The following is a 144,179-nucleotide window of genomic DNA, read 5'->3' as shown; positions in this document are numbered from 1 at the left end:
CATAGTTGGCAACTCAGGTTCTGTGTAGTGTAGTAAATCTATATCTGGGCATTTCTCAGATTTCAGGCCTATTTGGGTTACTGAAATTTTGAAAAATAAAATTCAAAATTTTACTAATTGGTATGCATCAAGTTATCAGTCATTTTGATAGGAGTAACCTTGTGAGCTTGGTTGAGACCACAATATAAGGGAATTTATGATTTTTTGTCATTTTTCAGGTAAATGTCATTACCATCACATCATCTAATATGTACATTTTAAAGATGAAATAGTCAATCAATGATCAATCAATGATCAATTATGGTTTCACATGAAGTTTAGTTTATCTTGAACTTATTAGAATTGTTGAACTTTACTTACAACATGAATTATAGTCGTTTAAGTATCTTATTTTTTTATTTTATTTTTAATTTTTATTTTTATTTGGATTGGAATTTCATTTATTTTAAATAAATGCCATATATCATATCTGTTTTCATCCAGTGGCAATTTAGACTGTCCAACATTGTCAAAAATATCTAATTAATGTAATTTATTGTAATTTATACATAATCTATTGGCAAAAATATGCATGGTGATGGTGATGACATTGCAGTTCTGGTAATGACATTTGTTGCGGTGATGACAAATCACTGATCGTAATCTATTGCAATTAAATGTTTATAATTTAGAAACCCAAGTTGAACTGACTTTGTGAAAAAAAAAAACATATTTCTTTTAAATAGAGTACTTTAAATGTATCTGCAAAAATGTCATCACCAACACAGTCGTCATTACCACTACATTTCAAGCTATAATGTGCTGGTAATGACTGTGCTGGTGATGACATTTATACCGAAAAACTACCCTGAGAAGCAAAAATGATCACCATGCAAATATAGCTAGCTTTCTATATGTAATCTACATCATTTAAACTATTAAAGTAATTTTAAAATTTCAGGAATATTCAAAAATACAGAAATACAATGCGTATGGTAATGACACATAATAAGTGTACATGCCCAAAACGAGGGATAAAGAGTAGATTTTCTTATGTTTCTGGACATCAAGGCATCAATCTTTCTGCTTGACACCCATGTATTCCACTGTGATATTAGGTGACCATGGTTACCAAATATTTTTTTGATGAAAAAACAGTAGCAAAGTGCCTTTATGTAGAGTGTGCTGGTAATGACGGCTAAACCAAACCAACATTAAGCAAAATAAAGCAGGAAATGCATATATATGCATAATGTGTGCATGCAGTTCATTTGTTCAGATAACATTTAATTCATAAGCATGATTTTTTTAATTAATTTTTGATAAACAATGTTTGAGATATGGCACAATATGTGAAAATACCAAAACACTGATATTGTACCATAAAATACCAATAAAATGTGTCTAAATCATGAGTAGGAGCAACCATTAAAAAAGTCTAGGCTTGTTTTTCTTTATACTAATTAGTGATGCTAAACATTATAAGAAATAATGTGTTTTTAATAGAATTACAACCCTGTGGACAGAAATAGGCCCCAATTCTGGGAAATACCCACCTACTGATTTTGTGTTGAGTGTTCGGTTGCATTCAAGCACTCAGTTCTGTCCAGTTGTACTTCATCTACTGTAACAGTGTCCTTGTACGCCTTGGCCGTCCTCTTTGGTGTACATGCTTTGTTTACTAGACTATGGGTGGAGCTCACCAACATCCATTGTGAGGAGTTTCCGGGTCCTGATGTCAGATTTCATGAACACTTTTAGCAAATATGTAGGCCATTTATGTTAGACATAATATTTCACTGTCTATTTTACATGTTATTTCAATTACGAACACATATTGAGGACATGAGATAGATAAAAAGTGGATAAGAAAGAGAGATTTGATAATTGAAAGTTAGGAAACGTCTCCTGATATATGTGAGCAGTGCAGAAAAAATCATGATGGAAATGAGTGGAAGAGGCACTGAAGGCCTGTAATCTTGCTGACTAAATTTCACTATTTCACTATTGTAATCTGTCTGTGAGGCAGCTGATTTATTGTGCAACACTCTCACAGGAATCCAGTGAGCCACATAATTGCTGTAAGCTGATGCACAATTCCCGCTGAAAGTAATCTGTTACATTGCAATCTTAGGACAGAGTTTTAGGGCCTTCTTTGTGAAAAAATATATATTTGTATAACAAGTATAACATATTCTATAACTTATATTTTGCTCTTCAATTTAGGTCAGGAGTATCACTGGGAATAATCATTACACTTGACGGTGACATGCTGTTGTGCTGATAACAGATCATGCATTTCTTTTGTGTTTGAGTCATCTGATGTGTTTGACTCAAATACTGTATGATTGTAATGATACATCTTCTTATGCTAAGCTAGGGCACATCATCAGATGTTCCTGATCTCATTGGGTGTTTCGGGTCTTTCGAAACATCAGACACCCTCCTTCAGGTGACCCAGCTGAGGTTGATCAAGCCTCAGCTTGTGCAGCATTTGTCCACGGATCCGCTCTTTTGATCCAGAGCCACCTTGAAGCCTTCTCTGCAGCCTCTGTGCTGTTGCAGATAGCCCTTCTTCTTCTCTCACCCGTGATGCCAAGTGCAGTGTAGGCCCTATAGAGGGACTGCCCTGCAAAGCCTCTGCACCCCACCTCCACAGGTAAGCACCTTGCCTTCCAGCCTTGATTGTGGTCGATAATATACTTGCAGGTGTTTTCAAAAGCAGTAAGTGAAATGAAAGTATATTCAGAGCATTAGGATATCAAAAATATTGTGTGATAATTTTTACTTCTTGTCACAATCTAGTGAAAATTGTGAAGCAATCCATAAATGTACCACCCCTGACTGCTTAACCATGTGACCAGTTCAGCAGCTGTAGTGGTTAGTGAACATCTCCAAGTGATACATGAGATATCTACAGAGTGTGACAGCACCATCATCCTGGGCTTACATATAAGGCACTGATTTTCTCCAAACTTCACCCAGACAACCAAGAAATCATGGTCAAAAGATATCTCTAAAATCAGTTTGGTGAGCAGCAGCAAAAATTGTGAAAAGACACAGAAAGTTTTTTTTATTATTGTTAGTATTATTTCTTTACAGCACAATGGCCAGTGATGCTGTCATGGTGTGTTTTTGTTTTTCACCAACACAATTTAAACAATTCAACTCCATCTCTCCCTCTCTGGAGGCCCTTGGAGTTCAGCTGCATTCCTTCAGCCCTCAGCTGCTTCCCCTCTGAAGGCCACGCCTGTCTGCATGACATCAGTCTGTGATGTCATCCTCAGACCCCTGGAGGCCTGCCGGTGCGCTGTGGATCTGGCAGCAGCTGGACTGCAGCGGGGAGGCTGGGCGGTCAGGCGGGCAGCCCTCGGCACGAGGCCTTGCAGCAACACAGCTCTTCAACACAGAGAGGAGACGAAATCTCACTAATTCAAACAATCTGATCCAGACCAAGCTTGGCTTTTTTTGGCCACTTAGCCTGTTTGTAATAGACTCCCTGGACAGATTCATGTCTTGTTTTTCAGTGTTGCAGTCGGTGATGAAATATTACTGTGACAATACTGATTGAGGAATGTACATTTGGTGTTAACAGTCAAAAAATAATGCTTTCATTCATGCTTAACATTCAGATTTAATGAAAATTGTCTTTCATTTTCTCACATGACAAAGGAAAAACTGACAAAAAGACAAGAGCTTGTGTACATTTCAAAGTAATATAACCCAGATTAATCTAATAGATTTAACCCTTGACCTGTGGCCTGGCAACTTTTCTTTTCTTTATTTCCTGAGACTAGGATTTAGGAATTAGTTAATAAGGACCAAAACTAAAAAAAGTCTTAACTCACACAGGAGATAATAGTTCTAGGGCTGATTCAAGAGATCTCTGACTAAATTGAAAGAGAGAACAGAGATCTATATTCATCCAAGTCAAAACCAACTTTTCCGGTGTTGTTGTCTTTAAGAGACAGATCTTTGGCACGGTTAACAACTACGGTTTGTACTTCAGGGATTTTAGTCTCTCAAATGTTACTACAGCCTAGACAGAGAGCAGGGAAGAGAGACAGAGAAAGAAAGAGAGAGATACCAGGTAATCAAGCTCAGAGGCTGGTGGCAAAGGCCTAGTTCTTACTCTTGTGTCATATTTCTTCTCCCACCCCAGACAGCCACCAAATGATATTCAGTCAGAATCACCATAAAAATTCCAACAAAGAGCCACAAAGAAGCAAATGCAGAAGCATGAAGCATGTTTCAGAAGCATGTTGGCCATCAGGACATTTCTGTGTCATTATTTTGTATACTCTGGCATTACAAATATTGGGATGGTAAAATAAAGCTCCACCACACATCAGATAAGGTACCAGTTTGATTTTGAATATTTATTTCCAACACAGGATGGATTGACTTGATTGGTTTCTCTGATTCTTGGAACACAGGCATTGGTTTTAAAATCTAAACACATTTCATGTAATTTACTTTTGGGCCAAGCTACAGTATAACATATGTTTTCCTATTAGATGATCTCCAGATGTGTACTTCTATTGATCCAGCATGACTTGTTTTCAGAGTAAAGGGACTCTTCACATCCCCGTCATTTAAGACGATTAAACTTGTTTGTCCATTTTGAATATGTTTACTGTCTATTGGTATTACAGGTCAAGACTATATTTCTGAGTTTGAAGAGACTTATCTGTATCAACCTTGGCTGAAATATCCACCTGTAATGGCATGCAAGTCATGGTTTTAAGAGTCAGAATGAAACGTCACACCAACTTATAAGGAGAAAAATATTTTCAAAATAATCCAATGAGAAGACATTTTACTTCTTTGCGCTGTCTACATTAAACAATATCTAGGGATGGTTTGCATTAAGGCAGTAAAGTGCTGTGGAGAGCTCCACATTTAATCAATAGAGCGAGGCACCAAGCCAAACCATGTCATTAACCTCATATTAATTCTGGCACAAATCCTGGCCACATTCTGATCGAAGCAGTTTCTAAAGGACTGTTTACCAAACAAGTCTCTGGACTCCAGCTTTGTGGTTTCGGGGGCCTCTCCAGTGACGTCGGAAACCATGGCACATGGCTTTATGTGAGCAGATAGTGAAGTCATAGGGCCTCTGCAAAACTGGGAGTGTTCTGCATCTCACACTAGTCTTCACAGAGCTCTCACTATAAAGAAATGGGAAACAGTCAAATCATTCAGTATCACTTGTGCTTGAACACTTACACACTATGAGGAGCAGAAGCCATCATGTCCTAAACTGAAATGGAGAGCTTGGCAAACTACCTCATTTTGTTTCCTTTACGATACCAAACCTCTCTGTTTTGAAACTATTTGACAACATTATAACATTATCTGATTACTGAAAGGCACCGTCCGTGTTCATGGTTAAAGATTGTTGATATTTGAGTTAAAATTAAATGAATCCCCTCCCTTTCCATGCTCCTGCATTGCCTTGTCTGGCCAGAATAGTATATGGCTGGCTTGGTCCAAGACACTTTCTTTGTTTCCCTTTTACAGAGATGGGATCCGTGCATTTTTTTAAGTAAACACAGAATAAACAGCTGCAGGACCGTAACAAAAACACAATTGGATGAAGTGTACTGGAATTGTTGCACCTTTAGAGGGGCCATATTATGCATATTATTTTATCACTGGCAGTCGGAGGCTTTCTGGTGGAGAATCCTCCATCGCCGTATCTCCGACTTGCATTTCCTGGCTTTCGACCATGCTGCCCGTTGACGTAAACATGGAATCAGTTCCAGAGTAGGGCGTGGCCAACAACAGCTCATTTGCATTTAAGGCAACAAGCTGAACAGTATATGTACACAGTCTTGTACCTTTGCCTTTGTTTCGTTTTTCTATTTTTTTTTTTGCTCGATGTGAAATGTTGTATGATTAGAAGTCACATCATAGCTGGTCAGCCTAAGTCTGGGTCTAAAACTCTTAAAACTCTATATATGGATTTTTCCATCTTACTTCTGGAGCTGCTGATATGATGATGAATGGCTGCAGATAGTGTGTAATCTGAAAGGATAAGCAGATTATCTTATCAGATTCTACACATCTTTATGATCTGAATTGAATGCACAATAATTTTATTCAATTTTATTCCGTCATACCCTCCCATATCAAAACGGATGTTTTTGATATTATTGATCTTAGCGTTCCAATTTTTAACCATTCTTAGCCATTGGTACTGTTCCTTCATGTTTTAAAACCAGTTGTTCAGCCTCTGGTTTTAGTATCATAACCTTGATGTTAAATGTTTAAAATAACTATTAGCCCATCTCTAAATTGCCAATTGGACAAAATGAACAACCTTTTTCTGTCAGTCTTTGGACTGCATTTTGAAGCCTGAGGCTCTACACAATGCAGCTACATTGGTGCCATGACTTGGATAGGAGTGAGATTTAGGCGGGTGAGTGTACAGTGATAGAGATGTGTTAGAGACAGATGCTAGCATCCAAAGACTTTTAGACTTGCTAGCAGGCCCACCTCCTCTGAGGTATTGCAAGTTAGCTGGTTGGATCTGGAGCCGCTCAGTCAACGTGAAAACATTCTTCCTGAAAACCAAAACTTAGAGACTATATTATGAATGAAACGTATGAAGCTTTTAATCAAGATTCAAGATTTTAATTCATTTTGCATTTGCATTGTCAGTGAAGTTTTGTCAGCACCAGTTTGACAATGAGGTTTTGATCATTCATTGTGCATTATAAGTTAAGTTAAGCTTTATGGTCAATATTTTCAATATCACTTGTTTGTGTATATTTCATGCAGAAAGGCCAATACATAAGAATAAGTGAACACACATATGCATTGAACATTGTTTTGTGCCATACTGATATACAGTTGCCTATCAGTTAGATCAATGCAAGGGATTGCTGTAGGGTTTTTCACCTCACAAATATCTGCTGAAACCAATTTTGTGATAACAATACAATAAAATATACCAAAATACCCATATTCAACACAACAGCTAATTGCTACAGCTTATTGCATAAATGCTAATTCACCTTAATCACAGCATGCTAATTAGAAAGCAAAATGAGATCAAAAGGTATGTAGAACATATCATGCTATTCTGCTCATTAAAACAATACAGCCTGTGAGAGTAAGAAACATACAAATCTGCCCTCCCTTTGCTGTCGCCTCTATCACGCAGTCCTGACGTCAATGCTCAGCAAACCATTTAGAGGAATGTTGGCAACTTTACAATCTGGCAACAATTAAAAGTTCTGTCACTCTTGGAGAGAAAAGAGAATGATTAGTTTCCAAACCTCTATGCATCTGACCAAATGTAAACAGATGTCTGTCTCCAAGCAGTAAGAACTGTTGGCAGCAAACAAAATGGCATAATATTTACAGCATAGTCATTGCTTTCAAACAACTTTACAAAATATGAATTTAAATTCTGCACAAATTGTGAGAGAAAAGATGAATGAAAAAAGGAAAGTAAAGGAGTGTGAACCATATGGTTGTGTACTCTACTTAATTGCATTTCTTTTCCATACAAGATATTTTCCACTCTGAAACATGTAAAAGAACAAAAACATTCTCCACAATCAGCAATAAAGTTCAAAAGTAAATTCAAACTTAGTTGTCTTGATTGCTCTTTACAGCCTCCATCCCACAAAACAGACCCATGTCAAAGACTGTTGCTATGGAAGCATACACAATACATTTTTGGCTTTTCAGCATTTATGACTGTAGTTAGGCTATACATAAAAGACACATGCAACTCTGCAAAGCAAATAACATATAGTGCAGATGTCAAGAAATTGTAGGCCATGTGAAGAGGGAGTAGTGGCTTGTTGCTCACCGTTAAATATGTTTACATCCATTTTACATATGAAAATCCAAAGAGTTGGTTATTGTCATAGCCAAACCAATGTGCAGTTGTGTCAGATATACATTTCTAGTCAACTGCATGCCATGTGAAAACAAAACATGTGGTAGGGTAGGTCAACTACTAAACTATTTTCTGGGTTTCTGGGTTTTTTGAGTTGTCAATGTTGTCAACTCTTATTGTCTATTTTGTGTGATACATTGGGCATGGGAGGTGATTGTGCTTGCAAGTCTCTTAAGGTATCAGGGAGTGAAGTTCACTATACTATACAGCACTATAGCCTGCCACTGCACTGGTGCATAGAATCCAGTTCATTTGGTGGCGTATCAATTTCTGTGTGAAGTGACGGTGAATTCACATCTATTATTATTTAGCTCTTCGGAATGCTGCAGAGTGTTCCACCTACTTGAATGGGCCTTTCCAACATTCAGTGGTCTGATACGTGTCAATATTACAGCAAAAGATTAATGACTGATGTCAATGGTAACAGGTCTTACAATACATTATCTATTACTTAATTAATGATAAACATAAGTGTACAGGTTTTATGCGTCTGACTGGCAGACGATGCATGACCTCTTACTCAATTAATGATGAAATAAGTGTGAAGTAATCACATAAAGCTAGTGGTTTATCATTATTTCATAATGAGCAACATTTATAATGATTAGGCAGAGAAGCTGTGTATACACCCTAAGGGCTCTATTTTAATGGTCTGAAACGGAAGTGTCTTTGCGCAAAACGCAAGTGACTTTGTGGGCGGATCTTGGGCGCTGATGCTATTTTACCGGCGGGATAATTGACTGTTGCGCCCGACGCAAATCTAAAATGGGGTGGTCTGAAGTAGCTACATTAATCATGGGTGTGCTTTGGGTGTAACGTGCAATAAACCAATTAGAGCGTCATCTCACATTCCCTTTAACAACAGGCACGCTTGTTCCATAGCTGATTGTTATTATGGTGGCGTATTTGCCAGACGCAGCCAGGATCGTTCACAGCGCTATAATCACTGTTCAGTTGGGAACAGTTAGCTATTGATTTTTCCTCTTGACAAAATGTAATGCAGAATTGTCACAAAGACATACTTTCCGATGTTTTGGGATCACTCTCATTGAATCACGAGGTTATGAATGCATGGTGATATTTTTGCAATGTACAATGTAATCTAACATACTCTTCCGTGCTGCCGCTGGGGTATTTGGGTTAAATGGCATCGGCAAGCAATTCAACATCACGTCTCCTTAAGTCCTCTAATATTTCTTAATTTATGTCATCAACACATCCGTGATTCGTGAAAATGTGTACGCTAGATTTATGCCTATTTTTTCACATCTTAATGGACACCACACTGATTTCCCTCGAGTGGTAATATTTTTCTTTGAAATTATGTATGGTTTACAGAAATGGGAACTGCGATGTATAGATGAGAGGAGCGAAGTGTGCGTTGCGCAGCACAGGTGGCCAAGCAAGGGCTCCTTACCCTCAGGCAACTCAACAACGAGAAACAGTTTCCAAGTTGACCTAACTTTCAACTCTGCACAGTATCCCATTAATTGCATGACAGTAGGCTATTTACAATATTTTCTGTCGAGTAGAGTTTGTAAACACGTTATCATCAACTTAATTAATGCACACACAACATTTGTTTGAGCAGGAGAGAGAATAACAATTAACGGATGCAGCAACTACAGAAATTGTAGCCAATTTCTAGATTTGCGGCTTTCTTGTACTATCTATGGTTGCTGGTTAACAGCACATAAAAGCTGATTTAAGCTTTAAGCTTTCCGTCTGTGCACGGGGGTGTCTGTAGATTGGTGTGCAACTCATTCATTCATGCAGGCCTGTGGTCATGCATGCGCCCTTAAAATAGCATCTACATTTGCGCCACAGACTTTAGACCAGGGAGTTCCTGGTCTGTGGCCGAATTGTTTTCTGAAACTGCAAAATATCAACGTTTGCGCCGGAACACGCCCCGTCTTTTCACTGAACCGCCCCCGTGGGCGCAATCGAATTCCCTAATTTACAGGCATGTACCTGTGGAGGGAAAATTCCAATATGCGCTCACTGCAAAATAGGAAAGACAAAAGCGCGAGTATACAAAGTCAATTGCGCTGGGACGCAAGATAGAGCCCTAAGTGTTTCTATATTTTCAACTTAATCTACATCAGCCGTGGGCAGCCATGGCCTACTGGTTAGCGCTTCAGACTTGTAACCGGGGGTTCAAACCCCGGCCACTAGGCACGGCTGAAGTGCCCTTGAGCAAGGCACCTAACCCCTCACTGCTCCCTGGATAAATGCGGAGACCAAATTCCCCTCACAGGATCAAAAGAGTATATATACTTGTATCTATACTTACTTATACTAACTGTGCATCTTTCATTTACTTTCATCTTTTTTTTCTTCTACCATGTAGGTTGATGATGGCAGCTCCCAGAACATTACAGTAAAACGTTTTGACATTTGGCACACTGGTTGGGGATGGTGCCCTGGTTTCAGGTCTGCACCTCAAGCGGCACCAATGGGTCAAAGTTGAAGTTGCATTCATGCATGTACATTTTAAATCGTATGCTATGCTCAATTTTCAAAAATGAGGTAACTTTGTATTCCTTGGATCAAGTCGAGTTCAACACACCCCATGACGTAAAGATGGAAAGATGATCTTCAGACCAAGCCAAAAAAAGTTATAGGATGGATTTTCCATTTTTTAAAGCGTTCATTCATCACAGCCAACCGAAATCGGTGACAAAGCCTCCAAACAGGAAGTGAGGTCTCAGCAATTATTTTCTGTATCAAAGCTAAACTTGGTACAGAGACTAAGGACCAATTTGTTGAGACACGGCAACATGTCATGTCAACCTGTTAAAAGGATTTACAAAAAAGTATGTGTGGCTTTTTATTAATAGCATTTGCCCATTACTGACCATCAGAATCGCCAGTGAATCCCTCAAACATGAAGTGGGCGCATATCTTGCCCAATATGGTTATTTAACATAAAAGTTGCTGTTGGTGCTTACAGCCATGCGTCCAACATAATAGTGAATAGAAAATAGTGTAACATTGTGTAATATGGTATGAAAATGATGGACATATGGTCTTTCTGTGTGTGTGTGTGTGTGTGTGTGTGTGTGTGTGTGTGTGTGTGTGTATGAGTGTGAGTGTGAGTGCGTGTGCGTGTGCGTGTGCGTGTGCGCGTGCTTGTGCGTGTGCGTGTGTGTGTGTGTGTGTGTGTGTGTGTGTGTGTGTGTGTGTGCATGCTCATGCTGGACTATAAAAAATACAATACTAATGAGAAAAATGTGATTTCCAAGGAACTAACAATGGGAACACCAGTCCAAAAGCGTATGTGCAGTCTTGAGGACATGTTGAAAGGATCAATGAGGACATTATAAAAGGCGTCAGTAAGGAGGACAAAAAAAGCTATACCTCAAATGTGTTGTATAGTATGTATAAAGCTATACCTCAAATGTGTTGTATAGTATGTATACAGTATATAAGCTATACCTCAAATGTGTTGTATAGTATGCATATACAGTATACTCTTTTGATCCTGTGAGGGAAATTTGGTCTTATTTGGTCTTATTTGCCATTTATCCCAATCCATGAATTAGTGAAACATACACAGCACACAGTGAACACACAGTCAGGTGAAGTACACACTAACCCGGTACAGCAGCGCTCGGGGAGCAGAGAGGGGTTAGGTGCCTTGCTCAAGGGCATAACAGCCATGGATGTGGGCATGGGAGAGCAGTGCTCAACCACTTCCCCCACCCACATTTTTCTTTCTGGATCGGGAATCGAACCAGCAACACTTCAGTTACAAGCCCGAAGCCCTAACCAGTAGGCCATGGCTGCCCACTAAGACCTGTGTATCAATAAAAGCATTTATGAAGTCATGAAGTAATATAATTCTAATTATCACAAAGAATAACACAATAAAAATCACATCAAATGCCCTGTTTTATAAGCTACCAGTCATCCTAAAGACTTTAATATTTCACTTCATACTTGTTTCTTTAAAGCATCTTTTCCTACGTGGGTCATTTCCGCATTCACAGCATGGAGAGTCTATGACACGCTTGACTGGAGGTCTGATGATGATTGAGATATTTATAGGCATCATAAGCAGCTATTTTAGTGTCATCCTCGTAAACATGAAGCACCTGTGCAGGGATGGCTCTCAGAGCCAAGCGGTGGGGTGCACACCAGATATAGCTCACCTGAGCAGGCCCGCTTCCTGTCAGATCTGTTTTTAAGCTTCCTCTCCTGGTCTGCATGGAGCCCATCCAGGTATACCCCAAAAAAACAGAGGGTTTTTCTTTTTTTCTGCTAAGGGAATAATTTGCTATACCTTTGCTTACTAATGTGGAGCTAGTAAAGTTATTATTATAACAACAACTTCTTCTTTGTTCTCCTTTTCTTCCCAACATATCACTTATCTATTTTTTAAGGTTGAGCTCTTCACTATATTAGTAATCAAAAACAAATGCCAAACAAATCAAAATTTTGCAACAGCATAATTTGCAACGGGTCCCGATTAAAATATAAATCTTCATTTAATATCAGGCAATTGGACACGTCCTTTGAATACTTTGCGGTCTTCTTTTGAGACTTTTTAACACAAAGTCCCACTCTCCTCTCTGGGCCAAACTCGAAAGGGAAACCAGATCCAAGGAAATCCCACCACACCCAGTCCTCATGGAATGGCTGCCTTAAATGCTATGCATGTTATGTTCAGCTGTCAAGTGGTGGTGTGAAAAACAGAACCACTGCAAACCATCACATCATGTAACACTGTTTTAAAGAAATAACCCTTGTTTAGGTCATGTTTGTTCCCTTTACAGTAGATATATTTTAAATGTATTCCAGGGCACTAACAAGATCACTGCCTCTTAAAAATTCCCCCCAAACCAATCCTATTAAAAACAAATGAAACAAATACAGGTTATGTTGTGCAATATTATGCTTTTGTCTGGAGTATGCTGACAAGATTGGATTGGATCTCTCCATCACCCTGAGGTTGAATAATGCCTTTTATTTTTACATTCCCTGTAGATGAAGTTCAAGCAACTCCAGTGACAATAGCTATGTGACAAGACAGATGAGAGTTAAACATACGGTGATGTATATGTGATGTTATCCCCCTACCCCCTTCTCCTACTTTTAAGATCTATCTCACTTTTGAACCTTTGTCCTCTCTGTCTTTCTGCCTCTCTCTCTCCTCGCCCTCTCCTGTGCTTTCCATTCTTCCTTCCTCTCTGTTTTTAGACTTGTGCCTCCTCCTGTGTAGTGTTTCCAGTCTTCCATCTGCTCTGGGAGGAGAGAAGCAACCACCTCCTGAGGGAGCAGCTGTCCTCCTGGAGCCTTCTTCTCTCTCTCTCTCTCTCTCTCTCTTTCTCTCTCTCTCTCTCTCCTTTCTCTCTCTCTCTCTCTCTCTCTCTCTCTCTCTCCTCTTTCTCTTCCTACCACTGCTGAAACGTATCAACCTGCCCATTCCCAAATAACATCCTTTTGCTGAGACAGCCCATGTAGTTTCCCTTGTCATATCACATGAATCAGTGTGTGTGTTATTGACAAACCCCAACACTGTATATAGAGAGATACAGATATCCTGTAAGCAATATGTTGTTGATCTTATTGCTTACATTATGCACTAGTTACTTGCTTATGTGTAAATTAGATTTAAGCATGATTTAAGATCTATTGATGTATCGGTAAATCTTACATGCATGTGTAGTTTGTAGTACATCCTTTGAATTCATGCTCAACATTCAGTGACATGGCATGCACTAAAATCTCACTTCATAAGTGGATTAGTACCGGATATAGTCAGACACAAGCATTAAAGGAGAGTGCATGGATATATAGTATGCCTTTTTAATTAGAGATCTTTCTGTTTTGTTATGCTATGTAGAGGCATATTATGAGAGTTTTACATATTTAATAAGTAGCACATTAATAAATGCTAAAATTTCATATGTGATGTAATATTACTAAACTATGACAAAATATTGTGCTCCATGCATCAAAGCACTAATACTAGATGGAAATGCAATGGAAATGTAATGTCTTGGAAACACATTGTGTATCCAGTTTAGAATCATTCTCCATGGAACATGAGTCATCATCACTATACTAAAATCTAAATTTGTACCTAAATGTAATCTACTCCTCAACATTTTATCACAGCTTTATTAATGTTATTGCATTGTTACATGCTGCAAATTCAGTTTGTAGTGGTATTTGCAGATTGGTGATAATTTACAATCAAGCCAAATTAAATTACCAATTCATATTCATATGATCCATTCATAATCTCAATTTTGTTTTTTGCAATATAACTGATATTGTTTGGTGTTATACCAAATAATGTGGAAATGACACTGTGCATATTAGCATGATTAGAAATAGTTTTATGAAGCATTCACCGCTATAAATTGTCGTTGACCTAAGAAACACACCACAAATAATATTCTTTCCATGAGCAACACCACAATATGGGCAATATAAAGTTTTTAAATTCTCTAAATGTTACTTAAGAAAATTCTCCACAATCCATGGGTCTCTGTGGCACTAGGCCTTCTAGCAGCTGTTTAAAGAGGTCCAAGTTACAAATCTGCCCCTTAAAAATGTGGGCGACATGTATTGCATGCCCTGGTGGGTGTCATAAATCCGGTAATAAAATTATGACAGCACCAATGTTTCCAGCAGTTACAGAGTGAAGGGAACAAATGTGAAAGTAGGACTGAGACTGCAGGGTTAAAGTCATAGGATATAAGGAACATGTACAGTATGTAGGTTATAATGTTTAGAAAAGAACATATTATCATGAGGGAGTGGCTTGGCTTTGAGTGGCTTGCCGTGATGCCATTTGTCAAGCTTCACGTAAGAAAAAAAGGTAATTTGTAGGATAAGATGGAATCGAAATGCTTACTGTCAGTTTCCTGCAGTGTATGAAATTATGAAGGGAACAATGAAGCAGCGACACCCCTTTATCAGTGGTGTGTCAACGAGTTCCTACCAAGGATGCACAGAGTACATTTAGAATTACAGGGTACAAATAAGTTATGGTTATGAGGCATCTGGAAGACATTCTTCCAACAGCGCTCCGTTATTTTCAGTGGGTGTCACAGCAGGGCCACGTATTCTTTCATTCTCAATGACCTGGAAAGTATTTAGTTTGATCCAATATTTTCTCATGTCCCATTTTTTGCCTCTAACTCCTCAAATGGACAGCACAGGTAGAGTGTTGGTGAAGGGAAGGGCGTAGAAGGAGAGGAGAAGAGATGGCAAAAAAGTGAAACAAATACATACATCTGTACGGCATGGCATTATTATGTTGGAAGGCAGTTCCAGTATTTTGGTTTTCTCACTATTAAGACAAAAAGTTACCTGATGAATGGATACAATATTTTGAAGGAGGTCCTTCCTGGTCCAGGTCTTCATACTAAAAATGAGTGATGTTAGTTGACCTGAGTCATCAAGCAAAATGGAAGCCTCATGAAAACACTTCAAACTGGTATGTTAGCTTGTTGCCTATCAGTGGGAAAACCTCTGAATTTCTACGTCATCTTGTGCATCACAAAGCAATACTTCCTGTTCCGTCATGATCTCTGCCACCAGAATGCATTCTGTCAGCTGCCCCACCCCTAAGGGTGCAGGGAGTCCCTCAGTGGAGCAGACAAAGAGAGTAAGTAATGAGCTAGTCTGCATGGATTGTACAATCTGTCAGCGTAAAACGTGCAATTAGAGAACAATGGGAGGGAACACCTCTGGGCTCTCCCCACGCACTACTCTGACGGAGGCAGCACCAATGCCTCTGTTCACACACAGGTGCAGGAACCTGTTCCACACAGGGTGTCAAGATGTAGACTTGAAACATTTGTATAGCAAACAATGTCATTTTCTGTGGCTGTTTAAAAGCCTTCAAATCAGTCAATGCCTACACAACAAATATTAATAAGGGAAATATTGTTGAAATGAAAATTGAAACAAGACACTAAGGGACAGCATTGTACAGGGCAGAATGAGCTGACCCTCATAACTGTGATTTGATAGCTGCCTGAAATATCTCAATGTGTTAAAGCGATGGTTCGGAGTAATTTCACCCTAGGGTCCTTTGCACCATGACCCGAGCCAAACACCCTCCCAGAACCTGTTTTCCCTTGGTCGAACCCTGGTCGAGTAGCGCTGTCAGAAACTAATGAGTTTCTGCAGTCGTAATGGTACCAACTTTTATCTTGTAAATTACCCCACTAATAATGCCTTGAATGGTACGAAACTTCTACAGTAGTACAACTATGTTCTTTACTCATAAAACGAGGCATTGAAAAGTTTGTAAATACACCAGGAGTTTATTTAAATAACACTTGCCTGATGGATGCTACTATACCGCTGTGTCGACGTTACTTCCGTGATTTAGGAAAAGCCTGTAAAAGTCCTGGCAGGAAGCATGCATAAGGATGTAGATCCAGGAATGCACTAATATTTTGTTCGTAGTACCAGTTTGCAACAATTATTAGTTAACACTAAGTTGTAAACACTTCGGAAAAATATATTAAAAACTGGATATACCAAAAAACGCTGATGTAATCGTTTCCTGCCAGGACTTTTACAGGCTTTTTCCAAATCACGAAGTAACGTCGACGCAGCGGTAGAGTAGCAGATAGTAGCATCCATCAGGCAAGAGAGTTATTTAAATAAACTCCTGGTGTATTTACAAACTTTTCAATGCCTCGTTTTATGAGTAAAGAACATAGTTGTACTACTGTAGAAGTTTCGTACCATTCAGGGCATTATTAGTGGGGTAATTTACGAGATAAAAGTTGGTACCATTACGACTGCAGAAACTCATTAGTTTCTGACAGCGATACTCGACCAGGGTTCGACCAAGGGAAAACAGGTTCTGGGAGGGTGTTTGGCTCGGGTCATGGTGCAAAGGACCCTAGGGTGAAATTACTCCGAACCATCGCTTTAAGACTATCTTGGGAAGTGCAATTTTCATTAGTGAAGTTATAATAGCCGCTGCATTATCTTAAAACACAGATGTGGGCCTGTTGCAAATTGTGCTCCGTAACTGTGTTTATGTTGTGAACGGAGGCATGATTTGAGTACACCCCAAAGTTGTTTAATGGGGCCTTGAACTGGGATCACATGTAGATGCTTGTCATTTTGCAGGATCAGCCAACACATAAACAATAGATGACATCAGCGCTGAAGAGTTCAGAAGATCACACTGGGAGAGGAAAACAGAGAGAGGAGCACGGAGAGAAACATGCTGTTCGTCTGGCACAGCTCGACTAGATCAAAGTGAAGGATGACGCAAAGAAAAAAGGTTTCAAAAGTATATTTCTTGGTCACAAATTCAAACTCATTGCCATAACATGTTTCTATATACTCTTTATCATGCTAACACAGAGGCAGGTTTTGTAAGATACAAAAGGACATTGGTCTTTGCTTTGACATTTTGCGCTTCAACGTTATTTTGTGATTTAGGTTTGTAAGTGATGTGCCCTTGATAGGATGTTTCATTTTCATTCTTCCCCTTTCATTAGTCTGAGAAACCGATTGACACAACACACATCACAGCATTATACTGTATCAATCCTAAGACTTCTCACAACCTCTCAGACCGGCCTCTGTATGGCCCATGCAATACTAAAAATACTGAGCTAAACATGCTATTTGGAGTCGTATAAAGAGACCATAAGTGCCTCTTATGATTGAGCCCTGTCTCTGATCTTTCATCACACATCCTTTTACCCCCCACATTACTCCACAGCAGGGTTGCTGCTTTCACCCCTCACCCCCCCCACCCCACCTCCTATATCCCTCAAACGGAGTTTCAAGGCTTCCTTGTTAGGCTCCATCCTTGGGCTCTCGATGTGTTTTTCATTTCACTTATTAGTTTACAATATAGGCTTTGTCTCAGGAATGTTCTTTTGGTTCCCACCAAAACTCTCATCATCCTCGGTCTGCATATGCAGATTATTCATCAGAGCACACCAAACGCACCGAACTGATAGCACACTTGTTAATCCTGATAATGTCTGTAATACATACTCTGGTATACATTATTTTTCCTAGCTAGACATTTTGTTATACCAGACCAGTCCAGAAAATGTATGTTTGACTAGATTTTATTACAAATAGTAAAATAAAGAATACCACTTTAAAACAAAAGTTAGATTTGTAGTTTAAGTTAAACTTCTAGTCTTGTCTGTCTGTTTGTGATGTAAAGGATCAATGAAATAATACCTCAAAGGAATGTAAGAAAAGACCCAAACTACGTTATTATTCACTCATACATCATATACACCTATGAACAAAGTTGCATTAACATGCATAAGTCCATACACACACACACACACGCACGCACGCACACACACACACACACACACACACACACACACACACACACAACACACACACACACACACACACACACAACATTTTCTCTTCCCATTTTCAGCTCTCCCTGTTCTCACCTTCCCGTGTGGAAACAGAGGTAACTAGACTCCTATTGGCACAGCTGACATCAGACACCGTTAAGGAGAACAGGCGCTTTCTCTGCACCACGGGAAATTCAGAGTGCAATCTAGGCCTCTCACCGTCGGCACGCTATCCGGCGACGTAAGTCGGAAGCTTGGGTTACTGGCTGCCTTGTCCTTTTGTGGACTCTTCTATTCAGGCTCCTGAGAGATGACCCTAACCGTCTCTGGCCCCAGGGCAGGATTAGCCAGTCTACATGGCATTGTCATTAGTATTCAGGTTTTTCATATGTCTACCTCTGTGTGTTTGTATGCGTGTCTGCACTGTGCATGACTGTGTGTGTGTGTGTGTGTATGTGTGTGTGTGTATGTGTGTGTTGTGAATAGCCTTTGTAATGTATGGCCCTACTGGTGATGCAAACAATAAATATGATCTTGAGAATGAAGACATACTACTTGACATATCTTAGGTTGACGCATGGATTCACCCAGTTGTGTCTGGCCCGGGAAATCTTTCTCTTACAATTGCTACTCTAACAAGAAAAAAAAACAAAAAAATACAATTTCTGACATAATTAAACACTTCAGAGAAATTATCCACCCAAAAGTCTGCTTCATCGGTCCAAGTAGAATTGCAATGTTTGGGCAAATAAATACAGGGTATCTGGTTTCCAGAAGCCCACTAATTAAGCCCAGGTCTTTTTTAGACAGGAGTGGTTTCAACCAGAGCAGCACATCTTGATTTAAGCTAAATATATACACCATAAACAAAATACTGAAACCAGGTCTTGGGGGTGTATTGGGGGATGGTGGTTATGAGTCCAAAAGGCTTTGGGGACTGTAAGTTTGATCTAGTGTACTGCCTAAAGTACCTTATGTGCATAAAAAATAAAGGAAAACAGCTAATACCATTCAATTTGGCAGACTGGGTTCCAGAAAAAATATTCCTCAATCAATGGTAGACTGAGTGATCAAATAAACACAACAGCACAAGTGTGCTCATTAAGCAATGACTACTCAGGCCAACAGGCTTTGATCATTTGGCTTCACTATGCCATATTTCTCTAATGTCAGATCTGATGTGTGTGTATGTGTGTGTGTGTGTGTGTGTGTGTGCGTGTGTGTGTGTGTGTGTGTGTGTGTGTGTGTGTGAAAGAGAGAGAGATCAGATTAAACACACAGTTAGAGGCCTATATAGCTAATTTCTTCTGTTTAGTAAATAACATGTGGCTGGCAAATCTCTCTGGATATTGGATATCTATATCTGTACAAATGAATCACTGGGAGGGAGTGTGGAGAATGTAAGAACAGTAGCAATCCTACACGTGAAAGTAGGATTTGTCAGTGACAAAATGACATTCTACAAACAGTTCTTAGTTTTTTCAGCAATTGTTTGTCACATACAGTACTAGACTCATTATCACATTGGCATAACCACCATTTTGATGGTTTGGTTTTTAAATAGAAGCTCAAATTCAAACTACTGGCACTTTATTTTTCCTTGCTTGTAAGGTTATACATTGTGGTGACTCCTACATAGGTTGGTAAACAAAAATCCAACAGTTACCTCTCAAAGGTGAAGTGAGCGAAGAAGCCCATCATACACGAGTAGATCTAATATGATGATATACAAGTTATTACAGCGACAATCTATTTTCTGATTTTGAGTCCCTATTTCTGTTGCACACATATTTAGCATTGTCCCTTAGGATCCCAATGTCCTTCACACTCAACACCTATTATTTGCCTTTGTTGCTACACCTGTGGCACAGTGAAGAAACCAGGGAAATCTGAAAGGAAGAAACGCCCCTTTTGTTTGGAGGGAATGGTGAATGATATCAACTTCATTCTGGAAACATGAGCAGGGATATGTGGCCCTCGATTTGCAATTGTAGAAAGTTCCCACACAAATATGGTTTTAAGCTGGTAGCTAATCATAGATTTGTATTGTAAAGAGATAAAACATTAATGGCTAATTAATTTCATATAGATTTTTTGGATTAATATCATATACTGGTCAATGGATTCCAGACACTGACACAACTTGGAACCAGAGTTTGAATTTAGTCTTTTCCAAAATCACAGAAATCCCAGGAACCAATCACAACTCCTCATCCAGTTTGGGGTGGGCTTTTTGCTAGATAGACAGAGGAGCACCTTTTAAGTGCTTCAACACAATGGTCGCAATGATGGCATCAGTATGAAAATGAATGAACAACTGCATTTATTATATGGACAAGAAAGATGTTTAGCACTGGTTTTGTATCTCTAACAGAGAGCTTTTGAATTCATTTTTGTGTATGCCACCATCCATGTCCACTGCTTCTTTATTTCCCCCACTCAGTTTTGGACACAGTCTCTAACAGCTGCAGAGTGATGTGATAGTGGCGTCTTTAGGGTAATTGCAGTGTACATGTGAGGTCTTAGTCTAAAGGGCAAATAAAGCACTTAAAGGAGGCTGAAAGTCACTAGACATCAGAAAATGCAATGCACTATCTGTCTGGGAATAAATGGCACCACTTATAGTTTATATAGCTCATACCTGCTTAGTTTCAGTTTTTCCATTTTTGTAACACACACTAACACACAGACACACAATTATCATCATCATCACCACACAATAATACAAACAGAGGCACTCCACCCTCATATAGATGAAACTGTGTTTGCCACATAGCTGATACTTGCTCTTATAAAAAATATTATCATTATTAACATTAGCCAAGTAGCATTAACATTAGCCAAGTAGCATTAAGGAGCATATCAGTAATTCATATTTGTTTAAGTTGCAATACATGTCTTGCTCTGATGTTCACACACTGATATGCACCTAATATGATTGACTGTACAAGCAACATCACCTGAAAGTGCCATGTTTTCTCTGGTTCCAAGTTACTTTTTAACAAGGCTTCGTCTCCAGGGAACACATGAAGGCAAGATCTTTTAGGATGAATCTTAATTGGAAACTCATCTGTGTGAAGTTGGAACTGCATCATACAAACAAATTGACTTTGAAATGAAACAGAGAGGAAGGATATATCACAAGGCACTTGGAATTATCTGGAATGAACACAAATACCAATAGTCTACACTGACCATACTGTGAGTTTGTGAGCAAGAACATAGCTGATTATTAAAATAATTTGAACCAAGATATGTGCACAACATGGTGTGAATGTACATATGATGTGAGGTATCATAGTAACAATGTACAATCGAGTAATGAAAGACTGAAATGATGGACTGTCAACAATGCATTACAAAACCCAAGTGTCTCACATGTTGGTTTTGAGCGCAGGGCTTTCTGGCACCACAGTATCTAAAAATATCACAAGTTTGCTGTTAAAAGAGAAAGTATAGTTTCAGCGACCACACATGTGGAGAATCAAAACCACTGGACATTTTATTACCCAGCTACAATGACCTTGAGTGAGCACAGGGTTTCTAAATGATAATTAACAGTGTGTATTCTTCTTGATCAGGCCCAGTACAAATTACACTACAAATATAACTAGATATAAGATGCACCTGAAACCAATCACAAAGCAGTTGAACAAATTAATTATATTGTGACTAGACTACAATATGACAACAAATGACAACAAAATACTAACATGGTAAAGCATGGTGAATCATCTGGCCAAAGAACCTCACACAATGCACAGAAATTCACTACAATCATACAGCAATACTAACTGACTTACTAACATATCGCCTCGGTATCAATCTCTATATAATCAATCTCTCCACATCTGGAGTATATAAGGTACAGTATACAGCAAGAGGTACAATGTGCTGAATAATCCTCACTCCTGGGTTATACAATACCCTCCAGAATTATTGGCACCTTGGGTAAAGTTGACTAAAAACAGGAATAAAAAATAATCTTTTGATGATTGATTGTACTCTCACAGTGAAAACAATGAGGAAAAATCCACCCTTGAAGGGAAGAACATTTATTCTGAGAAAAAAGAAAATCTCATAAAGAAATAAATATTTTTAACATTGCTCACAATTATTGGCACCCCTAGAAAAATCTTATATACAAAAACGATCTATCTAATTTCAACTAATTTAAGTTAATCAGAGTGTCTGTGAACTTTCAGATGTAGTTCATGACTTTCTTTTTCACTCAGGTATGAAAATAAAGTGACACAGAGGCTAAATCCTCTTGTCATTTTTCAACATCAGAATGACAAGAGAATACACTAAATTTAAATAAAAAGAAAGTGTGTTGACATTTGTAAGTCAGGGAATATCTATACAAATTAGGTGCTTTGTTGAAAATGCCTATATTTACAGTTAAAACAATGAAATTGTGTGTGAGAATGACTATACTGAAAAGATTCCCATACCTAATGAGAATTATGGTAGAGGCGCTGTGCTATTGTGGGCCTGTTTTTATTTCCAAAGGCCTTGGGAATCTAATTGACACTAAAAGTTGGTCATGATTGGATCATTCATCAGGGACAAATATGGTTTACTGAACACAAAATGAAGCTTCGGCCATTGCCATCTCAGTCATGCCATGCACAAGTGTGGACCTAGGAATCTGTAGCCTAGAAATCTAGACGCGCCCCTAGCGGCAGCAAATTAAATTTGCTGCCAGGGCTAGCAACTCTCCGTTGGCTTGTGAGCTCCAGAAATCGAAACTTAATCAGGCCATTGAAATCGTGTATAGAGTCGTTTGGTGGGCTTAACATAATGATTGATGGTAGAGTTGCAACGGTTTGGCTTGAATTCCCTGCTACTTGAAAACAAATATCCTATTGCGTCCTATTGCGTGCAGAGGGAATTTGAAAGACAACCGATTATCCCGCCCCTCGGACTGAGCACTGCGAACGGTGAGTGCCCAGACCCTACATTTTAATGTGGGTCTGGCTCGCCAGGCTAAGGAATCTGGACAATCTGGGGAGATTTTTAAAAGACGAACAGTCTTAAATCTCTTGCTTTGTATTCTCAAACTTTATGGGGTGTCATATAGGTGAATATTACAAGCTGTTTTATTGGCAAAGGGAGGCTTAAGAAGGTATTATAAGCAGGGGTGCCAATAATTGTGAACGTGTTTTGTTAAAAATATTCTTGTCAAAATACATTTGCTTCCCTTAAAGGTTGGATTTTTCCTATTTTTTTCATTGTGAGATTACAGTAAATCACCAACAGATTATTTTTTATACCGTTTTTAATCAACTTTAGCAGAGGTGCCAATAATTCTGGTGGGTACTGTATTACTGTGTACGTTCAAGGTTGCAAGACAAGAACAGGAATGTGCTGCCTGTCATAAAACACAGATGAATGCTGCTGAATGCCTTATAAACATGTCTAAGGATGTGGGAATTGGCCTGCCAAGCACAACCAGAACCCATCCACTGAGCACTTCATCTATTGAATAGTAAACGTTTAATAAATTCATCCTTTTTATGTTGAGTGGAAGATGGTGTATATTTACAAACTCAGAACAACAGTGGGCCTAATGCTGATGAGAAAATCTCCCTCAAGCTTGGAGAATTCACTACGTCAAAGTCACCCAAAATGCAAATGTTTGTTGAAAGTGGAACCACAGACTGTGAATGTTACACATAAATGTTAACATGTGATTCATATTTAAGACTCCACACTGAACCCCTCGGAGCCTTGTGCATGGTGGAAAGGAGATACAGTGACTACCCACGCTAACACCACTAATACCCTATCACAGACAGACTTCTAGACAGCACCCCTAATCCACCAGGCCACAGTGACACTAGCACAGCTCCAGACTTTATCTACACCCCCTCCTCAGCCCAGACAATTAGACAATAAAGACATGTGGGTGGCTGACTGGCAACCCCCTGCCCCCCCAACACACACACACACACACACACACACACACACACACACACACACACACACACGCACACACACACACGCACACACACACACGCACCAACAGAAAGTATGAAAAAAACTAGGAAAAACAAAAAGAAACGGGAGAGAAAAAATGTGGTGTTACACAATAAAAACTCAATTAGCCACTTTGTATTAATGATAATAAAAAATATAGTCTAGACATGGAGTATTAAATGAAAGGGTATTTTATGTGAAAATAATTCTTAGTAAAAGCACTGAGTATTTGTCTGCCAATGAGAGCTTAGAGTGTCCTGTTTTGTAGGAGGTGTAATAACATTCACAGCTACTTGTTTGCTGATTCAAGGGGAAACAGTACAGTGCAATTTGTGAAGTCAAACAGTCGCGGTTAGAGAGAACTGATGGATTTCATTAGTGAACGCAGCACATTTTAAAAATGCACTTCAAGTGGTGGAGAAATGGACTGAGATATAATGCTCTTGTTTATGCTGTCATCTTCAAATGATACTCATTTCAGTTACATAGATAGGATATGAAATCGCATTGCATGTATGTGTGTAAGATGTATGTCAACCCTCTGTTGAATAAAGTGAATGTATTTATAAAACATTTACAACCTCTTTCAAGGGAACATTATCTGGTTTATTAGCTCTCTATAAACATTTGTCGATATATTAAGCTTTAATAGGTTTTTTGGTGTGTTCCCATATTGAAGATACATTTTGTGGGGTTGGGTTGAAATAAATACAACATCTTCCTTAGCAGCCATCCCTAACTTGATGGATGAGAATTACATCTAAATTGTGTCATAGCTAATTTATGCAATTTCTCAGATATCAGTCATGAATTGACTTTACTGGAAAGCCAGACAAACAAACTGACATAGTGCTGCTGAGTCAACCAATTCTCACTAAGGCTTTCTGTAATTGGAACTCTACCACAGAAGTGCCCTCTGCCATCCCTTTGCTAGGTCAATAGCACTACAACACTTGAAGGAATATTACAGTTTAAAATAACTTTGAAACAACTCTGAAATTATATTGGAAAGCGTATTTGCACCCAACTGTGGTTGAGTCACATGCTAGCTATTCTGTGGTTAAGTCACATGCTAGCTATTCGATAGATAGATAGATAGATAGATAGATAGATAAATAGATAGATAGATAGATAGATAGATAGATAGATAGACAGATAGATAGATACTTACTTTATTGATCCTCAAGCAGAAATTCAAAATTCAACTATGCCCTACTTATTATCACATGTCCTTGATATTCCCTGACCAATGCAGGACGATTTTACCTAATGACATGAGTTAGCCAAGTATAAAATGTTTCTTAATTTAGCAATGCCTGAAGTTTGGTAACATTGATCATTGATGGTAGCTGGGCAGTTCTTTGGGTTTTGGTTAAGCAAATGTTAAAAGTTATGTACACTCTAGTCTAATTATCTAGCTATTGAGCTCAGTCTTTCGGATGTTTTTCTGTGATAGTGTGGTTTTGTGCATGTCCAGTTCCATGACTACAGAGCTTTATGTTGTCATGCTGGAAAGTAAAGGGATAGTTCTACTCAGAGGTCCATTCTCTAGAATCCAGCTCTAAACCAAATAGAGCTGAATGATGAATATAATGAATGAATATAATGATTTGGAAATATGAATCTTAAAATAGTGCACTTTCAAACTATTCAACTAATTAGTTATTAATACAAAATATATACAAAAGAATTGATTATCAAAATAGGTATTAGTTGTAGCCTTACTCATCAGGCCAGAGAGTGTGGAGTGAAAGCTGCCTGTATTGAGCCAAAGTTCACTTTCCCATCCTATTCCCTGCTGATTGCTTTCCCACTGCAGCACCAAAATAGGCACTCAAGACTTTTCAATTATATAGACGTGCCTGTGGAAGGGGCAAATCAGAAACCCAATGTGTTTACATCCCCTAAATCTTCTGCTCTTTTGATGCAGAACAAGGAAAATGTTTTAAATGAGTCAGTGAGGATGAGCCAGAGGGCAAGGCACGATGGTAACGGAATACAATAAGGAATCTGTAATTCTCTGCTCTTCCTGAGTTCTGGTTTTGTGTGTGTATAGCTAACCAGAAATACAGAGCAATTATAGCTTGATATGAGTCAAGGGGTTAGACGTTCATGAGCCAGCCACTGTGCCTTGGTTCAGTTTTTGGTTTTAAGCTTAGATTAAACTATAGGTTGTTAATAAGCTTAGATTAAAATATAGGTTGTTAATAAGCTTAGATTAAACTATAGGTTGCTCTGAGATTCTATTCTATGATTTATTTGCGAATAAAATGCCATAAAAGGCATTTGGTGTTAAATTAGGAGGGAAGTGCATTCTTTGCATTTGAGTTAATGGTGCAAATTACATCTCTACACTTGTAAGTTCATGCTAGGTATCATATTTAGACTAAAAAGGTTTTTAACTAATTAGGGGTCCAAGCAGAGAAGCAGCTGGGGCCTAGATCTTTTTTTTGGTTAGGGATCCAAGCAGGAAAGATAAAGGAACCTATTGCATTTGTACAGATTATTATGGTGTTTTCTTTCTTTTGTAAAAACGGCTGGGCAGCAAAAACTCTATACATGTTACAGGCACCAAACTTGGTTTAGTACCCGATGTCTTCTATATTGGATTTCAAAATAGCCTCTGTTTATGTTCATAGTCTCGAAAAGTGTAGCGTGGCCTCAAAATGACGGAAATTGGGCTCTTGAAATGACAAGTTGAGCTCTCTAAGCGTATAGTTCATGTTAACATCTTGCTGCATTTTCCCTCACAATTAATTCGTTTAGTTTACCATATAACACTAATGATGGCAAAACCCTCCATTTTATTGCAATTAAAGTGGCAGATTGATAGGATAAGAGGCAACATTCAGTGGCGCCTGCAGGTGAGCACGGCTGTATGTACTGGCTACTCAGCTATGAGTAGAGAAAGGATTTCCCTTGTATATATTAGGCTACTCCAAGTTGGCCTATCATAACTTCCCAACTCTTCGCTGTAGCCCATTAACTGCATGACAGTAGCCTAGGCTATTTATATATTTCTGTAAAATACTTCATGCAGCACAATTATGCATTTTAATACGCAGTTACGCACACATGCAGAGATTACAGAACTTGCTGGTTACTATCAAACAATATTTAGCTAATTCACTAACTCAAGACTTCAAGGCAATCATGGATATAAAACGTTTTTTTTTTTAACAACAGTAGAAAGGATGGAGGCAGCAAAGCTAAAGTAGTTATTTCAGATGGGGAAAAAGGTAAATGGGTATGCTTGTCAAAACGTTAGCATTAGGAGCTGGATTATCATGCCGAATAAAGCATTAGGCCTACTGGTGTTAAAGCACAGACGCTGTTTAAAGTCACACAATGGTAAATGAAACATTAACTATAGGAAAATGTAGCCTTTTTAGGGCTGTACAAAAGTTGACCAAAATAATAATAGGCTGTTGTTAGGCATAGTACTTAGGGACTATGTAGGCTACTTTTAAGCTGAGCAAAGCCTGAAATTGATGATTGTTAATAACATCCCTAACACATGACGTTGCAGCAATGTTGCCAGAAAGTTGTCATTTGGTCACCGTGACATTACCTTCTGCCCACGTCCTGTTGCAGCAACATTGTACAGAGAATGTTGTCATAGTAACGTGGTAGTGGCATTGTAAACTGGTCAACTGATAAAGTTGTGTGTAGTCACAAAAGTTGTCATTTGGTGCCATGAGTGAAGTTGTCACAATGTGTGACCTGGTCACCTGATAACATAAATATTCTACGACTCTGCTAGAGTTTTTTATTTGAACTTTTAGGTGCTCCATACGTTTGTGTGTACATTACCCTCTTTCTTCCTATCTGCCATCGCTGCTCCAACAGTCTCCATACAACGCCATTCCTCTGACCATGCCCTTATGCACCTGTATCTCATCAGGAAATTAACAAGTGCTCAGTCCAGCTCCGTGCAGTGCTTCGTGGTGGGGCTTTTAGTCACTCAGCTGTTTGGTAAATAGTAAACCCTCAGTCCAAAATGTACAAAATCACAACAGTCCACAACATGCGATAATACATCAATCAAAATACTCAAACCTCAATCAATCAATAATACCTCAATCAAAATACACAAACCATGAGGTAATATCATAACATGCAATAGAATTTGTGTAGGCACTAGCAAGAAGATCACACCATGAATGAAGTCAAATCAAATAATTTAAATAGGGTCACATTTTACCATACAACTTAAAAAATGTTCTTTGTATGACACTTATATTCAGTCTTGAATACAAAGTACCTCAGACCAGGCAATATACTATTTCAGCTTTGAAGCAACACACTGTGGTTCTTTTACCTTAAAAGAATGGTTTCTAGCATGTTTTGATACCACACTGACAATAAAGGGAATGGAGTTTCTGACATTGCCGATGCATGTCCACAAAAGCTGTTATTTCACTATGTAACACTGTTGTAGTTGGTAGGAACATGACTTGGTTTTAGACAAATTGGGTACCCCTTTAGTGCTAAATGAGTACACAGTACGTTGAATATTGACAAAAAGGTGAATTCCTATTTGTGTTATTTTAACTGACAATAAAGCTACCGGTACTTTAAACTTGATCTGTGACTGTTGTGTGAAATAATGAATTTGAGTGAAACAGAATATCTACAACCTCTTGCAGTAAGGACAATTTACATGTCTGTAGAAATGGCTTCGTATTTGATTAAAGATTAAGCTAGGCTATTAAAGGTTACCGGTACTTTGATTTATTGATTGATATTTTATTAAATATTCCACATGCAATTCCAACGTCCTGGGGATTTTGTGTTGTGACCAGCTATTCTGAGGGATTATGTGTGCCCCCAGGCTGGCTATTAAATTATTCTAATTAATGTTTTATGCTTCTGAATATATTAACATTAAGGAAATAGCTTGATAACCTTAAACAAAAGTTCAGATCTCCCTACATTCACAACATCAAAGAAGCATTCAGGTAAGGTTAAATCATCTCTATCTGATTTTAAGCAGATCCAACACTACCATCCAGAGTCATTTTTGATGTGGATAAGGGGAAGAAATTCCAAAAATACAATGTTGGACTAACCTTAAGATCAAAACAGAAAGATTGACTGACTACAATCATAAGATATCCTGGCCTTATTAGAATGAACTATACCGCAGATGTAACATAGGGCTATTTAATGGGAGAAATCCCATTCAAACATTATTCCGATCTATTTATGGCCCTCCAATGTCAAAGACAAGGGAAATATTTAGCTGGTCTTCATACATGTTTATTGTTGCTTTCTCACTGGCATTTTCCCTAAAATATGTTTCAATGATACAACATGCATGCTCTGACCTCCTAAAACTACACAAACAGCCAAACAAAATAATAAAACAATGAGAAAGATAAACAAAATGTGAGAAAGAGAGACAAGCAAGTAAAACCAGAAAAACTAAATACAGTTGACTCATATTGTTCCTGCCAAAGACCTTTATCTTGATGTTAGTAAGATAAACCATATCTTTTTGAAGTAGTTTTATTTTTTCACTTGTCCATTTTCTCTTCTCCCCAGAATGGAATTTTTTGGTGCTCTACACAAAAAAATGAGCCAGAGTGTTTTGGGACTAACTCCAAAACAAATGTGGTGAACACTTTCACAGGGATATTCAAAGGGTTTTCTCAGTATGTTGAAACACAAATACTGTAGTCTTTTTTAAAACAATATGGTCTTATGGGCATGTGATTATGTCTCTGTGTTTATATATAAAATGAGGAACAGAGGTATGTTATGACAGTGCACACAAAAACCAACACATTAAATCACAAACTGTCCAAATACCACTCTGTAGATTCAGTTAGTGAGATGTGTTGTTGTTATGTATGTTTGTTTGAACTCATACCTTTGTTACTTTCTGAAAAATGTCCAATCAAAGCTAGACATTTATCAGCTTACAATGGTGTAATGTTCATAATTTTGCAACAGCTGCTAATATTAAATTACAACACCATACAGTAGCAGTGCTATACTTTTGCTAGCCTACCACTTCACTTGAATAACTATTTCTTTCGAAACAGTTGTCAGCATTTGTAGGCCTAATCTACCTGCAATGTCTATCAAATATGATCAAATCTGAGGAGGGTGAGACCTGCTCAAGGAAGATGTTAAGAATTGTGAGAAACTTTCTTGGTTCCAAGGTCCAAGGTTCTTGGATTTAATGAATGTGATGTAAAACAACACAACACATGTGTTATGCAATCCATAAAACAAAAATCTTGGCAATTGGTCTTCATTGCACTGCATATGATTTAGGGCGTACTCACACTGGGCACAGTTCACTTGTACCGTGCCGAAGTTCTCTCCTGTTCTTGGTCCACACTCACTCTGCATACTACCAGGTACGGTTGAGCTGCTGAGCTCTAGAATCTTTGCAAAGGCGCGATCATAAGCCCAACCGTACCGTGCCGGAGTCCACTTCCTCATGCAGACACGGGCACGGTACGGTACAGAGTGATCACAATGGTCATACGAACCAGACTTTGGGGGTCAACCGTACTCTGGTACTGTACGGATCGCATAGTGTGAGTACGCCCTAAGATGATAAAAATTATGAGAAGAAATTGTGGAAAATTGAGAGGTTTACTTTGCTCATATGTGTGCATTACTGTATTAGTATAGACCTCTTAATACAGGGGTCTCAAACACCCGGCCCGCGGGCCAAATCCGGCCCGCGTCCGGCCCAATTCCGGCCCGCGACGTATGTCAAAATAATAATGTAATCCGGCCCTTGAGACTATTTTTAATTGCGACAAACAACGATACTGATTAAAATAGACGATAGTTCCAAGTACGGTGACAAATCTCATTTGTAGCCTATACTGCTCCACTATGTAGACATCCAGAGCTTCATTCAAACCCAAAATCGCTGTGCAAAGTTTTCAGGAAATACTTGTAGCCTATTACACGCGAGAAACACAAAGACGTGCATTTGTAATGACGCGGAAGCGATGCAGGCCATAGTGTTGCATAAATTGAAGCAGAAATTAAGCAGAAATAGGCCTACACCAATTGTTGAAAAACGTTTACGTGTGATGAAGTCTTAGGTAGGCTATGCTATTCACCTATTCTAAATCTGAAGGAGAATATCCTTTTGGAGATTATGATCGATCGTCTATTGAATGGAGGTGCGTCTGCGTGTATACGACGGTGTCCACTAAGCATACCATGCTTATTTTGACCCTCTGCCCAACATAGCTTGGAGGTTGCAGTGGTAATCGTGATGATAGTGTCCGTAATGGACGTGGTACAGACAGCAGGGCTAGTAGAAATAGGGCTCTAAACTACAAAGTCACCCACAATATGATGCGAACTTCTGGGTAGGCTACTCAGATTACCGCTATAGGAACTGATTTGACCAGAATACTTTATTGTAGGCCTTGTGGTTTAGAAACCATATACATCTTAGGTGTTGGTATACATCTTAGGTGTTTTCCTGTTAATTTGTTATGTGGGTAATATGAAAAAAGGAAAGTAAACCTGCTCAAATATGTTCATCCAGTATTTACTGAAAGGTGCATAATTTGAGGGGCTTGCCATCCAATGGCAAATTAGATGGGTAAATTTACCCCCTTCATAAACTTTTGTTTTACTCAAAGATTTTTACATTTACAGTAGGACTTTATCTCTGACCACTTTCAAGCCATGGCCTTTTGAAATTTTGATATAAAAATCCAATGGTGTTGCTTTCTTAACCCTGACGCCTATAGTTTGCCAGGTTTAAAAAAGTTATGAGAAGAAAATATTTTTATTTGGTGTGAAACACACACATACCTGTTTTTATGCTTTTCATTTGTTTTATAATTTGTATTAATATTTATTTTATTTATAAGCTAAGGTTGCTAGCACAGGTGTCTAAAACTAGATAAAAACACTTGCACTTTCTGTTTGCAGTTTTGTGTGGTATTTGAAAAAAAGAACATTTTCAGAAATAGCCGGCCCGCCAATCAGATGACATTGGCAGAATTGGCCCCCAGCTCATTTGAGTTTGAGACCCCTGTCTTAATATGTACATTTCTATTTCCTTACCACTGAATGTTAGCATGGTCACATTTGCCACAGTTGTTCTACACTATTTTAGCATTTCAAATGGAAAAATATGGAATTTTTTGAAAGACCAAGGCAGACAAATGCACCCACAGTCAATTTGAAATGACGCATTAAAGAGACAAACCTATCAGCATTACACAATGTACTGCCTCTATGTTGCTGTTATTAGGATCTGAGTTCACCCTTCCCCCATACACCACACCTTTACAAAGATAAATGGTCTGCTGCTCATTCATGAAAAGTAGGTCTGCAGAGCTACGCGTGTGAAAGTGAGTGCATACCTCAGTTTTGACATGCAGCCAGTAGACGCCCAACCTTTTACAGTACCTTTAAAAGAACACTTAGGCATGCCTGTTATGGTCCTCTTCCGGCCAAACAGTAGAGTATCCCCATGACAACGGTGCAGTCTTGCCACACAGGGAGCGGTTGGCAGTTACCTGTTGGCCTTTGTTCTGTGGTGATTGAAACGGCAGCATCAGCAGATAAGGGGCTTCCCTTGCATGGCCCTCACGTTGCCTTGGCAACCTCATACCAGACACAAACATCTGGGCCAACTGGAGCGCCGCCTCAAGTGCAGCAGCATTCCAGCAGAGGATTCCCAGGTTGGGCCTTCCCTGTTGTTGTTGTTGCTATAGTGCAGCAGGCAGGTGGACGGGGTGGATCTGTATACACTCCCTATGCTCATCATAACTGCTAATGCAGCGCAACTGACTGTGACGCACACACAGAATCCCTTTCTTTCCTCTCTGCCCATTTCTCTTTTCCTCCCTCTTTTTGTATAGAGTTCCTTTAAACAAGGAAGCACAACTGCCCCTGTAAAGCCAGGTGTTACTGGGAGAATGTGACCACACTACTTGAGAAATGTATTTACGCTGTGCTCTCTGAAGAGTTTGGAGGTCTGACCCCATGGCAGCCTGTTGCAGTGGATTGTCATGGTCACCAAGGAACTGTGGGGCTCTCAAGCACTCTGCACAGAACACAAACCAGCACCATCTGCATGTCTGGCTGCCCTCCAACAGCAATACTACACTCTTCTCTATGGTGTGCACTTGTGATGTCATGGTTTTTGGGTGTAAATGGCTGCCCCTCCAAGCACAGACATAAATCTGCAGCAATGTGCAGAGAAGCGAAGGATTAAGAATGTTTTTATCAGGATTCTGTGAATGTAAATGACATTCATATTAATATAATAATATTAATAGCATCAAAAGACATTTGCTTAAAACCCATTCGGAGTAAAAAAAAAAGCGGAATCTTTTCTATTTACTTTCCCGCTTTCTTTTTTTCAGATTTTTTTTTTTGTGCAACACAATAGTATGTCCATGAGCGGTTTTCTACAACACACTTCAGAGCAGAAGTGGAAATAGCGCAGCCTGCGCCAATGTTCCTATCCGGTTAGCTTTCTGCACTACTTTCACAGAGCATTTGAGGAGTACGCAGACCACAGGCCCAGGGCACGCTTTCACACACATACCTCTGGTAGCATGCAAAGCTGATCTGCTCTGTGTCAAGCCGAAGCAACACAAGAGAATCCCAGCCTACCCATCCCTGCTCATGTGGGCCTCAAACCGGTCATTTGGTTTCAATTGTGTCTGGCACATTGAGTGAGCTTCACAGCCATTAGTGAACAGCAAAGACAAATGTATGTTACCATGACGCTAAATAGACCTTGGATGTTCCCTGTGAGTCTTGACCTGGACAGAACAGATTATGAGGGCAGATTTTTACTTTAAGGTTTGTCTATATACAGTACTGTATGTTTATGCAATGTATGTGTGCAATGTCTTCAGCAGAGGCCATTTAAATTTTATATTGAGTCAGAGGAAGATTTTATATGCAAAGGGGTCTTTCGGGCAGAAAATAAAAAATATTCCAGAGATAACTTTATTCCCACATCTCACCTATTAATGAGTCTGTAGCTCTTGGTGTACCAGGGTGATGGTTCCACTTACTAGCTTCAGAGGTTCTGGATTTCTATTTATTTATTTATTTATCTATTTGTTGATAGCAGAGCCTTGGGAGCTGCTGGGAGTTCATCATCTTTATAGTTTATATTTGACACCAAAGGCCTTTACTGCAGTGAAACTGGGCCGAGAACTATGTTGAGAGCAGAGCCACAATATAGAATTTAAGCTAAATGTGACAAAGAAAGGTCCAGTAATGTAACAGAACTAAGACCACAAGGGTCAATGAGTGCTACAGTTCCTACTGGCAGGACTGGTCAAAGGCGGAGAATGGCAATCAAAAACAGCCTCAAATGTGAAAAATACATTTATATAAAGTTGCATTATTTTCTTCCATTTCAGTGAGTAATGTTGCATAAGCTCCATTTCCCCCCCCTGTCATTCAGAAAAATTAGTCACATAGGCATATCAGCCTACTGAAGGAGTCTGGGAAGGTCCAGAACCTGCTGTGACCTACTCCCATTGCCATTATATCTGATATGAGGTCAGACTAGCAGACCTCAGACTGAGGTCAGATTATTGATTTGTAGTTCATTTTGCATGTATATTCTTACGCTGTTGTACAGAATCTGTATTTCAGTCTTGTTAGAGAATCTTTTTTATATTTCTTAAACAAATCAGTGAAAGATAAATTAATATAACTTTGTGCGTTGTTGTTGTATTTGTAACAGTTCTGCTGAGCTGGTTGTGACAGTGAAGCTCGAGGTTATGAGGGTGTGAACTTAACCAAAATTGGAATCCTGTGAGTGTTCGTCTGGGAGATGCACACGCCTTTATTTAATGATAACAGTAAATGTTGCAAGGTATAAATGCCTCTGTCTTGTGTCTACAATGATGTTCTAAGAAACTTAATTTTTCTATTTATAATCGTATATTGCAAATTGTATTCATGGGTTGCAAGCATGAAATTGACTTCACTGTATTCCCTTTTGTAGAACTGAGTTTTTCTTTTTGGGCCTGTATGTTCAATGATGTGTGTTATACTGTATGTTTTATGCTCATTCTGTTATTAATGACAGTAATAAGCAGAAAGAAAGGCAGCCTTTTATTCCATTTGCCTGTGAAATGAGAGATGTAAACTATTTTCTGTGTTTGTGTGCCCTCTGGTGGTGCTATCATTACAGCTACAAAAGTTTGACATTTTTTCATTTAAAAAAAAAAGAAAAACACATTTTTAAATCTTCTTTGTCATGTTCAGTGTCTGGAACATCAGCACTTGTGTTTATTGTTTTCTTCCATTTCAGTGAGTAATGTTGCATAAGCTCCATTTCCCCCCCCTGTCATTCAGAAAAATGAGTCACATAGGCATATCAGCCTACTGAAGGAGTCTGGGAAGGTCCAGAACCTGCTGTGACCTTTATTGTTTATATCCCCATTAGCTGGGGCAAAAGCCCCAGCTATTCTTCCTGTGTATTTAAGTGTATCTCTGCATTTATCCCAATCCGTGAATTAGTGAAACACACTCAGCACACACTAATCACAGTGAGCTGCCTGCAACAACAGTGGCGCTCGGGGAGCAGTGAGGGGTTACACTGTACTAGGTGTTAGAGGCCTTGCTCAAGGGCACTTCAGCCTCTCTTACTGGTCGGGGTTCAAACCAGCAACCCTCCGGTTACAAGTCCGAAGCACTAACCAGTAGGCCACGGCTGCCCCCATATTTGATGATGGTCATAAAAAATCTTTGTGGTTAGCTGATGTCATTGTTATGGTTCTTTTGCACATGCAGGTCAGTTCGGAAACAGTTCACACTGGAATCTGATATAGGCCATATTTTAAAAGGTAATGTGAACAGCCAAACAAAAAATCAGATCTGAGCAAAAAATCCAAATTGAGCACTAAGATGTGCGGTGTGAACGTAGCACCAGCCACGTTCAGAGGGGCTGGTCTGAGTGTTTCAGAAACTGTTGATCTACTGGGATTTTCACATACTATCATCTATAGGGTTTACAGAGAATGGTCAGAAAAAGAAAATATCCAGTAAGCAGTTTTCTGGGAGCAAGTGCCTTGTTAAGGTCAGAGGAGAATGACCAGACTCGAGCTGATAGAAAGGCAGCAGTAACTCAAATGACCACGTGTTACAACAGAGGTACGGTATGCAGAAGAGCGTCTCTCAACACATAACATGTTGGGCCTTGAATCAGATGGGCTACAGCAGCAGAAGACCACGCCAGGTGGCACTGTCAGCTAAGAACCCATCTTCTGATGGCTACTTCAAGGAGGATAACGCACCATGTCACAAAGCTTGAACGAACTCAAACTAGATTCTCGAACACCCCCCCCCCCCCCTGCCACTCCCCCACACCCAGGAATTATTATCTGTCATAGGGCCCAAATTTTCAAGCAGCGCCCCTGCTTGCGCACAGAAAACTGCCGCTCACTGGATATTTTCTTGTTCTTCTGTGAGTCGAGTACCTTTGTGGTGTGGTGGAAAGGGAGATTCACATCATGGATATGCAGCAACTGCATGATGCTATCATGTCAATATGGACCAAAATCTCGAAGGAATGATTCTGGCAGATTCTGGAATTTAGCCTATGGCATGAAGAATGAACACAGTTCTGAAGGCAAAAAGGGGTCCAACTAAGTACTAGCAAGGTGTACCTCATAAAGTGAGGAAGTGTAGTAGTTCCATGAAGATTTAGAAAAGTTTGAAAGTAACAGAATAGCAGATAACAAAAATCTGGGTATATTTTGTTGAAGAGATACTACATTTGCTTTTTGGGGTTAGACCACCTGAGCCAACAAGGCCACGCTGTTCTTAGCAAGAGACTAAAGGGACACTGCCCATAGGGCAAAACAATAATCCTCAAGTAGGATTTTAAAATATTCTTAAGGTACCTGATGTTAATGTATGGTGACATACGTAGTGAGATGAGCAACTTAAAAAAAAAGAAAGAAAGAAAAGAAGCATTGCATGATTAATTATAGTTTAATTAAATCAATTATTTATCGTAAAAGCACCAATTACCGCCTAAGTTCTAAAACAAAAATGTTTTTTAATACTTCAAAATAACATTTGATAAATTAACCTTACATTTTTCAGTAGCCATAGGTGTGTAGATTTGAACAAAATCTGGTTTGGATCTCACCGGGGTTTTTACTGCCTGAAATATCCGATTTTGTTTACCACTTAGTGCTGGGCTGGTGAGTGCCTATTTCCGCCCTTACGCACAGCACATTCTTGTCGCAAATCAAAATTCCACTGGAGCTCCAAGCGGATGTGTACACTGTTACAACACTTACAACACTGTTTACAGCTCTTTGAGTCACGGTAAAATGTCATTTTTGGTACATAGCTAATTTAGATACACTTATGGTATGGGGTGCTTGCGTTTCTTTAGGAATCCGCTGTCTTGGTTTGTATAGAAATGAATATTACGTGAAACATACACGTAAGAGGACGGAAATAGGGGACGGGGGGTAATAGGTGATGTTCCGATACCAAAGTTTTAATTCGTATTAATCAAATTTATTTGGAATTGCAATAGGCTAATATTAACACATTTGATTTAGTTGATCTAGTTAATGTAGGAAATATGATATGGATTCAGGCGGTAGGCCCTATGTCATAAATTCAAGGAGCTGCCTCCTCTCTGTTGGCAGACTGTGCAACAACGTGCTGATGCTATACTCACATATGCCACTATCATCTATTTACAAAACACATGCTCTCCACTAACATTTCATCCAATAATATATTTTGATATATTATGTCCAGGATTTATACCGCAACTGACACGTGTAGGTGAGTTTGTGTTGCATTACTGTTGTGTGTTTTTTTTGTGTGTGTGTGGAATAATTTCCAGTAGATGGCAGTGTTTCTAAAGAAATACATTTTCGCTGTTTGGGAGAATGGTAGACATCACATGTGTCAACGTTGTGCGTGTTGTGGTGTTTATGACTGGTTTGAAAAGTACATTTGTAATTCAAATAAATCCTCAATAAAACAACTGCATTATAGTGCATTTAACAAAGTCATGCTGTTTCCATTTACCACTCTAATGCATTCTGCTGTCCCCTAAAGTTGACTTTTTGCTGTTTTCAGAGAGGCCAAGTGGCATTCACTCTTTCCAGCCATAAGCATGTTCCCTTGGGTGCACAGAACGGATTGTTGGCTGGACACTATGTGCAGTGTAGTCAAAATGAAATACAATAAAGACAATAAAAAATAAACAACATCAAATGTTGAAATTAACTAAAGACTATTTATGAAAAATATACACTGATTTTGAACTTGATTCCAGCAACTTGTGACAAAGTCTACAAAAGACTGGGAAAAGTTTATCATTACATTTCACAACTAAGCCTAGGTTAACTGGCACCATGATTGGTCATAAATGCAGATGCATTCATCACTCTGTAAAACAATTGTGGGCAAATAATGCAACAATATAAGAATAATGCTCCTTAATGTAAAATTGTAAAGACTTTGAGGATCTCACTATAGTATAATATGATTAAGATATTCAGAGAATCCAGATAGATCTGTATGCAAAGCACAGGGCTGAAAAGCAATATTTGACAGCTGGGATCTTTAGGGCCTCAGATGGCAGATCTGTTTCTGTTAAAAAAAATCCTTCCACTGGTGTTCTGAGAACCATTGTCTACGAACACAGTTTAACACTCCATACATATAGGCAGATTAAAACTTGACTATGGAAAGAAGAAACCATATTTAGACGTGATCCAGACATGCTGCCATCTGGGCCCAAGCTCATGTAAGATGGACCAAGGCGAAGAGGAAACCTGTCCTGTTATTAAACCAATCTCAATTTATCATTCTTTTTGGAAATCGTGGACTCCATATCCTCCAGGCTAAGGAGGAGAGGGACCATTCAAATTGTTATCAATATGCAGTTCAAAAGCCAACACATATGATGGTATGGGGGTACATTAGTGTCTGGCATGGGCAGCTTGCATAATATGGAGAGGCACAATTAATGTTGAATGATTATTACAGGTTTTTAGTAACATATGTTGTCATCCAGACTGCATCTTTTTTAGGGAAGGCCTTGAAAACAATACCAAACTGCATTCTTCACATTATTACAGTGGTATGGCTCAATAGTAGAAGAGTTCAGGTGCTAAAATGCAAATATGTCACATTGGGTGCATCATATAATGAAAAAAAAACATGTTATGGAAGCCCCCAGCCAGTTGAGCAGATGAAATCTTATATTGAGCAAGTATGAGACAACATCTCATTCTCAAATCTGGTCTACTTTAACTGTAGTTACAGTTTTTTCTGATTGCTTAAGCACATTTTTTGTCACTATGGCTTTTTTTGCAAAACTCTACACACAAATGGCAAAACCTCTCACCCAATCAGCAAAACATTGTAGTTCTCTTGCAAAAGCTAACACACCTTGCTTAACTCTTCACACCTTCGTAAAAATGGTGTTTTCGTATCTAACAGTAAACACAAGCCATCACAATAGTAAGCACACAATGTGCCAACAACACACTGATGGTATGAATAAAAAACACATCTGGCTTTTGCTTTCTCGGTGCACAAGGTAGACTATGTCAGTTTGAGGTCATACTTTTGTCATAGTTCTGTAAACATACAGGGATCCAAACTTCAAGTATTAGTGTTTATTTACACACATCAAAACAAACACAAGTGTGTTTTTCCAAGTCAAAACACAAAATAGCATTTCACTGAGACAAAACAAATCAGTCTACATCGGGTCGTCTCTCTCAAAATTCTGTCTACATCACATGCAATGTCCTAGTCCGAGGCACCGGGAAAAATATATTCTGGAATGACGTATCCAGGCCTCACATGACAATATCCCCACATGTAGACTGTTTTTTTGTCTGTAAAAGGGCTATTTCTTTCTCTTCTCACTCTTCCTGCTCACTCCATTGTACCCATTGTACATTACCTGTGGCTTATTTATAGTGCTTGGGCTGATTGCAAAGTGAACTAATTATCTAAAATAGTTTTCACATGAGAAAGTGTGCCAAAGAGTTGGCAAAATAGTGTAAATAATAGCCATTGTGCCTACAGTTGTGCAAAGTGTGTGTTACAAAATTGCAAACTGAGTGCAAAGCAGTGTTTGTGCTTTTAGTTTTGCGAACTCAGTGAGTGGTTTTGCCATTTGTGTGTAGAGTTTTGCAAAAAAAGCCATAGTTACAAAAAATGTGTTTAAGCATTCAGAAAAAACTGTAAAACAAAGTAATTTTAGGCAAGTCCCTCCACTTGGCGGCCATATTGCAACACTTTTTTGGGCACTTATCGGGCATCTATTTTGGTAGAAATGCGCCTGCGCAAGGCTTCATGACACCAATCTTGCTCCAGCGTCAAGATCACAACACATGATTGGCACGATGTCTTCACAACACACCACATGATTGGCAGGATGTCTTCACAACACACCACATGATTGGCACGATGTCTTCACAACACACCACATTGGCTATATGTATTCACATGTCGACGTTTTGCCGTGGAAGGGGTGGGATACAGTATGTGTAGACAACTGCCATATTGGTGTTACAAACTATCCCCATGCATTTCTATGGAAGATTTTTTGAGTGCTGTGTCTCCTCATTAAAAAGTCTCTGGTTAAAAGAAGAGGTGATGCAAAACAGTGGTAAACATTGAGAGGTGTTGCAGCATCAAATTCAAAATGAGCGCATGTTTGTTATAAAATTTGACAATTTGCCACCTTTGACAAGTGTGATGTCGTGAGAGGCTTTTCTTTGCAGCAGGCAGGGAGTAGGGCAGAGAACAGCCAGAACGTGGTTGCAAGCAAACAGAGGTTTTTACTTTAGAGCAGTCTTTCCCGACATAAAACAATAAATCCAACTCAAAAGCTTACTAGGAGCAAACACAATTACAAAATCTTGAAAACGTAGGTCCTTTCTATAATGTCAGTCTCTCTCCACAAACTCTTCTATGCTCTGTCTCTGCTGCACCCTTTCTTCTCTCTCATGAGCACCTGCTTTAATCAAGGGACCGAGGCATTGGCACCTGTCCGTGCGGTGCATTCTGGGACCTGTAGTTCGGGTGGCAGCCATTTTGTTATGGGGTAGCCACTCCTGTTGAGTAATGGTGCATTCAGAGCACCTCGGAATGACAAGGACCGCCCCCATGGCTACTTAGTTTTCCCGACAGCAAGTGTTCATGTGCTTTGCCATCGGAATGTGTGACACACACGGATGCCACAACAAAGGTTAAAACATACACTCACTAATCCTAAACAAACAACTGTATTTGCTTAAAATATAGTGTTAGATGCTCGTGAAAGAAAGATATGCAGCTTTCAAGTGACAAAAACGGCAAATTCCCAAGTTCACATTAAAACTGTTGGACATGAAAGGCCACATGGACTACAAACGAACTACAACGTGACGACAAAAGTCATGACGAGCCCCTAACTGGGCAACTCTGTTAGCAAAATCTAGCCCCAGTTTCCGACCTCTGACTCACATATTAAGCGGAATGATGATGTTTTCACTCGGAGAAAGGTTTTTCCGAAGCCCATGAACGCTAGGTAACATAGCGTCCCTCTACCACACGTCCCCTTGTGATGCCACACAAGTTGTCTATGTTTCTTTTACAACTAAATTATCATCTTATTTTGTTTTTGTTTACATTTTACACAGCATCCTTTGAGGTTGTAAAGTGAAGAAAGGATTCCTGGAGGCCCTACAACAAGAAATAACTTTTAAATAAGGACTATATAGCATAAAGCAGACTTAATTGGCACTATCCACCTGATTGATGACACCTTTCACCCAAAAATACCCCACAGACACTGATAAATGACATTGTAATACAATTGGTCCCCTGTGTTTTTGCCAAAACGCTAGAATAGAATGACTCTTCTCCTGCTCTACACTCTTACCCTGTGTATCACATTATCACAAAGTTCCCTATTTTCCACTGTATTTCTTCTCTTTTTTGTCTGCAGCTGTGTGCTTTCTGTTCTGTTCTGTTTTCTCCACATCTCTTTTCTCAGCTCTGCCCCTATCTAAATATGAAGAGTTTGGTTCCAAAACGCTATAAATCCATTTTGGAAAACATTAATAAGTCATGTTATTTATTATTGTGTATCTCAGGTAATATCAATTGCAGTTAATCAATATCTCAGGTAATACCAATTGCAGTTATGTTGTTTTGATTGAGATAAGACAAAATACAATACATTTATCAAATGACAATAACCAATAACATTTCCACTGAAATTAGTTGGAAAACACAATTTACAAAAATGATTTATGACAATTCATTAAAATGGAGGCCATTGCATTTTGGAACCAAACTCTACCTAAATAAAAAAAAGATTCTGTCTTCCTCCATTTTCTCTCAGCACGATTTCACACTGATTACGTTTACATGCACTTATGTATCCTATAGGCTTACCCCAGTTTTGATCATATATTTAGGATATGGTGTTTACATGAACACCGAGAAACCCAGTTATTAATATCCCTGTATACATGAGGAATATGAAGAGGGCAATCATTGTGTTGATACGAGGTGGCTCACCACCACAGGAAAAACGGCTTTTTCTGCATGACACCAGCAATGCCACCACTGTTCTGTTTCACAGGGCCACCTGGGCAAGGCGTCATCAATGCGGGACGAGGGGTGAGAGTTCTAGTTAGTGACCTGGTTTGGGTAATTGACACAGAAAAGAACATGAGCCATCTTATTTCTTCATCAGGATCAGAGGTATCGCCATTTAGCAAGCACCTTGGAATAGCACCTATTCACGCTATATTAACAAAAAGGGGCTTTCACAGGTCATTTGAACATCAAATACAATAAGAAACACACTCTTCACTCACACAACATTATGGCTACAACATGAAATACACCACCATCTGCTCATAACAATATTCGTAAATTGCTCTACAGTCAGAGGCCACAAACACTTCATGAGCTCAGCCCACAATCAGATGAACATTTGGCTGCTTCAAATAATACAAAGACGCTGCATGCCTTTTGGTATAAAATATATAAAAATTACACTTGGAAAGTCCGTGGATATTGTAATAACTTTACAATCCCATTGTAGGCCTCACAATCAGGAGGCTGTAACACTGCATTATACTGTAACACATGGCCTAGTGAAGCTTAGATATCCACAAGGAAGCAAAAAAAAAAAAAAAATTATGTTGTGCTATTCATTGATTTCATTTTGACCAATAATAATATTTATGAAAAAGAATCATTATCATCACCATTGCCATCTTTGACTGGGAAGTATTACCTGGAGAGTGCTAATGATCTGATCACAACATATTTTTGTAATCATTAAAATAATATCAACAAGTGTTGGCAGTCACAACACAGCAAAATGAAGCAGGTTTCCATGACTACGTGCTAAGATAAGAGAGAAGAACATATTATAAGAACCTACACCAACTGAAATCCTCATATGAAAGAGAAGAAGACCTTGAGCAAGACTTGAGATTAGGCTTGAAATTAAATTGACGAGATTCACAAGGCTTGAAATGAAATTGCGAGATTTGAGACATACCATGCAGGAGGTGATTTCACACAAGAGAGAATGATGGAGACAGAGTGGAATGATGTGGAAAACAATCAGATCAATTCTGAAAGATGAATTCCTTTTTAAAAGCAGACCTTCTATCAATTCATTACTAACCATTCAGTGACATTTATAGCTTGTGTCAGTCACAAGGTAATGCCATTTTTATATGAAATCCAGTGAGAGTAAGACATGTCTCCAGCCATGAGGACCAGCTGTGTACATTGTCCAGATCCCATTGCTCCCTTCCATAACTGACTCTGTTATGTTTTCACACACTTAGCCTATCACAAATGAACTTTTATTTCACCCAGATTCAATTATGGTAAGATTAATTCATAATAAGATAATGTGTGTATGAATTTAACAAAATTAGGCTTGACATAGAGTAGCCTATTTTTATATCTCCAAAGACAAACAGGGTACCTCAATTATTATCATTGACACACACACACACACACTCACTCACTCGCGCGCACACACACACACACACACACACACACACACAAATGGTTGAGCTTGCACTCAGAGTGACACAAGCATGTGAGACACAACCATCAGGCTACAGCCACCGGGCTCGCATACCATCCGCGCTCACATCCGAGACACCAGAGGATCAGTTTCAGATACAGGGGACATAAGAACAGATAGGGTACATCATTTATAACGCACGTGCGTTTAGCCTGGAATAATCCATTTAGACGCATCGAGGGGCAACGTCAAATTTGATATTCATTACACCAGGAATCTCAGGGAAGAAAGAAGCGAACAGGTGGGTGAAGAGTCTTCAACGTCCGTGTAATTATCAGAAGGCTAGTTGGATGCTTTTGACTCTTGACAGGCTATGTTAATGTCATGCAATAAAGATACCCATTAGAAGTTCACAGTCTTTAATTAAATGTTTATCTGTTAATTAAATGTAGGTATGGATACTTGAGCAAAATGTGGTCTGTAGCCTATCTGTGAATGTTAACTTTAACACAGGTGCATGGAATTTTACTGTGTGCTCGTGGGGATAGCAAACCAGTTCAGCAAAATAAACTGGATTTGAGAGATGAGTAGTAGGCGGTGACAACTCGGCACCAGACTCCGCGTGACAAAGCAGCAAACTTGCCATTACTAATTGTACACGTCTTCTTAGGCTGTTGTCCATTTGGAATTGGCATGGACGCGTTTAAGAAAGGACTATCAAAAGCCAAAGATGGGGTTGTGGCGGCGGCGGAGAAGACTAAACAGGGAGTGACAGGAGCAGCTGAAATGACTAAAGATGGGGTCATTTTTGTTGGTACGTGATATTTAGCCAACAGAAAGCTAATTTCTGTCTTTAATGAATTAATTTACTCAGCAATGGCAATTAAATGTTTGTTTTAAGTTGAATCATAGCCTACTACATGAGTCGGTTGACTTCAATTGACAAAATAGAATCCTATCTGAATGCCTTGAAGCAAACTAGCCAGATCCATGTAGCCTAGTTTCCAAGTGCCATGTTCTCGTCCTTATAGCCATTGAATGAGTGGGCATTCTCACAATAATTTACTTAAATGTGATGTTATTATTCTTTTTTTTGGTTTGTTAAAGGAACAGACTAATGTTTTGTTTTTGTTTCTCATAGGTTCTAAAACAGTGGATGGAGTCACTACAGGTGGGCCTAAATTCTGACAAATGTCAATGCTTTAGATGACTGCAAATCATTAATTTGCCACATTCTAATGTAAGATCTTTAGAGTTAACACATTTTACAAACTGAGACACAGACTGAGATAATTTTGTTTTGCCTCAAGGTATAAAGGTGTCATTTTTAAATAGCCTATTTTACTTTCTGCTTAATATCTAAATAGATAGGCTAATCACAGACCACATCCATGTAGTATTTATATCCATGATTGGTAAACTGTATTTACCAAGTGCAAGATGAAAAATCATCAAACAAGCTGTGCATGGATGATGGATGGACAGATAGACAGAAGTCCTGTTTTTAATCATTTAGTAAAACGTGTCATGTTTTTTTTCAAATTCAGTGTTTAACATGGTATACAGGTGGTTTGTGTTGTTAAATTGAATTGGGTGAAAGCTTTAGAAAATAATTTAGAGCTATTTCTTTCATTACAACTTCAATTATATACTCATTCTAAGACACAGAAGGCAATGAGTTCATTTTCTCCTTGGGCTGTGTGCTTATTTCTCTGTGTCTGCCTTCCAGTGGCTGGGAAGACTGTTACTGGGATGTCACAGGTGAGTGGTGCCATGGTGACTGGAGTCACAGCTGTTGCCCAAAAAACGGTGGAAGGTGCTGGGAACATTGTCGCTGCAACAGGACTGGTGAAGGACACACCAAAACCAGTGAGTACATATTCAATTTCTGTCCTTTTCACACATGAATGACCCCATTTTGTCTCCATGACAAAAGCCCCCATATTGATTACATTAACCAGAGGTGGTGTTGGCTCGGGACCTGTCAGTGTCTGGGAATGACTATTCTCAGGTAACTGGAGGAACTTTTGTTCCTTGTTTTTGTCAGGTGGTGCTATGGTCAAATAGGGCCATTATGTTCATCATGGTTATATTTCAAAGTTAACAGACTTGGCTGAATAGAGGTCGTTATGTTATCAGGAAAGTGATCCTGGGATTTGCCCCACGACTTTGACCCTGGGATTCCCCCATCATTGTGATTGAAGACCAAATGCACGACCATCTGTAAAGTGGCCTGCACATCTGTTTGAATGGCATTGCATTTGTGAGAGCAAAAGCACTAAAGCCTGAATGTGGAATTGAACACTGTACTCAACAAGATGTTTTTTATGTCATATATTTGGAGATTAGAGGTTTCAATAGCTGCCATAAACAGCAGGTTTGTTTCATTGACAGTAGGACAGTTACAGACTAGTCCTTTAGAATGATCCATACATGTAGAATGAAGCCAGTGGTCGCTTTAGTGTGTTTTATTGCATATATGACTGTATATGAGAACAAAATTGGAGGTGTGGCATTCAGATGTCATTTCAAAGGATATGTTGATGTAATTAAGTTTGGATATCTTCATCAGTGAAAGGGAAATAAAGTAAGCATTGTGATTGTGTTGGGCGGATTTGTAAAATGGCCAGATGTCTGCCAGGTTTTTGGTAAAGAATTATGCAAAGTCATCAGCAGTGAAATTGCTGGGAGTTGCCGTGAGGAGGAAGGTTTTAGGAATAACAATTCCTTTCCTTTCATTTGGGGCATCAGGTGGGACGGCAGCAAAAATCAATTTTTACTTTCATCTGTCTGTCCACATATGCCATCTAATGGAGGGAGTGACGGACGGTGTGTCAGGCAGAGGATAGAGGATAGGAGGAGACAGGAAAGAGTGTTGAATAGATGGGGAACATAAGATATGATCGCTCTGCTGTAGTGGTTTGATGGCTTGGTCTGCAATTCTGATGAGTCGTGTAACAAAACAATCAAGGACAAGACTATGTTAAAAGGTTTGGTAACTGTCAGTGTTAGTGTAATGTGAGATGAAAGGTGTCTAGACAGCCTCCTGGTGATGGGCTGTAATGAGGAGGCAGAGGCATGGGGCAGTGAGGGGCAGCAGGCACGGTGGCACAGTGGCTCCGCGGCGCCCACTCCCCTTTGTGAACAGATGGAGAAGCAGTAGGCGGTGTTAAACGAAGAGGCAGGAGACGCTGCACATTAACTATGTGCTGTCTGTCTGTGATTTAACCCACACACACACACATAAACACACACACACACACATACACACATATAAATACACACACACACACAAGCAAGCTTTCACAAAGCACATAAATAGGTACTGTACATAAATAGTGTATAGGTGCTTTTACTGAAGATATTGACCTGCTCATAACGAAAAAAGGTTTTACAAGAGTCTTTTGCACATCTGGAAATGTAATGGGTACACATCATTCTCATCGACACATATTGCACTAAAGACCTCCCTCCACACACACACACAATCAGACACACACCTGCCTGTGCCTCATTAGAGAAGGTCATCTCAATGGCAAACAGTAATCAAGGCCTAATCTTCACAGCATGTGTCTTGTGTTGTCTGCTCCTCAGCTTGGATTGGATAGCTCTTCATCTCAAGGCAATCAACTCAGGAAATTCAAAGACTTTCTAACAGCATGACGCTATTTTTTTAACCAGGATAATTTATTTTGAAGAATGCAAAAAACAGGCCTACAGTATGTGTAACTAAAATGAATCAAGGGAGTCTCCTCATCCACATTGTTATTATTTGGATGCTGCGGTTGAGTGAGTAAAGGCTGTTTTGTGTCCAAGCAGGATGAAGAGGCCAAGGAGGCGCCAGTGGAGAATGCAGGGGAGTCTCTGGCTGAGGCTGACAACAGCTGTGACAAGGCCACTGAGGTATCCATATCCATTTTCTTTTGTGTGATACATTCATTTTCTTATGATGTTCTTTTATGAATGTTATGGTCTTAAACCAGATTTTTCTGATGTATTTTCTTTATCTCATAGGACACAGAGTGATACTCATTGTGTTGCTTGGAGTTAGGAGTTCAAAGACAAGAACATTCCATGTTCCATGCCAAGTTCCCTTTTACTGCGTTGTGGTTCTCCATGGATTTGGTTCGGTGTGTCTCTGTGTGTGTTTGAGTGAAAATAATCCAGGTATGTGTGGAAGTGCGAGTGCATGTATCTGTGTTGGTCCATGTTCTCTGTTAGTCTGTACTGTTAGTAAATTTGAAAATCAATCTGTCCCTAAAATAATTTTGTTCCATTAACCAAATCAAACATCCATGAGAAATTTGATTGAATTCTATTGATGTTTAGGTGGCCCACCGAGCCTCTGAAGTTTCCAACTAAAGACGTCCATAAAGCTAGGCTGAAAATATCATTTTTTTCTTAAATAACAGCAAAAATAATGGGTTTAGCCCTATAATTTCAATGGAAGTTGAATATAAATATGGACTTTCCGCATCATTTGGTGTGATTTGTGTGTCTCTATCTGTATTACTTCTTGAGATATGGCAGTAGTGTATATGTTGGGGGAAGCAGCCAGACCAACGGATACCTTGTCCTAGCTGAATTACTGAAGCTAAGCAGGTGTGGGCCTGGTTAGTACTTGGATGGGTGACCTCCTTAGAAAAACTAGGTTGCTGCTGGAAGTGGTGTTGGTGGGTGGTCAGCAGGTGGCACTCTTCCCTCTGGCCATAAAGATCGATCCCAATGCCCCAGTGCAGTGACGGGGACACTGTACTGTAGGAGATGCCGTCCTTCGGATGAGACGTTAAACCGAGGTCCTGACTCACTGTGGTCATTAAAGATCCCATGGCACTTATCGCAAAGAGTAGGGGATTTCCCGATGTCCTGGCTAAATTTCCAACCTGATCTGCCCCCCTAATCATCCCCCACTGTAATTGGCTCATTCACTCCCTCACTCTCCACCTCAAGCTGGTGTGTGGTGAGTGTTCTGGCGCATAATAGCTGCCGTACATCACCCAGGTGGGTGCTACACATTGGTGGTGGTTAGTGAGGTCCCCCTTTCCATGTGAAGCGCTCTGAGTGTAAAATACGTATCATATTTGAAAGTTGCCGTTTATACTATAATCCGATCAGTCATTATCACTTCACATTCACACGATATTTGCTGATTTCCACTTTGTTCTGTTTTCTGATGAACCATCCGAAAGATACCACATGAAGCACCTTGACGACAGTTTGGAAGACGGGATCCAGTGATAATTGAGTCATCCTGAACAAGGAACTGCCCAAACCAAATATCCAAGACGATTGTCTTGTAGACAGAGTACATTTTGAAGACTGTGGATTGGCATTAGGCTACTAATACACTCTTCACTAAAAGCCATGTTGCAAGAAAGTTCATGTACTGCAATCCTGTGTGATACAACTACTACTCTACACTAAACAAAACATTCCCACGCATGTAGCCTATATCTGATTTGGAATTATGGGATTTTTATAACACCATAGCAACAGTTAAAATAAAAGATTAATGACAAGTGTTACAATACACATTAAGGTGTTTTTCATCAAAAAACATATTATTCAATAGAAAAAAAAAAAACGTTTTTCTGAGAAAAATCACATATGACAACATAAAGAAACCCAATGTTTATCCAGTGAGCTGTGTGCTTTATGCCCTTAATACAGTCATTATTCAAATAACTACTGGATAACAAATTGATAATAGTGAAATAATGTGAAATATACCCCCATAGTCCCCCATATTGCCAGGCGATTTCCTGAATTTGGCAACAATTTCGACCATTCATAAAGGTTAATGGTGGGCCACCTAAATATTATCCAATTTACTTCAAAATTTACCAGGAATGTTTTTTTCCTCATTGGAACATAATAAGCACAGGGACAGATTAATCTGCATATGTCAAGGCGGATGATGAACCCTAGTACGTACTGTACGTATACATGTATTCATGTGTCTGTCCCTGAACCAGGTGCTATCTTACGTGACTCCCTCCCACTAAGACAGGTGTCCTGGTCAGAGGAGAGCATTTGCTCTCTGGAATTTATCACTCTGGGTTAAAAAAGAAAATGTCTGTGAGATAGTGTGCTAATTCACCTCTGATGCTCTCAATTGAAATGGTGAATTCAAAACATATGGTGTAAAACAAGTGGCAACAAACACTTAAGTGTCTATATAACTATGTATGACATGAAGTTACTTTTCAATATATTATATTTTTATGTGTTAGATCTAACTGCTGAGGTACTTTTATGTAGAATTATATTTTCTATGTTTACAAAGTTGATGAATAGTACATGATATCTGATACAAGTTGCATGGAGTAAATGCTGTAATTTGCCTGTTACATTATTTAAAATGCTGGATGTTAAATATATAACAAACAAATCAACCATTGCACTGCCTATTGTACAGAGTGGAATAAAGACAATAATAAATGGCAAATTATGACATGAATGTGGACAGTTTTTTTTTTTGCCAATATATTTGTCATTTAATTGTGATCACAACTCATATGTGAATCTATGGAAAACAATTGTTAATGGAGAAAGGGTAGTGCAGGAGGGCGGTTTAAGAGAATAAGATAGTTAGCACTAATCAAAGCAGTGTGTGTAGCCACTTTGCCTTTCAGGATACAGAATCTGCAATCTTGATCTCAGTTAACTTCTCTGTGAAAATGCAAAATGAGGAAAAATACTGTTGAACTCATTCATGAAATGTTGCATTATTGGTTCATAGTGGTAGACAAGTATTTAAAACATTCTCAAACTAACAGAAAATTCATAAACAGTATTTCATACACAAAATAGCAGAAGCAAAATAAAAATGGATTGGTATCGTTTATGCATGAAGGTTCAAGGTGCTTTGCTGGTGATTCTGTTTTTGTGCCTTTGGTTCTTTGGTTGGGCATTCAGGCAACTGGCAGCAACTGGGTACAACATGCGGCATGTTTGTGACTGTTGTTGCATCCTGAGTCATATTGTGCAATGTTGGGATTGGTTGTTGATTGCCAATTGTGGGAAATGCCCTAAGGACAGGGAATTTAACACCTCTTGTGTGTGTATTTGAAAAAAGAAGGTAAAGCCAAAAGGTTCTATATTCTGGCTAAAATGTTCTTTATTCTGGCTAGCAAAGTTTTTGAAATGGCTGATAGGCAGAGCCTGGGATTCCCACTGTGCATGATAACAGGAGGAGTGGTGGGCTTGCATTGTGGATGGTCGCCATGACAATGTGACTGCATAGGCCCCATGGCAATTAACATACGGCCTAGAGATTGTATCAGCTCTGCCTCAAGAATCCCCCAGAGGACTGCAGCTAACACTGTACAGGCCTAAGAGGATAGAAGGTGGTTCATTGTTTATATACAGTAGAAACTGCTATTCTGCAAAAACAATGGTGTGTTGGACTCTCAAAAAATGAATTCAATAATAAATTATAATATACATTTATAAAACTATGGATTGATTGCTTTTCATTGATCCATAAACATAGGATAAGGATAGGATGATATAAATGAGACCAACAAACAGGGGCGTCATGCAAGGCAAAATTCAGAGGGGGCACAATCAGGCAAATTTTTTTCGGGGGGGGGGGGGGGTTCCTGTTAGACGGGGGCCGGTGATTTCTCCCCCAGTATGCTGCTAAATATACCATTTCAATGCAGTTTGGGAGGGACAGAAATACCTTAACAGAGCAAGCAGCAACCATCCTCTATGCTAAGTATCTATTTTGTAAGTTAATGTAGAACACATAGGTTGGTGAAAGAACTCAAATTCAGCTCATTAAAGCATGTTTAGACACACACATTTACACTTAGGCCTACTACACATGATTTTAAAAACAGTATCATTGCAGTTGTTATGATTTGATTGATATGTGACCTAAGAACAATCTCAAACAAAAGTTGCTGAGGTCTGACTTTGTGGTGCTCAGAAATTAAATTATTGTAATCTTAATTCATGTGATGAAGGACTTTGAAAGAAGTTTGACAGGTTTCAGTGCTGAGTAAGGTTAACCCTAAATATTTGAATATTTTACTAGTAATATATTTTTCATGACCATTATGGCAAGCAATAGGCTACCTCATTTGTAAGTTGCTATCTGCAAATCATGAGCAAGTGACCTGATAATAACCTAAGTTATGAGCACGAGAGAGACTATTATACTTTATTGCCCTCTACATCACGGTCATAGCGATCCTATATAAAACAACTTTAAGCCTCCTTTTGAACGGGTAGCCTATCCCTTTTCATTACATGGATTAGTAGCCAGATACGTGAAGAGAACAAGTGGAGAAACATCCAACGCAATTCCTTGGTAGGCCTAATGTTATTAGGTTGGATTTTGTAGTCACTGCAAATCTAACACCCTCGTTTATGAAACTGGAAACAATTGAACCAGGAGACTTTGTCAAATATTTGTAATATTTGTAAGAGTAGCCTAGGCTACGTTATACTGACACCATGTAGGCTAACGTTAACGTAATGCTCTGAATTCGCGGCCAACATCAAATCCATAGTTCTAACTATTTGATCATCAAGTCAAAATGTCCTGGTCAACTACAAATAATTCCACTACTTTTTATTGCTTAGCTAGACTACTTACCACTTCAACACCATTGACTGTATCTGTTTAAACTGTAACTGTAACAACTAACTGTTCAAACAAGCCTAAAGTTAACTGTAACAGTTCAACACAAGCAAAACATTGCGAGCTGAATGCACGTGTGAGTTGTTACGGGAACATACACAGACACCAATTTTAGGAAAAGGGCTGTTGACTGGTCTTCAGCTATTTTGCTACGATTTATTACACATCTATAAGAATACATTTGAGTCGTTATAGGCTCTGGCTTATTATGGAGCATAATAGGAACAAAGTTATGATCAAAAAAATTATCAAGGACGAAAAATCCGAGGGGGCACGTGCCCCCTTAACTTGGGTATGACGCCACTGCCAACAAACATCTTGCTCCAAAGTAGAGACATAGCTTAAGGATTGTAAAACTACAATAATGTCATTAGTGGCAATACACACAAAAAATGAAAAGAATGACTAATGATTACGTGATGAAATGTAACATTTTATTTCTGTAATATGACTGCTAAAGTAGTGGATATTAAAACCATTGTTTAAGATTAAAACACATATGATGTTTAAAAATGTAATATACACAAAATACAGTTTACTGCTGAACTTTTCCCCCTTGATAATTAAGATCATAATTACACCACAGACAAATGTAAACAGAAAGAACAGTGAACGAATGAACATATTTCATATCACATATTTCCCCTCAGAAAAGACATCATCAAGAATACCTGTACCTAACACAAAAAAAACCTCTAAACTCTACTTGCTTCTCCCTTTTACATTTTCTATTATGATATAGCCTTTTACATTTTCTATTATGATATAGTTTTTTAAATATTTTTGAAGAAGAGTGCCTTGGATTTCCCTTTTTTTCTACACTTATTTAAATTCCCCACCCCAAAGAGCACCTTCAAACATTTGACTGAACTGCCTGAGCACCCTGGATTTTTATGTCTTTCCAAGATACTTCAAGGAACATCAGATTCAATTGGTGGTCTTGTATTGGTGGTATTGTAAAAGAACCATAAGTATCACAAGAAAACAAGAATGAATTCATCTGTGTTTTCACATTAAAAGACATATATAATATTTAAGATTACTGTCTGACATCTTGATTCATTAGATGGAAGATGGAATGCTCCTGTCATGTTCAAAGGAGGCAGATGTTAGCATGTATATTGAGGGCAGGGTTAGTTGTAGAAGCACGACGTCAGTGTTTCCCAGTGCTGCAGAAAGATGCCCTGGCATCCCAGTGGCTACTCTGAGTGAGAGGACAGTGTAAAATGGTGAGCACACGCGCAGACTTTGCTATGTGACAGCAGGTCGTGAAGGTTGCTCAGGCTTCGTGTGCTGCGCCACTAACAATGCAGTGCAAGCTAATGAGGTGTGCGGCCCAGGCCCTCCAGTGGGGTGTCAGGATCCACATTTAAAACGTGTCAAAACCCTGTGAGAGTTTCAAAGAGGGATGTGAGATTCCTAGTGGCCCTTTATAAGCCAAGGGTCCAGCACTTGGACAGTCAGTAGCAAGCTCAGCCAGCTCCTGGGGAACAAGCAAAGCAGAGCTCCTGTGGTGGAACTATTACCCAGCTAACAACACAAAAGGCAGAACCATGAGAGGCTCCTCATATTCCCAGAAGTCCCTGTCGGTCAGCGGCTCCAGTCGAGTCCGGGTGCAAAGTCCATCTCCTTCCCGCTGCAGGGGCTCCTCCTACAGCCGCGGCCGTGCTGGGTACCAGGGTGGTGTGTCTGCTGTTGAGGTGGGCACCGAGATCCACCAGCAGCATGCCAACGAGAAGGAGGAGATGCAGGAGCTGAACGTTCGCTTTGCTGGTTACATTGACAAGGTGCAGGCCCTGGAACAAAGGAACGCCCAGCTGCAGGCAGAGCTGGCCGCGCTGCAGGGCCGCTTCAAGGGAGGCCCCGGTGGGCTCGCCGAAGAGTACGACATCAAATTCAAGGAGATGAGGGACCTGATTGAGGCTTTGACTGCTGAAAAGGGTGCGGCCGACATTGAGAGGGGTTACATCGAGGAGGAGGTGGAAGTGTGGAGGCTCAAACTTGAGGAAGAGCTGGCCCTCAAAGGTAATCTTGCTGGTTTTTTAATACCTACTGTACATAAAAACAAATGGCTAATGCCTATCAATACTGTTACCTGTCATCATTCAGTATACTGTACTTGTGTCTTCAGATAACAGAGATAAACAAATAAGAGGTCATGTAGTTTAGTGAAACAATACAAAATGTAACCGTTGTACTGTTGTAATGCTAACCATATGCAACCACATTTGCTACTACTACAAATACTGTTATAGTAATAGTTAGAGTGATATGACAAGGTGAGCTGAGAGCAATTCAAATGTGAGGTGTCTAAAGGTCTGAGTTACCAGCTCTATGCCAATGTAGTGCCATGCTGACCATCTCTCACCCAATCTGGCATTGCAGAGGAGGCGGAGATGATCCTGCGAGAGTTCCGTCAGGACGTGGATAATGCCACACTGCAGAAAGCAGAGCTGGAGAAGCGCGTGGAACAGCTGGTGGCTGAGATTGAGTTCCTGAAGAAGCTGCATGATGAAGAGGTGGCTGACCTTCTGAAGCAGATTGAGGAGTCCAAGGTCACTGTGGAGCTGGACTCAGACCGCCCTGACCTGGCTGCCTACCTGCGCAACATGCGTGCCGAGATCGAGGCCGTGGCCGCTCGCAACGTCCAGGAGGCAGAGAAGTGGTACAAGGGCAAATTCGACACACTGAAACAACAAGCTGGCAAAGCTGAGGACCAGATGAAGACCATGAAGGAGGAAATCACCACCTACCACAACCAGGTGACCGACCTGCAGAACCAGATTGATGGCCTGAGAGCCCGCAATGCTGCTCTGGAACAGCAGCTGGAAGACATGGAGGCAGCTCACCTGGACAAAATGGCAGGGCTGGAGGACATCATTGCTCAATTGGAGAACCAGCTCTGCGAGACCAAGATGGAGATGAGCAAATACATGCAGGACTATCAGGAGCTGCTGCACATCAAGCTGAAGCTCGACGCCGAGATCGCCACCTACAGGAAACTGCTGGAAGGCGAGGAGAAGAGACTGGGAATCTCAGGTAAGGCACACCGAATAACTACACTCAAGGCATAACAGCACTTTTGAGTCCCATGTTTAACTTCTGAATCTTAAGAGCTTGAAATTTCCCTTTTCAAACATATAATGGACAAATATTTGACCTGAATTGCATTAGAGCGTCACACCAAAACTCCTCAGAAAAGACATTTTCAAGTGTCCACAAAACAAATTTTCACAACTAATCACTTATGTTAACATTTAATTGAGATGTGCAGAGGACAGCCTTACCCATTACCACTTCTGTTGTGCTCTGGGAGTAACCAGAAAAGATTAGAATCAGCATGGCTTGAAATATTAATGCTCTCTGTGCTTACTGCCTCCACAGGTGAAAGCCACACAGCCATCCAGGACTCTGCCTAAGGACCTCCACCCCTCCCAGGACACACCACGCCTGTCTGTCTGTCTGTCTGTCACTTCCAGAGACCCAACACCGCAGAGCACCCATGTGCTGCTATGCTCTGGCTAACTCATCCGTCTGGGAAGCCCACATTCCTTAAGCCATTTTGAGTAACAGTTAAGATGAGTTGCAAGTGAAGGTGTTCCCAGCTGCTACTTCAAATAAAGCTTGACTTCAACGCACTCCCTGTTTTCTGTGCTTGGGTGTATGTGTGTGTTTTGGGTGTTGCCAGAGAAATAAGACATTTAGGAGGGTTACTGAATCTGCAGTAAATTACAAAAAAAAGTAAATATTTTTTTCTAAATCTACACAGTGCTGTGCATAAGTTATGACACCCATTGTAAAGTTTACTAAAAAGAGCAATGCAAAATATTTTAGAAATTGATCTTAATTAAAAAAAAAAAAACTTTAAGGATACTGATTTTCTTTGTGAATGAATCATGTATCGTAAATAAATAAATGTTATTCTTTAAAATACAGGGGGCATAAAAAAGGAACCCCCATGTTAATTTCCCATAGAGGCAGACAGATTTTTTATTTTCGAAGGCCAGTTACAGTATTTCATGGATCAAGAATACTATGTGTCCTGATTAAGTTCCCCTGGCCTTTGGAATTAAAATAATTAAATTACGCCCACATCATCACATACCCTTCAGATTGGCATGGGGTACTTTCCATAAGATCATCTCTCAATGCAAATCAAACCAGCTATTAGGCTAACTGAAATAAAACCATACCAATCTCTAGGTATGGTGAAGGGTGGGTGTATTTTAATTCCAAAGGCCAAAGGAACTTCATCAGGATGCATAGTATCCTGGATCCATGAAATAACTGGCCTTTTTTAACTGGATTTTTCATTCGTCTTTTTAGTCAACTTTAGCATGGGTGTCTTAACTTATGCACAGCACTGTATATATATATACATGGTGATGATACCAGACATATTATGTTACATCAAAGAGCAAACATACTACAATTACACAAACATAAACACTGTAAAAAAAAGAAAAAGTCAGGGCTGTCCAATTCATCAAACCATATTACATTACAATTACATAAAACTGTCTAGTTTTGAATTACCACAACCTTATTGTGTTCAATTAGTCATTCCAATTGAGCAATCCCCATGTATCTAATTGAATCACATATGATACACTGTGGGAAAAAAGATGGTGTGTCACAGTTACTAAACCACAAACATGAAATTAAACAGATGTTTTAAACTCTTCTTTCAAACATAATGTTATAACATTTAAGTTGTCATTCTTATACTGCCCTACAAAGGCAAAAGGCAGTAACTGACCAGAGTGTCAAACTGAGAAAAATGACTTTAAAGTTTTTTGTTTTGTCTACACAAATGTATTATAGGTAGAGCAATGAAAATCTGGTGAATTGTTGCCCTGATGAAGAAATGTGTATATATAAAAAAAACTTCTGCTCAAAGTTGACCTTTGACCCTTATTTGTCAGATACTGTACTCTGCCTTTGTATTATGTACTAAAAATAAGGAGTCGTGCAAAGGCAAAAGGCAGTAACTGACATATAATCAATATTTGCTACCAAAGGCAGAGTATGGTAACTGTACTTGCACGTCAAAGAACAAAGCCAAAGAACAGTAACTGCAGTTGTGGCTCTCTGCCATGGTTGCTTGTATGGTTTTGGGAGTTACGGTGAACACAACCCTCTATTTTTTTTAAAAAACAGTCAAATTCAGTATAGATATTTATCCATATGATAAAGGAAGTCTTTAATATCCCAAAAATGACATTAACTCATTTTCGACCAAAAATGCAGTTACTGCCTTTTGGCTTTGTAGGGCAGTATAACTGACATATTTTGCCACAGGAATGGATTTATCCAACAGAATCATGTAAGATCAATGTGAAGCATCTAAGTGCTGAACCAGGAAGGCAAATGTACGCGTGGGATGCCTTGGTGTCACCATTTTATTGTGCTCCCAAATGCATGAGCCTTTGCAAGAACACTGAGATAATCACACAGCTGTCAGTGTTGCTAAAAGTTTCCCCCCATTTTTTTATTGAGAGTTGTGCTTAGAGACTAGGAGAAATTTGGTGCTGGGTTGTATGGTATGGTATGCTCTGAAATAAACCATGAATTGTCCCCACCATGACTGTGTTGAGCATGCAGAAGATATCAGTGGTTTCACATCATGTGTTTTTCATCATAATGACTGCTTCTGAGTAAACTGTCAGGACTTTGATCGATCAAGTTTTGCATGAATCAATGTTATAAAGAAATATGCTGCATTCATTTTAGACATTTCATGTATGTGCAACCAATGTACATATTAAAATTAAGTATATCCAATGGGTTATTTATTTCAGTGTACATACACAGACACAAACACATACAGGCACCAATAAAACAAAAAGAAATGACATAGTGATTGCCTTTTTTATGTCATTATTGGGTGTCGGCCTATGAGCCCCAGCCTCGACCTGGTATTGATAGGTGGCTTAAATTATCTATGCTGTCAGAGAGAGATCCCCATGTTTTATAAAAGCTGCATGTAGAACCTTTTATATAAGGCTGAATTTGTTGTATTTATGACATCTGTAGCATGGCCTCTAATCTTACTGAGATGGGAGTCCACAGACACCCCCTAACTTGGTTCCCTCCCTGATAAGGTATTCTTTCTTTTATGAAGTTAGAAAAAAATAAGACATACAATTCAAAGGGGGAATACAATTGAAGGAGGGAGAATGCCAGCCAAAGGGGTAAATTACTACTTCCAAGACTGACAAGATTTTAAGGACCTTCAGTACTCATACGGACTTGGACAAAACCAAAATGTGCAAGGGATGCCAGGGTCAGGCGACAGCGGTCACAGATGCGGTCAATGTCAGGTTACAGTATATCGTGCTCAATCTAACTTGGTCCAGTGGGTGTGGTGACCTCTCTTGCACTGAGTCAGGCCATGCTTTGCTTATATTGAGGAGGTATGCACACGACGCAGAACAGAATCTCATAGCTCCTCTGGAATATTCTCACCTAGGTCCTCCTCCCTTTCAGTTTTAATTGTGAATCTGACTGTAAATGTAGGAGATTATGCCTCTAACATTTGGAAGAGGCATAAAAAAGGGAGTCAATGAGGCAGGTAGGAGAAGTATTGGGAAATTGAGGGAATGAAGTACAGACAAAGCTACGTATATGAAAACGCTTTTCTAGTCGATTGATATTTCTCAGCCAGCTGTGGGAATGATGGAAATGAGTCATCAACATTTAGGTTAGACCATAGACTACAGATCATGCACCGTCTATCAGCAAACTCCTATTTCACTTTCATATTCAAAAACCTCTATACTGTATATACAATCAACCTATCCTACAGCAATTTTTCAACTGGAACTGATTAAGGAACTACAGTCTAGGAACTAGATTAAGTTACAGGAACTAGAGGCAAAGATCATTAGACCATGACTATAGCCTAACTGCTAACATATTTTAACAGGTTTCTGAGCAGTTGCTATCTACTGATCCCTGTCCAATATTTGATCTGCTGATCCATATCCAATATTTGAACAGGTTTTTGTGCAGCTGCTAGTGTACCTAATGATCCCAGCTCAAGCATCACTGGTCTTATGGATGTGTGTCTACAATGCATGTTTACTAAATATCTCGGTGATAACATGAATTAAATGTGTCTGGGAGCAATTACAGAATTAACACAATTGAAATTCATTAACCAACAAAAAATCTTCTAAAAAGCAGAACTTCAAGGAGTCTGGAAACTAATTGGCTATTCACACAGGGAAACATGTTAAAGTAACACAGTATAAGTTAGTCAGATGTAGAGAATAGAACATGGTGTTTAAAACCACCTGAGGTGTATGTTACAAGAGGTGGGATGGTTAGGGCCAGGAATCCAGGCAGAGTTGTCATAGGGCAAGTGGTGGGTCGCTAGGCTGTACGCGATGATAATACGCGATGATAGGGCAGTTGTAGGGATGGGAATTCAGGTGAGATGAGGGCCAAACACACGGATGGCTGATGACTAGTGATGGTGTACCTCAAAATGTTGCTGATGTTAAATTGTGAATGAATTGTTGATATGTAGAAAAGTGTCGAAATGGTAAGGAATGATGTTGGATTAAGTTTTTTTCAGGTGGTTCCCATGGCTGAAAATTCATGAAATTGCACACATATCAGTTGTCACAGTTAATGCTCAGGGACAAAAGGCTTGGCCCCAGGTGTGACTGAGAACTGAGTCTTGTGCTTGGCCTATAGAGTCAGCTACACACACACAATTTGGTTGGCATGTGTGCAGGGATTAAATTGCTGGATTTCGACAGCCGATCAGAATGCAGGTTTCCATCAGCTGATCAGATTGCTGGATTTCGACTGGAAGATAAGTCCAAACAGGGCAAACATGAGCCCAACGCGCCAGTGCACTGTGTATTGTCAATAAGATGTGTTGTGATTTATAGAAGTTGAGAAGAGAAGGCATATGCATTTTCTTTCAAGCAAATATCTATCTATTAATAACAGTAACGTCTGTCTGTCTTGTCACAATCCACATTTAAAACGTGTCAAAACCCTGTGAGAGTTTCAAAGAGGGATGTGAGATTCCTAGTGGCCCTTTATAAGCCAAGGGTCCAGCACTTGGACAGTCAGTAGCAAGCTCAGCCAGCTCCTGGGGAACAAGCAAAGCAGAGCTCCTGTGGTGGAACTATTACCCAGCTAACAACACAAAAGGCAGAACCATGAGAGGCTCCTCATATTCCCAGAAGTCCCTGTCGGTCAGCGGCTCCAGTCGAGTCCGGGTGCAAAGTCCATCTCCTTCCCGCTGCAGGGGCTCCTCCTACAGCCGCGGCCGTGCTGGGTACCAGGGTGGTGTGTCTGCTGTTGAGGTGGGCACCGAGATCCACCAGCAGCATGCCAACGAGAAGGAGGAGATGCAGGAGCTGAACGTTCGCTTTGCTGGTTACATTGACAAGGTGCAGGCCCTGGAACAAAGGAACGCCCAGCTGCAGGCAGAGCTGGCCGCGCTGCAGGGCCGCTTCAAGGGAGGCCCCGGTGGGCTCGCCGAAGAGTACGACATCAAATTCAAGGAGATGAGGGACCTGATTGAGGCTTTGACTGCTGAAAAGGGTGCGGCCGACATTGAGAGGGGTTACATCGAGGAGGAGGTGGAAGTGTGGAGGCTCAAACTTGAGGAAGAGCTGGCCCTCAAAGGTAATCTTGCTGGTTTTTTAATACCTACTGTACATAAAAACAAATGGCTAATGCCTATCAATACTGTTACCTGTCATCATTCAGTATACTGTACTTGTGTCTTCAGATAACAGAGGTAAACAAATAAGAGGTCATGTAGTTTAGTGAAACAATACAAAATGTAACCGTTGTACTGTTGTAATGCTAACCATATGCAACCACATTTGCTACTACTACAAATACTGTTATAGTAATAGTTAGAGTGATATGACAAGGTGAGCTGAGAGCAATTCAAATGTGAGGTGTCTAAAGGTCTGAGTTACCAGCTCTATGCCAATGTAGTGCCATGCTGACCATCTCTCACCCAATCTGGCATTGCAGAGGAGGCGGAGATGATCCTGCGAGAGTTCCGTCAGGACGTGGATAATGCCACACTGCAGAAAGCAGAGCTGGAGAAGCGCGTGGAACAGCTGGTGGCTGAGATTGAGTTCCTGAAGAAGCTGCATGATGAAGAGGTGGCTGACCTTCTGAAGCAGATTGAGGAGTCCAAGGTCACTGTGGAGCTGGACTCAGACCGCCCTGACCTGGCTGCCTACCTGCGCAACATGCGTGCCGAGATCGAGGCCGTGGCCGCTCGCAACGTCCAGGAGGCAGAGAAGTGGTACAAGGGCAAATTCGACACACTGAAACAACAAGCTGGCAAAGCTGAGGACCAGATGAAGACCATGAAGGAGGAAATCACCACCTACCACAACCAGGTGACCGACCTGCAGAACCAGATTGATGGCCTGAGAGCCCGCAATGCTGCTCTGGAACAGCAGCTGGAAGACATGGAGGCAGCTCACCTGGACAAAATGGCAGGGCTGGAGGACATCATTGCTCAATTGGAGAACCAGCTCTGCGAGACCAAGATGGAGATGAGCAAATACATGCAGGACTATCAGGAGCTGCTGCACATCAAGCTGAAGCTCGACGCCGAGATAGCCACCTACAGGAAACTGCTGGAAGGCGAGGAGAAGAGACTGGGAATCTCAGGTAAGGCACACCGAATAACTACACTCAAGGCATAACAGCACTTTTGAGTCCCATGTTTAACTTCTGAATCTTAAGAGCTTGAAATTTCCCTTTTCAAACATATAATGGACAAATATTTGACCTGAATTGCATTAGAGCGTCACACCAAAACTCCTCAGAAAAGACATTTTCAAGTGTCCACAAAACAAATTTTCACAACTAATCACTTATGTTAACATTTAATTGAGATGTGCAGAGGACAGCCTTACCCATTACCACTTCTGTTGTGCTCTGGGAGTAACCAGAAAAGATTAGAATCAGCATGGCTTGAAATATTAATGCTCTCTGTGCTTACTGCCTCCACAGGTGAAAGCCACACAGCCATCCAGGACTCTGCCTAAGGACCTCCACCCCTCCCAGAACACACCACGCCTGTCTGTCTGTCTGTCTGTCACTTCCAGAGACCCAACACCGCAGAGCACCCATGTGCTGCTATGCTCTGGCTAACTTATCCGTCTGGGAAGCCCACATTCCTTAAGCCCTTTTGAGTCACAGTTAAGATGAGTTGCAAGTGAAGGTGTTCCCAGCTGCTACTTCAAATAAAGCTTGACTTCAACGCACTCCCTGTTTTCTGTGCTTGGGTGTATGTGTGTGTTTTGGGTGTTGCCAGAGAAATAAGACATTTAGGAGGGTTACTGAATCTGCAGTAAATTACAAAAAAAAGTAAATATTTTTTTCTAAATCTACACAGTGCTGTGCATAAGTTATGACACCCATTGTAAAGTTTACTAAAAAGAGCAATGCAAAATATTTTAGAAATTGATCTTAATTAAAAAAAAAAAAACTTTAAGGATACTGATTTTCTTTGTGAATGAATCATGTATCGTAAATAAATAAATGTTATTCTTTAAAATACAGTAGGCATAAAAAAGGAACCCCCATGTTAATTTCCCATAGAGGCAGACAGATTTTTTATTTTCGAAGGCCAGTTACAGTATTTCATGGATCAAGAATACTATGTGTCCTGATTAAGTTCCCCTGGCCTTTGGAATTAAAATAATTAAATTACGCCCACATCATCACATACCCTTCAGATTGGCATGGGGTACTTTCCATAAGATCATCTCTCAATGCAAATCAAACCAGCTATTAGGCTAACTGAAATAAAACCATACCAATCTCTAGGTATGGTGAAGGGTGGGTGTATTTTAATTCCAAAGGCCAAAGGAACTTCATCAGGATGCATAGTATCCTGGATCCATGAAATAACTGGCCTTTTTTAACTGGATTTTTCATTCTTCTTTTTAGTCAACTTTAGCATGGGTGTCTTAACTTATGCACAGCACTGTATATATATATACATGGTGATGATACCAGACATATTATGTTACATCAAAGAGCAAACATACTACAATTACACAAACATAAACACTGTAAAAAAAAGAAAAAGTCAGGGCTGTCCAATTCATCAAACCATATTACATTACAATTACATAAAACTGTCTAGTTTTGAATTACCACAACCTTATTGTGTTCAATTAGTCATTCCAATTGAGCAATCCCCATGTATCTAATTGAATCACATATGATACACTGTGGGAAAAAAGATGGTGTGTCACAGTTACTAAACCACAAACATGAAATTAAACAGATGTTTTAAACTCTTCTTTCAAACATAATGTTATAACATTTAAGTTGTCATTCTTATAACTGACATATTTTGCCACAGGAATGGATTTATCCAACAGAATCATGTAAGATCAATGTGAAGCATCTAAGTGCTGAACCAGGAAGGCAAATGTACGCGTGGGATGCCTTGGTGTCACCATTTTATTGTGCTCCCAAATGCATGAGCCTTTGCAAGAACACTGAGATAATCACACAGCTGTCAGTGTTGCTAAAAGTTTCCCCCCGTTTTTTTATTGAGAGTTGTGCTTAGAGACTAGGAGAAATTTGGTGCTGGGTTGTATGGTATGGTATGCTCTGAAATAAACCATGAATTGTCCCCACCATGACTGTGTTGAGCATGCAGAAGATATCAGTGGTTTCACATCATGTGTTTTTCATCATAATGACTGCTTCTGAGTAAACTGTCAGGACTTTGATCAAGTTTTGCATGAATCAATGTTATAAAGAAATATGCTGCATTCATTTTAGACATTTCATGTATGTGCAACCAATGTACATATTAAAATTAAGTATATCCAATGGGTTATTTATTTCAGTGTACATACACAGACACAAACACATACAGGCACCAATAAAACAAAAAGAAATGACATAGTGATTGCCTTTTTTATGTCATTATTGGGTGTCGGCCTATGAGCCCCAGCCTCGACCTGGTATTGATAGGTGGCTTAAATTATCTATGCTGTCAGAGAGAGATCCCCATGTTTTATAAAAGCTGCATGTAGAACCTTTTATATAAGGCTGAATTTGTTGTATTTATGACATCTGTAGCATGGCCTCTAATCTTACTGAGATGGGAGTCCACAGACACCCCCTAACTTGGTTCCCTCCCTGATAAGGTATTCTTTCTTTTATGAAGTTAGAAAAAAATAAGACATACAATTCAAAGGGGGAATACAATTGAAGGAGGGAGAATGCCAGCCAAAGGGGTAAATTACTACTTCCAAGACTGACAAGATTTTAAGGACCTTCAGTACTCATACGGACTTGGACAAAACCAAAATGTGCAAGGGATGCCAGGGTCAGGCGACAGCGGTCACAGATGCGGTCAATGTCAGGTTACAGTATATCGTGCTCAATCTAACTTGGTCCAGTGGGTGTGGTGACCTCTCTTGCACTGAGTCAGGCCATGCTTTGCTTATATTGAGGAGGTATGCACACGACGCAGAACAGAATCTCATAGCTCCTCTGGAATATTCTCACCTAGGTCCTCCTCCCTTTCAGTTTTAATTGTGAATCTGACTGTAAATGTAGGAGATTATGCCTCTAACATTTGGAAGAGGCATAAAAAAGGGAGTCAATGAGGCAGGTAGGAGAAGTATTGGGAAATTAAGGGAATGAAGTACAGACAAAGCTACGTATATGAAAACGCTTTTCTAGTCGATTGATATTTCTCAGCCAGCTGTGGGAATGATGGAAATGAGTCATCAACATTCAGGTTAGACCATAGACTACAGACCATGCACCGTCTATCAGCAAACTCCTATTTCACTTTCATATTCAAAAACCTCTATACTGTATATACAATCAACCTATCCTACAGCAATGTTTCAACTGGAACTGATTAAGGAACTACAGTCTAGGAACTAGATTAAGTTACAGGAACTAGAGGCAAAGATCATTAGACCATGACTATAGCCTAACTGCTAACATATTTTAACAGGTTTCTGAGCAGTTGCTATCTACTGATCCCTGTCCAATATTTGATCTGCTGATCCATATCCAATATTTGAACAGGTTTTTGTGCAGCTGCTAGTGTACCTAATGATCCCAGCTCAAGCATCACTGGTCTTATGGATGTGTGTGTACAATGCATGTTTACTAAATATCTCGGTGATAACATGAATTAAATGTGTCTGGGAGCAATTACAGACTTAACACAATTGAAATTCATTAACCAACAAAAAATCTTCTAAAAAGCAGAACTTCAAGGAGTTTGGAAACTAATTGGCTATTCACACAGGGAAACATGTTAAAGTAACACAGTATAAGTTAGTCAGATGTAGAGAATAGAACATGGTGTTTAAAACCACCTGAGGTGTATGTTACAAGAGGTGGGATGGTTACATATTCGGTATGATAATGCATGAATCCTATTTAGTGTCAGAAAGTTCAAATAGTCCAGTGTAGGAAATGGAATTGTCCAGGGGGATTAGGAGTTGTCATAGGGCAAGTGGTGGGTCGCTAGGCTGTACGGGCCAGGAATCCAGGCAGAGTTGTCATAGGGCAAGTGGTGGGTCGCTAGGCTGTACGCGATGATAATACGCGATGATAGGGCAGTTGTAGGGATGGGAATTCAGGTGAGATGAGGGCCAAACACACGGATGGCTGATGACTAGTGATGGTGTACCTCAAAATGTTGCTGATGTTAAATTGTGAATGAATTGTTGATATGTAGAAAAGTGTCGAAATGGTAAGGAATGATGTTGGATTAAGTTTTTTTCAGGTGGTTCCCATGGCTGAAAATTCATGAAATTGCACACATATCAGTTGTCACAGTTAATGCTCAGGGACAAAAGGCTTGGCCCCAGGTGTGACTGAGAACTGAGTCTTGTGCTTGGCCTATAGAGTCAGCTACACACACACAATTTGGTTGGCATGTGTGCAGGGATTAAATTGCTGGATTTCGACAGCCGATCAGAATGCAGGTTTCCATCAGCTGATCAGATTGCTGGATTTCGACTGGAAGATAAGTCCAAACAGGGCAAACATGACCCCAACGCGCCAGTGTACTGTGTATTGTCAATAAGATGTGTTGTGATTTATAGAAGTTGAGAAGAGAAGGCATATGCATTATCTTTCAAGCAAATATCTATCTATTAATAACAGTAACGTCTGTCTGTCTTGTCACAATCCACATTTAAAACGTGTCAAAACCCTGTGAGAGTTTCAAAGAGGGATGTGAGATTCCTAGTGGCCCTTTATAAGCCAAGGGTCCAGCACTTGGACAGTCAGTAGCAAGCTCAGCCAGCTCCTGGGGAACAAGCAAAGCAGAGCTCCTGTGGTGGAACTATTACCCAGCTAACAACACAAAAGGCAGAACCATGAGAGGCTCCTCATATTCCCAGAAGTCCCTGTCGGTCAGCGGCTCCAGTCGAGTCCGGGTGCAAAGTCCATCTCCTTCCCGCTGCAGGGGCTCCTCCTACAGCCGCGGCCGTGCTGGGTACCAGGGTGGTGTGTCTGCTGTTGAGGTGGGCACCGAGATCCACCAGCAGCATGCCAACGAGAAGGAGGAGATGCAGGAGCTGAACGTTCGCTTTGCTGGTTACATTGACAAGGTGCAGGCCCTGGAACAAAGGAACGCCCAGCTGCAGGCAGAGCTGGCCGCGCTGCAGGGCCGCTTCAAGGGAGGCCCCGGTGGGCTCGCCGAAGAGTACGACATCAAATTCAAGGAGATGAGGGACCTGATTGAGGCTTTGACTGCTGAAAAGGGTGCGGCCGACATTGAGAGGGGTTACATCGAGGAGGAGGTGGAAGTGTGGAGGCTCAAACTTGAGGAAGAGCTGGCCCTCAAAGGTAATCTTGCTGGTTTTTTAATACCTACTGTACATAAAAACAAATGGCTAATGCCTATCAATACTGTTACCTGTCATCATTCAGTATACTGTACTTGTGTCTTCAGATAACAGAGGTAAACAAATAAGAGGTCATGTAGTTTAGTGAAACAATACAAAATGTAACCGTTGTACTGTTGTAATGCTAACCATATGCAACCACATTTCCTACTACTACAAATACTGTTATAGTAATAGTTAGAGTGATATGACAAGGTGAGCTGAGAGCAATTCAAATGTGAGGTGTCTAAAGGTCTGAGTTACCAGCTCTATGCCAATGTAGTGCCATGCTGACCATCTCTCACCCAATCTGGCATTGCAGAGGAGGCGGAGATGATCCTGCGAGAGTTCCGTCAGGACGTGGATAATGCCACACTGCAGAAAGCAGAGCTGGAGAAGCGCGTGGAACAGCTGGTGGCTGAGATTGAGTTCCTGAAGAAGCTGCATGATGAAGAGGTGGCTGACCTTCTGAAGCAGATTGAGGAGTCCAAGGTCACTGTGGAGCTGGACTCAGACCGCCCTGACCTGGCTGCCTACCTGCGCAACATGCGTGCCGAGATCGAGGCCGTGGCCGCTCGCAACGTCCAGGAGGCAGAGAAGTGGTACAAGGGCAAATTCGACACACTGAAACAACAAGCTGGCAAAGCTGAGGACCAGATGAAGACCATGAAGGAGGAAATCACCACCTACCACAACCAGGTGACCGACCTGCAGAACCAGATTGATGGCCTGAGAGCCCGCAATGCTGCTCTGGAACAGCAGCTGGAAGACATGGAGGCAGCTCACCTGGACAAAATGGCAGGGCTGGAGGACATCATTGCTCAATTGGAGAACCAGCTCTGCGAGACCAAGATGGAGATGAGCAAATACATGCAGGACTATCAGGAGCTGCTGCACATCAAGCTGAAGCTCGATGCCGAGATCGCCACCTACAGGAAACTGCTGGAAGGCGAGGAGAAGAGACTGGGAATCTCAGGTAAGGCACACCGAATAACTACACTCAAGGCATAACAGCACTTTTGAGTCCCATGTTTAACTTCTGAATCATAAGATCTTGAAATATCCCTTTTCAAACATATAATGGACAAATATTTTGATGACCTGAATTGTATTAAGAGCGTCACACCAAAACTCCTCAGAAAAGACATTTTCAAGTGTCCACAAAACAAATTTTCCCAACTAATCACTTATGTTAACATTTAATTGAGATGTGCAGAGGACAGCCTTACCCATTACCACTTCTGTTGTGCTCTGGGAGTAACCAGAAAAGATTAGAATCAGCATGGCTTGAAATATTAATGCTCTCTGTGCTTACTGCCTCCACAGGTGAAAGCCAAACAGCCATCCAGGACTCTGCCTAAGGACCTCCACCCCTCCCAGGACACACCATGCGTGTCTGTCTGTCTGTCTGTCACTCCCAGAGACCCAACACCGCAGAGCACCCATGTGCTGCTATGCTCTGGCTAACTCCGCTGTCTAGAGAGCCCACATTCCTTTTCAGTTAACAGTTAAGATGAATTTGAAGTGAAGGAGATCCCAGGTACTATTTAAAATAAAGCTTGACTTCAATGCACTCTCCGTTTCTACTGTGTTTCTGTGCTTGGGTGTATGTGTGCATTTTGAGTGTTGCCAGACAAATAGGACATTATAGGAAGGTTGTTGATTTACTGAATCCGCAGTCACTCTTACATATTTAAATTTCTTCATATTCAAAAACCTTTATACACGGTCAACCTATCCTACAGCAAAGTGTAAATTGGTAATTGGTAATTGGATTAATGGTACTGCCCAGTACAACCCACTGTAACTATACAGCAGAGTTACAGGAACTTGAGGTAAAGAACATTAAGAAAAGACCACAACTATAACTGCTCAAATATTTCAACAGGTTTCTATGCAGTTGTTGGTGTACCTACTGACCCCATCCAATATGGGATCTACTGATCCCTATCCAATATTTCAACAGGTTTCTGCACAGTTGCTAGTGTACCTACAGTAATGATCCCAGCTCAAGTCTCACTGGTCTTATGGATACATGTCTGTTTACCAAGTATCTGTGATAACGTGAAATAAATATGTGTCCACAAGGAATTACAGAATTGAAATTCCTGACCCAACAAAAATTCTTGTAAAAAGCAAAACTTTCAAGGAGTTAGGAGCCCTTGGCTAAACACAGAGAAACATATTAAAGCAACGAGGAACTGAGTATCCATTATTTTTCTAAAAATCAGGGCTTTCTGGTAGATTTTAATAGAACCCTGTACATTATAAAAAAGGAGTACTCAGCATGTGGAAAAGTGACTAAAAGGGTCACATTCCTGCACAGTACACCAACGGTACATAGTGCAGTACCAGACGCTCCAGGCATACAGTAATAATGACAGAGACACTGTTCTCCCTATTATAAGTCAGTGTATCATCAAAAGAGTTTGAAGCTGTTGTTTCAAGGCAAAAAAAAACTACATAGTGCTTCTTTAAAGGAACACGCCACCCAATGTCTATAGTAATATGTTCTTACCTTAACTTTCACGAGTTGAGTCATACCTCTCCCGTGTCGGTAGGTGCACTTAAACGCTCTGGTGCGCGGCGCGAATGTGTTAGCATTTTGCTATATTAGCGGGCTCAGACGTAGCCATTGAGGGAGGAAGATAGCACTAATCAAAAACATCCACGTTTTCCCTACTTAAATACAGTTGCACGAGTAGTTAATAAAAATGTGTAAGGTCACACAACATGAAACTTGGCGATTTTCCAAGCGAATAAACAGGAGAACTACAATGTGTGGCGCAATAGCACTTGGGAGTACTTCGACCTAGCGTAGTAATATTAGTTAACACCGACAGTGAGGTGACAATAACAGTGAACTCCTGTCATGTAGTGCCTAAGACCCATGAGAACATGTTACACCAATCTGCTCATTTGTCACAGTAGAAGCAATACCTTCAACACATTACTTTTTTCATTAGGTATATTTCAGAAAATGGCAATATTCACAAAACATAAAAAAAAGTTAACATTTTTAAACACGGATTCAGCCAGACCAGGTGGCTTTAGCTCAGTGTCCAGTATCAACTTGGCCATAAAAACTCATGTCAAAGGCCAGCCTGAAGTTATTTTGCAGGCCAGCATCCAGCTTCATGACAATATAAACGGAATGGTGTTTAGTTCCATAGGTCACACCAGCATAACAACAATGAAGCTCGAGTTGTGTCTGGGAACAGTGTTCTACGCGTGGGGACGCTTCCACTCCTGCTCACTTCCTCTTCATCTTCTTTAGGGATTTCCACTCTCCCTCCTGAGTAGATAAACTGCCAAGGAGCTCCTTCACCTTCCTCTTCCTCTCCGAATCCCTGTAACATGCCAAACACACATCAGAGAAGGCATGCATTTTCTTTCAAGTAAATAATTTCATGGATGGCAATATACTACTTTAATATAACAATACACCACATATTGCAAGAACTTCTAGTTCTGTGGACAGACTGGATCTGCAGTAACACACCTTCTCATGACATCAGAAAGCTTCTCCTGGGCTAGGAAGCGTGTGTCCTTCCTGATCTCTCGGAGTGCGCCCTTGAACTCCTTCTTGTACTTGTGTTTCAACCGCTCCTGCTCTCGCTGCTCCTTGGTGTTGCCTCGCTTCTTGCCATAGTCCAGCCTTTATGCAAGAGGAATAAAATAACAGGATCATGAATACAGAAAATTATACATCAAAATGAACTGCAATGTATGTATCTGTTTCATGATATAAACACATGATGTCAGACTTACACTTCAACAATTTTAGGGGTAAGAAGTTTGAGAGGAATGGGCTTTTTCTTCTCAAAGACCAGGGGAAGCTGCTCTGCAGGAGTCTCTGGTAGAGCCTCCAGGACCTCCCTGTGACACTCCTGCAGAAGAGAGGGGGTTACATTGCCTTACTCAGCTAGTTTGGTACAAAGGAGTAAGTATTCTATACAAATGTTGTGTTGGTTCTTGTAGAATTTGGGCTAATGTCTGGTTGTGTTGATGGAGATGCTAATCTTAATCAAATCATCAAGACTTCAAATCAGTTATACCCCTGGATGTCGGCTACCAGGTTCATACTTCCTAGCTGGAATTACATTTGTATTTATTTCTTTATCAGATACTTTTCGTTAAAGTAATTTACACTATGCTACAGATGGCACATGGGTCATTCAGATTCAGATTTTGTTTGTATATCTGTTTAGATCATGAATGGGTCCCGACAGGAAGGCCTGTAAAATATTTCTGTTCAAATCTGTCTATTTTTTCAGTCCTTGATATTACTTCAATTTGACATTTTCTTAGAAGCAATGTTTGGGCATTAATATCTTGAAAAGTATCATGCCTAGCCAGTCCAAACGTAGGATGAAAGACAGATTGTGTCTGATTTGATAATTCACTTAAGCTCCGTGGGATTGACCCCTTGACCTACAGGACCACTGTATATATACAGTGTACACTGTACAAGCACACCAACTGCTGTGGTTCTGGTATCTGGTGTCCTTATATCAGGTACTGTATGACTATGTAGTAAGCCATCCATATGAACACGTGTTTAGGCTAGATCTACATCATAGGTTCTCAAAGGGCGGCCCGGGGGCCAATGGCGGCCCGCGGAAACATTTTTGGCGGCCCACGATAACATCTGTAAAACTGTACAACTGTACTGTGTGCTTTGAAAAGAATGAATCTCCGTTTAGTGGTGTTTAGTGGCCGTCAGGTTTTCCTGTGGTGCTTTGGTAGCTGGAATTGGCCCTGAAAAAGGCCTATGCTGATAAGAAGCAAGGCACACTGAGAATGTTCTAAATAAGTTTGTACTTGAAATGGACTGCAACCAGAACAGTTATATCTCAAAGAGATAGAGGGTAGAGAACCCCAGGGATTGTGTGTGCATTGCAATTTTTCTTAAGATTTTCACAAGTTTTCCAGGTTTAGCCTCAGTTATGAATTAAAATGTGTTTAATGCAATACATATAAACTGTAGAGATGCAACCTGCTCATTAAAATTATTACAAATGGGATTTTTTTCCAGTTTTTTTTTTCTTTTTCTCCCCCCGCCCCTTTGGCGGCCCTCAGTTAATGTTGGGTTCCTGAATTGGCCCTCACCAATCAAAACTTTGAGAACCCCTGATCTATAGTGTGTATATTTATATTTTACTGATCTTGATCTTGATTTTCAAATACTAAGAGAAATGTCTCAGACTTCATAGCAACACTCATGTGAAGTTCCTTGACTTTGCAAATCTGGAGATGTGTTGTGAGTGTGGATGAAGAAAAGCTGCACGTCAGGCTCAAACTGACCTGTAAAGTGGATGGGTAGTTCTTCAAAGGGAGGTGCTTAAGAGCAGCCCTGATTGGCTGAAAGATGTGGAAGAAGGAAGGGATGTCCTTATATAAAACGGCAAACTTCTTCACAAGGTCTAAACAGGTATCCAGCAACGACAGCCTACAAACATGAAAGGAAAACCAGAGTAGAACATGTATAACACAATGAGCCAGAGTGATGACACAAAATATGATTTGGGAAAGGAAAGCAAATCAGATGATTGATCAAACCCTGTACAATGTCTGGTGACATTGTATAGCTCTGGTCAGTCAATACAATAGTACCAATGTATGAGATGGACATTACTGTTCATCATCCTCATACAGGTCAGCCTCTGCCTTGCATAAGAGCAATTGCATGGCAGTGAGGAATAAGGATACTCCAAGTAAAGATACGAGTTACAGTCCTGATCAGTGTGAGTTCTGCATCAAGATTTTACAGTAGAGAGAATGTACAGATACAGGCCCTTGGGCCAGAGCATTGTAGCCCTCTCGCCTGGGGAGGCCAACTCGGGTGTGATCATTATCGCTACAGTGGGATTCTTTGCACACATACGCTGCTCTGCATCTGTCTTTGTAAGCGCCTGAAGAATTCGAGCAATTAGGATATGACTGCACACCTACACGTGAAGACCCAAAGCCACTCCTCACAACTGTGATTATATGAGAATGGAACGTTACGCCCAGCTGGGCTACAGGTAATTTACCCCACAGGGACTCGCCAAAGAGGTTGATGATGACACCAGATACACACACCGTGCTGAACGTTATTTCCTGTTAATAGACTTTCCGTGCCATGTTGCTATGGGCCTGCTCTTGGGAGATTTAGACCATGGTAGGTAAAAGGTGTCATGAGACAATGCTTAATGTTATTGATGGTATACCAATAAAACTCACAGAACTTGCAAAATCGCTTTACCTGACATGCAGGGCTATCAAGTTTTTTTCTCAACGAGTTACCAAACTTCAACAGCCTGGGCAATCAGAAATTATTTCCCTGAACTGTACTTGAGCCCTAAACTGCACTTGAGCACATGTGTGCAGTCAAAGCATCCGTCACAGATTTGCTAATGGGAAAATCCCTTAAGGAAGCTTATACTTCAGCTCTTTCGAGTTAAGCCCATGCACCACCTCTAAAACAAGCACAAAGTTAGATGAACACAATTGATGAAAGAATTTACATCATCTTTAACACATAGATCTTCCACACACAAATGACAGGATAAGAGATGACAGTCACGCAATTGTGAACAGACTATGTCTCTAGTCATCTAATTAAACTGGTCAGTACGGCGGTGTGGTCAGGCTCTCTGACACTGTGTTGATGAAGGGCTATAATGGAAGAGCATTACAACAGATCTGAGAATGGGGCGGTGGCACAGTGAAAACAGAGCCTACAGCTTTGCCATCTCCTCTTGAAAGCAATAACTCCTCACCAGCAGTGCAGGGGAACCCTTGACCCTCACATGGACGTTAGACAGTAGCTGGACACTTTTCCTTTCCACACATACACATCCAAAGTGGATGAACAGGAGGGCATCACATTGATTTAATCATGGCTGTGTACATCTAACCCATTCCATCTGAGTAAGTGTTGCCCACACATCAGATGCTGTGTGAAGGATCAGCTGACTAATCCCAAGCATGTGCACTATTACCCATAACAAACTCTCCGTCACCACTTGCAAGAGCTTGAGTGTGATGCAGCACATGGTACAGTGCATTCATCAATTGTGTCAGGACAGAAAGTGCATATATACTAAAAAGAAAACACCGCAATGAGGCATGGATGTGGCACATTATGTTATTACATGCAAAACTGAAATTGGAGAAGTGGTCAAGACAGACAAAAAAGCAGACAAATTGGTTTAGTGATTCCCACTGCACAATCAACCATTTCGCATATACAGTATTCTACTTATCTGAGAATGAGTTTACCTATGTGGTCTACAATGAGCCAATGACTGCCCCTGTGGGGGCTGTATGAACAACATGGGCAGTCGCCAAGGGAGTCTTGCGGGGGGTGGCACAGGAGATCGCAAAAAAATATCAAATAGATTTGGAATGGTGACATCAGTTTTCCATCACTCATTTATATGTTACATAACTCGTATCATATCTCAGAGGGTGTGTCTGTTAACACTGTCAGAGTTTGCAAGCAAGGCAAGCTACTGCCTGGGAAATTCTCTTGCTCAGAGTTATGAAATTGGAGGGTGGGGCGGGGTGGGGGTTGTCCTCAGCCCAAGGTAGGTTGAATATGGTGACCTATCAAATAACGCACATCTAACTTTGTACAGTGCTAGACAAACACATCATGGTAATGGTGTGTCACTTAAGCAAAGCCATCAATGACCCCGTTCACTGCAAGTCTTAACGCTCAATTCAGATATTTTGCTTCGATTTTTTTGTTTGGCTGTTCACATTACCTTTTAAAATGTGAGTGTGAACTGTTTGCGGTTTCCGCGTGCGCAAAAGAACAATAACAATGACATCAGCTAACTCCGGGCCGTGGCGCATAATTGTGACAAATGTCGATGTAGCTATCAACAGCTATCAAGAAAAGAGGTCATGCCATGGATTTTTGTGAATGTTTCTTCTTCTACATATGCACGATTTTAGTCATCTTTAGTTCATATGATATTCAACTTTATTGTCAATGCACAAATTAAATACCAATAGTCTAATACGAAATGCAGTTTTACATCTAACCAGTGGTACAAATAACTGCATGTCCAAAAGGGCCTTCATGAAATGCGTTGCTAGACTGTTCACATTTTAACGGGCCAAGTTGAGAGCTGCGTCTGTTATTGTTTGTGGGGAAAAATACTGATTTCCACATTGCAACTACTGAATCCATGGTCAGGGACCACCCGCAATGTCCTCACGGACCACGAGTGCGCCGCGAACCACTGGTTGAAAACACCTGCCTTACAGTATCAAGCGGACTTAAGCTGCCACCTCTTGGCGAAAAGTTGTAATACATTTCACCCAGCTGCGTGAATCACGGAAAGCGCGAATGAAGTGGCCACTTCTAAATGGGACCCACTGTACAGTAGCTGAAGGTCTGTGGCTAAAGCAGCCATAATGAAAGTGTTATCATTGTTTGGATACTTCACACACACACACGTGCTTTTTAATCGCATAGACTACAACTACCAAGCTGGAATCAAAGCACATCGATTCACCTCTCACAGTCACACCCTAAACAAGCACTTCAAACAAACAAACAAGCGTCTCAGTCTCACGCATGTTTAGCCATAGGCAAAACTGTATCAGACGTAACGTTAGTAAATCATCCATCACACAGAATGATTTTTGTAGCACGTGCAACAGGCTACAGCCCTGCCCTGGATACATCTCAAAGTGCGCTCTAAAACATTTGGTTTAAATGGAGATGTAGCCTAGATCATCACTGGTGCGTTAATAAATCTACATTGTGACGAGTTGACACAAATTATTCACTTTGACGAATTTATGTAGTCTAGTCAATTGATCCATGCTCTTCCTTAACGTTACTTGAAACACCTTTAAAAATAGAGGATTGTTTGGGAATGAACGTTAGCTCAGATGCTTTTTGAGACTTTTTGTGGTCTTACTGTAGGCCAATGCAACATTTTACAAAGCACTGACAGGGCAACCAAGGACTGTGAGCGAATCAACAGCAGAAAAACCTATTTAGCAAGCAGAAATGTCCCAGCCTGTTTAGGATGCTTCATAGACAGGTTATCTTTCAGGTAGGCTAGGCCTATATTTTCCATTAGAAAACCACGTTAGCGAACACGTTGTGACTAACTCACTTAGCTCCTGTAGGCTATAATGGTCAGAAAAGAAGATGACAGTCGAAAGATACATAACAGCACTGATATCAATGTGCTTGGTTAACTACATTTATGGTTTTCTACAAATACACTGGTCAATAATCAAATTGGCCTCCATCACTCAACCAATGCCAACGGTAGGCCTAACATTATTTTACCTAGGTCGTAGGTAGGCCTATACAACTTGTATAAGATTAACGTACCTGCAGTTAAAACCAAGCATGTCCGATAAACATTCTCTATTTTGGCTTCAAGAAGAAATGGGAATTACATTTCATGTGAAAATCATCCTACCCTTATTAGACGTTCTCTGCGTTAAACTACAGTGTCCTTGTAGGAAGCGTCTTTCCAAGCCACTTTAGATTAACTTCCAACAAAATTACGTCTCACTGCAACGATGCGCCATATGGTGGACAAACGACTACGTAACGCCAATACTGGAAATGCAGCCAAATGATGAATATTTGGTTTTCCTTTAATCCTACTGAATTTGTAATTATGTATCGGCCGTTCTAATTGCCGATACCGATAGTATGTGCGTGCCTGTGTGTGTGTGCGTGTGTATGTGTGTGTGCACCACCATCTACAGGCAAATGAGTGTACAGTCACTAAATGTACACAAACTTGGCATACCCCCAGAGAATGTCAGGTTAATCATACACATAAAATTTGGTGCAGTTCTGAACATCTTAACTGAAGGATGGGGCGATTAAAGCAGAATGATATTGCATTTTCATTTTTTACTGGGGGGGTGCAAATCACAAATGAGTGATTATGGGCTAGGTTGATGTGGGCCCTTGAGACCATAAAAATGTCTTCATCCTTGGTGCCACGGTTCAGGTAGTTATTTAAGAAAAACTGCATTTTTTGGGTTTCGGGGGGCCCAGCGCGGGGGGGAGTGGCACCCGGGGACCAAACGAAATTTTTCCGTAAAAGTCTAGGGGGGCTACATACCCACCAAATTTCACGTGCCCCGGTGTTTCGGTGTCCCGGGTATCGTTGACCAAAAATTTAGGAAGCAGATGACGGGAAAAAAAAAAAAAAAAAAAAACTTTTAACAATCCCTATATGACCGCTTCGCTAGTGGCGGTCATAATAATCAGAAACTACAACTCTGTGTGTTCACTCTCTCATGCTATTTTAGGAGCAATGCTCCAATGCACTGGGAATAATCAGAAGGCTATTGTATTGTTGACTTATTGCTATAGTTGAGCATATCTCTACTTATAATTGACAGCACCACTACCACTAGTTTTTTTACCTGGTTTGCACAAAAATAGCACAAAACAGTCTGGGTACCATCAATCTAGTACAGGATGATGCTTTACATGTTGTTGATGTGTAGTTTGGGGACTATTGGTGGAAGGGGGTTGCCTAGGCCACCACACACACTAGAAGCTCCACTTGGCACAAACAGCACTATAATGTGGGAAATCTCGTGCCCTGCCCCCATTCTGCTCCTTCAGGGCCACTCGGTCGCTCTCACCTGTAGTGGTTCGTCTCCAGGTGGCTGTGGAGCTGGAGCCCTTGGGTTGCGGAGAGAGGCAGGGCCTTCCTGCTCCAACCCTCAGGGGCCTCTGGGCTGCTCAGCACTAGCAGCTCACCGAACCGGCCTACTTGCTTGAAAGGGGACACCACCGAATACCCTACAAAAGAGCACACAAGGGGACAGGTGAACTCTCCTGAGGGACACAGATGGTAGTCATTACAGGAAATGCAATGAGGGCAGAAGCAGGAAGAGGCAGTTCAAAACAAGTCCAACTAGAAAGGTGACTATAATGGAAAACAACAGACCAACAGGAACATGAATAAGTAAAGATGACAGACATATTTCCAGTCTAACTGGATAAAAATCCAGTAGAAACTTGTAGGAAACTGATCGATTCGGATTGGGTAAACACAGATGAGAGTAGATCGGGATAGCATAGAACACACGTAGCTTTGGGAAAAACACTAAATGAATACATCTAAGTGGAAGACCACAACAGAACAAAACAGCAGTGGCTCAAGTTAACAAAATTCATTTAACAACATGCCTGCATTGGAACTGAAATCCATATTTTTATCTCCATTTGTCACCAATGTAAAATTTCATAAACATCAAATAATGATGGAAGTAGGCGTATCTAACATGCCTGCCCACGCCTTGCATTCTTCTGCTCCTAACAGGCTGCACAGCTAATGGCACAAGCGGCCCTCCCAGCAGGCTTTACGACTTACAGCCCTACCGTTACTGCATTCGGCAGAGGCCGTTGACGGGGCAAAGAAGGCATTTCCCCCGGGAGTGTGACTGGACACAATGCTAATGGTTGGGGCTTGGTGCGCTGTCGCTCTTGCTCTCTCTCTCTCTCTCTCACACACACACTGCTGGCAGCGGCAAATGAGGTAATAACAGTGGTAGCCAACACCCACCAGTTATTTACAGAGTATCATAAAAAACTTACTAGCCCACATGCTGGAATCACACGGGTGGCATGACACAGTTTGACAACACTGCTCATTTAGAGCTATTCTGACTATTTACGCAACCCGAGGACCACCACTAATAAAAATACTGAGTCTCACATTGAAACTACATTACTGAATTCATGGTCACGGACCACTTGCAAAGTCCTCACGGACCACAAGTGGGCCGCGGACCACTGTTTGAAAACCCCTGTCTTAATCGATATAAACTGCTTCAACCATTTCAACTGGCCTGGACATAACACAGAATTGGAAAGATCACAGCTTTGAACAAACTCATTACATAAACATTAGGAGGATGAACTGAAGAACTTCACAACCCCACCTGACCTTCTAGCAAAGTTGGTCAAATTCATGTATAAATAAATATGGCAAGAATATGACAGCTAGTCTTCTGACACTCCCTAATGAACCACTAGCTAACACAGATAACAGTCTATATTTTTCACAGCCAGTGTCTAAAGTGAGGTAAGCTTAATGCATTTCTACTATCAGACTGCCCCCTACAGGCATTAATACAATACACTGCTGAGAATAACAGTCAGGAGACAATGAGCAGAATAGAGTGCACGCTACCAAGGTTAGTCTTGTCAGGCACGGCGAGGTGTAGCACTCCCAGCAGGAAGTTGATGACCTCAGGGCAGAGGCGCTGAGAGAGGGCCACGTACTCCAGAGCAAGACAGCACAGGACCAGGCCACACGTCACGTCCTGCAGACAAGTCAGGGGACACTGGGCCACAAAGCAGCACGAGGGTTAACAAAAGTCTGTTTACACACGCACACGCACTTGAAGAGATTCCTACTGGGACTTTACACCACAGGCAAGATGTAGGTGTGACTGAAACGTACACAAATCAATTCACATGCCTCGATGACTGATGTGACGTAACAATGTGTTTAACTATGGGTCATTGTTCACATATGCTCTAACAATAGAAGGAAAGCGTAAGTGGACACTCTGACGTACACTCTGGTCAGACACAATATGTGTGTAAAGCACTGCCGCTCTAAACTGCTACACTGATTTGGACTGATGATGAAAAACACTTGTGAAGAGAATAAATAAGGTCAGCTGCCATTGGCAGGTTGCAGCTTTTCAGGCCTTGTTTGTGTCAAGTGTAATTTAAAATGTAATGCGAAATAGGCCCTTTCATGTGGCTAGTTATGTGAAGTATTAGTTTCATTCAGAAACACACTCCTCACATACTCAAACACACTTATTACTTTTAGCCTCATCAATACAAACCTCCAGAGGTTGCATAGTCATTTTTTCCTACACACCCCATGTTAAGTTTCCATTCTCATGCATTGAGCAACAACATAAATATCATTAGCCACCACATATAAACTGCATGACCTTTAAGCACGTTCCTCATGGTAACAAACCCATTACACTGTTTTGAGTGCTTGTGTTACATAAGGTGACTGATCATTTTTTCCCCTCCCTAGATGGGAATGGCTTTGCTTTGACAACCCTGTTTTGTATCTGAGCAGAGATGTGTGCACACACACGCTGGAGCAGGCCTGCCCAACAGCTCCTCTGCCTTAAATAAGTGTTTACATCTGGCAGTGTGCCCACCCACATAAACAAAGTGATTGAAGGTGGTTTTCCCCAACATACACCACCTCATCTCCCACACACACACACACACACACACACACACACACACACACACACACACACACACACACACACACACACACACACACACACACACACACACACACACACACACACACACACACACACACACACACACACACACACACACACACACACACACACACACACACACACACACACACACACACACACACACACACACACACACACACACACACACACACACACACACACACACACACACACAGACTTAGAGGGATACACCTAAATAATAACATACATGGTTATTGGTATTGTATTTAGATATGTAGGGTATAAAACCCTGAAAAGTATATAACACAAAGGGACATTCAATATAGACTGTACACACCCCTATACTTCTCAATCAAGGCTTGAATAATAATAACAACATCAGTGAACATACATGAATGTCCACCTGAGTGTGGACAACAAACAGGCAAGCAAACAAACAAACAAACAAACACACACACACACACACACCTTGGTTAGGGCCTGGCTGATGCAAAGAAATGCTGGTGTGGTGACAGGGTGTCTAAAATCAGAGGTGGGGAACAGCAGAGCTGTAATCTTCAGATAAATGAGCTGAAATAACAACAGTACAAGAACATCAAACATCAGAACATGTAAATTACACTAAATTTCTCATAATAACATGTGGCCATGTGAAATAATTCATGGTAATATACATCAAAAGAATATGCATGCATTTTTAGTCTCATGAACTTCTACAAATAAATAAAAAAATAAATCAACATCTATGTACCACGTCTAAGCCTGGAAAGGCAGCACGTCCTGTAACTTCAACCGTTTCTTCAATGTCATGTGCACTGTCAGTAAGCAGTGTCTGCATGGCCTTGCAGGCTGCAGCAGGAAAGAGCTGACTAAGTCCATACAGCTGCCTGTGAGTGGAGAGAGGGAGAGGGAGAGAGAGAGGTGGAGACAAATCAGATCAGAGAAAGTTGAGGGAGAGTTGCAGCAGGTTCAGGTGACTGTTGACCAAAGGAATGACATTGTAGTTACTTTGTTATTTTTCTAAATGACATTTGATATTTTTGAAATGTCACAAGAATGCATGTGAATGAAATCACAAGAGTGCAGCATCGTGCAACCCCGTCCCCTGTCCCCAACTCACGGAATGAGAATGTTGACTGTGTTCAGCTCAGGAGGCTTACTGCTAGCCAGCTCCCCCATGTACTCCAGCAGGAAGCCAAACATTTTCTAGGAGAGATGAATCATTTTAGATGACATTAAACTCATCTTGATTGCTCAAGAGTACAGATGCAAAGCCAATCAAGTGACTTGCAGCTAAGCGCACCACACATCGGTGCGGCCACACTGGTCACCTGCTCACGCACACCAGCACCAACATTTTTAACTGTTAAGCATTGGATTAACAATGGATTTTATTGAGTGACGTCGACAACAATAGAAGTGAATCATAATCTACATGGTGGCGGCGAGAGGGTTCAGCGGTGGACAAAATTAAGAAACCACTGCACATTTTTCTGATGTCATCCTACGGTTGCTGAGTGATATTCAAATGAGTTGACGGTCATATTCAAATTTGCAGAGGTCTCTTAATTTTTAAATATGACCGTCAACTCATTCAAACTCACCAACCGTAGGATGACGTCAGAAAAATGTGTGTGTGTGGTTTGCTTGCATAAAAGGATTCTGTGGATTTTGCAACAACACACATACAGGAATGCAGTGGTTATTCAAAATGACGTTGCAAATTTCTTATGATGATGCATCATTCCACAAAATGATTTGTCTTCTCTATCATTAAGTTATTCGATAGGCTAAACATATAGCATTGACTCAAAACAGCTGTTAGGCTTATGCCATTTTGATCTGTATAAAATGTCACATGCAGCTTAAATTCTGCTCAGTGCACATTTATTATATTATAATAAAATATGCAGTATTCATTATTGAATGCTTAGCTAGAATTATGTTTATCCCCATCATCCCATTTTAAAGTAGGCCTACCTGCGGCCATGTAATTGGGTTACAGGTTTTCTGCAGGAATGTTTGAATGGACACTGCACTAGTCTTACAAAATACACAGTGTTCTCAACAGAGAAGTGGATCATGTATAGTCAAGGTACCCACTCTAAGTCAAATGTAAAATTCCATGACTTTTCCCTGACAAAAAAAATGAATTTGCATGACTTACTATATAATGATACAATATACCGATTAATGATTTCAGAGCAGCTGCTTCAACAAAATTCCCTGATATTCCATGACTTTGCCCCAAAAATGATAAATGTCTACATGTCTAGACTTTATCAAAATTCCATGATATTCCACAAATTCCATGACCCGTAGGAGCCCTGTTACATGCATGTTGTGCACAATATACAATTAGTAATATACACATAATATGAATTCAGGCATGATCTTACAAGTCCTACAGTTTAATCCTATGCTCATTGCTCACCTGTAGCTTTAATTTGTTGCCGACTCCTAAACTTGGGTGGTTGGACTTTAGAGTCCTGTCCAGTATTAGGCGCTGTTTCTCTGGGGAGTGGCCCTGCAACATGCTCTTCAGTTCCTCTGTGCTCTCTGGAGCTGAGAGAGAGTGATAGAGTGAGTGAGTGGGTGAGTGAGAGAGTGGGTGAGTGAGAGAGTGGGTGAGTGAGAGAGTGGGTGAGTGAGAGTGAGTGAGAGTGAGAGAGTGGGTGAGTGAGTGGGTGGGTGAGTGAGAGTGAGAGTGAGAGTGAGTGAGAGGGTGAGTGAGAGTGAGAGTGAGTGAGAGGGTGAGTGAGTGGGTGAGTGAGTGGGTGGGTGAGTGGGTGGGTGAGTGGGTGTGAGAGTGAGAGTGAGAGAGAGAGAGAGAGAAATAAAGCAAAAAATAAAAACTTTAGTTTGGTTTCCACTATTTCTATAGTTTGACCGTTTGATAACTGGGACCCTCATGGTTTGATCCCACAGATGTTCTTTGAGTGGACAAATATGCACACACAGACTTGTATGTGCTTGGTCAATTTTTTATGAAAGTGCTTAAAATATGCAAATGGATGGACATCTAGCTAATGATACTTTTGGCTTCCTTTTTATTAGACTGCAATTTTGAACAACCAGTCTTCACTTAATCCATTTTCTTTTGAATATTCTGTCTGCTTTTCTTTATGTAAAGGACACTGAATTGCCCAAGACTAAATATCAATATTCTTTACCTTACCACAAACATTAAATCTATATTTCAGAATGGCTGTCTGTAGATGCATATGTCAAATACACATCTGGCTATGTCCCATTAGTGAAGATCTAGAAGCATGCTGAGTGGATACCTTTGAAAGTGTAGGGCAGCTCGGCCTTTGCAACCTCCTGCTGAGCCTTCCTCTCCTCCTCACTGAGAGGGTGTGGAGCGCTGGCAGCTGGGAATTCCTCTTCATCTTTGTCCAGCTCCTCCTCCTCCTCCTCCTCTGCACTGCCCTGCTCTGACTCCAGGTCCGAGTGAGCATCTTCCTCGCTGTCGTCTTCGTCCTCATCGTTGCCACTGTCGTCATCACCGTCATCACCATCATCTTCCTCTTCACATTCATCCACCTCTTCTTCACTTTCCCCCTCTTTCTCCTCCTCCTCTTCCACACTCCACTTTCCATCCTGTAGATCAACACCATCAATGTGAAAAAATAACCAGGAATTTCTGACACTCTGATGTCTGAACTCCATCTTCAGAAAGCAGAAGGAGTGTGACGTTGCAGTCTAACCTGATAAGCCAGCATCTTCTTGTCCTCTTTGTCCAAAATGAAGCCGTCATTCAAGTCATCAGCAGAGAAGTGAACCGTTTTTTTCTTGGGCCCCTCTTCCAAATCACCTTTCATTCTGCGCAATCTGTCTGCCTTTATAATAGCAGACACATGTCATGGTCAACATCACGTTTCACTGGAGTTCAGTAGAACTCATATCATTCCACTGAGTAAAAGGAGACAGTAAGGGAATGACCGTACCTCCAGTTTCTGCAGCCTCTCTCTCTCCTCCCGAGCCAGCTCCTCCTCACTCTTCAGTTTCTCTGAAGGTTGAGCCTTCATCTCAAAGCCAAGCTCTCTTACCATCATATCATAATCATCCAGCTGTGGGACACACACACACACACACACACACACACACACACACACACACACACACACACGCGATATTGCAGAGACCATAAAGACATACAATGTCACAGAGAAAGGACAACTACAATATTTATGTGTAGAGGCATGGAATCATTTCCAACATCTTCTTAATTGTTAGTAGTCTATCAGCAGCACACCTTAGGCTTTTCCCTCTGGTCCTGGCTTTGGGCTTTGGAACCTTTGTGGGACAGTAGACCTTGGATGGACTTCCACTCCTGGTCCAGCTTCTCTGTCAGAACGTGGGCCTCTTCTTTCTGAGTCTGACGCTCTCTCTAAGCAAAACAATGCAAGACAACAGGTCTTACAAGTGCAAAAAGTGTAGTAAAAAAAGCTAACTGAAGGATCTCTGCTTTTATACATACATCTGTTCATGGAGATGAGCACAGTGAGAAATACATGCATAATAAGAAATAGATAGGTAGGAATCAGAACTAACCTTCTCCTGTTTGGACTTGATGATGAGCTCCTCTATAAGTTCCTGGCGAGATTTTGCCTTCTGGGTGCCCTCATCCTCTTTCTCTCCTGGGCTTTTCTTTCTTAGGAGACCACCCCCACCTCCAAAATGTGAGGCCGTGAGTTCCGCTAGAGTAGAACACAATGGCGACAGTCACAACCCACAGAGCGTGAAATTATTCCATGAAAACTTTTGACACAGGCAAAGAAAAAAATAGTAAGATTACACAGTACATAGTATATTGATGAACAGTTAGTGTCAGAACTGGGAGACCGATACTTTAGAAGTGTGAAGCTGAAAAAAAAATCTTTGCTATGCACAAGGCAACTGCCATTTAATTTGAATGCAATTCATACCAGACAACAGTCCTTTCTCCTCCGAGTCACTATCACTGTCGACAATGTCATTGAGCTTCTCCATCTCGGCCAATGATTGGCCATAGTGGGTCAGTTCCTCATCCTCGTTCAGGTTGTAAATGTCCTTCTTCTCCAGAGTCCGCTAGATGTCAACAGTATGTTATTAAGGACCACGAATGTGTTAAGCCAAGAAAAAGATCACACCAAGTAGGCCTACATTGTATCATGTTGTCAGCTCTGTCATATGAAGCCACAAACTGGCAACATAATTTCAGCAAAATCCTATACAGACTAAGATAGATAGGGAAAATACCTGTCTCTCCAAAGAAAATCTCTGTAGAATCTTGTCCTCTGGTGCCATCTTGGTGTCATATTCACCAAACCGTCTGTCGATAAACTTGTTTGCTTTGCCTTTCTGTTTATATTCCTTCAAGAGTGTATTTTTCCGCTGATAAAAACAAACAAATCAATAAAAATCCATGAAGAATTTAAATGTTGATTAATCACAGGTTGAACATTTCTGAAACATGTTTAACAAAATGTAACGTTATGCATTCATCTTCACACGACGTCTCTTACTTTATTGATAGCCTTGGATCTGGACACACCAGGGAGCCCAACATCATGTTTGGTCTTCCGGCCGAGAATGTCAAATTTTTTCTTGTTTATCTTTACTTCGAATGGATTATTCTTGATCTCCGTCGAAGTTTTGGTCTTGCGGACTTTATCGGCGACATTCTTCTTCTTCTGCTGTTTGCCCATAATGAGGCTAGACATACGAATGAGACAGCATTGTAAACAACCACGTAGTTAACAGTATTCTTACCATCAGGTCTAATATCCATGTTTGCTAAAGAATAACGTTACCGATCTTATAATGACAAACTGTTGTTGAGTTACAGACTCAAAACACTTTACAGGCTCAAAACTCTGGCGTTAGCCTAGCTTTATTATGTTACGTGTTGATAATATCCCGATACGTGATAAATCCAGACCTGTTAAAATGCTAAAACAGAAGGGCCTTACCGATTATGTCATCAGGAGGGAGAAATAATTTTACATTGGTTAAAGTACAGTCAATACGTTGCAGATTGTTTCAGAACACCGGTCTGCAGCATAACCCACGTTGTTGCTACTGTGTAGTGAACATGTCGAAGGCTGAAGGTTAAAGGGCAGTGAATAGTAACAAGGTAGGTACATTTACTTGGTCGCCCCCTTGTGGTGATCCTCCTGTCCACTGATATGTCGTCCTTATTCATGATCATTGAATATGGACTCACAGCTAAACTTCTCTCCCTACCTGCCTTCTCTAAAATGGTCTTCCTCTTATTATCTGTCCCTAATTTTCAATCATGTTTCTGCCTCTCTTGCCTCTGTCTGTCAGCATCAGATAGATGGAGTCCACTTCAACTCCTTGAGAAGCTGGCTTTTGAATTAAATAACCCCAAAATCGGTAGATGTTTCGATGGCTTATTTTGTTTATAATTTGTATTATAAAGCCTAGAACATGTTGAGTGTGCCTATATATCTGCCTTTGAGATAGCTGCCTGGGAGATAACTGCTTAGGCCTACCAGAGCCCGTCTACGGACAAGCTGGGCCTACACAAGAATCATGAGTGACTCATCCATAAACATGGCCACAGCCCACAGGACCATAGATGGAAGTAGGAGTAAGGATGAAAGGATATAGCCTAATCTAGGACATTCAAGAGTGATTAAGAGTCTTAATGAACAGGCCACACTTTCAAACTTTGGGATTAGAAGGAGAATTTTAATCATGGATACAAATTAAACAGTTCCATGGAAATGCAGATGTTCACAGAAAGGAATCAGAACACAACAGGTTCAACATAGCTGCATGTTTATAATAAAACAACATAATTAATTCTAAACGCTCAAAACAAAGTGTGACTTAGTCATGTTATTAGGCTATATGTAAAATGCCAGTTGGGCACATTATGGAAGAAACAGGAATACAGCATTAAATGTACAGAAAATAAACAATACAAGCTTAAGCTTTTAATGCCATGCAGTCCTTTTAGAAACGTCTATGTTGTCAGTTTGCACAAAATACATACTGATTTAATAGTGGTCTAACCAAGCCTTATTAGTGTGGTAATAACTGGTCCAGTCTCAGCCAACCTACAAGACAAAAATCCAGTTTGCATCAAGTACCCTACTCAGAGTTACTGTGGTGTCCTAATTATCTTTGTGTTGCCCTGAACAGAGTGGTAACGTTACTACACAAACACTCTGCTGAGAGGGAAGCAACAGATCTCTGTGTCAGGCAGTGGTTTTCACACACATAATGCAAGTTAAGAATGGCTCAGATGCTTATTCTTATGAAAAGCACTAACTCTTAAGACTTAAGAGTTTTATGGGTATGGTACATCTCAATATCCTTGTTCTCAAGTCTGACTAATTCCTAGATCATTTGTTTCTCTGGACCAGAACAGAGGGAAGGATAGGAAGACTAAGGGCATATGCTCCTCAGTTCCTCTGTCTGATCCCCATGAGGCACAACTACTTTTACAGACTTTTTACAGGGAATATACACTGCCTGGCCAAAAAAAGGTCACCACCTGGATTTAACTAAGCAAATAGGTAAGAGCCTCCCTGTGGGGGCAGTGCTATGATCTAGGGTTACTGCAGTTGGTCAGGTCTAGGTTCAGCAACCCAAAGCTCAAAGTGCCCAAAGAACGAGGTCAGCTGACTACCTATACTGAATGACCAGATTATTCCATCAATGGATTTTTTCTTCCCTGATGGCACGGGCATACTCCAAGATGACAATACCAGGATTCGTCAGGGCTCAAATTGTGAAAGAGTGGTTCAGGGAGCATGAAACATCATCACCCGACACAGAGTCCAGACCTTAACCCCATTGAGAATCTTTGGGGTGTGCTGGAGAAGACTTTGTGCAGTGGTCCGAATCTCCCGTCATGAATACATCTTGGCGAAAAATGCAACGCTGGACGGAAATAAATGTTGTGACATTGCAGAAGCTTGTGGAAACGATGCCACAGCAAGTGCATACCGTAATCAAAGCTAAAGACGGTCCAACGGAATATTAGAGTGTGACCTTTTTTTTTGCCAGGCAGTGTACTTCCTACAGTGATGTGTGTATATGCATATGTATCTGATGTATATGAATGTAGTGCATGTAAAGAGTAGTCACAAAAACTCCATTAAAAGGCCATTTGAAAGTAGCTTAGCCTATTGTGTGAATTTGTGAAGTAGAAGATTCTTTTGGTTCCGTTATTTGGCGTCTGGAGGACCTCATTGTCCCTGGTAAGCCTAATATCAAACACGTCTGGGGGACCTCTTGTCCCTGGGAAGCCTAATATCAAACACGTCTGGGGGACCTCTTGTCCCTGGGAAGCCTAATATCAAACACGTCTGGGGGACCTCTTGTCCCTGGGAAGCCTAATATCAAACACGTCTGGGGGACCTCTTGTCCCTGGGAAGCCTAATATCAAACACGGCTTGCGCTGATTAGGGGCCTGATGGTTTCATTCAGGTAATACATGAGTAATTTAACAAATAATAATACAAAAAAAAAACAAAGAACAAAACTGCATATAGTTTTATAATTAAAACACAGTAAAACATTACTTCAAACTAGGCCTATCCTCAACTTCAGGCTAGTAAAGGTACAGTGAAGACTGCATTTTCATGGTTTCCATTTGGGTGGCCTTGGGGTGAGAGCCTGTCAAAGCCCAATACATTTGCTCATGACTTCTAGCATTCATCTGTCATTTTTCCATAATATATTGTTCACATATTGTTGTGTTTCCATGATTATATTTAGCCTCATCAGACAATGCAAATGGCCATCTCCAAAGAATGACAGGATTGCATGTAATATACATCAGAAATCAGCACCGTGCATTTTGTAAATCCATAATTGTTATTTTATACCATAAGTAGCATGATTAAAAGCTATTTTTTGCATTCATTTTTTAAAAGACACTTGAGTACAATTTTTATACAATCCCAATACATTCGGGTGATTAACTGGGTATAGCCGTCTTTTCTTAAAAATATCAAATCAACAGCTCGCTTTATATGTGGGCCAAAACAAACATGCAAAAAAAGCCACACGACCATACTGGAGCAGACATGATGCAGTCATTCATCAGTAAAAGCCGCTAACAAAACTAAAGCAATTCTGAGCCACTGTTCTAAAAAAAAAAAAAAAAATTGGCACACACTGCACTGTAGGTGAACATATATAAAAAATTCAACTAAAACAGAGGAAAAAGGCCTTTTCCCCAAATCAGACAGCTAGGTCTCGGTCTTCTTTTTGTTTTTCTTCAGGAAGGATGGTGTTCGAAACTTCTTCTTTTTCTTGGAGGGGGATTTGCTGGGCGACTCATCGCTGCCTTGGTCGGCAGCATCATCAGGACCGCCTGCTTCATCCCCTTCCGTTTGTTGTGTAAGGTCTGCCTGGGTTGGGCCAGAGTCTTCAGCGGGAAGTGCGGGGGCTTCGAAGGGGTCATCTGGGGTCAGATCGGGGAGGGTCTGTCTCAGTGTGGCTGCGTCACTCTCATCCTTAAAGGTCTGATCTCGCTGGGACTCTGCAGGTAGGGGGGGAGACACAGAGGATCTCAGACAGAGCAAATGCTTGGCAGCTTTTGGGACCATTTACCAATTCTTGCTGAAGACTTACACGTCATTCCCTCACACAAACAAGAGCAAGCTACTTCTCTATGAATAACATTCTTAAGCAAACAAGCACTGCACAGGTATTTGCAGATCAAAGTTATTTTGTTTGATATAGTCATATAGTGTTTGTCATAGTCTCTGCCATATTGCCTGGAGAGCGCAGTATACAAAAATAAACTATTTTAAATGCCCTACTCACTATTACGCCAAATGGAGAAATTTGTTAGAGACCAGAATCACACTAAACATCTGGACTCACAGTAGTTGATCTTGTAATTAGGTTCTTAGTTGCATCTGTCTCGGGCAAGAACAGAGCTCAGCATTTTGCTCACCAACTTGTGTGGAACATATTAATCAGGTCCAGTTTATGTTCATACCTGCCATTCATGACCCAATGCAGCACGGTGTATTTAGCTGTAGCTCAGCATAGCCTATCTAAGAACCAGTCAATAAGCACATACAATTTTTGGTTGCTCATAGTGGCTAATGAAATGTTTTGAAGTTCTTGCTCTGTTTGATCATGTAGAATCTGATCCACAGTCTGAGATCTAATATTTGAAACTGATGCTGAACTGGAAGCTTTGATTAAATATACTCTATGTGTAGCAAACAAGTTTTCCTGATCAATACTGTGAATTAAAAATGTTATGCAGTGCTCAAAACTTCACAAGCTGCAAAGCAATGCGGCATTTACAGTAGGAAAGGACTACACTCCAGCAATAAAAAGTAAACTGTGTACCTGAAGAAGGCCTTGTCTGGAACAGAAACATGATCGAGTCAAACACATAACTTACCTGGATCAAGACAGTTCTACAACATTTAAGCTAAAACAGTTACACTTTTACTCAGCATACTAGGAGTGTTTGCTTAAAATACCACAAAAATGTAACTCAAGAGAAAAAAGGTTAAGAGGTCAAATCTATACTTTGATAGGAAAAATGTTGCTGGGTCCACCTTAAAGCACTCTAGTGAATTTAACTAGCAGGCTTTTGCTTTCCAATGCTTCAGATTCATAAATAATTAGGACTCATAAAACATACATATGATGCTAATGATCCTCATGTTTATGAAGCTTCAGTAATGTTCTTAAATTAAGTCCATTTGTTGAGGACAACTACAAACTATTAAGCTGACTGATTTAGAGGGCTTCTAGAGTGACACCAGTGAACATTAGGAAACATAGAGGGTCAAGGAGCGGAGTGTGTGTGAGGAGGAGAGAGAGTAAAAGGGGAGAGGGAGAGAATCCACCCCGGCAGATGAGTAAGGCCAGAGAGAGGCAGGTGAATGAAGCCATGCAGAGAGAGGTTACAACCAGAGCACAAGCATGAGGGGCAGGGGGAACCATACTTACTAGGGCAACAGGTACTCTTTTGCATTTCCTTCTCCTGATTGTAACGCAGCCACAAGGAAGAAAGAGCAACAATGTCTATGCAAGTCCAAACCACAGCCACCGTGTTCAAACAAAGGAGTTAAATGAAATACAAAACAGACCACCAGGAAAAAAAGAATGGACAGAAGCCATTCTTACAAGACCCCAGAAAGATGAGTATGAAAAGATGGATGTGGAAGATATACAGACAAGTGGCACATCCTTGAAAGGCAGTGGATTAGATTATACCTGTAATTCTAATTCTAAATTGATTTGAATATCTTTGAGAAGTCCTCTAACAGGCTTTAGTAAAATATTTATTCCGTTTCATTCCATCAATCCAATTGGAAATTGCATTGGTGCTATACAAATTTATGTTAGCTCAGTGCTAGTGACAGAACTAGTGTGGGTCAGCTGACACAATGCCTTAAGGGCATGTGAAAAAAGCATTCATATATGAATCCATATCTCTTATTCATGTATTTATTTCTAAAGCCCCTGTCTGTCTCCATAACAAATGGCTATCCATATCACAAAAACTACTGCCGTTTCACAAAATGACAGATTTGTGAAACTGCTGTAATTATTTCGAGATTCATGGGAAACAGTAACAGGTATATGTGTAATCCAAAGGTAATAAAGACCAAGAGGAGAAATAACATCTTCAAAAAGAAAGAGGGAAGATAGACAGAATCATGATGAGTTTAAGAAAAGTAACAATTATTTCATTCTTAGTTTCTAAATTGATCTTGACTCATTTCTTATTCAACATAGCTCATTTCAGTTACTATCTGCATGTCTGCAAAACACAAGTATGTGTTCAGTCACCTTCTTACTAACGAGCAATGGTTCCTAAAGCCTGTAAAAATAGTATTACTTAACTTATTTTTCCAACACTGTAATGCCTCAGTCTGGTTAGCCTAAGCAGCCCCCTAAGCAACCCCCCCCCAACAGCTAAATCAACTTATTTGGGATCAATTTACTTGGAGAGAAATATAGTTTACACCTCTGAGGTATGTTCAAATTCGGCAAACAGTGGTGGGCATGTTTAACAGTTAAATTTGGACGATTTTGTGTAAAAATTTCCCTCACGGGATCAAAAGAGTATATATACTAAATATTCCATTTAACAGCAACCCTTTGTCTAGCTCCCCTGTATGTTTGTGGAGAACTTCCTCCTCAAACTCAGGTGTGCTTAAATTCACAAACATTTGCAAACAGTTTTCTGTTTGCCTTGAGTCCTCTGTGAATGTTTGTCAACACTCACAAATTCTTAAGATTTCTGCTCTTAATAGTTTAGCTCACCATTAGCCTTTAACATACCTTTAAATTATCCTTCTAGTAAGTGAAACGGATATACTCTAGAATTATGAATTGTTTCAAGTATACAGCAAACCTCTTGGTCTATTATTACCCATATGAAACATTATTATTATACACCTATGGTTGTTAAGAACATACAATTAAAAGACAAAGACAAGATCGAAAGCATTCCTAGGGTTGCCCTTTCAGACACACAATAAACACAACCCATAAAAGCCATGCTTGGAAGTGACCGGCCTATCGGGCGAGACCCACCTTCTTCTGGTCGGACTGGGGTACTGGGAGGGGTGACCGTGGGGCTCTGCTCCTTCACCTCGCCCTCCTCAGGCTCTTGTGGCTGGTCTGCGACACAAACGTGCATCATTTAATGGTGGGCTTTGCACTGCTTTAATTGGCTACATTTCAGTCCATTTAGGCACTTTACAGGCTTACATTTGGTTTGTTATTCCGGCGGGAATCAGTAATTATCTCTGTTATACATGATTCTGCAGTTCAGCGAGCAAATCACACTGAAATTTTGACTAAATGGCAGCACTTAAATTGTTCAGATAAATTCCATAACAAGTACTAAAATTTTGAAAGTTTGGCAATGCCTCTTTTTTTCATGCCAGTGACATTTCATCAGATTGCAATGGCAATACCCCACTGAGGTGAGCACACAAACCAGAAACAAATGCAAGGAATGATTAGAGCAGGATGAGCAGACGGCAAAAGAGTCAAAGGAATCCACCCACAAGGCACCATAGCGGTGGACCTCCACCTCATAGAACACCACCATCTCCACCCACAAGGGAACATAGTGTTGGACCTCCACCTCATAGAGAACCACCATCTCCAGGATGAGCTGAGGGCCCACCAACTGCTTTTATTAGTACAAGTGCCACAATAAACGAACCCCAGCACACAACAAATCCAGGTTAGAAGATGAGAGTAGTCCCTTTGCCCACTTTGCCTCAAATGCCAAAGACTGCAACATTGTCAAAGTCCGCCGTGTAGACCACAATCAAGAGTGAAATCAAAGATTGCGTGGAAAAATCATAGCTAATTGTATCGTGATAAATCATTTTGAAGAGGCGGGAAAGGGAGTGGGGAAAGAGATGATACAGGTTGAGGAGGGCACCGGATTACTGGGGAAGACAGACAGGGGAAGGGGGGGGGGGGCAGACTCCGGCCCCACAGACGGTGGCTCCAGTGGGGCAGGACGGAGGCGAGGCAGGCAGACAAGAGCTCCCCTGTACCTGGAGACTCACGCTCAACCGCCATTTGAGTGTTGGAGCTCAACGCTCGCAGTACGGCATAGTGAAAGTCCTTGTGGGGGGAGTGGGAGGATGCGGTGGCCCCTCCTGGGGATGAGCAGCTCCTCTCGGCCGAGTTGGAGCCCGACCCCCTGTCTCGGCTGGCAGCGAAGGAGCAGGGCGGGGCAGCCACGATGGTGGACTCCTCGCACTCTTCATCTGCCTTTGCCTCACTGAGGGTTAACCTCACGTGGTCCCCTGCAGGGCAAGGGATGGAACTACTCTCTCCAGTAAGCCTGGGCTTGGAAGGGGTCCCGCTTTCAACCTGTACTGAATACAACACAACAGGTTCTCCAAAAGCTCTTTGATGAGCTTAGAAGTGCAAGTGTGCTGGTTTGGTAGGATAAAAACATTAGGAGAGGGAGGACAAAAAAGTCATGACAAAAAAAAAAAGTACAATCGAGTGCATCCAATGCTTCATTTAACATCAGCCATGTTAGCTGTAGTGACCATTGTGATATAGTTGAGGTTTTCACCAGGGCAAGAAAAAATCTTTTGCTAATCTTCTCTTGTTAACTTCCACCGTTTCTGAGACCTGAGACCTAGCAATGGATGCAGCCCTACCTTCCACACCTTTCACACCAGGATGCAGCCCTACCTTCCACACCTTTCTGGTTGAGCTCCACCTCCCGGCGGTACTCCTCCATGTCCTGGTCTGTGAGCTTGGTGAACGGGTTCGGTCCAGTCTTGCTGACGATAACTCGTGGCTGGTACTCCTTCTCAATAATGGCTTTGGAGGCAGTCACTAGTTCCCCCTAAACAGAGGGACAGAGGTAGAAGGGAAGCAAAATCTTAAGACCGGTAGGACAAATTAAGTTGTGACCTTCAAATGAATCTGGAAACCCTCTGGCCACATTCACCTCACATAAGGCAGGGAAACACAGAGTAGCTTCTTTTTAGTCAAGCAAAATCGCTGGTATATATTGTGTGTAAACAGTTTAACAACACTATACTCAATCTAGACATTCAAATAACTGGAGACCCATTGTGATATAATATTCACCATTATTAAAAAATAAGTCCGTTGATCATACACAGCTCATGCTTGTAAGGAAGACCAGAACTGTCCAGTCAGCTTGACTATAGAAGTGACAGATGGAGGAGTTTTATAACCACAGTCAGAATAATCCATACAAAATCCTCCATGGAACAGTCATGTTTGTGTGACGTTTACTAACTAGGTCAGCTGACACAATTGGGCCATGGACATTCTTGGTCAAAGTCAGAATAAGGAATAATCCTCGCAAACGTAAGTGCTGCAAATAGTGATTACCGTCACTAGAGTCAACAGTCAGAAGCTAAGAGTCACCATGATGGTGACCATACATGAGATTTCACGCTGAATGGAAGACAAATGATTGAACGTAACTATGGCATCAGAGAGTACCAAAATAACAACCAAACAATGCATGATGTCAATAAGAATATGTAACCCTCACACCGCTCAAATCCTCTCCCCCTTGAAAGTATACGTGTTGTAGCCATCTGTATTGTCTGTAGTGTATTATCTTTAGCCCTGCTGATGTCCGTTAGCTAGGTTTTGTTTGGATTGGATTGTTGTGCTTTTTGTCCTGACTGCATTGTGATGTGATCTCTGTCATGTATGTGCTGGAACAGGAACCTGCTGTAAACATGTTTTAACTGAGTTAGGCCCATTTAACTGTAACTCAATTGTTACTTTTTGAATTGTTAATCCTTTCCTGTATAATAAATGAAATGACATGAAATGAGATGTATGGATAATGAGTATATAGCTTGTGGACTAGTCACCAGACGGAGAAGATACCAAATGAGGAGAGAGGAAGGAACAGTGTGAGTTAGCAGCTAGTCATGTCTGTTGATGTACCTTTCTAATAGACCTAGCAGGGCTATAGACCTGCTCAGACAGATCAAGGCCATCGATAGAGTCCGTGCAGTCAGACAGAGGGGCGTCCTGCAACAGCAAACCGGGTGAGGAGTACAGAACCCAATCACCCGGCATATCGGCATGCTAGATAGAACATACACTGCAACACAAGCACACCAGATGTCCTCTTCCTCCACTTTACACACACACGCACACGCATTCACCTCAAACCATCAAATAATCACTGTCACTCATTCTCGCATGCATGCCATCATACTAGCTTACACTCATACCATCCAAGCACAGGATTTCATACGCATCACATACCCTAAAATACTGCACTAACCAACAATTTAACACACAAGCATGCAGCCACACAACCAAACAAACACCCACACACACACACACAAAATCAGGGATACACATGCAGATAAGCAAATGAAGCAAACTCGAGCATCACAAGCAATACAAATGTTCTCCATCATGCACTCCAGCATGATACTGCAGGTCATACTGTATCTAATACAGGTCTTGAACCTTTCTAGTATTTTGCCATGTTATATTATCACTATTACTCACAACACAGTCTTTCAAAAAGAAGCAAACATACAACCGATACATGAGTAATCCATGACAATTTCTGTCACAATGCTTTAATACAAATAGTATAGGAGGAGGTCTCTAGATCACATACTGACAGAGAAACCCATCTATATACATCTACAACAGCAACGGCATTGCATCTGCATTGTGTTGACTGCACAGCTCAGTCCTGCACTTGCCCAGACTCGAACCCGCAACTTGCAGCACCTAGCGGGTGCAAGGGAGCCAAAGCCCATGGGTGCTAACGTCTCTTAGCAGCGCGTATCTTAGGGCGTCTACAGGGAGCTTTACCTGACATACATACTGCACCGCTACATACCAGCTGGCTAGCTCTACACAAGCTTCAGTTTAATATGAATGTTGCTTTAAGTTGGTCAACTTCTGATTGGGGTGCATGCCTAGTGCATGAGTAGCACAGAACTTCTGATTGGGGCGCATGCCTAGTGCATGAGAAGCACAGCACTTCTGATTGGGGCGCATGCCTAGCGCATGAGAAGCACAGCACTTCTGATTGGGGCGCATGCCTAGTGCATGAGTAGCACAGCACATCTGATTGGGGCGCATGCCTAGCGCATGAGAAGCACAGCGCTTCTGATTGGGGCGCATGCCTAGCGCATGAGAAGCACAGCGCTTCTGATTGGGGCGCATGCCTAGCGCATGAGAAGCACAGCGGTCATGTTAGGTGATCTTCATTGTCTGTCACACAAGGAGGATTTCATGAATTTAACAATCATAGATGTGACAAGATTAACCACTGGGACAAAGTTGCAAGCTACACAATTAATTGCAGCCTTTGCGAGCTAATAGCATCAGGTCAAATTGCCATTTTGTTTCAAATCGATTAATTGTGCAGTTATAATACCTCCTCTAAGCTCATAAGATAAAATCCTTTGCCACGCAGGTTATGTTTTTACACACATCCATTTGTTCATTAGTTTGTCTGTTAGCTTGTTTGTTAGCAGGATTATGCAATAACTATCATCCCAATTTTCATAATATTTGGTGGCAAGGTGTTTCTTGAACCCATGACATTTCAGAAAGCAAAACTGGTTGCAGGTGCCCTGGGAATGCCATATATTGCAATGTTAGCGAAAGTGAAACGAAATTGGTTTGATTTGTTGAAAAAGGAAAGGATTCTTCTTAGGCCCTTTCCATTTTTCCACCAAGTATCATGAAAATAGGGTCAGGAATTTTTGCATTATCCTGTCAAGAAACAAACCAACCAACCCACAGAAACAGGTTAAAAAAACATTTATCTCCTTGTCAGAGGTAATAATGGAACTTTTATACATGTTCTTCTAACATTTTCCATGAGCAAATGAGGCTACAGTACTCAACGGTATAGTGGTAGTGGATGAACCCTAATCTATGTTGCACGAGTAGAGTAAGTGAACACTTTTCAAAGTATGTTGAACACCGATCCAACCAATTTCTCTCTCTACTGAACTACTCAATCTCTCTGAGGTCCCACTGGACCGGACTCAAACATGATGACCACACGCAGGACAGAGGACAGAGGGGAGGACACAGCGGCATGAGAGAGAGAGAGCCATGCAAACTCATCTTACATGGACACATGGAGGTGATCTGGACTAAAGTAAGACGCTTGAGTTGCCCTCAAGCCGATTCAAATCAAACAAAAACTCAACTGAGTAAGTCACAGCAAACAAAACCAAACCAATGCAAAGTCAGCGGCCATGAGCACAATCCCTCAGGAGTTGTGGGTCAGCTCAGCCTGTACTTACCTGCCAGACAGTCACCCTCTGTGATCAGAAAATAATGGCACAGTTAAACACCACCAGCAGGCAGCACAGGAGGGAGGCACACTGGGAGAGAGGGATCAGTGCAGACTAACCTGGCCAACTGACCGGTCCACCACAGGACCAGACAGCACCTGGGACTGCGGTCCAGCTGTCTTTATGTCTTGCAGATTCTGCTCCCGGATCTGCATGGATCAGATGACCAGAACAATTCAGTAATGACCTGAGGTGTCTTGTCATTTCACCCATTAAAACTACTACTCTCAGTGGCTAGTATTATTTTTAGCCGCAAACACTATATAAATTGCTCTACAGCTATTGTACTCAATTTGCAATCTATGACCACACAAATACCTTAGCTACAGTAAGTGACCAGTGTCTACCTCACTGTCAATAGCTGAGGGGCATACCTTGTTTCGCATCTCCTGAACTTCTTTGGGATTTGTGTTGAGTGGGACGAATTGATTGGCCACAGCAGCCTGTCGAAGTCCTTCCTCCTTGGTCCACTGTATGGTTCAAATGAAAGATTAAAATGAACCAATGAACACCCAACAGACTTATAAAAGAAAAAAGACCACACAGAGAAAAAATAAAGATCTAACAAGGACAAGCTTAACGTAGTAGAATGAGAGGCATGCTTTTCAGAACAATAGTAACAGAACCAAACGTATTTGAACACCTAAAACACATCAAAGAGCAGTGAACCAATGATGATGCAGTTAATCAAAATCCTACAATCCAACCTGTTGGCAGCCTGTAACTGAACCGAAACTTAGACAGGCCATGTACCAAATGCTGCAGTAAGTCAGTAATGTTTAGTGGAGTGGGATAGATAGATAGGCTACAATAGAACAGAGCTGTACCTATTCTCCCTGTCTACTGTGCAATCTAGGATCTGATGATATTTCACTATACAATCTCATTCCCATTCAAGATGGGTCCAACTGCTGTGGCTAAACATCCACATCATTATCATTCGTTCACCATCTCCTGATGGACTGGCAGTACGTAAAAAATCAGTTAGAATCTCTAGCGAGCTCTGTGTGCTACGGGAGTGCGACACTAGTGTGTTTAATAGCCTGACAATGACAAAGCGACTCAGTGAGGCACTATGGCTTTCCCCTCCTCCTCATCATCATTGATACTCGTGCTAGAGACCATAAGGTAAAAGAAAGACACAGAGGAGGAACCAAAGGCATCACAGGATGAGAGAGCGGGGGGGGGGGGGGAGGTGAGAGAAGTGCTGAGTGATATGATGGCTGGCTTACGAAGCCGAGTGTTGAAGCCGAGTGGCGCATGGCATGAGTGGACATCACCGACAAATCATCACACACACACACACACAGACACACACACACACACAGACACACACACACACACAGACACACACATTGCTGACTGTACTAGAGGCTGCTCAGCTGGCCAAGGAGAGAACTAACACATTAATTAAAACTTCTTCTGCATGAATGGTCTAAAATCTACTGAAACATAGAGTATTTGTGCTACTAGTAGTCATTCAGATCCATTCTATCATCACTGATGTTATCCTAGGTAAGAGATGTTATCCTTGGAATTTTACCAGTTTTAGATCAACAATTATTTTACCCTTAAAATGAGGGAATGAACTGCATATGCATATAGCATCACCTGTCATGCACGTAAGCACTATTTGGATGTGCGGTCTGCTTTATAAAGCTAGCAGAGGGTGGGGAAAGAGCTTAGCATGAGTATGGTGTATTATCTCTCACTTTAGGATTTGAGCTCGATGAATAGGTGTCTATGGAAGAAGGGGCTTGGATGGGATGGACAGGTAAACATGAGATACTCACTGATCACGAGTCTCACAACACAACACTTGCACTTTCCCACTAGAGATAATAATTTGAATAAAGTTTGAATAGAGTTAAGGGACAGATGTTTTGGTTTACTGTTTCTTCCCCCTAAATTTCAACAAAACACTCATGCTCGAGAACACTCCAGTGATAGAAATGATCTTCGTTCAACAAAAAGATATATAGAACCAGCAAAATAAGCCAACACAACTTGCCAATGAAACTGATAAGGAACAAAAGAGAGGTAGGAAAACAACTGGGTAGACTGGGAGGGGAGCTGGAGTCAGTAAAAAGCAGGCAGTGACTCCTGGGATCTCAAGCTCATACCCACGGGCAGGGCCTCAGGAGTGTTTCACACCTCCCTTCACTCTGAGGCTTCACTTTTAAAGCTGCAGAGTTCAGGTGGAGAAGGACCAGCTGCGAAGACAGGTAGCTGTCTCATGGGGTCAAAATCAGAGACGATTGGGAATAAACACGGTTCTGTTCTGCTCTGCTGCTTTTAAGAGCTTTGAGTCCTCAAAAACTCAACTCCTTTACACCACCCAGAGGAAGAAACTAGAATTACTAAAACTATGGAGGACTTATTAATACAGAATCCTAAACATAATTGCACGCTGAAATTTGTGGGGTTTTATGGACATCTTTTTTTCCTCAAATGGCCCCTCTGGATGAGTGCTTCCTGAGAATTCAGAGACACAGTTCCAAAATCGGATGAGTTACATACATATGATGGAAACATGGTCACTAACACTTGAGTCAGGGCTCTTGGCAAACCCTCTGAGGGAACCATTGAGTGTCAGAAACGTAAGCACACAGGAATAACACAAAACAAAAAGGACACCACGTGCAAAACAAGAGGGAATCTGTAATAGCAGCAACACCATTCAGCCACGCCCACATGGGCACATGCATCAGTCAGTCAGCCCTCCAGGATGCTACCCACAATGCATCTGAATACTCATGCAAAATAGCATGCATTAGGCAGCTGGGGGGCACCCTGAGGTCATTAGCTGTGACGGGGCTGTTAAGGCTCTATATCTGACCAGAGGCTGGAATCAGACAGAAGAGGCTACCTTAAGGTCACAGGAAGCACAGAGTCATGGAGGGAAACATCAGGCTCTGACAGATTAGATTACAGATTGCATGTAATCACTGCATGAGACACTACAGGAATTTAACCTCAAAACACAGTGCCAAAGGGCTATGGAATCTGTAATTCAGCCTCAGCCTTATGCTCTGAATGGGGAGAGAAGGATGGGGATGCTTTTAGAGGGCATCTTTCCGAGACCAGAGGCCCATGTATTTCTAATGAGGGAGAGACAGAGGGTCAGAAAGGGGAAGAGGACGGAACATCGGGATTCGTATGGTCAGGAGCTGCCTCATGGTGCCCGCCAGCTGCCCAAATAGTAGCAGTACATCTAACTATGAACAGTAAGGTAGGCACAGACCAAGCAGTTGGTAATACAGCTTGGCACGCAGACACCGGACGAGAGAGACTGCAGCAAGGGTTTGACGTGATCGTGTGAAATGTTCGTCCACACCTTAGTCTTCGCCTTTGGGCTTCCGCCGTCCGGCCCGTCTTCGCAGGCCTCGTCGGGCCGGCCCGAGCTCAGCCAGCGGCTTTTGTCACGCTGCTGCCGCTGAAAGCTGTGCTTGAGGGGAGAGCGCGCACCCGAGTCACTGTCCTCAGCGTACGAGTAGCCCGTGGCTGAGGGGGGGATCTCTACGTCACTGTACTTTTTAGCTTTGTCGCGCAGTGAAGGGCAGCGGTACGGGTAACCTGTCCGGTAGCCCTGTGGAGGGAGACAGAGGGATAATTGGGAGAGGGAGAGAGAAAGAAAGAAAGAAAGAAAGAAAGAAAGAGAGAGATACACAGAGTGATAGACAGAGAGCAGAGAGAGAACAGAGAGAAAAAGAGTTGATATGCAAAACATGAGGAACGGGAATAAAATCATACCATTTTAAATGTGATGGCCCCTTCTCTTTGTGAAATGAAACTCAGTTGCTCTCAAGAATAAATCCCAATCCATATAAATCCCCTCTGCTACTGAATGATTCCCAACTGTGTATCAAAGATGAGGTCATCCTACCAGATTATCCAGCATCCGCATCAGTGCCTCAAATTCCTGCTCTCCGACCAGCCACTTAGGGTGGGTGCTGGCCGGGTCTGAGGCAGGCTCCAGGTGCCGGGGTCGGGCCTTGTACTTTTCCGGATCCAACATCACCAGGTTATCAGGTCCTCCTGCACTAGCCAGAGTACGCACCTGTCGGAAAAGATGAAGCTGGGTGACACCATAACAAGTACAATATTCCAAGACAAATAGTCTCCCTCACAAACACACACACACACACACAATGGACATATGAACAACATACCTGAATTTCACATGCTGTTACAAGGTTATGAATATAGTAAAAGGCTTCTTCTACAGTTTCACCAACAGACACCAGCCCATGGTTTCTTAGGATCAGCACCTATGAAACAACCAAACAAAAAAAAATCAAGGACACAAACACAGCTGTTAGTCTTCAGAAAATACTGATACCTTGACCAAGTTGTGAAAAAACAGCAGCTACTATTAAGAGTGCCACTGTGTGTTCCCTTTACCAGACCTCGTTCAAGCGGTCAAGCTTCTGAGACTTTGCACTGCCGGCCTGGGGCCTGGGCTAAAAGTCTATTCTTAATGAAACTGTGATTATGGATCTCTCAGTCAGTGGATATCACCCTGATGTCCAGTAAAAAGGTGCGAGCTCTGACCAGTACCTTGCTTGTGGGACCCAAGTTCTTCTGAATGAGGACGTTTTCCTCTTCGTCCACCAAGATGCCATGGTAGTCATGGTAGGTTACCTCCCCCAGTGCCAAGGCCTCTGGAGAGATGGGCAGCAGGCCACACTTCATGGCTGATACCTAGAGGACAGCACATAGACAGTGCTTGGAAGTGCACTAATATGCTCTCTTAGGAAAACACAAAGCTTCTCCAACTGAATCATCTTCTGTGATCTTCTGAAATACTTGCATTTGATATTTGACTTTACATATTACACACTATATAATAAACTCTACAGTAGGGACAACCACTCTGATATTACTAATAGCAAACAAAATGATCAAGTCTATCATCACGGCTATGTTGTCTCAGTGAATCACTGACATAATTTGGAAATTGGAGACAGATGGTAGAAGAGCAGGGCATGAAACAAGAGGAGGAAAGGGGGGGAGGGGGGGTTGGGGGGGGGGGTGGAATATGATGCGTACAGCGGCTCCAGCAGGCGTGTGAATGTGCACAATGCACTTGACATCGGGTCGCGCAGCATAGATGGCGGAATGAAGCATGAACCCAGCCTGGTTCACACCAAGGTTGGTGCTGCCTCTATCCACAATCTCCCCCTGCAAGTTGATCTTGACCTGTGAAGGAGTTACAGGGACAAATGGGTGACAGCAGGCAATTAGCTTATAATAGGATTGTGTACATTTTGTGTAATACTTAAACAGAAACTCTTGAGTTGAACAACTTGGTAGCTAAAGATAGGGGCTGTAGCCACAGTGCATATGCATTAAATGTGTGCCCTTTTCTACACATAACATGCAATTTAAAACACAAAGATACTTCCTGTGAAAACTTGCATACACACACACTGCTCAAGGACATAAATGAGGAAGAGTGGTCTTACCAGACTAGAGGCGGACACCTCACTGTACAGAAGCCCAAATGGGACAATCAGAAACCGCTCTTGATCTGAATTCAGACGGACCTATTGGACAAGAGCAATGAGACACAGCAACACACCTTAGCAATGTGCAGCTGAAAGCCACTTGAGCACATTCAGCTATACCAGGCAACCATCTGATGACTCACCCACTATATATCTACAGTTTTAGACAGAGCTCAAGCAGCCCTACAAGGATGTCTCCCTAACTGCCCAAAGCAACATTCTAAAAAGAGGGGTAGCTTGAATCATGTATGGCTCTCTCGTCAAATGCTGTAATTGAATGATGCAAAAAAAACCTTACAAGTAATTAGGATTCTAATTATCTAGATATTTAGAATTTGTATATCAAGGACAGCTGATCTCTGAATTTGTCATCTTCTTTAGCAACATAAGATCTGTATCCTTCCGGTATAGCCATAGTGACTGTTGGGTGGACAGTACTCACAGTCAGGTGGTTATAGATGAGCTGAGACCAGCCAAACAGGTCAGCCAACCGGTAGAAAGCGGCCAGCTTACAGCGCAGAAGCTTCTCCCCCTTCTCATAGGCAATGGAGTCGGAGCCGCGCAGGTCATTCACTGGAGTCACCATTCCCAGACCTGGGTCATACACACAGAATTACTACGCAGTTATTCAACATCTTCAAATGAACTGTAATCTATGAATAGACTTGTGAACTACTACTGTGACTACTGCTGTGCCTACTGAAGAAGATAATAAAAACAATGCATTGCTTCTGTGAGGCAGAGAGGGTAGGCATGTAAAGCCGATATTATTATTATTATTATTATTATTATTATTATTATAATTATTATAAGAAGAAGAAGAAGAAGAAGAAGAAGAATGGCATGTCCTCCCCGTATTGTAAATACATAAATTTGTGAGCAAAATAAGCAAAATAAATGTAACAATAGGAATTCTGCTCTGAATCAGACCTTGTCTGTCTTGTCTGTCTCACTAATCCGAATATGCAATTACAGTTCAGTGCAATTGTGTAGAACACTCACAACCTTTTCAAACTTTTAGGCTGAGTTGTGTTACGACATCAGATGGTGATTGTGGTTTCATAATATTCATAACAGATAATAGGACTCATTCTTTCTCTCATGTGACTGAGCAGCGGCTGCATCAGGGCATATGCCCTGAGATGACCGCCTAATCCAGTCACATGCTACTGTATGAGACAGGGGTCAATCTGGAGGACAGTGGGGATGCATTTGCAGGATCAGTGGAAGCATTCACCCTGCCCAAGCTTAATGCTTACTAGAGACACTGACCAAGGGAACAACAAGACATTTTGAGAATATCCGTGACAAGGTCTTTGAAAACTATGACTGATGGGAATATGTGTTGGCAGGTAATATTGTGTTCTGTAGATATTCTCTGATACCAGAAAAGAAAACAGGAGGTGAGATTAACTATGGTCACTGAAATGGACTGTTTGGGGCAGAACTCACTCATGTTGAGGGCAGCCATGCCCCCCTGTGGGGCTGCTGGGTACATGGTGGGCACGCTAGTGGTCATGAAGTCAGCGATCTGCTGCAGCGCCAGCAGACTGGTGGGTGTCTTCCCTTTCTTTAGCTGGTCCTGGATCATGGACTCCAACTCATCACAGAAGGCCTGCAGAAATACAGGGACATCACAGGACAAGGCCAGTTGCAGTTTGATCTTTGTTGACAAATCAGTGAATAAAGGCTGATACTACTAACACTAAATCAGTTGGTACATGTGCATATCTCCAGGTTCAACTTTATAAAAAAAATGAATCCTTCCCAAATTCTGCTTCACATCGTGCCTAACAACACCCCTTATTGTTCTAAAGTCACTAACCAACGCTTTCTTGGGGCTTATTGCTTCCATTTCCCCCTCTTTCATAACATGGACTTACAACATCAGCCCTACATCATGCGATCTGAGACTTGAGGGCCAGGGACCAAATTTGATCATGGTCCTGCAGGTGGCAGGACAAAGCATCTCATGGATAGAGCCTTTGACACCTCAAGCAATACCCTGTGTGATGTGTGATGAAGTCTTGGGTGTCTCTCAGCCGTGTTATTCCTGTGTGTCCACCTACTGTAAAATGGCGAAATTTTTTGATGAACTGAAGTCATTTTAAAATGGCAAGGAACATGTGTATGTAGTCATGAGAGGGAGATATGCACCACTGCCCCACTTGATCCACTTCCCTTCAGAGCCATGCATGCATGATAGAGACCTCAGTGTTTGCTCACAGAGGCTTCCTACCCATAGTTTAAACAGTGGCTGGCACTAACAAGTTCAGCCTGTCCCTGATCAATGGAGACACTGTGGAAGGCTTCACTTCTGAAAGGACCTAATGAAGTGTCAGGCTGCATACTCAGTAAATCCACATAAACAGACAAGCTCTGTGATGGCCGATTCCACACTTCTACAAATTCAAATTTAGTCAGCTGGTCTTTTCTGTGTGCACTACTACCATTTTGGTAACCTTGGTAACCCTATAAGGGGTATGCCAATAGAAGCCCCTATCTAGATCACTTGTGTCTATGAAAGACAGGAGAACAGCTTGTTTGTTTGTAGCCGTGCATAAGTGTGTGTTTGAGGGAGCCTAACCGGACTCTGTAGGATCATGGAAACCCTCTTCCTCTGCTCCATCATGTTGAAGTCTTGCCGTAGATCGGGTGCCATGTTCCTCTCTCGTTGATACTCGGGATTGCTCTCATCGACGCGGTCAAAGTAGCGCTCCTTGTGGGGGGGGTTGGTGGGCGGGGGGGCTGTCACCACCCCTGCACCTGAATCTCCATTCATCCTGATGACTGATCCTACAGAGGACAGGGGGACAAGAACACATTTTGATATTCAACAATCCTCTGTGTCAGACACTTGCACTCACTGACCAGTCTATCATAACAGAAAACTACAAACATTGCTCACAGTGGGGCACTAAGCTTCTAAGCTTATTTAACATCCTTCCACAGCCGGAACCTTCCATCATGGAGTTCTAAGTGACCTCATCTAAAGCTACATCCTGTTGAAACGGAGACACTTCCAAACACAGGGGTGTTTTATGCGGCAAAGCAGGACACAAAGTTGTGCTTAACTGACATATATTGTAGAAAAACTGAAGAAAGGAGTAGAAAACATGCTTTCAATGCTTCTTACGAATGGAAACAACATTACCAACATGGCAGACAAGGAAAATAAGAACAATGCAATGAAGCAGCTGAGTTTTTATGATCACACAAGAACACCTATGAAAATAACAGTGTCGCAATGTTGATGTTACAAAGCAGCCAAATGTCTAACTCTAATAAAGATGTGAATATGGTGTGCTTTCAGATTTGTTTAAGTACAGTGGTAATATTCAAAGGAGCAAATGGACATTTATACAATGACAAAGGGAAAGCGAATGAGAGAGACCGACAGACAGAGACAGAGACGGGGGTGGGGGGGCTGGCTGGCTAAAACCACAGTGCCATTAGTCCTCTGCTAAGCATCCAATTAAAAAAAAACAACTCAACTCTGCTGCCATGACAACCCATCACCGAGCCAGAACCATGCCAAGCTGCTCATGAAATGAGGCTGCATTGGCTTGACTCGAATCACAAGAAGCCGAGCCAGACACACACATTACACTATGTGCTACTTCAAATCTTGCTCAACTCCAGGGCTAGTTTGAGTGCCTAAGTGCTCATGCAAACTGGACTCTTCTTTCATCTCTAAAGCACAGTGTGACTAATTAACACTAATCAGAGAGGAATGAGCCTTTGGCAATTAACTGTCTGAGAGAATTCTGATTAAGCCAAAAATTAAATCTACAGTATGTAAAGTTGCAAATCTGACATTTAAAGAAAGACATTGTTTTCTGAGAGAAGTGCAGTTCTCAGCATAATGTCCAAGGCCAGGCAAAACTGAGAGGGAGTAGGGGAGGGAGGGGGAGATTTCCGACTGATCTATATTGATTTATTTAATGTCCAAGCATTGAAGCTCTAGTTTGGAAATGTAATCTAACACATTCCTTGAATAATGCATCTGGAGTACATCTGGAGTGCCATGCCGAAATTCTCTGTGTTATAAGCCAAAATACATTAGGAGTAAGATCAGCTTTGGGAGAGAGAAAGAAGGAGGGAGGCAGGGAGGAAAAGAGAGAGGGAGGCAGGAAGAAAGAGAGAGAGAGAGATGATTTGATGAGATGAGATGAGGACAAAGAGTTGAGTAGCAGCCCTCGCCCTCCTCGCTGATGCAAAGCAGGAAATAACTGAAGCATTGTGTAACAGTACCTCCCTTCGGTTGATCTGTAGTGAATCTGCTTTGCCTGAGCGCCACACAGCACAGCACAGCACAGCACAGCACAGCAGTGCGAGGGAGGAGGGTCACAGGGGTGCCCACAGCCATCCCACAGAAAGGCTGCATGGAGCCTCTACTAACAGCACTGTTCCCTATGTTGAAGAGTTCACTTTTAAAAATGTGCATTCTCATTGAAAGCCATTTATTCATGTACATTATTAGACTAAATAAAAGTAAGTGCACTCCCATTTCCTGTTCAGGATTGATGGGAGTGATAATAGGGTATAAATGTGATATTTGTGCAACTCTAGGTTATTTTGGTTGTACCAAAACTCCCAAAACTGTTCTCTGAGCATCGGACAGCTGTTACATCTTAGCCAACAGTACTCTTGAGCATCTCAGCACTCTGGGAACATAATGAGCCATTGCAAATGCAAAAGAAGCAGACCATCTGTAGGTTAAGAATACACCAAAAATGATAATACCTAAAAGAGAGGACAGGAAACATTGTCAGAAATAGTTGCCAATGCATGAACTTAAAACGCCGTCCACAGTCACTGAACAGAAGTGAATTAGCAGCCAGGTCTTATACTGTTGGAATGAAGGCCACCCTGTATCAAGTTACAGTCTGTCAGAGAGACCCATGGCAGTGCCTTCCATGTCAATCCCCAATCAACCCCAACTCCAAGTGTGGGAGCACTTTGCACCAGCTTATTCCTCTGTCACTGACCACAGCTGTCTCTAAACAATGAACATAAGCACAGCGCCAGAGGGACACAATCAGAGACACCTATCACATCTAAAGCCTGAAGGATTACTCAGAACCGTAGGCATCCCACAGTGCAACCATCTTAAAGCACACATGCTCGCTGGGAGAGAGAAGCTACAAAACCATTCTAGACAAAATCCCATCAATTCTAAGGTACTACTTAACAATCCCATTATCAGTGAAATGGATAGGCTGATGTAGCCAGTGAGGCCAAATACCACAAACTGGTCAACAGGCAACAGACTTGCCTTACAAACACCAACACCAGTTGGCACTAATACATGCTAGCAAACTTGTTCACTCCTAAACTTGGTGTAGCCAACTTGATGATGACAAGTTGTTCTGACACTTTCAGGCAAGAACACAAAACTACACAGTAAATAAACTGGATTGATAAAAATGTGTTGTATGCTTTAGAATCTATGACCAACAGTCTTAATGCTGGTTTAATATAATGTGTAAATGTGTTGGACAGAAAATGTGCAGTTCTTTGATCATCTGGTTATCAAGATTCGGCATATTTAACATGATTAGGTGTTTATAACCAAAAAACAAAAACATAGCCAAAACAAATGTATAGAGACTGCAGACTGGAGGGATGAGTGACACCTCTCATTATTTTGTGAAAAGGAACGCTTCTAATGCTGGGATCTTAAACCATCCTCAGAGTAGCATGGTAATATTGTGGGTTTATTAGCAAATTCTAACCAGCAAGAGAATTTCCAATGTGTGAATCTGGCAGAGAAGGCAACTGGTTTCCTTTTTTGTACTGTCACTGAACCATTTAACCCCAGCTGGTATATTGGATAGTAATTTGTACAGATCTAGCAAAAAAATATTTTGGTGGGGAGCTGAGAAAAATCTCATAAATTCACCCTTTGTAAATGAAGTAGGCTACATGTTCTGTGCTTGTTTGTAACAGCACCGGCAAAAATATTCTCAGTTATCAGTCACCAGTCATATTTCAGTGAAGTGTGCAGAGGTGTAGTTTTTTTCTGTGGTCACTATGGAAACAATGAACATTTCCATAGAAACCTTTGGATACCTATTTTCTATTATGTAACATTTTGTCATCTCCTCCTACACTAAAACCCTTGCCACGGAATGGCTCAACAATTCTATCTGAAACTGATCTATTCTAAACCATTCAGCATCAAAGCTGGCCTCTAGATTTTGTAAGCATATCCATATCCCACAGACCCAGGCAAACAACTCTTCAGGAATATAAAAAACCTGATAAAGAAAGATATGGATGCGACTGAGGAAAACAAGCAGATTAAACATCAATTCAAGCCAGTTCGGCTCTGGCACCTGGTGCGATACATTAACTGATGAGGTCATGATTTAAGTGATCACATATGTACCCAAAAGGGGTCAGCCCATGCTCCCTCCCCTTCCTCCAAATTCCCTGAGCTGCGACATGACATAAGGAAAACATTACAGCTCTGAAAGCTATAACTGTGTGAAGCAAGAGATCGCCACTAACTTTGACCATTATTAACAGAGAAATTTTGATGCATCAGTAATATGGCATTATTGCTTCAAAAACTACTCTGACAGAGTTGAACGTCTGCCCAGCAATCTCTTTGCCAGTAACAGCTTCTCATATAGGCCAATTCCCAGCAGTGCCTCGGGGCAGAGAGGCACAAAAAGCTTTGACGAAGGCCAGTCAGAGTCCAACACTGAAGCCTACCAACCCCAAAAGTCTCTTACAGCCAACTGCTGTGATACTCAAAGGCCTCTGAAAACCTTATGAAACACTGGCAAAAAGAAGAGAATGCATGCAAATGTAGTATGTATGAGCCTGTATGTGTAGATTTGCTGAGCACAGTAAAACAGTGTGAATTAATGAACATGAGGACTTTGTAAATGGGCAACTGACTAAATGTCAGTGGTTAAATCCATTATCATCTTTAGGGGTTTCTAGGGTCTTTTGGAAATGTACGCCTAACAATAATCAGCCTATGTTATTCCTGTGAAGGAAGAGCATTTATGCTACATACTGTAACTGAATGGGATAACTGATTTTACAGTGGATGGAACAATACATTATCTGGTGATCCATGCCACACAAAACTGGTACATTTAACAGTTAGAATTGATTCAAGTTGGAAAATGGTTATGTACTGTGGAATGTAGAGAAAACAAAATGTTTATTTTTTTGTATTACACAGAGTGAGATCATACTGCCCTCATAGGCCTCATCATTACTGTGCATTGATAAACTCAATAGTCTACCAGTCTGTAAAGAAACACAAGAACATGGGACGGTCGACTGTGAGATTATAAAGTTGGTGTGGTCACAAAAACAAGTGACAATTTCTGACAGACCCAGAAAATGAATAGATACTGTCATCAATACACCAAATACCATATCTGACCTAGTTAGTCGAAGAGTGTGTGGTTATCTCAGGCATACTGTGGAGCAGATGAGCGACGTGTGTGTGTGTGTGTGTGTGTATTTTGATGGGTTAGGGTGGAGCATGAGCCTTTATCTTAATCTGGGTGTGGCGAAGTTAAACATAAGAAGACCCTTTTCACAACCTAAACCAACAATTCAGGAAACAATCCTGGATCAGCAGTAGGCCTAGACGTAAATTATTGTGTGTGCGTGTGTGTGTGTCCATCTTTTTACCCAATCAGGAAGAAGGGCTGTGGGCCTTTAGACCTTGGGTTCAATGAAGTACCTTGACCTCAATATTTGTTGCTAATGGCTTAAAATACATGAATACACTTTCACTGAATATTGTGCTCTCTTGCTGCTCTGGCAGCATTAGGGACTAATCAACAAGAATGCATTTGCAGACAAACAGCATGCAGTAAACCTTCCACCACCTAGATAAATCCATGCTCTGCACCAAAATAGAAATGCCAGACACCAACACAATCATATTTCTTCAATGCCTTTGCCACTCAGAGTTACAATCAGAGAATATTTTTTTTGAACAACTAAACTAAATATCCTGTGTGACCATGTGCACTGAAAGAATGTGGAATAGATTTTCATCTCTCAAAAGGGGTTGGTAATGGGAGAGACAGCAGAGCAGAAAGAGAGACATAGTAAGCGTAATAGTAAGAAGAGTGATAAAGGTGTGATAAAGGACTAAAATAGATCAAGTGCATTACCTACGAATAATGCATGCATAATATTGGCCCCCACAATTATCCTGTTCAAGTTCATGTGTGTGGGTATCAGACACAGGGTAGTTTGCATGAAAAAAGACTTAACTCAGACAATGCATGAGTCATAACTGCAGTTACTACAGTTCAAAAGGTGGAGAAATAACACAGACATAATAAAAATTGTATGCAGTTGGCCAAGGCCTGTGCCTTTTTGATGCCAGAAGAGATGACACAAAATTGCGCTCATGAAAAAAGCAGCATAGACAAACTGCAAATGTATTATGGACCTTGGCCAATTCCGACGTCCAAACAAATTGCCACGTTTCTTGTCAGATAAAACATGAAAGACCAACTGAACAGGCTACAATGTTTTCTATTGACAGCACTAAATGAAGGGACAGTTGCCTGTAGGACAGCCCTCATGCAGCCTAATACATTCCACCAACAGTAGGCTAGGCTACAAACTACAGCAGGAGACTTCGGATAACAATGACATTGACAACTCCAATTCAGCGCTCAGTTATTTTCACAATCACAAAACTCATGTGGCCAAGCCAGTGCGCAATACCAAAAACGTTACAACGTTAACGTTACAATGACAAGTAAGGGGTTTGCAACAAATCGCACTGTAAAGCCATACAGTATAGGCTTATCGTTGCATAGGCTAATCCCAGTGTCTTCAAGGGAGGAGGCACCACAGCTTTCACTTAGTATGCTACAATAGTCAATTTAACATAGTATCCTAGCCTACAAAGAAGAAGGAACACCTAATTCCAACAAAACAGATTGAACCCCGCTCGTGCTAGTGCGTTGTTGTGGGTTTGCCATACGGTATGGCCTTCAGACGTTTTCGCCGTCTGCTCTTGTGATCATGTAGGATATCAAATTGTTGCTTTGTTGTTTCGCTTTGTCACAGTGAAATCATACATTAGTTGGTAGCATATGGGTACAAACTCAAAGGAGATGCTTAAGAAGTTGAACACGCACGCCCTTCCACACGCCCAGCTAACTAACTACATACATACATAGGTTACATTTTAGCAAAATGCTAACTCGTCCGCCGCTACATTAATAGCGAGGTGGGCTTTAATATTTAAGATGGTTGTTTCCAATAACTGCAGACAGATTCATAATTAAAATTGCATTAGATAGGACGTACCCTTACTTACGGTGTAACGTATTTTTTAAATCAGTCAATCGTCGATCAAGGTCTTTTAACTGTTTTGTCCACAACCTCAATGTTTTCAAAGGATCTCCGGTTCGTGGTCCTTACGTCGCTCCGCCCCTCTTTACCCTCTTGCAGGGTGCGGCAGACAGACAGACAATAAAAAGCGATTTGCTGATTGGATGTTCTCAGGGAAAATCTGGAAAATCCCAACCACCCAACAACATAAACTCGTTTTACTGGGAAGCTGAGAATGCATAGATAGTCCTTCACTAAACCTTTCCTTTTTTAATGGACGGCCCGCCATAGTATGCGGTAGTAGTAGTATTGTGCCTGCCTACCCTGACAAATACCTTTTTAAAAAATCGATATTTTAATATTTTGCCCATTATTATAAAACCCCTAGCCCAGTAGGCTGCAACTTTATTAAAACATATTTGCTGTCAATGAAAACCAGTGGCATGATGCATAGTGACTTTGGGTAAGAATCTTAAGATCATGCAAGGTATGTACACTGGACGCCATCTACTGGAGTGGATACTTTTTCCAACTAACACCAACAGGTGGCAATATAGTGCATTTGTGTCGTAGGACGTCACTACAACCGTAGATGAAGTTGTATTAGATTTACGTTAGTTTACGTCAGTTTCTTGTGGGTTGTTGAGGAAGGTTCTCGATTTGTAGGGTTAGCAGTTTGGTTTACTGATTTACAGGTAAATATTCTCTATCGAAATTATGTAAATAATGTATTATTCACTTAATGACTTTGTCAGTTTCGCCTTCTTATTGCGCGGGCGTTGTACCGCTAACTTAATGTGTGGTGGCATGGTGCGGTTGATAGGGTTTACAGTCCTCATTGCTAACGTTCACATTACTCTGATCTTTTATTATAACAGTTAGCATCTAACGTTAATTCTTTAATGTTGTATAATTGTTGATGAAGAAACAACATGCTCGTGTGTTCACAAGTTGTCACCATTGTTTCCTCATCTAAACAGACTAACGTTAATCGGCAAATGTTTACTTGATAACTTAGCTCTCGGGCCTATTTCTAAGTGAAATCATCATTCAGTATAATAAGTAGGCTGTAAAGTAAATACAAATGAGTATCATAGATTAATGTTACTGTACTGAACTTTATTTGCTAACCTCACAACGTTGTATGTGTAATGATCATAGGGCGATTCCATGGAAAATTATGTTTGTTGTAACATCCAGGGTTCTAAATTAACACCCGCAGTACTTCCTACATTTCCCATGACCATGATTATTGTGTCAGAGAATTTATATGATTTAAACTGGCATGCCTTACATAGGCAGTGTTGCAGAAATGTTTGGATTTACATACAAGTTGGTTCAATATTGCAAACAACTCATCTATATTATATTTTACCACGTCTGCTCACGGACCACTTGGGCTAGCTTGCGGACCACTAGTGGTCCCCGGACCACACTTTGAGAAACACTGGTCTATGGAGTTAGCTGAAGATGGAACGTGAGGAGCTTGTAGGCGAACATTTTCAGTTTTAAAAAGGTAGCCTGATCAGTTATCACCACCACCACACGCATCACACACTGTGCGTAGGGACAGAGAGGGACCAACATTTAGCCAATAAATAGTAGCTGTACTGCAAACTGTTTTTCACTCTTGTTAGAGAAAGTATACAATGTCAACATGCACCAACAGCATGTTACATAAAGATGATACTTTTCGGGTCCTCTCTATAAAGATCCAACTTCAACATAGGCCCTATGCTACTCCATTTAATTGAGAACGTGTCTGAGTGTGCAGGAGAGGGAGAGAAAACGAGTGGCAGGTTCTAGCTGGCTTGTCATTGTTGATGATAATTTATATATCCTTTTTATTAAGTTAAGATTAAACTAAATGTGGCAGTGGTTGGTACAGACTGATTGGGGCGAGAATAGGAATGAAGCAGGGGATGAGGATATCGACAGAGAAATAGATAGATAGAGATCCCAAACATGAAATGAAGTTAAGTGCACTTTCTGTGTATATTGTGTGGTATGTATTCATGCCAACAATGTTAATACAATGACCAAATGCATTCAGTGACACTCATCTCATAAACTCATAATTCTCTTATTTTCACCGGAAAAAATTGGCTAATAGAAATTCTGATTGGCTAGTAACTTTAGAAAGCTGGTGATCAAAAAAGTTAATTTAGAACCCTGGTAACACCCATAACGCCAATAAAATGTGATGGTATGGTATGATGTGAATGATTACATGAAATTTGAACATTTGCTATTTTTGGCTGAAGAATGTACATGAGAAAAAATGCACAAAAAATGAATGTTATCATTCACATCATACAAATGCCAAGGCATTTCACTGGTGTTATGGATGTGGAATTGCCCCATAGACAAACTGGTTTGTTTTTCTCCATAGCTATGTTAGCATAGCATTAACAACAGTATTACATAGTAATCTATTACATAGTAGCTGAGAGGGGTTCTAAAGGATCTTTTGACTAGTATTAGTATGAACTAGCATACTAGTACATATTAGCATATCATTAACATTAACATAGCATTTACAAAATCACTCGGTGATTAATGTTGTATCTGACCATATTAACTTGATTTTGGCCTTATAAGTATTGATAACCGGAATTGGGTGTGCTGTTAGTGTTGTTTAGTGTCAGCATACAAAATATTATTGATGTCCTATCACTTTTACTTTATCTACAGGCTAAAATATTTAATTTATCCTCTAGGCAACAATGGTGTGCATTCCCTGCATCGTTATTCCAGTTCTCCTCTGGATTTATAAAAGGTTTTTGGAGCCGATAATCTACCCAATAATTTCCCCAGTGATCAGCCGTTTCTGGACCAAGAAAGCTGTCCAAGAAAGTGGTACTGGAGACGAGAAGACAAGTGAAAAGAGCAATGGAACATGCAAGGTAAAGTATTTTTTTTAACTCAATCAACATTTAGTCCTAGATTATGGCAGGGTAGGAGTTGATTTGTAGCCTACTTGGGAGTTATTATGTAAAAGCTGTGCGTTTTCTGCCTAGATATCAAGTCTAAGAATCAGAAAGTGATCAGTTGTCAATCTGTTACTGTAGTGTGTAATACAGTATGTTTTTATTTGCTGAAATGTATGATGGGATCATTTTGGTTTATATATTCCAGAATGAACTGAATGGGCAAGCAAAATGTCAGTCTGCAAACGGAGTCATGACAGCCTCTGATAAGAAAACGGATTAGCATTTTACAATGGTATATTAAGGTATATTTGATAACACGAAGATATTTTAAAATGTAAAAATGTAATTAGAGGTACATGTTTGTCCAGTCGTATTATACACATCCATTTGGGTTTGAAGATTGTAGACAGTAGATACATACTTGATGTACAGAATTATGTTTATCAAATGGAATTAAAATATTTAATCGTAACATTTGCATTAAAGCATTAGGTTGTATGTAATACAGGGGAAATGTTATAACAAAAATGTACTTAGCTGTAGCCTGTGTCACCAGCTTGCTGAACATCAGCTTGCTTTTGCAGATGTTCGACATTTAAGGCCTGCTGGAAAGATTTTTTTTTTTGTTATGTAATCTTTCATGCTAATTTGATATGGCTGTGGTCTTTGTATGCAGACATGTAATCACAGCATCAGTTTTGTATCGTTCAAAGAGAAATTTATGTTCACATTCTAATTTAACAATGGTATGATTTTTTTAAGTGATCGAAACAATAAAATGACATCGTCCATGACATCACTTGTTTTTTTTTATCTGTCACTAGATATTACTGTATAAATAGTGTGGCTGTCAGATACTCTGCAAGAAGTCCTTTTATTAACGGGATGATTGTGTAGCTGTATTAGTGGACCTTGGTACTCCATTGTAGTCTCTAGGCTCTGTATGCCGCCCTCACCTCCCGATGTCATTGCAAGATTCACATTTTACAAGAATTACGTTATACTAGCTGTGACTCCGAGTTGCAAGAGAACATTCCAAGAGAAGCCCAGCCTTCACTCAGCACAGTGCAAAAGTCCTGGTCAGTGCATATGTTACATTCCACAGAAACTCAATCCTGTCTGGCATCCCAAATAAGATAATCCACAGGCTCCAATTAATGCAAAACTCTGCAGCAAGGATCATCACACCATGCTCCAAATCCTCAAGCCATATAACACCTGTGCTTATCTAGCTTCACTAGCTATCTGTTGCATACTGAATCCGATTTAACATTCTGCTGCTCATATATAAGGCCCTACATAATTATGCTCCCTCTTACCTCACTGACCTGGAAAATTACACCCCTGCCTGCTCACTGCGATCCTCATCAGGGATGTTACAAATACATGGTTTAGTGACAAACCTGGGTAAGTTAACTTAGAGCCGTGTGGCAGCCGTGGCCTACTGGTTAGGGCTTCGGGCTTGTAACCGAAGGGTTGCCGGTTCGATCCCCGACCAGTAGGAAAAATGTGGGTGGGGAAAGTGGTTGAGCGCTGCTCTCCTATGCCCACATCCACGGCTGAAGTGCCCTTGAGCAAGGCACCGAGCACTGCTGTAGCTGGCAACTCACTGCTCCGGGTTGGTGTGTGCTTCACCTCACTGCGTGTTCACTGTGTGCTTAGTTTCACTAATTGGGATTGGGATAAATGCAGAGACCAAATTTCCCTCACGGGATCAAAAGACTATATATACTTATACTAGACAGAGTAAGTGGTAACCTCATAAGAGCTTTATGGCTTCATTCTCCTAACAAAACAATGCCATAGTGCTCTTGTTGTAGGAGGTTTACCACTTACTCTTACCCAGTTAACTTACCCAGGTTTGTCACTAAACCACATACTTGGAATAACCCCCCAGACTCTACTTAATATACCAAACATCATTGGAGAAAGAGCAATTTGTCACACTGCCCCTAAGCTAAGGAATTTACTTCCCCATTACAGCAGCCATTGTGAATCAATTGAAGGCTTTAAAAGTAATTTCTAAATGCCAGCATATTCAGTTATATGTTTTTATTGTATTGGTTGTAAGTATAACATTACTGTTATATTTTTAAAAATATGTAGCTTCAATAATTTAAATTGATGTAGAGAGATACATTTTTTTGCTGGGATTAATGTTTTATTAATCATATTTGAATGTTTATATTTATGAAGTGACCTTGGGTGACATGAAAGGCGCTTTCTAAATAAAATGTATTTATTTCCGTCATTGTTATTACTACTACTATCTCTGTCTCTACTCTCTCAGTTCTATGATCAAGCTGTACATCCCGAACTGCCTACTGCAGTCTTCTGATGAGCGTTTTGTTGTGTCGACCAGCCATAAACGCTAGGTCAAATTTAATATGAATGATAGACAAAGGAGGGTTCTCTGCGCTTCTGTCAAACAATCCGGTGCAACCAGGCCAGGACAGATATTTCAAAGAGAAGGAGAGACGCCGGTGCAGCTCAGATGTCTTCTTAATTTTAATTTATTTGATACAAGGTGCAGAACAAGACTAACGTTTCGATGTAGTCACATCTTCATCAGAGTCCTCAAATTCGTTAGTCTTGTTCTGCACCTTGTATCAAATAAATTAAAATTAAGAAGACATCTGAGCTGCACCGGCGTCTCTCCTTCTCTTTAATATGAATGATGTCAGTAAAAAGCACAAAAAAACAGAAACCAAACACTTCCAAAGAATCTCACGCGTGGCGGTGCTCAGAGTCCGCGGATCACGTAACCCGTCTGCAATCGGGAACGTGCGCTGTCCGGGGGGCAGCGTAATAAAGGGAGATGGCGAGTAACACAGAGCCGAAGCTTCGAGCTGGATTTGAACCGGGGATACTACTGGAATAATTCCTCATGTTGTCGGCACAGCAACGCCCTCTCAATAGTGCTATGGGGGCGACGCTTAACGTCATGCTTTGCCTACATTAGAGTCTCTGTATAGCGCCTTTATGGCGTGCAGGTCTGAGACAAGGTCCGCCGTTCTCATTTTCAAAATAGACTTTATTTCTCTGACTATCGTCATTTATATCAAGTGACCGGCCTGCAATCGGCGCGGCAGCATAATAAGGGAAACGGCGAGTAACACAGGCAGCCGAAGCTTTGAGCTGGATTCGAACCGGGGATACTTGGCTTCATAAGAGATAGCGCGTGCCCGCACGCACTCACTCGCAATTGCCCGATTGCGCTGACCGCCGGACACCGGACAGCGTAGTGTAAAATTAACGGATGACAGCGGTGTATGCCGGATTCGTCATTCATCATGCCGGATTCGAACCGGCGATGCTACTGGCACAATTGCTAATGCAGCGACGTGTTCTCCATAGTGCTACGGAAGCGCTGCTTAACGTAGTGCTCGGTGTTTTATACATTATTAGAGTCTCATGATGCTGGCTATTGCGTGTAGGCAAAGGTCCTCCATGAAATTGATTTTTATTTCTCTGGCTGTTGCAATTGATATCAATGAATAATATGAATGTCCTCAGTAACAGCACACCAAACAGAAAGCAAACAGTTACAAACAGTCACGCACTTGCCTCCATAAGAGATCGGCATGCCCGCACGCACGCACTTGCGATTGCCCGATTGCGTTGACCGCCGGACACGCTGCTACTGGCAAAATTCCTAATGCAGCGACGTCTTTTCCATAGTGCTACGGAAGCACTGCTTTACGTAGTGCTCATTATATACATGATTAGAGTCTTGTGACGCCGGCTACTGCGTGTGTAGCCTAGGTCAAAGTCCGCCGATCGCGGCCGGATTCGAACCGGCGAGGCAATTCGTAAAGTGCTATGTAGCACAGCGCTGCCTTTCCTATGTGTGCCATGGAGACGCTGATTAATGCAGTGCTCATTATATACATGATTTGAGTCTCGTGACTGCCGGTCACAGCGTGTGTAGGTCAAAGTCCGCCGATCGCGGCATTCCCCTATTTTGTAAAATTGACTTTTATTCCTCTGGGTGTTGCAATGGATATCAATGATTCATATGATTGCCCTCAGTAAAAAAGCACAAGAAACAGGACGCAGACAGTTACAAACAGTCAGGTTCTTTGCTTCATAAGATGTCGCGGGCGATCGGGAACGCGATGACCAGAGGGCGGCATTGCATAAAACAACGTGAGACCGCGAAAAACGGCCGTCGGATTCGAACCGGCGACGCTATTCTTAAAGTGCTATATAGCACAGCGCTGCCTTTTCCATGTTTGCCACGGAGACGCTGATTAACGCAGTGCTCATTATATACATGATTAGAGTCTCGTGACTGCCGGCCACGGCGTGTGTAGGTCAAAGTCCGCCGATTGCGGCATTCCCCTATTTTGTAAAATTGACTTTTATTCCTCTGGTTGTTGCAATTGATATCAACGATTAATATGATTGCCCTCAGCAAAAAAGCACAAGAAACAGGACACAAACAGTTACAAACAGTCTTCATAAGATGTCGCGGGCGATCGGGAACGCGATGACCAGAGGGCGGCATTGCGTAAAACAACGTGAGACCGCGAAAAACGGCCATAACGGCGCATCAGGCCGGAATCGAACCGGCGAGGCAAATTCGTAAAGTGCTATGTAGCACAGCGCTGCCTTTCCTATGTGTGCCACGGAGACGCTGATTTATGCAGTGCTCATTATATACATGATTAGTCTCGTGACGCCGGCTACTGCGTGTGTAGGTCAAAGGCCGCCGATCGCGGCATTCCCCTATTTTGTAAAATTGACTTTTATTCCTCTGGGTGTTGCAATTGATATCAATGATTAATATGATTGCCCTCAGTAAAAAAGCACAAGAAACAGGACGCAAACAGTTACAAACAGTCAGGTTCTTTGCTTCATAAGATGTCGCGGGCGATCGGCAAAGCGATGACCAGAGGGCGGCATCGCGTAAAACAACGTGAGACCGCGAAAAACGGCCGTAACGGCGCATCAGGCCGGAATCGAACCGGCGAGGCAAATTCGTAAAGTGCTATGTAGCACAGCGCTGCCTTTCCTATGTGTGCCACGGAGACGCTGATTAATGCAGTGCTCATTATATACATGATTAGTCTCGTGACGCCGGCTACTGCGTGTGTAGGTCAAATTCCGCCGATCGCGGCATTCCCCTATTTTGTAAAATTGACTTTTATTCCTCTGGGTGTTGCAATTGGTATCAATGATTAATATGATTGCCCTCAGTAAAAAAGCACAAGAAACAGGACGCAAACAGTTACAAACAGTCAGGTTCTTTGCTTCATAAGATGTCGCGTGCGATTGGCAAAGCGATGTCCAGAGGGCGGCATCGCGTAAAACAACGTGAGACCGCGGAAACGGCCGTCGGATTCGAACATGCAACGCAATTCTTAAACTGCTATATAGCACAGCGCTGTCTTATCTATGTTTGCCACGGAGACGCTGATTAACGCAGTGCTCATTATATACATGATTAGAGTCTCGTGACTGCCGGGAACGGCGTGTGTAGGTCAAAGTCCGCTGATCGCGGCATTCCCCTATTTTGTAAAATTTTTTTTTATTCCTCTGGGTGTTGCAATGGATATCAATGATTCATATGATTGCCCTCAGTAAAAAAGCACAAGAAACAGGACGCAGACAGTTACAAACAGTCAGGTTCTTTGCTTCATAAGATGTCGCGGGCGATCGGGAACGTGATGACCAGAGGGCGGCATTGCGTAAAACAATGTGAGACCGCGAAAAACGGCCGTCGGATTCGAACCGGCGACGCAAATCTTAAAGTGCTATATAGCACAGCGCTGCCTTTTCCATGTTTGCCACGGAGACGCTGATTAACGCAGTGCTCATTATATACATGATTAGAGTCTCGTGACTGCCGGCCACGGCGTGTGTAGGTCAAAGTCCGCCGATTGCGGCATTCCCCTATTTTGTAAAATTGACTTTTATTCCTCTGGTTGTTGCAATTGATATCAACGATTAATATGATTGCCCTCAGCAAAAAAGCACAAGAAACAGGACGCAAACAGTTACAAACAGTCTTCATAAGATGTCGCGGGCGATCGGGAACGCGATGACCAGAGGGCGGCATTGCGTAAAACAACGTGAGACCGCGAAAAACGGCCGTAACGGCGCATCAGGCCGGAATCGAACCGGCGAGGCAAATTCGTAAAGTGCTATGTAGCACAGCGCTGCCTTTCCTATGTGTGCCACGGAGACGCTGATTAATGCAGTGCTCATTATATACATGATTAGTCTCGTGACGCCGGCTACTGCGTGTGTAGGTCAAAGTCCGCCGATCGCGGCATTCCCCTATTTTGTAAAATTGACTTTTATTCCTCTGGGTGTTGCAATTGATATCAATGATTAATATGATTGCCCTCAGTAAAAAAGCACAAGAAAAAGGACGCAAACAGTTACAAACAGTCAGGTTCTTTGCTTCATAAGATGTCGCGGGCGATCGGCAAAGCGATGACCAGAGGGCGGCATCGCGTAAAACAACGTGAGACCGCGAAAAACGGCCGTAACGGCGCATCAGGCCGGAATCGAACCTGCGAGGCAAATTCGTAAAGTGCTATGTAGCACAGCGCTGCCTTTCCTATGTGTGCCACGGAGACGCTGATTAATGCAGTGCTCATTATATACATGATTAGTCTCGTGACGCCGGCTACTGCGTGTGTAGGTCAAAGTCCGCCGATCGCGGCATTCCCCTATTTTGTAAAATTGACTTTTATTCCTCTGGGTGTTGCAATTGATATCAATGATTAATATGATTGCCCTCAGTAAAAAAGCACAAGAAACAGGACGCAAACAGTTACAAACAGTCAGGTTCTTTGCTTCATAAGATGTCGCGTGCGATTGGCAAAGCGATGACCAGAGGGCGGCATCGCGTAAAACAACGTGAGACCGCGGAAACGGCTGTCGGATTCGAACATGCAACGCAATTCTTAAACTGGTATATAGCACAGCGCTGTCTTATCTATGTTTGCCACGGAGACGCTGATTAACGCAGTGCTCATTATATACATGATTAGAGTCTCGTGACTGCCGGGCACGGCGTGTGTAGGTCAAAGTCCGCCGATCGCGGCGTTCCCCTATTTTGTAAAATTGATTTTTATTCCTCTGGGTGTTGCAATTGATATCAACGATTAATATGATTGCCCTCAGCAAAAAAGCACAAGAAACAGGACGCAAACAGTTACAAACAGTCTTCATAAGATGTCGCGGGCGATCGGGAACGCGATGACCAGAGGGCGGCATTGCGTAAAACAACGTGAGACCGTGAAAAACGGCCGTAACGGCGCATCAGTCCGGATTCGAACCGGCGAGGCAAATTCGTAAAGTGCTATGTAGCACAGCGCTGCCTTTCCTATGTGTGCTACGGAGAAGCTGATTAATGCAGTGCTCATTATACATGATTAGAGTCTCGTGACTGCCGGCTACTGCGTGTGTAGGTCAAAGTCCGCTGATCGCGGCATTCCCCTATTTTGTAAAATTATTTTTTACTCCTCTGGGTGTTGCAATGGATATCAATGATTCATATGATTGCCCTCAGTAAAAAAACAAAAGAAACAGACGCAGACAGTTACAAACACTCAGGTTCTCTGCTTCATAAGATGTCGCGGGCGATCGGGAAGACGCTGAGCAGAGGGCACCGTCGCGTAAAACAACGTGAGTCCGCGGAATCAGCCGGACGGTGCTTTAGGCCGGATTCGAACCTGCGATGCCATTCTTAAAGTGCTATGTAGCACAGCGCTGCCTTTCCCATGTGTGCTATGGAGAAGCTGATTAATGCAGTGCTCATTATACATGATTAGAGTCTCGTGACTGCCGGCTACTGCGTGCGTGCGTGCGTAGGTCAAAGTCCGCTGATCGCGGCATTCCCCTATTTTGTAAAATATTTTTTTACTCCTCTGGGTGTTGCAATGGATATCAATGATTCATAAGATTGCCCTCAGTAAAAAAAACACAAGAAACAGGACGCAGACAGTTACAAACACTCAGGTTCTCTGCTTCATAAGATGTCGCGGGCGATCGGGAAGACGCTGAGCAGAGGGCACCGTCGCGTAAAACAACGTGAGTCCGCGGAATCGGCGGAACGGTGCTTCAGGCTGGATTCGAACCGGCGATGCTATTCTTAAAGTGCTATGTAGCACAGCGCTGCCTTTCCCATGTGTGCTACGGAGAAGCTGATTAATGCAGTGCTCATTATACATGATTAGAGTCTCGTGACTGCCGGCTACTGCGTGCGTGCGTGCGTAGGTCAAAGTCCGCTGATCGCGGCATTCCCCTATTTTGTAAAATATTTTTTTACTCCTCTGGGTGTTGCAATGGATATCAATGATTCATATGATTGCCCTCAGTAAAAAAGCACAAGAAACAGGACGCAGACAGTTACAAACAGTCAGGTTCTTTGCTTCATAAGATGTCGCGGGCGATCGGGAACGTGATGACCAGAGGGCGGCATTGCGTAAAACAACGTGAGACCGCGAAAAACGGCCGTCGGATTCGAACCGGCGACGCAATTCTTAAAGTGCTATATAGCACAGCGCTGCCTTTTCCATGTTTGCCACGGAGACGCTGATTAACGCAGTGCTCATTATATACATGATTAGAGTCTCGTGACTGCCGGCCACGGCGTGTGTAGGTCAAAGTCCGCCGATTGCGGCATTCCCCTATTTTGTAAAATTGACTTTTATTCCTCTGGTTGTTGCAATTGATATCAACGATTAATATGATTGCCCTCAGCAAAAAAGCACAAGAAACAGGACGCAAACAGTTACAAACAGTCTTCATAAGATGTCGCGGGCGATCGGGAACGCGATGACCAGAGGGCGGCATTGCGTAAAACAACGTGAGACCGCGAAAAACGGCCGTAACGGCGCATCAGGCCGGAATCGAACCGGCGAGGCAAATTCGTAAAGTGCTATGTAGCACAGCGCTGCCTTTCCTATGTGTGCCACGGAGACGCTGATTAATGCAGTGCTCATTATATACATGATTAGTCTCGTGACGCCGGCTACTGCGTGTGTAGGTCAAAGTCCGCCGATCGCGGCATTCCCCTATTTTGTAAAATTGACTTTTATTCCTCTGGGTGTTGCAATTGATATCAATGATTAATATGATTGCCCTCAGTAAAAAAGCACAAGAAAAAGGACGCAAACAGTTACAAACAGTCAGGTTCTTTGCTTCATAAGATGTCGCGGGCGATCGGCAAAGCGATGACCAGAGGGCGGCATCGCGTAAAACAACGTGAGACCGCGAAAAACGGCCGTAACGGCGCATCAGGCCGGAATCGAACCTGCGAGGCAAATTCGTAAAGTGCTATGTAGCACAGCGCTGCCTTTCCTATGTGTGCCACGGAGACGCTGATTAATGCAGTGCTCATTATATACATGATTAGTCTCGTGACGCCGGCTACTGCGTGTGTAGGTCAAAGTCCGCCGATCGCGGCATTCCCCTATTTTGTAAAATTGACTTTTATTCCTCTGGGTGTTGCAATTGATATCAATGATTAATATGATTGCCCTCAGTAAAAAAGCACAAGAAACAGGACGCAAACAGTTACAAACAGTCAGGTTCTTTGCTTCATAAGATGTCGCGTGCGATTGGCAAAGCGATGACCAGAGGGCGGCATCGCGTAAAACAACGTGAGACCGCGGAAACGGCTGTCGGATTCGAACATGCAACGCAATTCTTAAACTGGTATATAGCACAGCGCTGTCTTATCTATGTTTGCCACGGAGACGCTGATTAACGCAGTGCTCATTATATACATGATTAGAGTCTCGTGACTGCCGGGCACGGCGTGTGTAGGTCAAAGTCCGCCGATCGCGGCGTTCCCCTATTTTGTAAAATTGATTTTTATTCCTCTGGGTGTTGCAATTGATATCAACGATTAATATGATTGCCCTCAGCAAAAAAGCACAAGAAACAGGACGCAAACAGTTACAAACAGTCTTCATAAGATGTCGCGGGCGATCGGGAACGCGATGACCAGAGGGCGGCATTGCGTAAAACAACGTGAGACCGTGAAAAACGGCCGTAACGGCGCATCAGTCCGGATTCGAACCGGCGAGGCAAATTCGTAAAGTGCTATGTAGCACAGCGCTGCCTTTCCTATGTGTGCTACGGAGAAGCTGATTAATGCAGTGCTCATTATACATGATTAGAGTCTCGTGACTGCCGGCTACTGCGTGTGTAGGTCAAAGTCCGCTGATCGCGGCATTCCCCTATTTTGTAAAATTATTTTTTACTCCTCTGGGTGTTGCAATGGATATCAATGATTCATATGATTGCCCTCAGTAAAAAAACAAAAGAAACAGGACGCAGACAGTTACAAACACTCAGGTTCTCTGCTTCATAAGATGTCGCGGGCGATCGGGAAGACGCTGAGCAGAGGGCACCGTCGCGTAAAACAACGTGAGTCCGCGGAATCAGCCGGACGGTGCTTTAGGCCGGATTCGAACCTGCGATGCCATTCTTAAAGTGCTATGTAGCACAGCGCTGCCTTTCCCATGTGTGCTACGGAGAAGCTGATTAATGCAGTGCTCATTATACATGATTAGAGTCTCGTGACTGCCGGCTACTGCGTGCGTGCGTGCGTAGGTCAAAGTCCGCTGATCGCGGCATTCCCCTATTTTGTAAAATATTTTTTTACTCCTCTGGGTGTTGCAATGGATATCAATGATTCATAAGATTGCCCTCAGTAAAAAAAACACAAGAAACAGGACGCAGACAGTTACAAACACTCAGGTTCTCTGCTTCATAAGATGTCGCGGGCGATCGGGAAGACGCTGAGCAGAGGGCACCGTCGCGTAAAACAACGTGAGTCCGCGGAATCGGCGGAACGGTGCTTCAGGCTGGATTCGAACCGGCGATGCTATTCTTAAAGTGCTATGTAGCACAGCGCTGCCTTTCCCATGTGTGCTACGGAGAAGCTGATTAATGCAGTGCTCATTATACATGATTAGAGTCTCGTGACTGCCGGCTACTGCGTGCGTGCGTGCGTAGGTCAAAGTCCGCTGATCGCGGCATTCCCCTATTTTGTAAAATATTTTTTTACTCCTCTGGGTGTTGCAATGGATATCAATGATTCATATGATTGCCCTCAGTAAAAAAGCACAAGAAACAGGACGCAGACAGTTACAAACAGTCAGGTTCTTTGCTTCATAAGATGTCGCGGGCGATCGGGAACGTGATGACCAGAGGGCGGCATTGCGTAAAACAACGTGAGACCGCGAAAAACGGCCGTCGGATTCGAACCGGCGACGCAATTCTTAAAGTGCTATATAGCACAGCGCTGCCTTTTCCATGTTTGCCACGGAGACGCTGATTAACGCAGTGCTCATTATATACATGATTAGAGTCTCGTGACTGCCGGCCACGGCGTGTGTAGGTCAAAGTCCGCCGATTGCGGCATTCCCCTATTTTGTAAAATTGACTTTTATTCCTCTGGTTGTTGCAATTGATATCAACGATTAATATGATTGCCCTCAGCAAAAAAGCACAAGAAACAGGACGCAAACAGTTACAAACAGTCTTCATAAGATGTCGCGGGCGATCGGGAACGCGATGACCAGAGGGCGGCATTGCGTAAAACAACGTGAGACCGCGAAAAACGGCCGTAACGGCGCATCAGGCCGGAATCGAACCGGCGAGGCAAATTCGTAAAGTGCTATGTAGCACAGCGCTGCCTTTCCTATGTGTGCCACGGAGACGCTGATTAATGCAGTGCTCATTATATACATGATTAGTCTCGTGACGCCGGCTACTGCGTGTGTAGGTCAAAGTCCGCCGATCGCGGCATTCCCCTATTTTGTAAAATTGACTTTTATTCCTCTGGGTGTTGCAATTGATATCAATGATTAATATGATTGCCCTCAGTAAAAAAGCACAAGAAAAAGGACGCAAACAGTTACAAACAGTCAGGTTCTTTGCTTCATAAGATGTCGCGGGCGATCGGCAAAGCGATGACCAGAGGGCGGCATCGCGTAAAACAACGTGAGACCGCGAAAAACGGCCGTAACGGCGCATCAGGCCGGAATCGAACCTGCGAGGCAAATTCGTAAAGTGCTATGTAGCACAGCGCTGCCTTTCCTATGTGTGCCACGGAGACGCTGATTAATGCAGTGCTCATTATATACATGATTAGTCTCGTGACGCCGGCTACTGCGTGTGTAGGTCAAAGTCCGCCGATCGCGGCATTCCCCTATTTTGTAAAATTGACTTTTATTCCTCTGGGTGTTGCAATTGATATCAATGATTAATATGATTGCCCTCAGTAAAAAAGCACAAGAAACAGGACGCAAACAGTTACAAACAGTCAGGTTCTTTGCTTCATAAGATGTCGCGTGCGATTGGCAAAGCGATGACCAGAGGGCGGCATCGCGTAAAACAACGTGAGACCGCGGAAACGGCTGTCGGATTCGAACATGCAACGCAATTCTTAAACTGGTATATAGCACAGCGCTGTCTTATCTATGTTTGCCACGGAGACGCTGATTAACGCAGTGCTCATTATATACATGATTAGAGTCTCGTGACTGCCGGGCACGGCGTGTGTAGGTCAAAGTCCGCCGATCGCGGCGTTCCCCTATTTTGTAAAATTGATTTTTATTCCTCTGGGTGTTGCAATTGATATCAACGATTAATATGATTGCCCTCAGCAAAAAAGCACAAGAAACAGGACGCAAACAGTTACAAACAGTCTTCATAAGATGTCGCGGGCGATCGGGAACGCGATGACCAGAGGGCGGCATTGCGTAAAACAACGTGAGACCGTGAAAAACGGCCGTAACGGCGCATCAGTCCGGATTCGAACCGGCGAGGCAAATTCGTAAAGTGCTATGTAGCACAGCGCTGCCTTTCCTATGTGTGCTACGGAGAAGCTGATTAATGCAGTGCTCATTATACATGATTAGAGTCTCGTGACTGCCGGCTACTGCGTGTGTAGGTCAAAGTCCGCTGATCGCGGCATTCCCCTATTTTGTAAAATTATTTTTTACTCCTCTGGGTGTTGCAATGGATATCAATGATTCATATGATTGCCCTCAGTAAAAAAACAAAAGAAACAGGACGCACACAGTTACAAACACTCAGGTTCTCTGCTTCATAAGATGTCGCGGGCGATCGGGAAGACGCTGAGCAGAGGGCACCGTCGCGTAAAACAACGTGAGTCCGCGGAATCAGCCGGACGGTGCTTTAGGCCGGATTCGAACCTGCGATGCCATTCTTAAAGTACTATGTAGCACAGCGCTGCCTTTCCCATGTGTGCTATGGAGAAGCTGATTAATGCAGTGCTCATTATACATGATTAGAGTCTCGTGACTGCCGGCTACTGCGTGCGTGCGTGCGTAGGTCAAAGTCCGCTGATCGCGGCATTCCCCTATTTTGTAAAATATTTTTTTACTCCTCTGGGTGTTGCAATGGATATCAATGATTCATAAGATTGCCCTCAGTAAAAAAAACACAAGAAACAGGACGCAGACAGTTACAAACACTCAGGTTCTCTGCTTCATAAGATGTCGCGGGCGATCGGGAAGACGCTGAGCAGAGGGCACCGTCGCGTAAAACAACGTGAGTCCGCGGAATCGGCGGAACAGTGCTTCAGGCTGGATTCGAACCGGCGATGCTATTCTTAAAGTGCTATGTAGCACAGCGCTGCCTTTCCCATGTGTGCTACGGAGAAGCTGATTAATGCAGTGCTCATTATACATGATTAGAGTCTCGTGACTGCCGGCTACTGCGTGCGTGCGTGCGTAGGTCAAAGTCCGCTGATCGCGGCATTCCCCTATTTTGTAAAATATTTTTTTACTCCTCTGGGTGTTGCAATGGATATCAATGATTCATATGATTGCCCTCAGTAAAAAAACACAAGAAACAGGACGCAGACAGTTACAAACACTCAGGTTCTCTGCTTCATAAGATGTCGCGGGCGATCGGGAAGACGCTGAGCAGAGGGCACCGTCGCGTAAAACAACGTGCGTCGGCGAGACGGTGATTCATGCCGGATTCGAACCAGCGATGCTATTCTTAAAGTGCTATGTAGCACAGCGCTGCCTTTCCCATGTGTGCTACGGAGACGCTGATTAATACAGTGCTCATTATACATGATTAGAGTCTCGTGACTGCCGGCTACTGCGTGCGTGTGTGCGTAGGTCAAAGTCCGCTGATCGCGGCATTCCCCTTTTTTGTAAAATTATTTTTTACTCCTCTGGGTGTTGCAATGGATATCAATGATTCATATGATTGCCCTCAGTAAAAAAACACAAGAAACAGGACGCAGACAGTTACAAACACTCAGGTTCTCTGCTTCATAAGATGTCGCGGGCGATCGGGAAGACGCTGAGCAGAGGGCACCGTCGCGTAAAACAACGTGAGACAGCGGAATCGGCCGGATTCGAACCGGCGATGCCATTCTTAAAGTGCTATGTAGCACAGCGCTGCCTTTCCCATGTGTGCTACGGAGACGCTGATTAATGCAGTGCTCAGTATACATGATTAGAGTCTCGTGACTGCCGGCTACTGCGTGCATGCGTGTGTAGGTCAAAGTCCGCTGATTGCGGCAATCCCCTATTTTGTAAAATTATTTTTTACTCCTCTGGGTGTTGCAATGGATATCATTGATTCATATGATTGCCCTCAGTAAAAAAACACAAGAAACAGGACGCAAACAGTTACAAACACTCAGGTTCTCTGCTTCATAAGATGTCGCGGGCGATCGGGAAGACGCTGAGCAGAGGGCACCGTCGCGTAAAACAACGTGAGACAGCGGAATCGGCCGGATTCGAACCGGCGATGCCATTCTTAAAGTGCTATGTAGCACAGCGCTGCCTTTCCCATGTGTGCTACGGAGATGCTGATTAATGCAGTGCTCAGTATACATGATTAGAGTCTCGTGACTGCCGGCTACTGCGTGCGTGCGTGTGTAGGTCAAAGTCCGCTGATCGCGGCATTCCCCTATTTTGTAAAATTATTTTTTACTCCTCTGGGTGTTGCAATGGATATCATTGATTCATATGATTGCCCTTAGTAAAAAAACACAAGAAACAGGACGCAAACAGTTACAAACACTCAGGTTCTCTGCTTCATAAGATGTCGCGGGCGATCGGGAAGACGCTGAGCAGAGGGCACCGTCGCGTAAAACAACGTGAGTCCGCGGAAACTGCCGGACGGTGCTTCAGGCCGGATTCGCACCGGCGATGCCATTCTTAAAGTGCTATGTAGCACAGCGCTGCCTTTCCCATGTGTGCTACGGAGACGCTGATTAATGCAGTGCTCATTATACATGATTAGAGTCTCGTGACTGCCGGCTACTGCGTGCGTGCGTAGGTCAAAGTCCGCTGATTGCGGCATTCCCCTATTTTGTAAAATTATTTTTTACTCCTCTGGGTGTTGCAATGGATATCAATGATTCATATGATTGCCCTCAGTAAAAAAACACAAGAAACAGGACGCAAACACTCAGGTTCTCTGCTTCATAAGATGTCGCGGGCGATCGGGAAAACGCTGAGCAGAGGGCACCGTCGCGTAAAACAACGTGAGTCCGCGCGGAAACTGCCGGACGGTGCTTCAGGCCGAATTCGAACCGGCGATGCCATTCTTAAAGTGCTATGTAGCACAGCGCTGCCTTTCCCATGTGTGCTACGGAGACGCTGATTAATGCAGTGCTCATTATACATGATTAGAGTCTCGTGACTGCCGGCTACTGCGTGCGTGCGTAGGTCAAAGTCCGCTGATCGCGGCATTCCCCTATTTTGTAAAATTATTTTTTACTCCTCTGGGTGTTGCAATGGATATCAATGATTCATATGATTGCCCTCAGTAAAAAAACACAAGAAACAGGACGCAAACAGTTACAAACACTCAGGTTCTCTGCTTCATAAGATGTCACGGGCGATCGGGAAGACGCTGAGCAGAGGGCACCGTCGCGTAAAACAACGTGAGACAGCGGAATCGGCCGGATTCGAACCGGCGATGCCATTCTTAAAGTGCTATGTAGCACAGCGCTGCCTTTCCCATGTGTGCTACGGAGACGCTGATTAATGCAGTGCTCATTATACATGATTAGAGTCTCGTGACTGCCGGCTACTGCGTGCGTGCATAGGTCAAAGTCCGCTGATCGCGGCATTCCCCTATTTTGTAAAATTATTTTTTACTCCTCTGGGTGTTGCAATGGATATCAATGATTCATATGATTGCCCTCAGTAAAAAAGCAAAAGAAACAGGACGCAAACAGTTACAAACTCTGCTTCATAAGATGTCGCGGGCGATCGGGAAGACGCTAAGCAGAGGGCACGTAGCGTAAAACAACGCGAGACAGCGGAAACGGCCAGACGGTGTTTCAGGCCGGATTCGAACCTGCGATGACATTCTTAAAGTGCTATGTAGCACAGCGCTGCCTTTCCCAGGTGTGCTACGGAGACGCTGATTAAGGCAGTGCTCATTATACATGATTAGAGTCTCGTGACTGCCGGCTACTGCGTGCGTGCATGCGTAGGTCAAAGTCCGCTGATCGCGGCATTCCCCTATTTTGTAAAATTATTTTTTACTCCTCTGGGTGTTGCAATGGATATCAATGATTCATATGATTGCCCTCAGTAAAAAAACACAAGAAACAGGACGCAAACAGTTACAAACACTCAGGTTGTCTGCTTCATAAGATGTCGCGGGCGATCGGGAAGACGCTGAGCAGAGGGCACCGTGGCGTGAAACAACGTGAGACAGCGGAATCGGCCGGATTCGATCCGACGATGCCATTCTTAAAGTGCTATGTAGCACAGCGCTGCCTTTCCCATGTGTGCTACGGAGACGCTGATTAATGCAGTGCTCAGTATACATGATTAGAGTCTCGTGACTGCCGGCTACTGCGTGCGTGCGTGCGTAGGTCAAAGTCCGCTGATCGCGGCATTCCCCTATTTTGTAAAATTATTTTTTACTCCTCTGGGTGTTGCAATGGATATCATTGATTCATATGATTGCCCTCAGTAAAAAAACACAAGAAACAGGACGCAAACAGTTACAAACACTCAGGTTCTCTGCTTCATAAGATGTCGCGGGTGATCGGGAAGACGCTGAGCAGAGGGCACCGTCGCGTAAAACAACGTGAGTCCGCGGAATGTGCCGGACGGTGCTTCAGGCCGGATTTGAACCGGCGATGCCATTCTTAAAGTGCTATGTAGCACAGCGCTGCCTTTCCCATGTGTGCTACGGAGACGCTGATTAATACAGTGCTCATTATACATGATTAGAGTCTCGTGACTGCCGGCTACTGCGTGCGTGCGTGCGTAGGTCAAAGTCCGCTGATCGCGGCATTCCCCTATTTTGTAAAATTATTTTTTACTCCTCTGGGTGTTGCAATGGATATCAATGATTCATATGATTGCCCTCAGTAAAAAAACACAAGAAACAGGACGCAAACAGTTACAAACACTCAGGTTCTCTGCTTCATAAGATGTCGCGGGCGATCGGGAAGACGCTGAGCAGAGGGCACCGTGGCGTGAAACAACGTGAGACAGCGGAATCGGCCGGATTCGATCCGACGATGCCATTCTTAAAGTGCTATGTAGCACAGCGCTGCCTTTCCCATGTGTGCTACGGAGACGCTGATTAATGCAGTGCTCAGTATACATGATTAGAGTCTCGTGACTGCCGGCTACTGCGTGCGTGCGTGCGTAGGTCAAAGTCCGCTGATCGCGGCATTCCCCTATTTTGTAAAATTATTTTTTACTCCTCTGGGTGTTGCAATGGATATCATTGATTCATATGATTGCCCTCAGTAAAAAAACACAAGAAACAGGACGCAAACAGTTACAAACACTCAGGTTCTCTGCTTCATAAGATGTCGCGGGTGATCGGGAAGACGCTGAGCAGAGGGCACCGTCGCGTAAAACAACGTGAGTCCGCGGAATCTGCCGGACGGTGCTTCAGGCCGGATTTGAACCGGCGATGCCATTCTTAAAGTGCTATGTAGCACAGCGCTGCCTTTCCCATGTGTGCTACGGAGACGCTGATTAATACAGTGCTCATTATACATGATTAGAGTCTCGTGACTGCCGGCTACTGCGTGCGTGCGTGCGTAGGTCAAAGTCCGCTGATCGCGGCATTCCCCTATTTTGTAAAATTATTTTTTACTCCTCTGGGTGTTGCAATGGATATCAATGATTCATAAGATTGCCCTCAGTAAAAAAACACAAGAAACAGGACGCAAACAGTTACAAACACTCAGGTTCTCTGCTTCATAAGATGTCGCGGGCGATCGGGAAGACGCTGAGCAGAGGGCACCGTCGCGTAAAACAACGTGAGTCCGCGGAATCGGCCGGACGGTGCTTCAGGCCGGATTCAAACCGGCGATGCCATTCTTAAAGTGCTATGTAGGACAGCGCTGCCTTTCCCATGTGTGCTACGGAGACGCTGATTAATGCAGTGCTCATTATACATGATTAGAGTCTCGTGACTGCCGGCTACTGCGTGCGTGCGTGCGTAGGTCAAAGTCCGCTGATCGCGGCATTCCCCTATTTTGTAAAATTATTTTTTACTCCTCTGGGTGTTGCAATGGATATCATTGATTCATATGATTGCCCTCAGTAAAAAAACACAAGAAACAGGACGCAAACAGTTACAAACACTCAGGTTCTCTGCTTCATAAGATGTCCGGGCGATCGGGAAGACGCTGAGCAGAGGGCACCGTCGCGTAAAACAACGTGAGTCCGCGGAAACTGCCGGACGGTGCTTCAGGCCGGAATCGAACCGGCGATGCCATTCTTAAAGTGCTATGTAGCACAGCGCTGCCTTTCCCATGTGTGCTACGGAGACGCTGATTAATGCAGTGCTCATTATACATGATTAGAGTCTCGTGACTGCCGGCTACTGCGTGCGTGCGTGCGTAGGTCTAAGTCCGCTGATCGCGGCATTCCCCTATTTTGTAAAATTATTTTTTACTCCTCTGGGTGTTGCAATGGATATCAATGATTCATATGATTGCCCTCATTAAAAAAACACAAGAAACAGGACGCAAACAGTTACAAACACTCAGGTTCTCTGCTTCATAAGATGTCGCGGGCGATCGGGAAGACGCTGAGCAGAGGGCACCGTCGCGTAAAACAACGTGAGACAGCGGAATAGGCCGGATTCGAACCGGCGATGACATTCTTAAAGTGCTATGTAGCACAGCGCTGCCTTTCCCATGTGTGCTACGGAGACGCTGATTAATGCAGTGCTCAGTATACATGATTAGAGTCTCGTGACTGCCGGCTACTGCGTGCGTGCGTGCGTAGGTCAAAGTCCGCTGATCGCGGCATTCCCCTATTTTGTAAAATTATTTTTTACTCCTCTGGGTGTTGCAATGGATATCATTGATTCATATGATTGCCCTCAGTAAAAAAACACAAGAAACAGGACGCAAACAGTTACAAACACTCAGGTTCTCTGCTTCATAAGATGTCGCGGGCGATCGGGAAGACGCTGAGCAGAGGGCACCGTCGCGTAAAACAACGTGAGTCCGCGGAAACTGCCGGACGGTGCTTCAGGCCGGATTCGAACCGGCGATGCCATTCTTAAAGTGCTATGTAGCACAGCGCTGCCTTTCCCATGTGTGCTACGGAGACGCTGATTAATGCAGTGCTCATTATACATGATTAGAGTCTCGTGACTGCCGGCTACTGCGTGCGTGCGTAGGTCAAAGTCCGCTGATCGCGGCATTCCCCTATTTTGTAAAATTATTTTTTACTCCTCTGGGTGTTGCAATGGATATCAATGATTCATATGATTGCCCTCAGTAAAAAAATACAAGAAACAGGACGCAATCAGTTACAAACACTCAGGTTCTCTGCTTCATAAGATGTCGCAGGCGATCGGGAAGACGCTGAGCAGAGGGCACCGTCGCGTAAAACAACGTGCGTCGGCAAAATCGGCCGGACGGTGATTCATGCCGGATTCGAACCAGCGATGCTATTCTTAAAGTGCTATGTAGCACAGCGCTGCCTTTCCCATGTGTGCTACGGAGACGCTGATTAATACAGTGCTCATTATACATGATTAGAGTCTCGTGACTGCCGGCTACTGCGTGCGTGCGTGCGTAGGTCAAAGTCCGCTGATCGCGGCATTCCCCTTTTTTGTAAAATTATTTTTTACTCCTCTGGGTGTTGCAATGGATATCAATGATTCATATGATTGCCCTCAGTAAAAAAAAAAAGAAACAGGACGCAGACAGTTACAAACACTCAGGTTCTCTGCTTCATAAGATGTAGCGGGCGATCGGGAAGACGCTGAGCAGAGGGCACCGTCGCGTAAAACAACGTGAGTCCGCGGAATCAGCCGGAAGGTGCTTCAGGCCGGATTCGAACCGGCGATGCCATTCTTAAAGTGCTATGTAGCACAGCGCTGCCTTTCCCATGTGTGCTTCGGAGAAGCTGATTAATACAGTGCTCATTATACATGATAAGAGTCTCGTGACTGCCGGCTACTGCGTGCGTGCGTGCGTAGGTCAAAGTCCGCTGATCGCGGCATTCCCCTATTTTGTAAAATTATTTTTTACTCCTCTGGGTGTTGCAATGGATATTAATGATTCATAGGATTGCCCTCAGTAAAAAAACACAAGAAACAGGACGCAGACAGTTACAAACACTCAGGTTCTCTGCTTCATAAGATGTCGCGGGCGATCGGGAAGACGCTGAGCAGAGGGCACCGTCGCGTAAAACAACGTGAGTCGGCGGAATCGGCCGGCCGGTGCTTCAGGACGGATTCGAACCGGCGATGCCATTCTTAAAGAGCTATGTAGCACAGCGCTGCCTTTCCCATGTGTGCTACGGAGAAGCTGATTAATGCAGTGCTCATTATACATGATTAGAGTCTCGTGACTGCCGGCTACTGCGTGCGTGCGTGCGTAGGTCAAAGTCCGCTGATCGCGGCATTCCCCTATTTTGTAAAATTATTTTTTACTCCTCTGGGTGTTGCAATGGATATCAATGATTCATATGATTGCCCTCAGTAAAAAAACACAAGAAACAGGACGCAGACAGTTACAAACACTCAGGTTCTCTGCTTCATAAGATGTCGCGGGTGATCGGGAAGACGCTGAGCAGAGGGCACCGTCGCGTAAAACAACGTGAGTCCGGGGAATCGGCCGGACGGTGCTTCAGGCCGGATTTGAACCGGCGATGCCATTCTTAAAGTGCTATGTAGCACAGCGCTGCCTTTCCCAAGTGTGCTACGGAGACGCTGCTTAATACAGTGCTCATTATACATGATTAGAGTCTCGTGACTGCCGGCTACTGCGTGCGTGCGTGCGTAGGTCAAAGTCCGCTGATCGCGGCATTCCCCTATTTTGTAAAATTATTTTTTACTCCTCTGGGTGTTGCAATGGATATCAATGATTCATATGATTGCCCTCAGTAAAAAAACACAAGAAACAGGACGCAAACACTCAGGTTCTCTGCTTCATAAGATGTCGCGGGCGATCGGGAAAACGCTGAGCAGAGGGCACCGTCGCGTAAAACAACGTGAGTCCGCGGAAACTGCCGGACGGTGCTTCAGGCCGAATTCGAACCGGCGATGCCATTCTTAAAGTGCTATGTAGCACAGCGCTGCCTTTCCCATGTGTGCTACGGAGACGCTGATTAATGCAGTGCTCATTATACATGATTAGAGTCTCGTGACTGCCGGCTACTGCGTGCGTGCGTAGGTCAAAGTCCGCTGATCGCGGCATTCCCCTTTTTTGTAAAATTATTTTTTACTCCTCTGGGTGTTGCAATGGATATCAATGATTCATAGGATTGCCCTCAGTAAAAAAACACAAGAAACAGGACGCAGACAGTTACAAACACTCAGGTTCTCTGCTTCATAAGATGTCGCGGGCGATCGGGAAGACGCTGAGCAGAGGGCACCGTCGTGTAAAACAACGTGAGTCCGCAGAATCGGCCGGCCGGTGCTTCAGGACGGATTCGAACCGGCGATGCCATTTTTAAAGAGCTATGTAGCACAGCGCTGCCTTTCCCATGTGTGCTACGGAGAAGCTGATTAATGCAGTGCTCATTATACATGATTAGAGTCTCGTGACTGCCGGCTACTGCGTGCGTGCGTGCGTAGGTCAAAGTCCGCTGATCGCGGCATTCCCCTATTTTGTAAAATTATTTTTTACTCCTCTGGGTGTTGCAATGGATATCATTGATTCATATGATTGCCCTCAGTAAAAAAACACAAGAAACAGGACGCAAACAGTTACAAACACTCAGGTTCTCTGCTTCATAAGATGTCGCGGGCGATCGGGAAGACGCTGAGCAGAGGGCACCGTCGCGTAAAACAACGTGAGTCCGCGGAAACTGCCGGACGGTGCTTCAGGCCGGATTCGCACCGGCGATGCCATTCTTAAAGTGCTATGTAGCACAGCGCTGCCTTTCCCATGTGTGCTACGGAGACGCTGATTAATGCAGTGCTCATTATACATGATTAGAGTCTCGTGACTGCCGGCTACTGCGTGCGTGCGTAGGTCAAAGTCCGCTGATCGCGGCATTCCCCTATTTTGTAAAATTATTTTTTACTCCTCTGGGTGTTGCAATGGATATCAATGATTCATATGATTGCCCTCAGTAAAAAAACACAAGAAACAGGACGCAGACAGTTACAAACACTCAGGTTCTGTGCTTCATAAGATGTCGCGGGCGATTGGGAAGACGCTGAGCAGAGGGCACCGTCGCGTAAAACAACGCGCGTCGGCGAAATGGGCCGGATGGTGATTCATGCCGGATTCGAACCAGCGATGCTATTCTTAAAGTGCTATGTAGCACAGCGCTGCCTTTCCCATGTGTGCTACGGAGACGCTGATTAATACAGTGCTCATTATACATGATTAGAGTCTCGTGACTGCCGGCTACTGCGTGCGTGCGTGCGTAGGTCAAAGTCCGCTGATCGCGGCATTCCCCTTTTTTGTAAAATTATTTTTTACTCCTCTGGGTGTTGCAATGGATATCAATGATTCATATGATTGCCCTCAGTAAAAAAAAAAAGAAACAGGACGCAGACAGTTACAAACACTCAGGTTCTCTGCTTCATAAGATGTCGCGGGCGATCGGGAAGACGCTGAGCAGAGGGTACCGTCGTGTAAAACAACGTGAGACAGCGGAATCGGCCGGATTCGAACCGGCGATGCCATTCTTAAAGTGCTATGTAGCACAGCGCTGCCTTTCCCATGTGTGCTACGGAGACGCTGATTAATGCAGTGCTCAGTATACATGATTAGAGTCTCGTGACTGCCGGCTACTGCGTGCATGCGTGTGTAGGTCAAAGTCCGCTGATTACTGCATTCCCCTATTTTGTAAAATTATTTTTTACTCCTCTGGGTGTTGCAATGGATATCATTGATTCATATGATTGCCCTCAGTAAAAAAACACAAGAAACAGGACGCAAACAGTTACAAACACTCAGGTTCTCTGCTTCATAAGATGTCGCGGGCGATCGGGAAGACGCTGAGCAGAGGGCACCGTCGCGTAAAACAACGTGAGTCCGCGGAAACTGCCGGACGGTGCTTCAGGCCGGATTCGAACCGGCGATGCCATTCTTAAAGTGCTATGTAGCACAGCGCTGCCTTTCCCATGTGTGCTACGGAGACGCTGATTAATGCAGTGCTCATTATACATGATTAGAGTCTCGTGACTGCCGGCTACTGCGTGCGTGCGTAGGTCAAAGTCCGCTGATCGCGGCATTCCCCTATTTTGTAAAATTATTTTTTACTCCTCTGGGTGTTGCAATGGATATCAATGATTCATATGATTGCCCTCAGTAAAAAAACACAAGAAACAGGACGCAAACACTCAGGTTCTCTGCTTCATAAGATGTCGCGGGCGATCGGGAAAACGCTGAGCAGAGGGCACCGTCGCGTAAAACAACGTGAGTCCGCGGAAACTGCCGGACGGTGCTTCAGGCCGAATTCGAACCGGCGATGCCATTCTTAAAGTGCTATGTAGCACAGCGCTGCCTTTCCCATGTGTGCTACGGAGACGCTGATTAATGCAGTGCTCATTATACATGATTAGAGTCTCGTGACTGCCGGCTACTGCGTGCGTGCGTAGGTCAAAGTCCGCTGATCGCGGCATTCTCCTATTTTGTAAAATTATTTTTTACTCCTCTGGGTGTTGCAATGGATATCATTGATTCATATGATTGCCCTCAGTAAAAAAACACAAGAAACAGGACGCAAACAGTTACAAACACTCAGGTTCTCTGCTTCATAAGATGTCCGGGCGATCGGGAAGACGCTGAGCAGAGGGCACCGTCGCGTAAAACAACGTGAGTCCGCGGAAACTGCCGGACGGTGCTTCAGGCCGGAATCGAACCGGCGATGCCATTCTTAAAGTGCTATGTAGCACAGCGCTGCCTTTCCCATGTGTGCTACGGAGACGCTGATTAATGCAGTGCTCATTATACATGATTAGAGTCTCGTGACTGCCGGCTACTGCGTGTGTGCGTAGGTCTAAGTCCGCTGATCGCGGCATTCCCCTATTTTGTAAAATTATTTTTTACTCCTCTGGGTGTTGCAATGGATATCAATGATTCATATGATTGCCCTCATTAAAAAAACACAAGAAACAGGACGCAGACAGTTACAAACACTCAGGTTCTCTGCTTCATAAGATGTCGCGGGCGATCGGGAAGACGCTGAGCAGAGGGCACCGTCGCGTAAAACAACGTGAGTCCGCAGAATCGGCCGGCCGGTGCTTCAGGACGGATTCGAACCGGCGATGCCATTCTTAAAGAGCTATGTAGCACAGCGCTGCCTTTCCCATGTGTGCTACGGAGAAGCTGATTAATGCAGTGCTCATTATACATGATTAGAGTCTCGTGACTGCCGGCTACTGCGTGCGTGCGTGCGTAGGTCAAAGTCCGCTGATCGCGGCATTCCCCTATTTTGTAAAATTATTTTTTACTCCTCTGGGTGTTGCAATGGATATCAATGATTCATATGATTGCCCTCAGTAAAAAAACACAAGAAACAGGACGCAGACAGTTACAAACACTCAGGTTCTCTGCTTCATAAGATGTCGCGGGCGATCGGGAAGACGCTGAGCAGAGGGCACCGTCGCGTAAAACAACGTGAGTCCGCGGAAACTGCCGGACGGTGCTTCAGGCCGGATTCGCACCGGCGATGCCATTCTTAAAGTGCTATGTAGCACAGCGCTGCCTTTCCCATGTGTGCTACGGAGACGCTGATTAATGCAGTGCTCATTATACATGATTAGAGTCTCGTGACTGCCGGCTACTGCGTGCGTGCGTAGGTCAAAGTCCGCTGATCGCGGCATTCCCCTATTTTGTAAAATTATTTTTTACTCCTCTGGGTGTTGCAATGGATATCAATGATTCATATGATTGCCCTCAGTAAAAAAACACAAGAAACAGGACGCAGACAGTTACAAACACTCAGGTTCTGTGCTTCATAAGATGTCGCGGGCGATTGGGAAGACGCTGAGCAGAGGGCACCGTCGCGTAAAACAACGCGCGTCGGCGAAATGGGCCGGATGGTGATTCATGCCGGATTCGAACCAGCGATGCTATTCTTAAAGTGCTATGTAGCACAGCGCTGCCTTTCCCATGTGTGCTACGGAGACGCTGATTAATACAGTGCTCATTATACATGATTAGAGTCTCGTGACTGCCGGCTACTGCGTGCGTGCGTGCATAGGTCAAAGTCCGCTGATCGCGGCATTCCCCTTTTTTGTAAAATTATTTTTTACTCCTCTGGGTGTTGCAATGGATATCAATGATTCATATGATTGCCCTCAGTAAAAAAAAAAAGAAACAGGACGCAGACAGTTACAAACACTCAGGTTCTCTGCTTCATAAGATGTCGCGGGCGATCGGGAAGACGCTGAGCAGAGGGTACCGTCGTGTAAAACAACGTGAGACAGCGGAATCGGCCGGATTCGAACCGGCGATGCCATTCTTAAAGTGCTATGTAGCACAGCGCTGCCTTTCCCATGTGTGCTACGGAGACGCTGATTAATGCAGTGCTCAGTATACATGATTAGAGTCTCGTGACTGCCGGCTACTGCGTGCATGCGTGTGTAGGTCAAAGTCCGCTGATTACTGCATTCCCCTATTTTGTAAAATTATTTTTTACTCCTCTGGGTGTTGCAATGGATATCATTGATTCATATGATTGCCCTCAGTAAAAAAACACAAGAAACAGGACGCAAACAGTTACAAACACTCAGGTTCTCTGCTTCATAAGATGTCGCGGGCGATCGGGAAGACGCTGAGCAGAGGGCACCGTCGCGTAAAACAACGTGAGTCCGCGGAAACTGCCGGACGGTGCTTCAGGCCGGATTCGAACCGGCGATGCCATTCTTAAAGTGCTATGTAGCACAGCGCTGCCTTTCCCATGTGTGCTACGGAGACGCTGATTAATGCAGTGCTCATTATACATGATTAGAGTCTCGTGACTGCCGGCTACTGCGTGCGTGCGTAGGTCAAAGTCCGCTGATCGCGGCATTCCCCTATTTTGTAAAATTATTTTTTACTCCTCTGGGTGTTGCAATGGATATCAATGATTCATATGATTGCCCTCAGTAAAAAAACACAAGAAACAGGACGCAAACACTCAGGTTCTCTGCTTCATAAGATGTCGCGGGCGATCGGGAAAACGCTGAGCAGAGGGCACCGTCGCGTAAAACAACGTGAGTCCGCGGAAACTGCCGGACGGTGCTTCAGGCCGAATTCGAACCGGCGATGCCATTCTTAAAGTGCTATGTAGCACAGCGCTGCCTTTCCCATGTGTGCTACGGAGACGCTGATTAATGCAGTGCTCATTATACATGATTAGAGTCTCGTGACTGCCGGCTACTGCGTGCGTGCGTAGGTCAAAGTCCGCTGATCGCGGCATTCCCCTATTTTGTAAAATTATTTTTTACTCCTCTGGGTGTTGCAATGGATATCATTGATTCATATGATTGCCCTCAGTAAAAAAACACAAGAAACAGGACGCAAACAGTTACAAACACTCAGGTTCTCTGCTTCATAAGATGTCCGGGCGATCGGGAAGACGCTGAGCAGAGGGCACCGTCGCGTAAAACAACGTGAGTCCGCGGAAACTGCCGGACGGTGCTTCAGGCCGGAATCGAACCGGCGATGCCATTCTTAAAGTGCTATGTAGCACAGCGCTGCCTTTCCCATGTGTGCTACGGAGACGCTGATTAATGCAGTGCTCATTATACATGATTAGAGTCTCGTGACTGCCGGCTACTGCGTGCGTGCGTAGGTCAAAGTCCGCTGATCGCGGCATTCCCCTATTTTGTAAAATTATTTTTTACTCCTCTGGGTGTTGCAATGGATATCAATGATTCATATGATTGCCCTCAGTAAAAAAACACAAGAAACAGGACGCAGACAGTTACAAACACTCAGGTTCTGTGCTTCATAAGATGTCGCGGGCGATTGGGAAGACGCTGAGCAGAGGGCACCGTCGCGTAAAACAACGCGCGTCGGCGAAATGGGCCGGATGGTGATTCATGCCGGATTCGAACCAGCGATGCTATTCTTAAAGTGCTATGTAGCACAGCGCTGCCT

At 42.2% G+C, this 144,179-nt stretch overlaps 4 protein-coding genes and 2 pseudogenes across 16 annotated transcripts; 4 read left to right on the top strand and 2 right to left on the bottom strand.

Annotated features, from left to right (window-relative positions):
- The first annotated feature begins 54,433 nt into the window (after positions 1–54,433).
- LOC143122667 (vimentin pseudogene) lies at positions 54,434–55,954 on the top strand (annotated as a pseudogene).
- Positions 55,955–60,974: 5,020 nt separating this feature from the next.
- Positions 60,975–62,581, top strand: LOC143122665 (vimentin pseudogene; annotated as a pseudogene).
- Positions 62,582–67,172: 4,591 nt separating this feature from the next.
- LOC143122590 (vimentin-like) lies at positions 67,173–69,120 on the top strand. Its single transcript, XM_076283385.1, has 2 exons — positions 67,173–67,730; positions 68,091–69,120. Exons 1-2 carry the CDS (start codon positions 67,259–67,261, stop codon positions 68,777–68,779), a joined length of 1,161 nt encoding a protein of 386 aa, XP_076139500.1. The 5' UTR covers positions 67,173–67,258; the 3' UTR covers positions 68,780–69,120.
- Positions 69,121–70,718: 1,598 nt separating this feature from the next.
- nop14 (NOP14 nucleolar protein homolog (yeast)) lies at positions 70,719–87,113 on the bottom strand. The gene is made up of 19 exons (XM_076284877.1): positions 86,998–87,113; positions 86,551–86,740; positions 86,285–86,419; positions 85,972–86,113; positions 85,598–85,743; positions 85,299–85,433; positions 84,991–85,113; positions 84,751–84,882; positions 84,328–84,643; positions 83,475–83,605; positions 82,161–82,246; positions 81,792–81,927; positions 81,509–81,610; positions 79,960–80,113; positions 78,404–78,563; positions 73,076–73,220; positions 71,540–71,658; positions 71,271–71,426; positions 70,719–71,118 (listed from the first exon to the last, which is right to left on the bottom strand). The coding sequence occupies exons 2-19, from the start codon at positions 86,731–86,733 to the stop codon at positions 71,022–71,024; spliced, it is 2,598 nt and encodes an 865-aa protein (XP_076140992.1). The 5' UTR covers positions 86,734–86,740; positions 86,998–87,113; the 3' UTR covers positions 70,719–71,021.
- A 608-nt stretch (positions 87,114–87,721) lies between these two features.
- On the bottom strand, positions 87,722–113,846 carry add1 (adducin 1 (alpha)). Of its 12 annotated transcripts, XM_076284875.1 has the most exons (18): positions 113,694–113,812; positions 106,969–107,177; positions 105,834–105,996; positions 104,824–104,975; positions 104,340–104,420; positions 103,924–104,073; positions 103,432–103,575; positions 103,044–103,142; positions 102,758–102,931; positions 102,116–102,460; positions 99,246–99,341; positions 98,931–99,020; positions 98,821–98,838; positions 96,473–96,559; positions 95,225–95,381; positions 94,570–94,896; positions 93,587–93,673; positions 87,722–90,551 (listed from the first exon to the last, which is right to left on the bottom strand). In XM_076284875.1, the coding sequence occupies exons 2-18, from the start codon at positions 107,161–107,163 to the stop codon at positions 90,259–90,261; spliced, it is 2,658 nt and encodes an 885-aa protein (XP_076140990.1). In that variant the 5' UTR covers positions 107,164–107,177; positions 113,694–113,812; the 3' UTR covers positions 87,722–90,258. The 12 variants fall into 12 exon arrangements, with proteins under 12 accessions (XP_076140990.1, XP_076140980.1, XP_076140979.1 ...); XM_076284869.1 differs by lacking the exons at positions 96,473–96,559; positions 98,821–98,838 and adding an exon at positions 91,991–92,024 and having other exon boundaries at positions 90,423–90,551; XM_076284871.1 differs by lacking the exons at positions 87,722–90,551; positions 96,473–96,559; positions 98,821–98,838 and adding exons at positions 91,379–91,394; positions 91,991–92,024.
- Positions 113,847–114,331: 485 nt separating this feature from the next.
- On the top strand, positions 114,332–117,444 carry c21h18orf32 (chromosome 21 C18orf32 homolog). Of its 2 annotated transcripts, none has more exons than XM_076284861.1 (3): positions 114,332–114,412; positions 116,438–116,623; positions 116,856–117,444. In XM_076284861.1, exons 2-3 carry the CDS (start codon positions 116,444–116,446, stop codon positions 116,928–116,930), a joined length of 255 nt encoding a protein of 84 aa, XP_076140976.1. In that variant the 5' UTR covers positions 114,332–114,412; positions 116,438–116,443; the 3' UTR covers positions 116,931–117,444. The 2 variants fall into 2 exon arrangements, with proteins under 2 accessions (XP_076140976.1, XP_076140977.1); XM_076284862.1 differs by having other exon boundaries at positions 114,355–114,412; positions 116,412–116,623.
- Positions 117,445–144,179: the final 26,735 nt, after the last annotated feature.

Source organism: Alosa pseudoharengus, unplaced genomic scaffold, assembly GCF_046254945.1.
Source record: "Alosa pseudoharengus isolate Yale_2024_CS ecotype anadromous, Long Island Sound unplaced genomic scaffold, YU_APseudo_1.1 YU_APseudo_1.1_scf_14, whole genome shotgun sequence".
NCBI classification, from domain to species: Eukaryota; Metazoa; Chordata; class Actinopteri; order Clupeiformes; family Clupeidae; genus Alosa; species Alosa pseudoharengus.
The sequence above is the reverse complement of the archived record's forward strand: the minus strand, read 5'-3'. Positions and strand labels throughout refer to the sequence as shown.

Excerpts from the sequence above, each read along its gene's own strand:
- LOC143122590 (XM_076283385.1), top strand. The coding sequence starts at position 67,259 with ATGAGAGGCTCCTCATATTCCCAGAAGTCCCTGTCGGTCAGCGGCTCC. Across the intron at positions 67,731-68,090 it reads GGAAGAGCTGGCCCTCAAAG|AGGAGGCGGAGATGATCCTG; the intron begins GTAATCTTGCTG and ends CTGGCATTGCAG.
- nop14 (XM_076284877.1), bottom strand. The coding sequence starts at position 86,733 with ATGGGCAAACAGCAGAAGAAGAAGAATGTCGCCGATAAAGTCCGCAAG. Across the intron at positions 84,883-84,990 it reads AGAGGCTGCAGAAACTGGAG|GCAGACAGATTGCGCAGAAT; the intron begins GTACGGTCATTC and ends GCTATTATAAAG. Across the intron at positions 81,611-81,791 it reads CCTTTCCAGGCTTAGACGTG|CTCATTTATCTGAAGATTAC; the intron begins GTACATAGATGT and ends TTGTTATTTCAG.
- add1 (XM_076284875.1), bottom strand. The coding sequence starts at position 107,163 with ATGAATGGAGATTCAGGTGCAGGGGTGGTGACAGCCCCCCCGCCCACC. Across the intron at positions 105,997-106,968 it reads CCATGATCCTACAGAGTCCG|GCCTTCTGTGATGAGTTGGA; the intron begins GTTAGGCTCCCT and ends GTATTTCTGCAG. Across the intron at positions 99,342-102,115 it reads GCTGTATTACCAACTGCTTG|TGGACCAAGGAGGAAGGACT; the intron begins GTCTGTGCCTAC and ends TGAACCATACAG.
- c21h18orf32 (XM_076284861.1), top strand. The coding sequence starts at position 116,444 with ATGGTGTGCATTCCCTGCATCGTTATTCCAGTTCTCCTCTGGATTTAT. Across the intron at positions 116,624-116,855 it reads AGAGCAATGGAACATGCAAG|AATGAACTGAATGGGCAAGC; the intron begins GTAAAGTATTTT and ends TATATATTCCAG.